At 42.4% G+C, this 144,179-nt stretch overlaps 4 protein-coding genes, 1 long non-coding RNA gene and 2 pseudogenes across 10 annotated transcripts; 3 read left to right on the forward strand and 4 right to left on the reverse strand.

The window, feature by feature from the left end:
* Window positions 1–14,954: 14,954 nt before the first annotated feature.
* On the reverse strand, window positions 14,955–16,856 carry LOC106567468 (uncharacterized; annotated as a pseudogene).
* A 25,363-nt stretch (window positions 16,857–42,219) lies between these two features.
* Window positions 42,220–61,254, reverse strand: ctbp2 (C-terminal binding protein 2). Of its 4 annotated transcripts, none has more exons than XM_014136496.3 (11): window positions 61,124–61,254; window positions 60,162–60,265; window positions 58,268–58,383; window positions 50,090–50,244; window positions 49,742–49,886; window positions 49,404–49,610; window positions 48,922–49,136; window positions 47,725–47,855; window positions 47,409–47,536; window positions 47,016–47,136; window positions 42,220–45,396 (listed from the first exon to the last, which is right to left on the reverse strand). In XM_014136496.3, exons 3-11 carry the CDS (start codon window positions 58,272–58,274, stop codon window positions 45,207–45,209), a joined length of 1,299 nt encoding a protein of 432 aa, XP_013991971.1. In that variant the 5' UTR covers window positions 58,275–58,383; window positions 60,162–60,265; window positions 61,124–61,254; the 3' UTR covers window positions 42,220–45,206. The 4 variants fall into 4 exon arrangements, with proteins under 4 accessions (XP_013991971.1, XP_013991972.1, XP_013991970.1 ...); XM_014136497.3 differs by having other exon boundaries at window positions 58,268–58,414; XM_014136495.3 differs by lacking the exons at window positions 58,268–58,383; window positions 61,124–61,254 and adding an exon at window positions 60,875–60,893.
* A 476-nt stretch (window positions 61,255–61,730) lies between these two features.
* LOC106567427 (protein FAM53C) lies at window positions 61,731–83,808 on the reverse strand. Of its 2 annotated transcripts, none has more exons than XM_082960218.1 (5): window positions 83,732–83,808; window positions 81,539–81,779; window positions 79,451–79,508; window positions 72,133–72,974; window positions 61,731–62,984 (listed from the first exon to the last, which is right to left on the reverse strand). In XM_082960218.1, the coding sequence occupies exons 2-5, from the start codon at window positions 81,608–81,610 to the stop codon at window positions 62,718–62,720; spliced, it is 1,239 nt and encodes a 412-aa protein (XP_082816344.1). In that variant the 5' UTR covers window positions 81,611–81,779; window positions 83,732–83,808; the 3' UTR covers window positions 61,731–62,717. The 2 variants fall into 2 exon arrangements, with proteins under 2 accessions (XP_082816344.1, XP_082816343.1); XM_082960217.1 differs by lacking the exon at window positions 83,732–83,808 and adding an exon at window positions 83,067–83,680.
* Window positions 83,809–83,944: 136 nt separating this feature from the next.
* On the reverse strand, window positions 83,945–88,787 carry LOC123726160 (oocyte-specific histone RNA stem-loop-binding protein 2-like; annotated as a pseudogene).
* Window positions 88,788–95,573: 6,786 nt separating this feature from the next.
* On the forward strand, window positions 95,574–102,503 carry LOC106567428 (uncharacterized). Its single transcript, XR_014380111.1, has 3 exons — window positions 95,574–98,118; window positions 99,445–99,590; window positions 101,935–102,503. It is a non-coding gene; the product is annotated as an uncharacterized LOC106567428 (long non-coding RNA).
* An 11,628-nt stretch (window positions 102,504–114,131) lies between these two features.
* lcp2 (lymphocyte cytosolic protein 2) lies at window positions 114,132–124,927 on the forward strand. Of its 2 annotated transcripts, none has more exons than XM_014136492.3 (21): window positions 114,132–114,646; window positions 114,793–114,855; window positions 114,988–115,034; window positions 115,225–115,290; window positions 115,387–115,415; window positions 115,539–115,579; window positions 115,710–115,893; window positions 116,097–116,194; window positions 116,294–116,360; window positions 116,469–116,570; window positions 116,657–116,682; window positions 116,997–117,016; window positions 117,270–117,374; window positions 117,830–117,854; window positions 118,867–118,879; window positions 119,015–119,090; window positions 119,229–119,272; window positions 119,403–119,488; window positions 123,177–123,251; window positions 123,507–123,656; window positions 123,993–124,927. In XM_014136492.3, the coding sequence occupies exons 1-21, from the start codon at window positions 114,569–114,571 to the stop codon at window positions 124,128–124,130; spliced, it is 1,533 nt and encodes a 510-aa protein (XP_013991967.1). In that variant the 5' UTR covers window positions 114,132–114,568; the 3' UTR covers window positions 124,131–124,927.
* Window positions 124,928–130,236: 5,309 nt separating this feature from the next.
* Window positions 130,237–132,064, forward strand: LOC106567483 (forkhead box protein I3-A). The gene is made up of 2 exons (XM_014136756.3): window positions 130,237–130,983; window positions 131,178–132,064. Exons 1-2 carry the CDS (start codon window positions 130,389–130,391, stop codon window positions 131,717–131,719), a joined length of 1,137 nt encoding a protein of 378 aa, XP_013992231.1. The 5' UTR covers window positions 130,237–130,388; the 3' UTR covers window positions 131,720–132,064.
* The last annotated feature ends 12,115 nt before the right edge of the window (window positions 132,065–144,179 follow it).

Raw genomic sequence — 144,179 nt, forward strand, 5'->3', positions numbered from 1 at the left:
CATACCGGCTGTATGTGTGTATTTTGAAAGTTATATATCTTGAAAACTTGATTGCTGTCATGCAAAACAGGATAATAACATAATAATGTTATTTTGATGAATATTCTCCAAATCTATCTGCTAATTTTAAACGTTTAAAAAACACTGTCTCAGGATATGGCTGTCACGTCCTGACCCTGTAAGAGGTCATTTTTCCATAGTAGAGTGGTCAGGTCGTGACAGGGGGGTGTTTTGGGTGTGTTTTGGGGTTTCTGTTTCACTGTGGGGTTTCTAGATTTCTATTTCTATGTTTTCCTTTTCTATGCGTTGGCCTTTTCTATGGTTTCCAATCAGAGGCAGCTGTCTATCGTTGTCTCTGATTGGAAGCCATACTTAGGTAGCCTGTTGTCCATGTGTGGGTTGTTAATTTTTGAGTAGTGTTTGTTGCCTGCGCTGCGTTACGGTTGTTGTTTTGTTATTTCTAGTGTTTTGTGCATAGCATTCAGTTTCACAGTAAATAAAGATGTGGAACTACGAACACGCTGCGTTTTGGTCCGATCCTTCAGACAGCCGTGACAATGGCTCTACTGTGCTGTTTGTCACATCTTGAAAATAAGTAGAAGGGAAGGTGGTTTCATATATATTTCCACATTGGTTGGAATGATATTGTGAAAATTAATGCGCTGTTTGAAAAGTAAGGACTGTTTGAAATGACTGCCTGAAATTTCAGCTTGTAAGTTAAAAAAGACCAATAACAAAGAGAGTTTGCCCTCCTCTCTGCCAAAGGCAGCTAGTTTTAAGGTTACACATCCCTCCCATTAGGCTCCTCCAATTAGGCCCCTCTCTCAGTCCACTCCCAAACAGTCATAGCAAAATTCTTGCCTGAGATATTGTATTTGGCTAAGAGCTATTTTCATTTATTTTTGACCATTTCAATTGAAAACAATCACAGTAAGGTACCTACTGTACTGAACTGTAACATACAGTTATAACAACCATGTGCTTTTGAAACAGAACAAATTATATTTCTGGTATTTTCTTTCACTCCTGCGTTTCTCTCATCGCTATGGTCACATTACAGTCTAGAAACGTCGAGGGTACTTTCTCTCCTCTGGGCTCCACACCAACCTCTTTTCATCATACTAGCGATGTGAACTTGTAGGTGCGGAGGCTTAAATATTTCACATTACATTCAATGTACTATAATATGTCTTATTCAGAAACCACAATGTGACAAAACAAGGCAATGGATGTCACAGTGGACTCGCTAAATCTCCAATCCATTAAATAATTTGGAAAGACGGGCTTATAATTGATGATTTCATACTTTTTACTTGCTTATTGAATCAATGGTCAATCGTCATAGTAGATTTAGATCCCTAGAGCTAGAATACAGTGAGTCATTGTGGACATGGTCCATTGCCACTGTACTAATATGACGTGCCATTGCAGGGTGGGAAATAACAGCAATGCTTGTCAATTCTCCTCATAGCCATGCAGACTTGATCTAATGACTAACGTCCATGACAAATTGGTTTGTAATAGATCTTCAGTATGACATCATTTGTGCACAGGCCAACTATAAAGGTGAGGATCTGTCTGGCTGATTTTTACATTTTGTCACAACCCACAATCAATCAATCAATCAATCAAATGTATTTATAAAGCCCTTTTTACATCAGCCGATGTCACAAAGTGCTATGCAGAAACCCAGCCTAAAACCCCAAACAGCAAACAATGCAGATGTAGAAGCACGGTGGCTAAGAAAAACTCCCTAGAAAGGCAGGAACCTAGGAAGAAACCTAGCCCCCCGACACATAAACTATTGCAGCGTATATACTGGAGGCTGCGACAGGAGGGGTCGGGAGACACTGTGACCCGTCCGATGAACCACACACTTTTATATTTTATTCTATTAGCTTGTCTTCAGTTTCAAGAATCATTACTGGTTCATGTTAAAAAAGTTACAATATTTTGAAGACAGTTTTTCTAATAAAGAGAAGAAGTGATACTCAGGGCTAATCCCAAACTGCTCCACAAACACACCTCAAAGCTCACAGGGCTGCTGTCATCTTTACCCTCTGCAGTATTTGTGTGGCTTCGAGAGCCATTATACACATGACAAAGACTGACCAGGTGAATTAAGGTGAAATAATGATCCCTTATTGATGTCCCTTGTTAAATCCACTTCGACCAGTGTAGATGAAGGGCTGTAGACAGGTCAAGTAAGGATTTTTAAGACTTGAGACAATTGAGACATGGATTGTGTATGTGTGCAATTTAGAGTGTGAATTGGCGAGACAAAATATTTAATTGCCTTTGAACGGGGCATGGTAGAATATGACATGCACACTGGTTTGTGTCAAGAACTGCAATACTGCTGGATTTTTCATGTTCAAGAGTTTCCCTTGTGTATCATGAATGGAATGGTCCACCACCCAAAGTACATCCAGCTAACTTGACACAACTGTGGAAATTATTGTTGTGTACACTCAGTGTATTTTCTTAAATTGTATTTTGCATGTTCACTACCACATCTCTGAAAGCAGCTGATGCACAGATGTAGCCAGTCTCCTGGTTGCGCAACCTTACTGAACCCCATGTGGGAACCATTGATTTACTGAGTGTAACATCATTAAAACTTTAAATGAAACCTTATGTCCCAGGGACACAGTCATTTGTAAAGTGATTGAAAATATCACGTCCAGCCATCCTACCGATTGCCTAAGAATACATTTCAGTAGCGCTTGATAATGATATCTGGAGGATGAAATTCATTATTAAAACCTAAGAAAATGAATAAAATCTTTCACCTCTTATTCAACTAGCAATGTACATTGATTCACCAGTGTCACTAGTTACCTTAGGATTTCCACTTTTTATTCATGGGAATTCAGTGGCTAAATATCACTCTGAAGGAGTTTGTCCTAAAGGAAATGTAACATGTCCAGGGATGGTGCAAGATGCTGTAATATCAACCACATAATGCAGCCCAGGCTGTTTTAATTGGTAGCTGCTCAATAATCCCAAAATATCATTACTATTAATGAGTTATTAAGACAACATTTAGGTCAGCAAACTTCCTTTACGTACAATTTCTAACAGGCACACAGTGCACAGAGACAGTGCTAAAAATACATTTACACATGTATGTTTAAGGAGGAAACTATTACAGTTGCGTTATACTGGAGGCTGAGGATTTTTGTAGCCCCTCAAGGTGGGGACGCACTCCTGGCCTTTTTCCGAGCTGGAATCTTTTTTCGAGGGAACTAATACAGTGACAGCTCCCCCTACAGGTTTATTGGTGTACTTTTATAGGGGTGATACAATGGGTTTGAGTTGAGCGTATTACTCATCTCCACCTGAAACAGTTGGAGTTCAGTTGTTTTCCGTATATCCAATATCCTCCCTTATCCATTTGGAGGCCAAACATTTTTCTTTGGATTGTCAATAGTGCTTGAAGTGCTTCTTGATTGAGCCTTTTCGTTGAAACAACATATGGATCGTTGACCATTACGTTTACTTGAAATGCTGAGATGAATTGCCTCTCTGTAGATGCTCATGTGTCCTTATGTCTGATATTCAGGGCCTTGGACTCCCAGTTTCCATGGAAACAGTAAAGGTTACTCAACTCAAAACACTACAGCTGTGCAAGTGGGCAGAGGAGCTAAAGCTGGCGTTAGTTGATGACGGCTCTTCTGACGATGTTAGGTTTCAAATGAATTACACAACGTTCACGCGCATTACATGTTATGGAACTGCACTCGTCTAGACACTATTTTCAATTAGTTTTATATTTTTGAATCAGACAATTGGTCCAATGTGATGACATTGGGCTCCATTCAATCACACTCACATTACAGTATTTACAACATGCAAGATATTGTTGAAGCTTATTGTTACATGTCTATGATTGCAGGGAGCCAGGGACAGTAGTAGAAACTCATTAATGTTGCAAAATGCAGGAATGATTGAATGCAGCTAATATTTCTGCTCTTATCATTATCATGTAAATCCTCTCTCCACTGTGACAGACAATGCAGCTATTATTCTCAGAAGATAAACTTTCAGTATGGAAAAGTGGGCAATGTTTTGTTACTTGCACGCTAGGTGTACAAGCCTCTGTGACAACAAACTGCACAAAACATACACACATTGTGAGATGCGGAGAGGGAAAATAAACAAGCTGATGTATATTCCAACGACACCATGAGCAGAGAGAGAGAGAGAAGGGCCCAGGGGAGAGTACTCATGAAGTGCAGTGGGTCTGGAGGACAGCTTGACTGCCAGAGGTGACAGAAAAGAGGTCACTGTTACTGATGACTGGAGTATACAGGCCAAGGGTGGAGTAATGCTTTTAGAATAAACCCTATCTGCTTATATATCCTACGATCCCCATCCCCCCACTGCCACCCTCACCCCTTCATATCTCCAAACATGGTTTCTATTCTGGTCAGGCGGAGGCTCCTCTTTGGAGGGGATAGCAGAGGGGCAATGTGCGATGTGGCGCGTCCTGGTCGTTAGGCGTTCGGCTGCAGCACGTGACTGATGTGAGGAGACAGAGGAGCGGCGAGCGGGGCTCCAGTATGACAGCAGCCACCAGAGGTCCTTTGTGCTAGCCGTTCCTCGTCTCTTCCTCTCTGGAACCATTCAGATACACTAATTCGATTACGAGCCAGGCCTAGGCTACAGAATAGAGGTCCTGTGATCTGAGCTCTGCTGTGTCTAACACAGGGTCAGAGGGTCACTGCTGGCAGAAAGCTGGGAGCAGCAAGGCCATGGAAGAATCCTGCAACCGTACTCATATTAAGGCCTCAGGAGTCTAAGGTCCGGATTGCACATTTTAATCCACCTAATTATGTCTGAAAGTGTTATCTGGTCCTGTGGTGTGTTCAGCAGCCTCTGAACCAATGCACGGTCACCTCATACAAAGCGTAAGTCACGCTCATGTGTACTGTCACTGAATGGAATAATAATAGTACTAATATTATTAATATCCACTTGGCCTCCGTCAGTGATAGCTATGGTCATCAGGCAGGGATGAACGTGAGTGTGTGCCTGTAAGTGTTTGTGTGACTCTGGGACGATGACAGCCGTTGTGAAAAGAAGGAAACAAGACAGAACAGTTGGAAGGGTTGAGGTGGAACAAATCGGATGGAAGGATCAGATGAATCATGACAGCCCCGCTGATGACTCATCCCCCATCTCCACAAACACACACTGTGTTTAAAGATTCCCTGCTTCTTTTGGGTGATCAAATTTGAATGGTGAGAGCAGCTGTGTTATTGTCTAATTATTATTGTCTAATGTGTTGTTCACTATAATGTTACTTTGAACAGATCTATATTTGGTTTCCAATAAGGATACCTTGAAAATGAGCATATTGCAATGCATTTGTGAGGCTGTCCTGACCTATTTGCTTGGGTTCTTGACTGTTTGTTGTGTCATGTGGCTATGGTCTCATGTGACAGGAATCCAGCTTGACACAACAAAGTAGATACAATGATATTGATGCGTGTATCTTACTACATACTTATTAATATTGTTATCTCTTCTTAACGTTATTATTGTTTCTAAGGAGTCCCCATTGTCTTCCTTTTGTGACTAGTGAAGGTACATTGAAGGGTAGGTTCAAAATGTGTCCAGAATCCCCAGTCTCTCTTCTCAGAAACTACAACAGAGTTGGGTTTACGTGTAACTATTCCTCCAATTAACCAAGAGCAGAAACAAGCTGACACAGGACATCTCAATGAGGTGTTTCCACATTTGTCTAACTTCATGGTCCAAAAAACTGGGCAACACCGTAACATCACTGGATTGCTCTGACCCCTTATGAACAAACATTTAAATTTCTCTCCCCCCACCAGAAAATCGTGCTGCCATCTAAAATTAGCAGGAAGGCATGAAATTATATGATGGCACCAGATATACTCTCACAATGCACAATGTCTTATGCTTAAAACGAGACCATTAAAATAATGAAAAGGGGAAAAAAAGAAATTAATCACGCAGAGAAGATATTTAGAAAGTACCGTTAATTAAATTGGTAATGCTGCTAAAGTGCCCAGAGCCTGTGGAGAAAGGCATTTTATCTCCCTCTAAATGGGATATGGTGTTGCATGATCATTTGACTATAATGCAGTATGATTACAGTATGATGTCTTATTTGTTCCACCACTGCTGGTTCCTCATTTTATGAGTAAAGCATATGAATCCATCCATCACTCACTTTCTTGATAGTGGAACACAGGTAACTGAAAGTTGTACCATAACAGCATGATTGCGGTGTAATTTTGGGCATGAATAAGCCTGAAGAAAAACCTAGTTTCACATTTCTAAGATTATTCGCCACGTGCACAGGATACGACAGGTGTAAAACAGTACAGGGAAATTCTTACCTTGAGAGCTCTTTCCAACAATGCAGTGATAATAATAATAATAATAATAATAAAATAGATAATAATAGAACATAGAATACAAAATCAAAGTAAGAATAAAAAACACACAAGAACTATGATGAGAACCTAATATGTTATTGCTAATAATAGCTGATTTCAAAAGCATCAATTATCACAAATTCCCCATAGATAAACTGCTGCAATTACAGGTTTCTCTCTCATCTCTCAGTAGGGGGAGATCAGAATTGAGAGCATGGTAAAAGGCAAAACAGAACAGAACAGTGTTATGTTATATGTTCAGTCGAATAATCATGTATATGCACCCAATACTGAAATATTAAAGCCCCCGTTCAGTCTTTTTAATTGTATATTTAAATAATCACTGTATGTCTAATAAATCACTGTGTGGGTTTATTTCATGAAAATGACTCCAAAATATATTTTGTATCATTTGTTTCCCAGAGCCTTCTTTTGCCATTGAAACGCCCAGTCTGATTGTGTGGGCGTGTTGATACAAATGTAAATATATTTATACACAGTGCCCTGATTGGCTGATAGGATTATCTCGACCAGCATTCGGAAAGTATTCAGACCCCTTGACTTTTTCCACATTTTGTTACGTTACAACTTTATTCTAAAATTGATTAAATTGTTTTTTTCCTCTTCAATGTCCTCTTCAATTCCCCATAATAGCAAAGCAAAAACAGTTTTTTTTAAGCTGCAGACATGTTTGGTACCCTTCCCCAGATCTGTGCCTCGACACAATCCTGTCTCACAGCTCTACATACAATTCCTTCAACCTCAGGGTAAAAAATGATTTCATCCTTTTAAGAATAAGGCTTGTAATGTAACAAAATGTGCGAAAAAAGAAGGGGTCTGAATACATTCCGAATGCACTGTATATACATTACCGTTCAAAAGTTTGGGGTCACTTAGAAATGCCCTTGTTTTTGAAAGAAAAGCACATTTTTTGTCTATTAAAATAACATCAAATTGATCAGAAATACAGTGTAGACATTGTTAATGGTGTAAATGACTATTGTAGCTGGAAACGGCAGATTTTTTTAAAATGGAATATCTACATAGGCGTACAGAGGCCCATTATCAGCAATCATCACTCCTGTGTTCCAATGGCACGTTGTGTTAGCTAATCTCAAGTTTATCATTTTAAAGAATAATTTATCATTAGAAAAAAAAAAATGCAATTATGTTAGCACAGCTGAAACTGTTGTTCTGATTAAAGAAGCAATAAAACTGGCCTTCTTTAGACTAGTTGAGTATCTGGAGCATCAGCATTTGTGGGTTCGATTACAGGCTCAAAATGGCCAGAAACAAATACCTTTCTTCTGAAACTCTTAAGTCTATTCTGGTTCTGAGAAAGGAAGGCTATTCCATGCGAAAAATTGCCAAGAAACTGAAGATCTCGTACGACACTGTGTACTACTCCCTTCACAGAACAGCACAAACTGGCTCTAACCAGAATAGAAAGAGGAGTGGGAGGCCCCGGTGCACAACTGAGCAAGAGGACAAGTATATTAAAATGTCTAGTTTGAGAAACAGACGCCTCACAAGTCCTTAACTGGCAGCTTCAACAGTGAAGAGGCGACTCCGGGTTGCTGGATCTCGTTGAAGACTGAATGAGGCCCCCGGGGCAAAATTTGTTTGACACCCCTTTTCAAAGTAGGAGGACACATTTAAGTGATAATACCAGAGAAGCCGGTGTTTAGAGGATATGTTGACATGGGTGTTGTTAGTCGTCGAGGGCCTAACAACAGTAGCTGCATTTGCATTTGTTTAAGCTGTTTCTAGTGACATTTATTTGGATACATCCATAACAATGAGCTAATGAGGCACGATTTTGCCTTGCATAGAAAATGTGCTCTCTCATTAGGACACTATTGTTCAGAGGAGCTAGTCAACAACACAGCTAACACAATAACTTCAAACTGAAGCTGGAAAGACTTCAAACTAGCTGCATTTCGTTTCGTTTTACCTTTTTTCAATTGACATTTCTTTGTATTTATCCATAAAAATTATGCTGATTCATGATTTCGACTGGCTGAGAAAGGCTGCCTCCTTGTCTGTCTCATCCCGACTCCCGACATGTTCATTACTATGCGACAGCTGGAGATCGAATTTGAATATTGAAACAATGTTGCAAATGTCGGAGAGACAGACAGCAAGGTTAATGCAAATCTCTGCAGTTGAAAACTAAATCTTAATCTGAAAGAAATGTTAGATAATCTCTAGATGCTTTTTATAGTGGAGATCAAGTTTATAAATAAATGGTTGGGCTGATGAGACAGTGGATTTGCACAGTCAGATGGAACAGAGTACATTTTTACATAATAGATTTAACCTGTGGTAACTTGAGGAATAGACACCGTCTGGAATGCAGTTTCAACCAATCAGCATTCAGGATTAGACCCCACCCATTGCAAATGCAAATAAAAGATGACTGGTTATTGTTCAAAATAATCAGATCTGATTATGATGTCATGCTGTGGGCCAAAAACTCCAGGCATTTTTTTCTAAAAGCTCTATCATAATTTATCATAATTTTCATAATTTCAGAGTGTTATTTCGCCATTTTTTTGTTTGAATGTGCATCACAGTAAAGAGCTCCAACTATTCCTTGGAATCAAATTGGTTTTAAAAGTATCAGGAGATAAAGAATGACTGTGGGTGATCCAGCATGTGATAATGGTCTGTGTCTCTACCATTAAAACATCCACTGAAGTAATGTTCCCGCTAAACATAAGGGCCAAATGTCCTAAACCCTTTATTCTATGCACAGCAACGTAGCCTTGTGTGGCAAATCGTATCTGTCTATTAGACAATGTAATATGACTTGATGAAATGTACATGTTCTATCAGCGTCACTTCTAAAGTTGTAATACCCTGTGGCGAGTGCTTGTTATGTGACATTATAAACGTAGGTAATCATTCCCAATGAATTGATGCTACAGGATGAGACATGGCAACCATGTGTCACTCTATAAATCAACGCAATGAAGTATTAAATAAACGTCAGCCCTTTAACCTTTAAAGGCAGCCCTGGGCTTCAGCATGGCTATTAGCTGCTCAATACATTTGATGCAGAATCTGAATTAAACTGACCCACAACGTTGTAGCTTTGATATAGCTCAGTTTATTGTGGTCATGTTTGGTGATTGTCTAAAAATGACAGGGCATGACAGGGCCTGCAGGGCCAATTATCATCACAGCAATCTACAGTAAATGGGAACGCCATACCCTGTTGGGCTCTCACGCCATGGATCTGAAAGGTCAGGGTGGGGGACTGATGGATAAAAGGTGGAGGAATCGGGTGGGGTAGGATAAACTGATCAGCAGCACTACCATCTATTTCTGAGCGTTACAGCGGCAAAAAAAAGTGTTAAACTCCTTGGCCCTCTTTACCCATTTGTGTAGTAACCATTTGCAGCTATAATATATAGCCTGTCAACTGCAACAATTGATCTTTTTCCAGCTCTGTGGACGACTGAGACGAACCCCAACTCAGTAGCAGAGAGATTCATTCAAAGTGCAATGCATCAATGGGAAAGGGAAGTAACTGAACGGAATGACTACCGACCTGTAACACTCATTTCCATTTCCGTCATCATGAAGCGCTTCGAGTGGCTATATAGTCAAAGATCACATCACCTCCTCCCTCCCCTCCCCATCACACTCAACCCTCTCCAATTTGCCTACCACCCCGTCAGATCCACAGACGATGCAATCACCATTCCACTGAACACTGCCATCATCCAGTGGTGTAAAGTACTTAAGTAAAAATACTAGAAAGTACTACTTAAGTCGTTTTGGGGGGTATCTGTACTTTATTTTACTATTTATATTTTTGACTACTTTTACTTTTACTTCATTACATTCCTAAAGAAAATAATGAACTATTTACTCATACATTTTTCCTGACAACCAAAAGTACTTGTTACATTTTGAATGCTTATTCCAGGACAGGAAAATTGCCTATTTCACACACTTATCAAGAGAACATCCCTACTGCCTCTGATCTGGCAGACTTACTAAACACATGCTTCATTTGTAACTTATGTCTGAGTGTTGGAGCGTGCCCCTGGCTATCCGTAAAAATAAATTAAATACAAGAAAATTATGCCGTCTGGTTTGCTTTGTATAAGGAAATATAAATTATTTGTACTTTTACTTTTGATACTTAAGTATATTTTAGCAATTGCATTTACTTTTGATACTTAAGTATATTTAAAACCCAAATACTTTTAGACTTTTCCTCAAGTAGTATATTACTGGGTGACTTTCACTTTTACTTGAGTCATTTTCTGTTAAGGTATCTTTACTTTTACTCAAGTATGGCAATTGGGTACTTTTTCCACCACTGCCCTCACCCACCTGGACAAAAAGAATGTATATGTGAGGATGCTGTTCATTGACTAGAGCTCGGCCTTCAATACCACAGTGCCCTCCAAGCTCACGGCCTTAGGACTGAACTCCTCCCTATGCAACTGTGTCCTGGACTTCCCGACGGGCCGTCTCCAGGTGGTGAAGGTAGGCAACATTACCTCCTCCACACTGATCATCAACACGGGGCCCCACAAGGGTGAGTCCTCGGTTCCCTTCTGTACTCCCTGTATACCCACAACTGGGTGCCTCACACAGTTCCAACTCCATCATCAAGTTTGCTGATGACATGACAGTAGTAGGCCTGATTGCCAACAACAACAAGACAGCCTATAGAGAGGAGCTGAAATGGTCCAACCACACAGACATCATGGTGAAGAAGGCACAACAGGAGGCTGAAGACATTCTTCCACCCAGCAAGCATCTTTCTTTGAAATCAAATCAAATCCTTTACCAGTCATGATCATTATGAAATATGAAGACTTTGAAGGAACATAGCATCAGTAATGTTAAGAAAACATCCATTTAAGAAGATATCAAGTTGATATTTACGTTTGTGGACTGTCCAGTTGTGAATAAGTACAATATACTTGACGATACCCAACACTGATAAACAAATGATAACTGTACAGAATGAATATGCATGTATTTCATTACAAATGTCCATGCTTCTTCCAGAAATAAAAAATGCCTGTTGAAATACCTTAATAATAATTCACTCCGATGTTATGTTAATGGTATGGGGTTATTGGCAAGAAATGACACTATTAAAACTCATGACAAAGTAGATAGTCTAGGTGCTGGGTACAACATTTTAAGTCTAAAAGAAGAATATTGAAATTACTGTCTACAAACAAAAAGGCACGTGTCTAGTGTGTTCAGTCATTGTATCACCCACGTAACTTTTATGATTCAATTGGGCCCTCTGCTGTTCAAGAAGAGAACTACAAATTCTCCCATCACCAATACTTTTCTAAGGGCTGAGTGTTTGCAACTGTAATTTCAAGAAGCAAATAAAGGGTAAAAACTAAAAACACTTTATTTTTTATTAATTCACTTCAATCAATATATATTTAAGCAAACAAGATCAACAAAAAGTATACTTCATTCACATTGGGCTTATGCATATTTAAAACAGTTTGGAGACATTTATTTTGTCAATTATTTCTACACATGTAGATTTTTTACTTAAACTTATATAAAGTACCAGTCCAAAGTTTAGACACACCTACTCATTCCAGGGTTTTTCTATTTTCTACATTGTAAAATAAAAGTGAAGACATCAAAACTATGAAATAACACATATGGAATCATGTAGTAACCAAAAAAACGAATCAAAATATATTTTATATCTGAGATTCTTCAAAGTAGCCACCCTTTGCCTTGATAACAGCTTTGCACGCTCTTGGCATTGTCTCAACAAACTTCATGAGGTAGTCACCTGGAATGCATTTCAATTAACAGGTGTGCCTTGTTAAAAGTTAATTTGGGAAATGTCTTTCCTTCTTAATGCATTTGAGCCAATCAGTTGTGTTGTGACAAGGTAGGGGTGGTATACAGAAGATAGCCCTGCTTGGTAAAATGCCTAGTCCATATTATGGCAAGAACAGGTCAAATAAGCAAAGAGAAACGACAGTCCATCATTACTTTAAGACATGAAGGTCAGTCCATCCGGAAAATGTCAAGGACTTTGAAAGTTTCTTCAAGTGCAATCGCAAAAACCATCAAGCGCTATGATGAAACTGTCTCTCATGAGAACCGCCACAGGAAAGGAAGACCCAGAGCTACCTCTGCTGCAGAGGATAAGTTCATTAGAGTTACCAGTCTCAGAAATTGCAGTCCAAATAAATGCTTCGCAGAGTTCAAGTAACAGACACATCTCAACATCAACTGTTCAGAGGAGACTGTGTGAATCAGGCTTACATGGTTGAATTACTGCAAAGAAACCATAACTAAAGGACACCAATAATAAGAAGAGACTTGTTTGGTATCAAACACATGGAGACCATGTGTTTGATGAGTTCGACACCATTCCTTTCATTCCTTTCCAGCCATTACTATGAGCCCGCTCTCCACAACTAAGGTGCCACCAACCTCCTGTGGTCGCTAAATATCATAATGTAAAGTATTGGGAATTTTAGACATAGCCACATTCATGTTTTTAAATGATTTCTTATGTATTTTGGTGACCACCTTATTGACATTTAGTGAAAATGTATTTGTTTTTCCACTGTTTTATTGTAGAATCTCACATTCAACCAAGATGGCGTAGCAGTGCAGACGAGGTTTGTCATTCTGTCGTGTACTTTTTGTATTTTTCGTCTTTTTTTGTATATATTTCAATTTATTTTCAATCTCTTTTCCATTTGTAAATTAAATATACCTTCCGGTAACCCGCCTCACCCAATGTGATACGGATCCGCAATTTCTTTAAACCTTATAGCAAGAACCTCCATCAGAAGCTAGCCATCAGAAGCTAACCAGCTAATTAGCTACTAGCTATTTAGTCATTGTCAGCCACTGCTAGCAGCCTTTACCTTCTGCACAGACACCAGATGTTTTTTAGCCTGGATAATACTTGCCAGCCTGCCAGTATCGGACTGTTTTCTTCACTACAATGCCGGATTCCTGCCGTAAACCCTGGACCATTACTCCTGATCATCACAGCTAGCTAGCTACCATCGAGTGACCCAGCCCCAAAGCTAGCTCTGAGCCAGGCCCACCTCCCGGCCTACTCAGTGATCACTCGGCTACACAGCGATGCCTCCCGCACTCTACCCCAACACGGCTAGAATCCACTACTCCACCGGAACCTTGCCGTAAGCTCTGGACCTTTGCATCGGATCATTGCTGCTAGCTAGCTGCTACCAAGTGGCTATAGTGGCTAATGCCCCTGCCCCGAAGCTAGCACTCAAGCATGCCATTCCATGAGAGCAGCATAAACAACAGAGTAGGCTAGTAAGTCCTTAGTTTATGTGTTATGCTCAGGTAAAACAATTTGGCTAATCTATATTTCCAAATTTCCAAGTCCTATTCTTGAAGATCAAGTGATATTAAATTAATTGGAATGACTGGAAATCTGACAGCCTTTGGTTTTTAATGTAAAGAAAGTGTTTGTTCTCAGGCCTGGAGGGATGCCAAACAGTGGCGGTTCTAGACCATTTCACTGTGGGGGCCAAGCTGGGGCCAGTTGTACTGTTAGAGGGGCCAGTTACATTAGACGTTATTGTTGTCATATCGTTTTCTTCACTGCATTGCAGGCAAACTTGCAGATGCATGTGGTACGATACTGTTGTGTTCCGCCTAAAGCCGTCCCTCTAGAAAATGTTTGGGTTAAATTAGTGTTCCGCGTTGCCACTGTCTAATAACCGATGTAAAAAAGAACAATAGCAAAAATTTGTTATCTAAAAGTGATTTCATACTCCACATTTAGGGGGGCCACAAGGGGGTCCAAAATTGTTGTCACAGGGGCACTGGGCCCCCCCCCCCCCATTCAAATACAATGCTATTTATCAATAAACAAATAGACAACAGACCTTTAGAGAAGGGTCATGTACTGCAACATGTACTGCACTGACACAATTGACTGACGATTGGTTGATTTCAGACTTGATCTCTTATTTGTACATATAGGCACCCGATTAGCCACCAATCACCCCCTTAAAAGGTGGAAAAATCTTACCAATCACACCATTCATATGGTGAATATGGTATCCCACACGCGGACCGGCGAGGTAAGTAACTGATCTTTAAGCAGGTATTGGCAGTGGTGGTCAGCTAGTGAAGAGGTTCCTATCCAGCTAGCAATGATGAATCGGCCTAGAAGCGGCCCTGATTGAATCAGCCCGGAATCGGGTTCCAGAATCGTCCCGGAATCAAAATGAATGACTGCCCAGAATCGGCTCAAGTACATCGGACCGTTTCTGTCTATTCCGTCTATTCAGCCGACTTTGCCGGCATTTTACCATGCAAATTTAAAATAAATGTATACAAAATTACCAGATTTAGTCATTTTAAATATGACTATTATACATTTTATACATATAAATTATACCCATCACAAGTTTTTAATGCTGATTAATTGCCTTCAACAAAGTATCAAAATACTAAAATACTACTTAAAAAGGAAAGACCTTTAAAGATTTAAATTTCAATGTTAAAAAATGTTTTGCTCACAGGAACAATGAAAAGTAGTTTTATTTTGTATATTTAAGCTTTCGTTCTATTTAAGCTCTGCTAGGCATTCGGTTTTCTCCATCACTCCTCCAAGGTCTGGTCACTTCTCACTCGCTCTCTCCTTTCTCTCCCTCCATCTCTGTCGGGGGCTAGCTGCATCCATCGTTTTACGTATTTTTCTATCTCCACATCAGGAACTTCAGAATGGCTGCGCCGCACAGGACCTTTGAAAATATCAGGAAGAGAGAAAATAGAACACTATTGAAATACTTCAAGAAATGACTCATAGTTTATGCAACTCCCCTATGCCTACAAAATTGTTTTATCAATGGCTTTTTGTAAAATATTTCCAGTTCATTATATTCTTCCTGCCTTAAACTGTGTTGTAATAATGAACTTCCCAGCTGACAATCAACTGACACGCTGGCCTGTTTTATTTAATTAATCACTTCATGCCTCTCTGCCCCATGAAGTGGCCTTGAAAGAAAACTTACCGATAACAACACTTTTTAAGGCAAGAGGTTCAAAAGCCTATTTCCCATTGGCCCCTCTCCAATTCATTTTCATGGCCAGGACATTTGTAAGGAGTTTTGAAAGGATTCTCCACACATTCTCCTTGGTGGTCATCCCTCCAGACAGTCTCAAATACATGGTCTGAAAAACAAAAATGCATATATAATGAATATAATACTAATTTGAAGAAAGCTGGAATGGTACTCTGGGTCAGATCGTGGCTTGGTTGATTACTTTTCAGCAATACATGTAATGATATCTTGTCATACCAGGTTCTTTTTTAAGTCTTGATCTGAATGTTGGCCCTCCACTCTCCTCAAGTCTTCCAGCAAGGACATTGGAAGTCAAAGGTCTGTCAAATCTGGAACCTCATCCAGGGTTGATCTGTTCACCTGGAGCTTTTGCAGCTGCGGCAAAATCAGCTTTTGCTTTTGCTTAATCATTTCTATGGAGGTTAAGATCTCACGAAGAATTGCTGCACAAATACAAAACAGAACACAGTTGTGTTTTATCCCTCACATTCTTTCAGTAGTTGAAGTTATAAAGGATAATAAAGATAAATATAAACAACATAATCAACTCAATCACATTAGATCAGGGGTGGGCAACTTTGATGTTGGTGTACCTTACATGTAACACTTACGATCACACACTGGCTGCTGCTGCCGTTGAATGTTTTGCTCAAGCCTTGTTGGCCTATCAGAATTTCCAGGTATCTCTCTTCTGTGCTCTGGAGGTCTGATAACTGGTGCAGGTGGCAAACCCTTAGAGGTGTTGGACTGGCCCTTGCGTGAAAACTTTTCCATTGGCTCCTCATCCTCACTTTCAGTGGCACTGAATATTTGCTTATTTGTGCCCCTGATGTTAAAAATATAAGCTTATTGAACTCATAAGAATGACCAGTAAAGTAAACATATGTTGGATATTTAGGCCATCCACTGAGAAATATATTTTTTAAATCATATTTGTTATAGTTGTTATACCTTCCTTTTCTCTTCATATATGCATGGCGGTCATCCTCCTCCTCAGTCTGAAGATCAGATTAGACCACAGCCAGTAAAAGGAAGCTTATGGCGAACATCTTCATGTGTCTGTAAGGGAATATAAATGTATTGTGTTTGGATTGCAGATACATATTGTTGTCTCAGGAGGTTGATGTCAGTTATAAATAGTTGACTGCAAATATAACATTATCTCACCTCTAGCGAACCTGATGTTCACATCAAACAAATCCCATGTTTCGTCAGGTGCTTCTTGACGTTTCACTGCCCTTGTGCAGCGTCCTGTGGATGTATAAGGGGGCCAGTAGCTCATGCCATCCTGGACCCATGATGAAGGCACAACTTCGGTCTCCTTCTTCTCCACAGATATAAAGTCCACAATGTGAAACATGCTGTGTAAATTGAGAATGAATATGCATCATTTATAGTATTGAAAGTAAGACTCTCATAAGAGGACTAGCTCTGCTGACCAGACAAACACAGGCTGTGGTGTTGATTGGAACCGCTGACCCTCACTGATTCTGAATGTCCCACATTTAGCCCACTAGATTGTGTATTTGTGTCATGGTTATTTTTTAGACATGTTTTACTTTACCATGCTTGTTGGTGACTTATGTATGATCACAGGTTTGTAGTGTATGTATATTACTTAATATTTCAATATGATATGAATGATGTAGTGCTCATTACTTTAGACACAAATTCATGCACTTTAAAAGACACATTTGTATTAAAATATGGTGAATCGAACCCGAAACGAGCCAGAGAACTGTCAGTGCAGGTTGAGAGGAGTGAGAAGAAAACTGCTCCTGATGGCGATGTCCCCCTTAGCTAGCAGCGCTGCTTATCCAGCCAGTTCAGCATCACCACCGGTACCTCCACTAGCTACTAGGCCTACTAGCGAGTCAGACTCGGCGTGAGGGGGTGCAACTACCGACGAAGTGCCTGGAGCATGTGCAATTTGGACGGAGGCATAGTTCAAGACAAACAAACTTATGACCGAGGTAAAGACAGTTTCAAGTTGGATATTCAACGGATATTCGCCTGTAGTTTTCCTTAAGTCCACCAACAGCAGTTAGGGACCGTCAACATAGTGACAAATCAAATTTTTCACATTTCAATAGCTCATTAACCATTACTCCTAAAACTTTCAAAACTGGTTATAGCTAACCCGATGACATAGACACACATTGCACACACTTTTTTTTGTCGATTTACATCTCGCACTATTTTAAATTATTTAGTTACATATTTGAATTTCAATAGCTCATTGGTCATGTGACCTAGTGACTTCAAACAAGGTTCAGAATGTCCACTGACTACCCTTCTCTATTGCACACCCTTTAGTTTGTCCATTTTCATCTCACACGTTTTTACATACATTTTTCAAAATTTTGAATTTCAATAGCTCCTTGGTCATGTGACATAGTGACTTCAAACAAGGTTCAGAATGTCCACTCAGTGGGCCTACACATTGCACACCCTTTAATTTGTCAATTTTCATCTCACACGTTGTTATATGAATTTTTCCAAATGTAAAATTTGAATGGCTCCTTGATCATGTGACCTACTGACTTTAAACAAGTTTCAGAACGTCTGTATTGCACACCATGTAGTTTGTCCATTTTCATCTCACATGATCTTACATGAATTTTTCTACATTTAAAATATCAATCGCTCCTTGGTCATGTGACCTAATGACTTCAAACAAGGTTCAGAATGTTCACTGACTACCCTTATACACTGCTCAAAAAAATAAAGGGAACACTAAAATAACACATCCTAGATCTGAATGAATGAAATAATCTTATTAAATACTTTTTTCTTTACATAGTTGAATGTGCTGACAACAAAATCACACAAAAATAATCAATGGAAATCCAATTTATCAACCCATGGAGGTCTGGATTTGGAGTCACACTCAAAATTAAAGTGGAAAACCACACTACAGGCTGATCCAACTTTGATGTAATGTCCTTAAAACAAGTCAAAATGAGGCTCAGTAGTGTGTGTGGCCTCCACGTGCCTGTATGACCTCCATACAACGCCTGGGCATGCTCCTGATGAGGTGGCGGATGGTCTCCTGAGGGATCTCCTCCCAGACCTGGACTAAAGCATCCGCCAACTCCTAGACAGTCTGTGGTGCAACGTGGCGTTGGTGGATGGAGCGAGACATGATGTCCCAGATGTGCTCAATTGGATTCAGGTCTGGGGAATGGGCGGGCCAGTCCATAGCATCAATGCCTTCCTCTTGCAGGAACTGCTGACACACTCCAGCCACATGAGGTCTAGCATTGTCTTGCATTAGGAGGAACCCATGGCCAACCGCACCAGCATATGGTCTCACAAGGGGTCTGAGGATCTCATCTCGGTACCTAATGGCAGTCAGGCTACCTCTGGCGAGCACATGGAGGGCTGTGCGGCCCCCCAAAGAAATGCCACCCCACACCATGACTGACCCACTGCCAAACCGGTCATGCTGGAGGATGTTGCAGGCAGCAGAACGTTCTCCACGGCGTCTCCAGACTGTCACGTCTGTCACATGTGCTCAGTGTGAACCTGCTTTCATCTGTGAAGAGCACAGGGCGCCAGTGGCGAATTTGCCAATCTTGGTGTTCTCTGGCAAATGCCAAACGTCCTGCACGGTGTTGGGCTGTAAGCACAACCCCCACCTGTGGACGTCGGGCCCTCATACCACCCTCATGGAGTCTGTTTCTGACCGTTTTAGCAGACACATGCACATTTGTGGCCTGCTGGAGGTAATTTTGCAGGGCTCTGGCAGTGCTCCTCCTGCTCCTCCTTGCACAAAGGCGGAGGTAGCGGTCCTGCTGCTGGGTTGTTGCCCTCCTACGGCCTCCTCCACGTCTCCTGATGTAGTGGCCTGTCTCCTGGTAGCGCCTCCATGCTCTGGACACTTCGCTGACAGACACAGCAAACCTTCTTGCCACAGCTCGCATTGATGTGCCATCCTGGATGAGCTGCACTACCTGAGCCACTTGTGTGGGTTGTAGACTCCGTCTCATGCTACCACTAGAGTGAAAGCACCGCCAGCATTCAAAATGTGACCAAAACATCAGCCAGGAAGCATAGGAACTGTCAAGTGGTCTGTGGTTACCACCTGCAAAACCACTCCTTTATTGGGGGTGTCTTGCTTATTGCCTATAATTTCCACCTGTTGTCTATTCCATTTGCACAACAGCATGTGAAATGTATTGTCAATCAGTGTTGCTTCCCAAGTGTACAGTTTGATTTCACAGAAGTGTGATTGACTTGGAGTTACATTGTGTTGTTTAAGTGTTCCCTTTATTTTTTTGAGCAGTATATATTGCACACCCTTTAGTTTGTCCAGTGTTGTGTTTACCCTTTTCTTTAATATTTATCTATAATAATTGGTAGTTCTAAGTTCTTATTTTCCCTGTTTTTTATTTTTCCACAGTATTTAACAGCGGTACACAATTGGAGAGACACAGATAATATCTCCTTCCGTAGCTAATATCAACCATAAAGGAAAAGGGCGAAGTACGAGAGTCATGCTATTAATTGTCCAAAGCAGGGATGGAGAGTGAGCTAGTGAGGTAGGCTGCAGTGGGTTTGCTGGTCAATACATATACTGAACATGTAACCACAGTAATGGTGGCCAGTAAATCAATGAATAAAAATGTTATATTGACAAATTAAACAGAAATTGTAGACCTTTAATCTTTTCCAACATGTCAACAGACACTTAACTTCAAATAAGTATGAAACATTTCACAGTGTTAACTTTCTCTTTATTCCTGGTTGATGTAAATTTCAGAGCCTCTTTAGTGTGGATGGGGTATAGCATACATTTTCAACAACAAAGACTGCATTTCCAGTTTGTGTTCTTTACTCTGTTTAACTATTTTGTCTTCATTCCTAGGCACAGCACATGGAACCACCGTTGGCATGCAAAACATTCAATCTAAAATTAAACAAAGCGTAACACGTTATAAATAATATCAAATATCAATGCAGTATGACGAATGACGAATTAGCCATCCATTGTGTTATATCCACCTTCCGGAGACACCTGAAACCCCACCTCTTTAAGGAATACCTGGGATAGGATAAAGTAATCCTTCTAACCCCCCCCCCTTAAAAGATTTAGATGCACTATTGTAAAGTGGTTGTTCCACTGGATATTATAAGGTGTAAGTCGCTCTGGATAAGAGCGTCTGCTAAATGACTTAAATGTAAATGTAAAATGTAATCATAAATTGTCTTACATGCCGTCACTGTTGTCAAAAGATTATAAACATGTTAAATAAAGTTACTAACCCAGTCAGTCTTTGGGCCACATCCAGGTTCTTTATCAGTGGCACACATGAAGCAGTTGTTGGCTTTGTTGAACTCTGAAATCATAGGCATGAACTGATCATATGGCTGTCCCACACAACTACATAAAAATAAAGAATTTACATTTACTTTGAATTAAATGTCATTACATACCAGACATTTTTAGTATATCCTCAGTCATTTCTTTTCGCAGTTGCTCCATGTGTTCTTGTGAAGGTTCTATATCAATTTGGGAGGGGATGTTGGGGAAGTCCTGTGCAACTTCCTTGGCCATCTTCACCAAAAAATAAAATAGAGTTTTGACCTAATTGTCACATAACAGCTAACCATTCAATATTGAAAAACTAACTATCAAACCTGCATTACAAAGACCCCGCAGCTGAAGGTGTCCTGCTTCATGATGTGAGTTATTTCCCCTCCTTTCCACTTTATGTCCACCCACTCGTCTTTTCCATGGCAGGATCTTCTCATTTTGAAGTATTCTCATTTTTTATATAAACATAATGGAATTCTGATTATTTATAGGCAAATGAATACACAAGGCAAATTTGTATGCTGTTTTCCTTATCACTATAATCTAGCAGTAATTCAGTAGTAGAGGTAATTTCATTTATGCCCCATTCTACACACAGCCTAAATTATAGGCACTGAACCATTTACAGGACAATAATAAAAGTAGCATATAGAATCCAACCCTATCACAGAGTGAATGAATGTAGAGCGTTTGTAGACTTTAAGAAAAAAATATTAAGTGACAGTTTCATCAGTACATGCTTAAAGAAAGTCATATCACAAAGATCACAGATGACAGTGCCCACCAAATCTATGACAAAAGAGAATGAATTGAAAGCACCAGTGTGTTTGTCAAAATAATATCTGAAAATGTCAGTTGTTGAACATAATACTTCTATTTGCAATAGAAATGTATGATATATGCAGTTCGGGAATATTCCATGTATCAACACTACATGTCGGACGGACATAAGACATTCGTACATACAGTATTTTTTTTATTTGACCTTTATTCAACCAGGTAAGCCAGTTGAGAACAAGTTCTGGCCAAGATAAAGCAAAGCAGTGTGACACAAACAACAACACAGAGTTACACATGGAATAAACAAACGTACAGTCAATAACACAATAGAAAAGTATATATACAGTGTGTGCAAATGAAGTAAGATTAGGGAGGTAAGGCAATAAATAGGCCGTAGTGGCGAAATAATTACAATTTCGCAAATAAACACTGGAGTGATAGATGTGCAGAAGAAGAATGTGCAAGTAGAGATACTGGGGTGCAAAGGAGAAAAAAAAATACAAAATATAAATAAAATAAATAACAATATGGGGATGAGGTAGTTGGATGGGCTATTTGCAGATGGGCTATGTACAGTTGCAATGTTCTGTAAGCTGCTCTGATAGATATGAGTCTCCAGCTTCAGTGATTTTTGCAATTCGTTCAGTCATTGGCAGCAGAGAACTGGAAGGAAAGGCGACCAAAGAAGGAATTGGCTTTGGGGATGACCAGTGAAATATACCTGCTGGAGCGCGTGCTACGGGTGGGTGCTGCTATGGTGACCAGTGAGCTGAGATAAGGTTGGGCTTTACCTAGCAAGGACTTATAGATGACCTGGAGCCAGTGGGTTTGGCGACGAATATGAAGCGAGGGCCAGCCAACGAGAGCATACAGGTCGCAGTGGTGGGTAGTATATGGGGCTTTGGTGACAAAACGGATGGCACTGTGATAGACTGCATCCAATTTGCCGAGTAAAGTGTTGGAGGATATTTTGTAAATGACATCGCCGAAGTCAAGGATCGGTAGGATAGCCAGTTTTACGAGGATATGAAAGGCAGCATGAGTGAAGGATGCTTTGTTGTGAAATTGGTAGCCGATTCTAGATTTAATTTTGGATTGGAGATGCTTAATATGAGTCTGGAAGGAGAGTTTACAGTCTAGCTCGGATCCAGATTGCATAGCGGAAAAGGCACGGTGGGGTTCGAAATGATCGGTGATCTGTTTGTTAACTTGGCTTTCGAAGACCTTAGAAAGGCAAGGTATGATAGATATAGGTCTGTAACAGTTTGGGCCTAGAGTTTCTCCCCCTTTGAAGAGAGGGATGACCGCGGCAGCTTTCCAATCTTTGGGGATCTCAGATGATATGAAAGAGTGGTTGAACAGGCTAGTAATAGGGGTTGCAACAATTGCGGCAGATAATTTTAGAAAGAGAGGGTCCAGCCCAGCTGATTTGTAGGGGTCCAGATTTTGCAGCTCTTTCAGAATATCAGCTATCTGGATTTGGGTGAAGGAGAAATGGTGGAGGCTTGGGCAAGTTGCTGTGGGGGGTGCAGAGCTTTTGACTGGGGTAGGGGTAGCCAGGTGGAAAGCAAGACCAGCCTTAGAAAAATGCTTATTGAAATCCTCGATAATCGTGGATTTATCAGTGGTGACAGTGTTTCCTAGTCTCAGTGCAGTGGGCAGCTGGGAGGAGGTGCTCTTATTCTTCATGGATTTTACAGTGTCCCAGAACTTTCTGGAGTTTGTGCTACAGGATGCAAATTTCTGTTTGAAAAAGCTAGCCTTTGCTTTCCTAACTGCCTGTGTATATTGGTTCCTAACTTCCCTGAAAAGTTGCATATAACGGGGGCTATTCGATGCTAATGCAGTACGCCACAGGATGTTTTTGTGCTGGTCAAGGGCAGTCAGGTCTGGAGTGAACCAAGGGCTATATCTGTTCCTGGTTCTACATTTTATGAATGGGGTGTGCTTATTTAAGATGGTGAGGAAAGCACTTTTAAAGAGCAACCAGGCATCCTCTACTGACGGGATAGGGTCAATATCTTTCCAGGATACCCGGCCAAGTCGATTAGAAAGGCCTGCTCGCAGAAGTGTTTTAGGGAGCGTTTGACTGTGATGAAGGGTGGTCGTTTGACCGCGGACCCATTACTGACGCAGGCAATGAGGCAGTGATCGCTGAGATCCTGGTTGAAGACAGCAGAGGTGTATTTAGAGGACAGGTTGGTCAGGATGATATCTATGAGGGTGCCCGAGTTTACAGATTTTGGGTTGTACCTGGTAGGTTCCATGATCATTTGGGTGAGATTGAGGGCATCTAGCTTAGATTGTAGGATGGCTGGGGTGTTAAGCATATCCCAGTTTAGGTCACCTAACAGTACAAACTCTGAAGATTGATGGGGGGCAATTAATTCACATATGGTGTCCAGGGCGCAGCTGGGGGCTGAGGGGGGTCTGTAACAAGCGGCAACAGTGAGAGATTTGTTTCTGGAAAGGTGGATTTTTAAAAGTAGAAGCTCGAACTGTTTGGGCACAGACCTGGACAGCATGACAGAACTCTGCAGGCTGTCTCTGCAGTAGTTTGCAACTCCACCCCCTTTGGCAGTTCTGTCTTGGCGGAAAATGTTTACACATACATAGAGGCATTTTCCAGCTATGATTTTACCACTCAGAATCCAGAATGGATATGACAATGGGGCCAGCAGAGGACGTAATACACCCTTACAACAATCTACTTTTTAATCTTCTTGACTTCTTATCTGGTAAACTGCTACTGTGTGTCAAGAAAATAGCCCCAATTAGGGGTTAGTGTACTCCAGTAAAAAAGGGCTGGTTTAGATTTAAAATTATTGCCCTGTGTCCCCGTTCATAGGGGCATGAGAGACTAGTCAGTGGTAGAATTGAGTTGGCACTTTATTGGCCCAAACACCCACAGACCCACAAGGTTGAGGTTACTCATGGACAGTAATTAGTAAAAAAAATGTTTTGCATTGATGCATTGTCTTCTAACTGTCCAAGCATAGAATCCAAAGTGTTAGGAAATATTTGAGCCCATAAATACAAAGGAGGATGTCTCTCCTCATACCTCTGGCACTTTAGTTAGACTGCCAGACTGTGCACCACAGAGCCAATCAGGAGAGAATACATACATTTCAACGGTGCCAATTGAAAGTCAAGGGGTGTGTCTGTGCCTTTTGGATTACTCTCTCTTTACAGAGAACAACCTCTGTGGTTCAAGTCAAGAGCTACTCTTCCCCTTTCAGTCTGCTCTGCGCATGTCTGAAAGTGACAGAGCCAGCAGCCAAGAGAGTTTTTCAGAGTATGTCATAAAAAATTATTACACTTATGAATGTATGTAAAATGCTAATATGCATTAGATCCAGTACAATAGAATAACTAAGACCTGAATGTGAATGCAGCGTGTTCCCGATTCCTCCTGCTCTTTCTATCCAGCAGGGTCAACCAAAAACACTTGGCCTGATGGTTCATGCAGATACTGGGGAAGCAATATAGAAATGTATTGATCCCTTAAATGATTTTACTATTAAATGACTCATATCACAACCCTCATACCTCTTCACAAAAAGGATTTTACTCACAAAAGACATAGGAATATTTTTTTCCAGTTAGAAATGGTAGGCCATGCCTCAAATAACTATTTTCATCAGAAAAACGAACCCTCAAATGCACTATTGCATTTTGTAAGTTGCCTGCAGGTGGCTTGTTGTGAATGCACTCAAATATCAAGTCATTATCAGGTTATCTTCTCTAGGATAGGGGGCAGTATTTTGACGTCCGATTAAAGGCGTGCCCATAGTAAACTGCCTGCTACTCAGGCTCAGAAGGCAGGATATGCATATTATTAGTAGATTTGGATAGAAAACACTCTGACGTTTCTAAAACTGTTTGAATGATGTCTGTGAGTATAACAGAACTCATATGGCAGGCAAAAACCTGAGAAAAATCCAACCAGGAAGAGTGAAATCTGAGGCTTGTAGTTTTTCAAGTGATTCCCTAGCCAAAGTGTCTGTGGGGTCATTTTGCACTTCCTAAGGCTTCCACTAGCTGTCAAAGTCTTTAGAACCTTGTTTCATGCTTCCACTGTTACTGGGGAGAGAATAAGAGCTGTCTCAACCAGTGGACTGCCTGAGACCAAGGAGTTGATTACTGTGCGGGCACGCAGGCGTGCAGTTCCTTCTTTTTCCTGTGTAATGAATACGCTATTGTCTGGTTGGAATATTATCGAATATTCATGTTAAAAAGACCCTAAGGATTGATTGTAAACATCGTTTGACATGTTTCTACAAACGGTAATGTAACTTTTTTTTCGTCTCTGGTTTTTCGTCTCTGGTTTTGCGCTCGCGCATTTTGCCTTTGGATAGTGATCTGAACGCGCGAACAAAAGGAGGTATTTGGACATAAGTATGGAGTTTATCGAACAAAACGAACATTTCTTGTGGAAGTGGGAGTCCTGGGAGTGCATTCCGACAAAGATTAGCAAAGGTAAGTGAAGATTTATAATACTATTTCTGAGTTGCGTTGACTCCAGAACTTGGCGGGTAACTGTATAGCTTGCTTTGATGGCTGAGCTCTGTACTCAGAATATTGAACAATGTGCTTTCGCCATAAAGCTGTTTTGAAATCTGACACAGCGGTTGCATTAAGGAGAAGTGCATCTATAATTCTTTCATTAACCTCTTACATCTAGACGTTCCGCTAGCGGAACACCTGCTCCAATATCCAATGATAGGCGTGGCGCGAATTACAAATTCCTCAAATACAAAAACTTCAATTTTTCAAACATATGACTATTTCACAGCATTTTAAAGACAAGACTCTCCTTTATCTAACCACTGTCCGATTTCAAAAAGGCTTTACAGCGAAAGCAAAACATTAGATTAAGTCAGCAGAGTACCAAGCCAGAAATAATCAGACACCCATTTTTCAAGCTAGCATATAATGTCACAAAAACCCAGAAGACAGCTAAATGCAGCACTAACCTTTGATGATCTTCATCAGATGACACACCTAGGACATTATGTTATACAATACATGCATGTTTTGTTCAATCAAGTTCATATTTATATCAAAAAACAGCTTTTTACATTAGCATGTGACGTTCCGAACTAGCATACCCCCCGCAAACTTCCGGGGAATTTGCTAACAATTTACTAAATTACTCACGATAAACGTTCACAAAAAGCATAACAATTATTTTAAGAATTATAGATACAGAACTCCTCTATGCACAAAGCTGAATGATGTCGAGGCAGCCCCTGGCTGAAAAACATTAGCGCGTTTGGATAGTGGTCGGTCAGAGTACTATGAGACTGAGGCGCGTGCACGAGGGGATCCCATGTTTTTATTTTCTCTCTCTTTGTACTAAAACACAGATTCCCGGTCGGAATATTATCGCTTTTTTACGAGAAAAATGGCATAAAAATTGATTTTAAACAGCGGTTGACATGCTTCGAAGTACGGTAATGGAATATTTAGATTTATTTTTGTCATGAAACGCGTCGGGTGCGTCACCCTTCTTTACCCTTTCGGATAGTGTCTTGAACGCACGAACAAAACGCCGCTATTTGGATATAACTATGGATCATTTTGAACCAAACCAACATTTGTTATTGAAGTAGAAGTCCTGGGAGTGCATTCTGACGAAGAACAGCAAAGGTAATAACATTTTTCTTATAGTAAATCTGACTTTGGTGAGGGCTAAACTTGGTGGGTGTCTAAATAGCTAGCCTGTGATGGCGTGCTATCTACTTAGAATATTGCAAAATGTGCTTTCACCGAAAAGCTATTTTAAAATCATTATATGCTAGCTTGAAAAATGGGTGTCTGATTTTTTCTGGCTGGGTACTGTGCTGACATAATCTAATGTTTTGCTTTCATTGTAAAGCCTTTTTGAAATCGGACAGTGTGGTTAGATTAACGAGAGTCTTGTCTTTAAAATGGTGTAAAATAGTCATATGTTTGAGAAATTGAAGTAATAGCATTTCTAAGGTATTTGAATAACGCGCCACGGGATTCGACTGGCTGTTACGTAGGTGGGACGAAATCGTCCCACTGGCCCTAGAGAAGTTAAAATGGGATATAATAGTTGTATGTTTGAGAAATTTGAATGTTGAGATTTTTGTTGTTTTGAATTTGGCACCCTGCTATTTCACTGGCTGTTGAATAGTGTGTCCCGCAGCTACCCCAGAGAGGTTATGTAAACTGTGTTCTAATACTCAATGTAGAAGGATTTGTCTTAATGTGTAGTATATGAAAGTGATGCCATGAAAAGGATTCTTTCACATTATCAAGCTCACGCTGACTGACAAATCACTGCCTATTACTGTGATTAAAAAGAGCATATGAAACATTGTTTTTCATGAGACCTACCTGTGCGCCTTCCTTTAACCTCTCTAGGGTATGTGGGACGAAATCGTCCCACCTACTCAACAGCCAGTGGAATCCCGTGGCGCAATATTCAAATACCTTAGAAATGCTATTACTTCAATTTCTCAAACATATGACTATTTTACACCATTTTAAAGACAAGACTCTCGTTAATCTAACCACACTGTCCGATTTCAAAAAGGCTTTACAACGAAAGCAAAACATTAGATTATGTCAGCAGAGTACCCAGCCAGAAATAATCAGACACCCATTTTTCAAGCTAGCATATAATGTCACATAAACCCAAACCACAGCTAAATGCAGCACTAACCTTTGATGATCTTCATCAGATGACACTCCTAGGACATTACGTTATACAATACATGCATGTTTTGTTCAATCAAGTTCATATTTATATCAAAAAACAGCTTTTTACAAACTTCCGGTGAATTTACTAAATTACTCATGATAAACGTTCACAAAAAACATAACAATTATTTTAAGAATTATAGATACAGAACTCCTTTATGCAATCGCTATGTCCGATTTTAAAATAGCTTTTCGGCAAAAGCACATTTTGCAATATTCTGAGTAGATAGCTCGCCATCACGGGCTAGCTATTTTGACACCCACCAAGTTTGGCACTCACCAAACTCAGATTTACTATAAGAAAAATGTGATTACCTTTGCTGTTCTTCGTCAGAATGCACTCCCAGGACTTCTACTTCAATAACAAATGTTGGTTTGGTTCAAAATAATTCATAGTTATGTTCAAATATCCTCTGTTTTGTTCGTGCGTTCAAGACACTATCCGAAGGGTAACGAAGGGTGACGCGCCGGCGCGTATCGTGACAAAAAAATTCTAAATATTCCATTACCGTACTTAGAAGCATGGCAAACACTGTTTAAAATCAATTTTTATGCGATTTTTCTCGTAAAAAAGCGGTAATATTCCGACCGGGAAACCCTGTTTTTGTTCAAAGACTAAAAATCTAAAATGGACTCTCTGGCGCACGTGCGCGCCAGTCTCATTGTTCTCTGATCGACCACTTACCAAATGCGCTACTGTTTTTCAGCCATGGCCTGCAAAGTCATCATTCAATGTTCTGCCGCCTTTTGAGAGCCTATGGGAGCCGTAGGAAGTGTCACGTTACAGCAGAGATCCTAAGTTTTCAATAAAGAGAGTGTAGAAGGCCAAGAAATGGTCAGAGAGGGCACTTCCTGTAAGGAATCTTCTCAGGTTTTTGCCTGCCATATGAGTTCTGTTATACTCACAGACACCATTCAAACAGTTTTAGAAACGTTAGGGTGTTTTCTATCCAAATCAAACAATTATATGCATATTCTAGTTTCTGGGCAGTAGTAATAACCAGATTAAATCGGGTATGTTTTTTATCCGGCCGTGCAAATACTGCCCCCTACCCTAGAGAGGTTAAGCACCTCTGTTCGAACACCTCTCCTGTCCTTGATCCATACCACATACAGCCATTTGCGGATCTTTTCAGTGTCCATGTGAAAGATAGTTATTGCGAGGCTGGAACATTTGTTAACTTCAAAAAATGTTTTAACACCCATGTAAAATGAAGGCCTGCAAATCTTACAGATTTTTGTCTAATAGCATGAGATGTAAGTAGACAAACATCAGAGTGTGCGATATGAAGTGGTCAGTAGGTCACATGACCAAGGAGGTATTGAAATATCAAATGTAGAACAATGCATGTAAAATCATGTGAGATGAAAATGGACAAACTAAAGGGTGTGCAATGTGTAGGCCCACTGAGTGGACATTCTGAAACTTGTTTAAAGTCAGTAGGTCACATGACCAAGGAGCTATTGACATTTTAAATGTAGAACAATGCATGTAAAATCATGTTAGATGAAAATGGACAAACTAAAGGGTGTAAGATGTGTAGGCCAACTGAGTGGACATTCTGAACCTTGAAGTCACCAGGCCACATGACTAAGGAGCTATTGACATTTTAAATGTAGACAAATTCATGTAAAATCACGTGAGATGAAAATGGACAAACCAAAGGGTGTGCAATATAGAAGGGTAGTCAGTGGACATTCTAAACCTTGTTTGAAGTCATTAGGTCACATGACCAATGAGCTATTGCTATTTTACAATTTGAAAAACTCATGTAAAATCTTGTGAGATGAAAATGGACAAACTAAAGGGTGTACAATGTGTAGACCCACTGAGTGGACATTCTGAACCTTGTTTGAAGTCACTAGGTCACATGACCAAGGAGCTATTGAAATGTTGTATGTAGATAAATTCATGAAAAAACGTGTGAAATGAAAATGGACAAACTAAAGGGTGTGCAATGTGTAGGCCCACTCAGTGGACATTCTGAACCTTGTTTGAAGTCAATAGGTTGGTTACATGACTAAGGAGCTATTGGAATTTGAATGTAAAACAAGTATGTACTTTGTTTACGCTCCCTAACTAATTAAAAAAGGAATACAAAATGCTGCTCACATTTCCACATGTTTATTAGCTTTGGAAAGCAAATTAATGTCCAAATCATGAAAATAAGACCTGTGTAATGTTGTGTGCAATTTCTCCAACATCATGACACTTATTTGGAGTATGTGGCTCAAGTGGTTCGAACGCTATTGAGGTTTGAAAGCGCGAATATACGTTGAATATCCAACTATCTTTACCTCGGTGTGAAGTACTATGAAGGCACCACTGATCTCGACAAGAGGCGCCACATTCATAGGGGGCAGAAATGCACAATTCAGGGTAACGTTAAGCAGTTAACTTCTATTACATAACTGGAAGGATTTAGCTATTAACAACCATTTTTCAACAACCATATTTTATCTAGGTAGTTGGTCATCTAGAAGTTGCTAGTAATAGTTATAAAGTTGGAAGTTTACATCCACCTTGGCCAAATACATTTAAACTCTGTTTTTCACAATTCCTGACATTTAATCCTAGTAAAAATGCCCTGACTTAGGTCAGTTAGGATTGCCACTTTATTTTAAGACTATGAAATGTCAGAATAATAGTAGAAAGAATGATTTTTCAGCTTTTATTTCTTTCATCACATTCCCAGTGGGTCAGAAGTTTACATACACTCGAATAGTATTTGGTAGCATTGCCTTTAAATTGTCTAACTTGGGTCAAACATTTCGGGTAGCCTTCCACAAGCTTCCCACAATAAGTTGGGTGAATTTTGGCCCATTCCTCCTGACAGAGCTGGTGTAACTGAGTCAGGTTTGTAGCCTCCTTGCTTGCACACGCTTTTTCAGTTCTGCCCAAATTTTCTGTAGAATTGAGGTCAGGGCTTTGTGATGGCCACTCCAATACCTTGACTTTGTTGTCCTGAAGCCGTTTTGCCACAACTTTGGAAGTATGCTTGGGGTCATTGTCCATTTGGAAGACCCATTTGCGACCAAGCTTTAACTTCCTGACTGATGTCTTGAGATGTTGCTTCAATATATCCATATCATTTTCCTACCTCATGATGCCATCTATTTTGTGAAGTGCACTAGTCCTTCCTGCAGCAATGCACCCCCACAACATGATGCTGCCACCCCTGTGCTTCACGGTTGGGAAGGTGTTCTACTGCTTGCAAGCCTCCCCCTTTTTCCTCCAAACATAACGATGGTCATTATGGCCAAACAGTTCGATTTTTGTTTCGTCAGACCAGAGGACATTTCTCCACAAAGTACGATCTTTGTCCCCATGTGCAGTTGCAAACCGTAGTCTGGCTTTTTTATGGCGGTTTTGGAGCAGTGGCTTCTTCCTTGCTGAGCAGCCTTTCAGGTTATATCGATATAGGACTCGTTTGTGGAAGTCTACAAAAAAAATTCTGAGGTCTTGGCTGATTTCTTTTGATTTTCCCATGATGTCAAGCAAAGAGGCACTGAGTTTGTAGGTAGGCCTTGAAATACATCCACAGGTACACCTCCAATTGACTCAAATGATGTCAATTAGCCTATCAGAAGCTTCTAAAGCCAAGACATCATTTCCTGGAATTTTCCAAGCTGTTTAAAGGCACAGTCAACTTAGTGTATGTAAACGTCTGACCCACTGGAATTGTGATACAGTGAATTATAAGTGAAATAATCTGTATGTAAACAATTGTTGGAAAAATGACTTGTGTCATGCACAAAGTAGATGTCCTAACCAACTTGCCAAAACTATAGTTTGTTAACAAGAAATGTGTGTAGTGGTTGAAAATTGAGTTTTAATGACTCCAACCTAACTGTATGTAAACTTTCGACTTCAACTGTACATTGAGTTATATGTCTGTTATATTGAAGTATCTAGCTATAAGTTAACCCTGATCAATGAAATGGATAGGTCTAAGCAGTTATGGTCATTCCATCTGCCCTTAACTAGGTGTCTGGGAAGAGAGTGAAAGACAAAGAGAGATGGGGGGGGGGGGGGGGGGGGGGGCAGAGAAAGACAGTCGTGCAAAATTACTTGAGTATTTCAACAACTCTTGTCTTCAAACTTGCTAGGCAATCATATGTACCTATGGGGGAATGATGGCCAGCCACACAGGAGGGTGATTTTCACTGAGGAGAAGGAGGCCATGCTGACCGAGATGCATGTTGGCCATTTCGGAGTGAAACGCATGATTGCCGAAATCAACATACACTTCTTTTGGCATGGGATTGTCAAGGATGTGGACAGCTGGGCAAGTGAAATAACCTTTTTTTTGTTGATCACATTCTATTATATCAGAAATGATTATGATCTCAATGAATGTCGTATCAGAGAGAACACAATGTTTCAATTTATCACCTTGCGCTTAAAGGTCAGTACCAGTCTAGCCTGACAGAAGTTTGAGAGGGTGAAGACTGTGGCGCAAGAGTTAAAGCCCATCAGTTGTTTCAACATGGCACAAGATCGGTAAGTGTCACAGTTCAAATTTTGCCCTGATAAGTTATTTTGTAATGGTTGCTTTATTTTACCACTGCAGAGTTCAATATTATAGGTTGTGTGTCATTATCCTTACAAATATGAAAATCTGCATACTGAATGACACAGATACGGGTAAGAATTAAGTCATCTTCTCTCTAACACTTTATATGTTAGAGGTGGACCTCATTTGGACCCTTCACGAAATCCAGGAATGGCAACAGCCGGTGTCTGTGGATGGAGGCAATACACATTAAGGTCTGTAAAGGAAGAGAACGTGCTTAACTCCCTTCTGTAACCCATTTAAAAAGGGTGCTTGGAACCAAAAATAGATTTTCTTTTGTGTGATACCCATCAAGGACAACACAGGCGAGGCCACCTCCAAGGCGATGTTGGACATCTTCAACACCCACGGTTCTCCTAAGGTCATCTTAAGTGACTGAGGTCGTGAACCCTGGAACAAGGTACGGATGTTATAGGTTATATTCTGTCACCAATGGTTTGTTTTGTTTTTTTTTACAGTTAGTTTTAGTTTTTCCATGTTACATAATCAGACATTTCAGTATCTTCCATTGTCAATAGATACCCCTTCCACCCCCTCCTCCAGGTTTGGATGTACAAACCAACCACACCTTCAAAACTACCATGGGCAAGTCCCTTGATGGGTTCCAGGTATGGTGGGAGGACAACATGAAGGTCATTCTCTTTGCACACAACAGCAGCTTCCGGAGTAGTCACCCTATTGCCTGCTGTATGGACGGGAGCTGCAACTGTTGACTGAGGTAAACATTGCAATTGCATATACAATTATTGGATATACTGTAGTATTTAAAATTTGTGATTGACATCTAGTTGTTTGTCTATTGCTATTTTTGTATGGACAAGGCGCAGGAGAAACAGAAGGAGAGCAACCGGAGGAGAATCAAGGAGGGGACAGACATCCGGGCGAATAACTTGGTTTGGAGGAAGGATGAAAGGAGGCGAGACCTGAAAATCCTTGCTGCTCTGTTGCTCCTAGCTGGGGTCACCATCCATAAAGGTGATTATAAAAATCTCAGATGATAACTATTTGCATTTGCCTCCTCGCGATGGGCGGCATTGCCATGCTGTCAGCAGTACCAACACTGGCCCGGGAGTTGCTCCAAATAGTCAATCTCAAGGCTAAGTACTGGGTCACATTAAGTAACCTCCGCTGCCAGGTAGGTACTGTTAAGGTGTATGACTCCAGTGGTTGTGACACCACCCCAGAGTTTCTATCACTAACTCACCTCTCTCATCTTTCTAACTCACCTCTCTCATCTTTTCCAGGGACCATCCCTTACCTTCCTCATCCACCTCACTGACATAAAACATTACAGACAGGTGTCCTTTCTTTTCTGTTCGCCATTAACATTATTGCATGTCTAATCAAACAGTTAAATTAAATCATTCACTAACTGTATTTTTACATAACCTGTGTGTTTGCTTGTTTACTTATCTGTCTCCTACCCTGTTCCCTTTACACAGCTCCTGTTCTCCAGGATCTAGGGGTTCTGCCTAACACCCAGAAATGGATCCACCTTATGTCCTCCATTACCAACCACCCTCCAACTTTTCCTTACATCATCTACAGCTACTGTTGTTGTCATGTTGTCATTACCTGCTAAGAAATGTTCTTGCTCTATCATACTGGGCACATAATGTGAGATACACAGATTAACTCAAAATACTAGCATTGCAAACACTCAGAGAAGCAGTGCCTGGACTTCGCTGTCTAACTCTTTGAGTCCCCCTTCCGAGACTGATTGCCTGTTGAGAACAAGTGACAGGCAGAACCTCCCACTCACACAGCACCCATCTCCTCTCTATTCCACCCACCAGAATTCAGTATTTCAGGCTCTGATTGCCATGTGAGTGGAAATCTGTGAAAGTAAATTGACACTGAGCAAGACCTTTGATAGGCTAGAAAACTATGCAGAAATAATCGTGGAGTTAATCATTGTTATAGCCTAGATCACTTTATATAATCTGGACCATTGTTTTTTCTAAGGCTACGCAAACAAGGGGTAGCATATGCTTTTTATCCGTCTCTATAACAAGGCCTATATCCTCACATACCGCCTCAATTCGAGCCCTGCTTTTAACCATAAGACATCTCCCCAGAAATGTATAGCCTACGGATTGCATGGTGACAGTGAATGTGTCTGTTAAACCAGTAAACTAGGAACTCTGGGGAGAAAACGGGGTCAAATCATGACATCAGTGATATTCAGGTCAGAGAAAGATGGCAGAGTTTCTGAATCGGAATTCCAAGTTGAATGACCGTTCAAAACTATTTTTCCCAGTCTGAGCTTGTTTTTTCCCCGAGTTCCCAGTTGTCTTGAATGCACTGAAGTTGGAAGTCAGAGATTGCCGAGTTCCCAGTTGTTTTGAATGCGCCACTAGAGACCTAGACTATCTCTTATTTCTGAATAGGGCTACCTCCAACAAAGAAGCCCTTGTGTCTGTATTGATGTGAGAAATAGGCATATCTACACAGTAATGGTGGCTGGTTGCGATATCAACTAGCCTAATAATTTTTGTATTGAAGTGATATGCCTATTTTAGCAAAATCGACAAATGAAATTGATTAGATTACTCTGGCAATGAAATGTCTTTTTTTACAAAATCATGTACATGTAGACGTTTGTAAGGCGTTCATGGTGAGATTGTTCATAATAAACTTACAAGCAAACTGACACGTGACGTGTCAATGCCACATTACACGACGTGAATACTACGTCTACATGACGTATATGTGTCACGTGACATGAACGTGATGTCAGTTTGACGCCTTATATTGTTTTACAAAAGAGAGAGAGAGGCTTTTGGCACATCATTGGGTGAGTGAAAGTGGTAAGCATTATTAGGACTATAATCTCCTTCAATATGTGTATTCACACACCTAGGCCGAGGCTATTGATTGATTCAAGACAGGGTAGTTTTCATTGATCTCGGTTTGTCAGTGTCAAAGTAGCCTGCCATTTCGATCATTTTTGTGGTATGAACAAAGATTCAGCCAAAGTATCCAGTCATGTAAAATGACAGAGAATTGCATGAAATGCGTTTATAAAAGGCCAACATTTTCCTGGACATTATGGTACTACAAATGTAAAAATGTGTGCAACTTCTGTAAGTCAAATCAAATTTTATCAGTCACATGCGCCGAATACAACAGGTGTGGAGCTTACAGTGAAATGCTTACTTACAAGCCCCTAACCAAAAGCTCAGTTTAAAAAAAATACAGATAAGAATAAGAGATAAAAGTAATTGAAGAGCAGCAGTAAAAAATAACAATATATACAGGGGAGTGCGTGTACAGAGTCAATGTGCGGGGGCACCGGTTAGTTGTGGTAGTATGAACATGTAGGTAGGGTTATTAAAGTGACTATGCACAGGCAGTGGTGGGGGGGCATCAATGCAATTAGTCTGGGTAGCCATATGACTAGATGTTCAAGAGTCTTATGACTTGAGGGTAGAAGCTGTTTAGAAGCCACTTGGACTTAGACTTGCCACTCCGGTACCGCTTGCCGTGCGGTAGCAGAGAGAACAGTCTATGACTAGGGTGGCTAGTCTTTGACAATTTTTAGGGCCTTCCTCTGACACCACCCGGTATAGAGGTCCTGGATGTTAGGAAGCTTGGCCCCAGTGATGTACTGGGCCGTTCGTAGTACCCTTTGTAGTGCCTTGCGGTCGGAGGCCGAGCAGTTGCCATACCAGGCAGTGATGCACCCAGTCAGGATGCTCTCAATGGTGCAGCTGTAGAACCTTTTAAGGATCTGAAGACCCATACCAAACCTTTTCAGTCTCCCGAGGGGGAATAGGTTTTGTCGTGCCCTCTTCACGACTGTGTTGGTGTGCGTGGACCATGTTAGTTTGTTGGTGATGTGGACACCAAGGAACTTGAAGCTCTCAACCTGTTCCACTGCAGCCCCGTCGATGAGAATGGGGGCGAGCTCATTCCTCTTTTTCCTGTTGTCCACAATCATCTCCTTTGTCTTGATCACGTTGAGGGAGAGGTTGTTGTCCTGGCACCACACGGCCAGTCTCTGACTTCCTCCCTATAGGCTGTCTCGTTGTTGTCGGTGATCAGGCCTACCACTGTTGTGTCATCGGCAAATTTAATGATGGTGTTGGAGTCGTGCCTGGCCGTGTAGTCATGAGTGAACAAGGAGTACAGGAGGGGGCTGAGCACGCACATCTGAGGGGCCCCTGTGTTGAGGATCAGAGAGGTGGATGTGTTGTTACCTACCCTGACCACCTGGGGGCGGCCGTCAGGAAGTCCAGGATCCAGTTGCAGAGGGAGGTGTTTAGTCCCAGGGTCCTTAGCTTATTGATGAGATTTGAGGGCACTATGGTGTTGATCGCTGAGCTGTAGTCAATGAACAGCATTCTCACATAGGTGTTCCTTTGACCAGGTGGGAAAGGGCAGTGTGGAGTGCAATAGAGATTGCATCATCTGTGGATCTGTTGGAGCGGTATGCAAATTGGAGTGGGTCTAGGGTTTCTGGAATGATGGTGTTGATGTGAGCCATGACCAGCCTTTCAAAGCACATCATGGTTACAGACGTGAGTGCTACGGGTCGGTAGTCATTTAGGCGGGTTACCTTAGTGTTCTTGGGCAAAGGCACTATGGTGGTCTGCTTAAAACATGTTGGAATTACAGACTCGGACAGGGAGAGGTTGAAAATGTCAGTGAAGACACTTGCTAGTTGGTCAGCGCATGCTCGCAGTACACGTCCTGGTAATCCATCTGACCCTGCGGCCTTGTGAATGTTGACCTGTCTAAAGGTCTTACATCGGCTGCGGAGAGCGTGATCACACAGTCTTCCGGTACAGCTGGTGCTCTCATGCATATGTTATTTGCCTTGAAGCGAGCATAGAAGTAGTTTAGTTCGTCTGGTAGGCTCGTGTCACTGGGCGTCTCTCGGCTGTGCTTCCCTTTGTAGTCTGTAATGGTTTGCAAGCCCTGCCACATCTGACGAGCATCAGAGCCGGTGTAGTACGACTCGATCTTAGTCCTGTATTGATGCTTTGCCTGTTTGATGGTTTGTCTGAGGGCATAGCAGAATTTCTTACAAGCTTCCGGGTTAGAGTCCCACTCCTTGAAAGCGGCAGCTCTAGCCTTTAGCTCAGTGCAGATGCTGCCTGTAATCTATGGCTTCTGGTTGGGGTATGTACTGTACATGTTGCCTCTACTCTACTGCTCTATGCCACTATGCAAATGCGATGATGTGAATGCAACGCTTTATTATAGGAGTTTTTTTTGTATGCATTCCAGTACCTCAGAACTCCCCAGGTCACCCCGCTCTCTTGCTCACTGTTTGTTCCGGCACCTCCCGATTTACAAATTAAGCACTGGTGGCTGTTAATGGTACTGATTTTCTCTCTCTCTCTCTCTCTCTCTCTCTCTCTCTCTCTGTGTGTGTGCGTGTCTGTGTGTTTACAAGTAGAAAAAAGCATGTTGACTCACCCTACTTGTAGAGAAATGTCAACGCCATCCTTTTTCATGTTGCCTAAATGGTCTATGACTCTATCATACAGTACTGAATTTTAGTTTTTGTTGTCCTAGGCTACCTGGCTAAAATGCTTGATCAATAGCCAAACTTTCTTTCATGGACAACGATGCGCCAGGTCAGCTAGTTAACATGAGCCTTCTACATCTAGCTACATGTTGAACTTCCATCCTCTCAGACCAGGGGCACAATGTATGAATTTAATGGTTGGATCGGAATCGCCGTTATAATCACGGCCAGTACAAAGAATTAAGTAAAACCACAAGTCCAAATCCCTATATCCAGTAAAGGCTAATTTAGGAAATCGATAGCTAGCCCCCGGAGGACAACGAAAGAACGAGATGCCTTCATGAATACACGCCGCTGCAGGAATGTCTGCTAATGTCATGAAATTACACTGGTCACTCAACATTTATAAAGTATTTATAAAGTTTACAGTAAATAGTACTCACTTTAGATTATGGAAGAACAGAATCGTCTAGAATGTCATTGTCTAGCCCAAACCATGGAAAAACAGACCCAGACCAGTATTCCTTCACCAAACTTTACAGTTAGCGCTGCATTTGTTCAGGTAGCATTCCTCTGTTATCCGCCAAACCCAGATTCCACCATCGGACTGCTAGATGGTGAAGCGTGATTCATCATTCCAGAGAGCACGCTTCCACTGCTCCAGAGTCCAAGGGCGGTGCGTTTTACACCAAGCCAGCCGACGTTTGGCATTGCGCATGGTGATTTTAGGCTTGTGTGCTGTTGCTCGTCCATGAAAACCCATTTCATGAAGCTCCCGACAAAAACAGTTATTTTGCTGACGTTGCTTCCAGAGGCAGTTGGAACTCGATAGTAAGTGTTGCAATTGAGGACAGATGATATTTACGCGCTATGCGCTTCAGCACTTGGCGGTCCTGTTCTGTGAGCTTGTGTGGCCTACCGCTTTGTGGCTGAGCCGTTTGTTAATCTGTTTGTTAATCTCATTAGCTAGCTAGTGAGGCTAGCTGAGCTGTTTGATAAAACAACTGCTAAGGTGACTCTAACCCTGTAGCTAGCTAACAAGTCCTCCTCAGCAACAATGTTATTGGGGTGCGGGAATATAAGATGTGCCTTTGAAGTTACTACTGGTTTTAGTTCAGAGGGGAGAGAGATTCTCCACCAGGCATTGTTTTGTGTTTGGTAAGGGCTTGGAGTGATGTCACGCACCCAAGAAGGCTCAACCAACGATGAACTACAGGACAAAATACAAACCCTCCAACCCGAAAAAGGCCTGTGGTGTTCAAAAGAACCACACAGAATTCTTTCTTTCCACAGGACCATGGGTGAGACAAGGATGCAGCTTGAGCCCCACCCTATTCAACATGTAAACTCAGCCAAAAATAAACATCCTCTCACTGTCAACTGTGTTTAAACTGAACCAGTTCCACAGACATGTGTCTAACAGAAATGGAATAATGTGTCCCTGAACAAAGGGGGGGTAAAAATCAAAAGTAACAGTCAGAATCAAAATATAATTTATAGCTGAGATTCTTCAAAGTAGCCACCCTTTGCCTTGATGACAGCTTTGCACAGTTTTGGCATTCTCTCAACATGCTTCATGATGTGGTCACCTGGAATGCATTTTAATTAACAGGTGTGCCTTGTTAAAAGTACATTTGTGGAATTTCTTTCCTTCTTAATGCGTTTGAGCCAATCAGTTGTGTTGTGAGAAGGTAGGGATGGTATACTGAAGATAACCGTATTTGGTTCTTTGTGAGACGCAGAGTAGGTGAATGGATGCTCTCCGCATGTGTGGTTCCGAACATGAAGTATGGAGGAGGAGGTGTGATGGTGCTTTGCTGGTGACACTCTGTGATTTATTTAGAATTCAAGGCACACTTAACATGCATTGGCTACCACAGCATTCTGAAGCGATACGCCATCCCATCTGGTTTGCACTTAGTCCCACTATCATTTGTTTTTCAACAGGACAATGACCCAACACACCTCCAGGCTGTGTAAGGACTATGTGACCAAAAAGGAGAGTGATGGAGTGCTGCATCAGATGGCCTGGCCTCCACAATCACCCGACCTCAACCCAATTGAGATGGTTTGAGATGAGTTGGACCACAGAGTGAAGGAAAAGCAGCCAACAAGAGCTCAGCATATGTGGGAAGTCCTTGAAGGCTGTTGGAAAAGCATTCCAGGTGAAGCCGGTTGAGAGAATGCCAAGAGTATGCAAAGCTGTCAAGGCAAAGGGTGGCTACTTAGAAGAATCTCAAATATAAAATATATTTTGAACGAGAAAGACCGCACTCTTTCCTTTCTCCTCTGTCCTCCCTCATCTGTGACCTGGAAACCAATAAGTGGTCTAGTGGTCGAGGAATGTGTCAATTCGTTAGTAGGCAAACGGAAGTGTCCTCCCCTCCTCGATCAACCTTTCATCGAGGTTACTCATGTGTATCCCACTGCTGAAGAGTTTTAAATCTACTGTAGGGGGTAGGGTCCCAAAGACCCTCCCCATTATTGATTAAGGGGACCTTAAGATTCATATTCTTGTCGCACTATTGTACTGTTGCTATGTGTCTGAACTCTGCCACTATACTTAGCTTGTGCAATCTATATTAGTTTTTGCGGTTAAGCCCTAGCTGTCGCAAGAGTGTGCTTGCAGGCTGGGTGTGAGTCAGAACGAAACTATATAAAGAGAAGTAACCACTGTCTTGCGTGACATTGGACAATGCTAATGAATTCAACGAAGCTACTGTACTAGGTTACCTTAAGGTAACCTCAGCTTATTGCTGCACATATGCTTCGACGTAGGTGATCGCACCACCAGGGAGTGATCACATGTATATAATCAGCTGTGCCCTTTGGTTGGTTGCAGAACTTACTGAGACATACATGCTGTGTTTCCATTGTTAACTTCTGTCTGCAATTGCATTAATAAAGGTTTGATTGATTTACTTAAAGAAGATATTGTCTGACTGCTGATTTCACCAATAAGCCAATGATTGACAAGGGACAAGGAACCTACCCCGACACTACCACACTGTAAACTTCATTGGCTTAATGGCCGCGAGTGGAGAACGAACATCTCTGACCTTTTTCAAAAGGAGGCGAGAGAGGACGGAGGACAGGACGCAGGAGGTGAGCACATCTAATTGATAAAAGGCCATAGTCCTTCGCCCCCGCCGGCCGAGCACTGCTTTCCCACAGTTCTGTTAACGTTACGGCGAGGGTGTCTGTTTTATTTATTACATCACTTCCTCACAGCTTTGATAGAGATGTATAATGATGGCATAGCCTAACGAAAAACTCTAATACTTTTATTACCCTTTTGACCCACATTTTAATCACACAGACAGTCAGGGGAAATCCAGAATATCAAGTCTCCATTACACAGCAGGTGGGAGACAGGGTGACACCATGTGCTAGTTAGCTAACTAGCACACAGAGTCGCTAACTAGCAAGCTAGCTAGTTAGCAAACAGTCTCCCCAGCCTCCCGCCTGCTGGAGCGACAGGTAGTGTCCTTCGCCACCGCCTGTCGGGCAGTTCTGTTTTCCTGCAGATGGAGGAATGCCACATGCAGTTAAGCCCAAAATTGCGGGCCGCAATCACACACTATTTGAGCACGCAAGTTTGGCTTTTTGAAATCCGCAGGTACACTGTGCAGGATGGCTCTGTTTGACAGGCTTACTGTAAATTATAAATGTGACAGCTTTTCAAATGCTAAAATGCACACACACACCAGTTTTAATTATTGCATGGGAAGCTTTGACCATTGTGAATTAATATTCTGAGACCAACAATGAAAATAATACAATCTAACGGACAAAAATGCATTACCATGCCTGAAACATTTCAGAGGAACATTACTTTTTATTAAAATACTTTATTGTAGAAGCTTACACAATGATTGTTTCTATTTAAAAAGTTCAGAATAAATCCTAATTACAAATGTATTGGGTTGCTCTCATTTTGCAGTCTGATTGAGAAATCTAAACATGAAATAGAATAGCCTAATGCACATTACATTTCTGTATGTTGTAAATTATCCAGGAATCAATCACATCAAATTTGAACCACATGGATTCCATTTCTAAAGATTTGATCTCTCTCCCATACATCCCACCCCCCTCAGCTAATTTCAATTTGCTCTGTTTTCCAGATAATTAAAATGATCAGTTTACGTAAAACATATGCTTGAACGAACCCAGAGAGACACTAACGCTCTAATCATGCTGTTACTAGGGCTGTCAAGATGAAGTCTTCAGAATACAGATCTAAGCTATATTTAACTTAGCTAAAAAGGAGCAGAGTGGAGCACCCAGTTAGGGAGTGTGGGAAATAACTTGGGAGGGAAGTTAACGTTAGGTCCAGGATAAGGCATTCATCACAGCTGTGTAGCTCTATGTACTACCTCTGCATATAAATAAAAAAATGATATGGGTGTCAGCAAGAAGTCCACTTTAGCAACAATGCTTGATTCCCCTTTACTGTTCATATTCTCTGTTGCAATGTCAATAAAACAAGTCATCTCAATACTGATAAAACTTGGTTGATGAAATAGGCAAGGACAACTATTAATTCTGTTGTAGCTCCATTGTTACTCGCTTTAATCTCATTTCTTAATTTTGGGGGGGATTCTAATTACTAATTAATTAATACCCATAAAGAGAAACATACAAGACAACTTCAAAACTACAAGCATGGAGGTCAAGACTCATCAGGGAGGATTTATTTTCTTTTAGTTAATCAGAGAAATCTGCTGAAACTGAGTAAATCATGCAATTTACTAACAGATGGGCCAACAGTGATTTTACATATTTAAAATTGGTAATAGATCTCAGCAGTATCTGTTAAGAGGAATAACAGAGAGTAAGCTACATTCAATATCTGTTAATGAGGTATAACAGGCATTTCCCTATACCTGGCCAGTGTGTAATTACGAGTAGGGGTTGAAATGAAATTCTATAGATCATGATGGAAGAATTCCGTTCCACTGCTTTCCCATTTGTAAATTACCCCTGATTACAAGTAGGCATTATGGGAGGCTGTCCACCTTTGGCTGAAGGTCCCCTTCTCCAGTAACACAGTTACTCAACTCTGAAGCTGTGCCAGTGTGATATCATGTATAAACTCCCTAGATGTTCTATGACTGTAGGCCTGCGTGGGTAGCCTAGGTACCAGTCTGTTTAGCTATCATTCCACTTCGTGACATATGCCAAAGATTATTCGGTTTAGCATAACAAGGAGTGGAATGATAGCTAAACAGAGTGGTACCCAGACTACTTTTTGTGTGTGTGTGTGGGGGGGGGGGGGGGTTATGGCTTTGCCACTAGCATATCGGAATTGCTGACCTTAAACAATAAGGGACTTCATTACCCACATCGGACTGCAATGCTAAGTACACACCCAAAATTATACTCTCGATTTTCCACTTCATCTTTTCTTATACTTGCCTTGATCGTCAGTAAACAGATTGGATATCCCTGCCACGGATTCCCTGGTCTATGTCCACAGGTACACTGCTTCTTGACACAATGCCCGCTTAACCCGGAAGCCAGCCAAAGTACCAAGCATTAATTCAGATTAAGACCATTATGAAATTAAGCCATCGAACCACTTCTCGAATTCATGTAGTAGTAATGAACCGCTGTCCTCCGGACGTCAAATGTTCTGAATATGGTTGTGAACAACCCTGTGACCAAGCCATAGATGCGTGCCTGGCACACCCACAAACACAGCAGTGAGCACTAGGTTCACCCAGAGCAGAAAACAAACAGAAGTGTTCCTGATGTGGTCAGGACATTGAACTGAACCCAACATCAACTGGGCTCCTGCCCCCTTACAAATATTACTATGGGTGTGGACACATTTTGCTAGGATGCCATCATCCTAGTCATGAAGCCTCATTACTCCATTCCATTTGAGATTGATAGCCACTATGGAATCCATACAGGTCAAATTAGTTTCAATGCCTGCCGTAGTAACTACACAAGATGAACACCCAAAATTATAGCATCAATAACAGCAGACACTGAGGGGCAATGTTGATACTAGAGTGCTGTGAAGGAGGATAGATAATTTGAGTACTTGGCAAAGATATAGCTTTCATGTTGTATTCATATCTAAAGGTAACATATAAAGGAAAATAGAAAGGTAAGAAAACCACCGTCCCTCTAGTCTTGGCAACCACAAGGATGTGCAGAAGATCTATACATTTAATCATGAAAATATTCCAAGACCAACAGAGAAAATAAGTGTAGGTGGTGGTCTTGACAAACATTGTATACTGTATGTATTTTCCTTATCAGCAGAGGCATATCTTGCGATATTATTCAATTCACATCAAAAAGCTCATAAAAAGTCAGAGCCACACTTTTATTGTGATAACTAGAAATGTATTGAGGCCAATAATATAAAATCCTTTGTAAGGTTTGTGAACAAATAGTAGTGGAAAAAATGTTATTCATCTTCTATACCATTCCAGACTCATGCTTCACTTTATAGCATGTCAAACAGCAATTGATATAAAAAACAAAAGAAATACAGGAAAAACAGGTTTCTCTCCGTAAAGGAGTAATTTACAAAAACACTGAGCCACAGGAAAGTCAGACACAGAGGGGCTTAAAAGCAAACTGGAAAAAATCCTTGAGTAATCCACTTATTGCTTTCTGGATGAGAGAAAAGAGGACGAGTGTAGGGAGTCTATGCAGACTGGTCTCTCGTGAAGGATTCTGTTCTGTTGGATGGGACCAAAGCTGGTTCAGAATGGACCTCAATACTAGTGTATCTGCTTGCATGAACATGAAGAGTGATGACGGAATGTTGTGGACCAGAGGGGAAATGGGGACAGCTGGCTACTGGTCCGTTGGCATGTCTCTGTCTGTTTCTGCTTTAGAGGGTTGCCCCGGCGACGGTGTGTGGGGAGGTCGGGACACGGGGGCAATCCCATGTGCCATAGCCAGGTTCCCTGCAACAATTCCCTCCACTGCAGCGCCTGCCCCCGTCAGGCCTCCTGCTGCCACTCCCACTAGACCAGTAGAGAACCTGTTGACAAATGAAGAGTTGAGACAGAAGAATTAGAATAGCATTATATGGAATTATCTTTCTAGGGTCATATATCACAAGCCAGATGTCATCAAAACCTGGAGTTGTCTTTACTGTCACTCATTTATTACCTACAGGTGCTTACTGTCCCTCTTAACCTGTTAGGGCTAGGGGGCAGTATTTGCACGGCTGCATAAAAAAAATGTACCCGATTTAATCTGGTTACTAATCCTACCCAGTAACTAGAATATGCATATACTTATTATATATGGATAGAAAACACTCTAAAGTTTCTAAAACTGTTTGAATGGTGTCTGTGAGTATAACAGAACTCATTTGGCAGGCAAAACCCTGAGACATTTTCTGACAGGAAGTGGATACCTGATGTGTTGTATTACCTTTAAACCTATGCCATTGAAAAACACAGGGGCTGAGGAATATTTTGGCACTTCCTATTGCTTCCACTAGATGTCACCAGCCTTTACAAAGTGTTTTGAGTCTTCTGGAGGGAGATCTGACCGAACAAGAGCCATGGAACGATGATGGCCCATTAGACACCTGGCGCGCGAGTTCATGTTGGGTACCCTCGTTCCAATACGTTATAAAAGAGTATGCATTCGTCCACCTTGAATATTATTCATGTTCTGGTTAAAAAAGGCCCTAATGATTTATGCTATACAACGTTTGACATGTTTGAACGAACGTAAATATATTTTTTCCCCTCGTTCATGAAGTGAAGTCCGGCGGGCTTAGATCATGTGCTAACAAGACGGAGATTTTTGGACTAAATGATTAGCTTTTTTGAACAAAACTACATTCGTTATGGACCTGTGATACCTGGAAGTGACATCTGATGAAGAGAATCAAAGGTAATGGATTATTTACATAGTATTTTCGATTTTAGATCTCCCCAACATGACGACTAGTCTGTATCGCAACGCGTATTTTTCTGGGCGCAGTGCTCAGATTATTGCAAAGTGTGATTTCCCAGTAAGGTTATTTTTAAATCTGGCAAGTTGATTGCGTTCAAGAGATGTAAATCTATAATTCTTTAAATGACAATATAATATTTTACAAATGTTTTCTAATTTTAATTATTTAATTTGTGATGCTGACTTGACTGCCGGTTATTGGAGGGAAACGATTTCCTCGACATCAATGCCATAGTAAAACGCTGTTTTTGGATATAAATATGAACTTGATAGAACTAAAAATGCATGCATTGTCTAACATAATGTCCTAGGAGTGTCATCTGATGGAGATTGTAAAAGGTTAGTGCATCATTTTAGCTGGTTTTATGGTTTTGGTGACCCGTCTTTGAATTGACAAAACATTACACACAACTCTTGTAAATGTACTGTCCTAACATACTCTAAATTTATGCTTTCGCCGTAAAACCTTTTTGAAATCGTAAAACGTGGTTAGATTAAGGAGATGTTTATCTTTCAAAGGGTGTAAAATAGTTGTATGTTTGAAAAATTTGAATTTTGACATTTATTTGGATTCAAATTTGCCGCTCTTGAAATGCACCTGCTGTTGATGCAGTGCACCACGGGGGGGGACGCCTGCGTCCCACCTAGCCCATAGAGGTTAACAGTCTCCACAAAGCATGGTCGTACCTGTAATCAGTAACTCCGTTGTGTTCCGAGTGCACAGCCCCAGGGTCCATGCCAGGCCACTGGGGCGTTGCCATCAGATACTCCTTGTTCACACAGTTCTTCAGACTGTCAGGGATGCGGCCTGTTGGAAAAAAAACACCACAACAGTCAAACTGATCAAAGTCTACTTAGTGACAACTCTTGATAAGGTTTTTTGGGATGGACTACAAAACAACTTGTGGGCTGTAATACATAAACTATATCACTTAGTGGTTAGGGCTACTGTGACAAGTCTCACGTGGACCGACTGTTGTTCACTCTGCACAGAAATGGAAATGTATCATTGTACCCTAGTGTACGTGCCTAATGCCTAAAAATATGCTGTTATACACTGAGGCTTGCATAACTAAATACCTGTGATGGCCCGGCGCACTTCCCTAGCTGCCTCCTCCCGCGCCTCGAGTGACGCCTGCTCACTGTACCAGGATGCGTGAGGAGTGCAAACCAGATTGGGGGCATCCTTCAATGGGCCCTGAGAGAAGCTGGAGAAGGATAGATAAACAGACCGGTGAGACAGATTAAAGTGTGTGCGCAAGGGGGTGTTCATAAAAAAAACAATGTTAAAATGGTGAATCACAACCGTCAAACCAGTTATTGTTTACACGTTTTACATGACTGGGCTATAAGCAGGATGAGGCTATAAGTGCCTGTGGGCTGGGAGGAAGCTGACCTGAAGGGCTCTGTCTCGTGTACGTCCAAGGCAGCACCCCGTATCCTGCCCTCTTTCAGTGCCTGGGCCAGGGCCCTCTCATCCACCAGGCCCCCGCGAGCCGTGTTAACCAAAAATGCTCCCTGACGCATCTGCACATACGACAGATCAGTCAGCAAGCCATGCAGACAGAAATAACACATTGGTAATGAGGGTGTTGCGGGTGGCAGAAATTGTGTACACGTGTGTGTTGGGGTTGTCACAATACCAGAATTTTTACTTTGATTTCAATACCAGGTTTAGTATCACAATACTTGATACCACAGTAGAGACAGCCAAGTATGCATAAATCAATTAGACTTTGTTCTTACTATTCCAAATACATAATGGTAATCATTTACTTGAATGGTAAATCTCTATTGATAAACTGGGTAAATCAAGACGTAGCCTAGGCCTAGCCATAATACAGGTAAATGCATTCTCAATAGGTGAGCATGCATTGAGTCGAGTTTGTTTTGCCTGATTTCATGGGGCTACAGATGACAATCTGTTTCCCTTCCATTTGGGACTTATTTTATTGTACTGATCAACATTTGCATAGAAGTAGTTTATTTTCAAAAAATGTGCGCCGTCTCTTTAACCAGTTCTGACGGCATTCACGAGGCAGTCTGTTCGCTGATCATCTTTGGGAGAAACAAGAGGCCGCATGAGGGGGAGCTAACATGATGCAGCCCAGACTCCCAGTGCAGGCTAGCAATGACTAACGCCTCAATCACACCGACAGCCTCACTGCATTTTGGTACACCAGATGTACATTCATTTCCAATGGAAATCTGCGTTCGCTTTGCAGCATTGCGTTGCAGAGGCAGTTGCAGTGTGTTCTGTGTGGTGCATATGTTGGATTTATCGAGCGTATGCGTCAAACTGTATGCGTAGGCGGCTTGACAGAAATGGTAGCAGAAGGTGAATGTTGAACTTTTGTTGCACACATATCCAGATGTGACAACGATTCTATCGGTGTGATCAAGGTGGAAGTGGAGCAGGAACGGTGCACGCTATAATAAGGGGTCGGCTGGACTGATAGTTCCGCAATTGACAGAACTACCGAAAGTAACAAATTCTAGTTACGAACCGTTTTTCCATGTTAAGAGTATCGAAGAAAAAAAAGTACAGAAGCGTCGGTATACCTTGCAACAGTAGTGGGCGTGTGTCTTATACCTGTTTAATGGTGAAATCGTTGATGAGGTGATGGTTGTGCTCGTTGAGGCTGCAGTGCAGTGACACACAGTCAGAGTGGATGAGCAGGTCCTGCAGGGTGGCCATTCTCTGCAGGCCCAGAGAGCGCTCCACTCCGTCTGGCAGGTAGGGGTCGTAGAACATCACACTGAAGCCAAAAGCCTTGGCCCGCAGCGCTACAGCTTGGCCCACTCGCCCTGCGCCACAAGATACACTCAGACTGGAGGATGGCGTAGCGGTCAGAGGAACCTCTCACTACTTCTCAGAAAACTAAAAATGGTTTACTTTAAATATACATTAAAATGATCTGAGAGGACACCAATAATAATAATGATGATAAATAATAAAAAATTAAAAGACACCAACTTCGAAACACATCAGAAAACTTGAATTAACATGTGTGTCCTATGATGACTGCACTTGCAGAGATCCTTCGCTAAGACAAGATCAATTTCCCTCCTCACCCAGGCCGATGATGCCCAGCGTCTCTCCCCGGATGCGGGCAGCTCCACTGGCCACCTCCCTGATCTGCTCCACGCTGGAAGCCCTGGTGCCCTCTCTCATAGCCTGGTGCATCCAGGTGACGCGGCGGTACAGGTTCAGGATCAGACACATGGACGTGTCCGCCGTCTCTTCCACTGATGTCGCAGGCACATTACACACAGCTATACCTGAGGGGGACAGAGCACAAAGGAGACAGCGGTTAGTTATGATACATACTGAGGTGAATGGATGGATGGGTGTAGTAGGTAGGAGAAAAAGAGATGGGGAGGTGAAGCAAAGTATTGATCCAGTAGCCAACCTAGTTCAGCCGCAGCCTTGATGTCTACGTTGTCAAAGCCACTGCCGATTCGCACAATGATCCGCAGGCCCTTGAACTTGTCCAGGTCGTCCCGCGAAAGGCTGATGGTGTGGTACATCAGGGCGCCCACTGCCTCATTCAGCACCTGAAGCACCAGGGAGAGAATGTACAAGTTCAGACATATCCTTATTCTACCATTGCACTAAAAGAGCAAATACTTTCCCTAGCTCCATTGAGTTGGAAATAGCCCCCACCACAAAAACAGACAGGTTCACGGAGCATCCATTTCCCAACTTTAAAGAAATGCAGATAGATACTTTGAGGTGTATAGGAGAGATAGTTGGTTACCTTCTCGTGGATCTCCTGGGTGGACTGGGCATCACAGAAGGCCACTGTGGCCACGTCCTTCAGGACAGGCATCTCCACGGTGCAGTCACGCCCATCCAACAGAGCCACCAGGGGCCGCGGGTGCATCGGCCCATTCAGAATAGGGGGGCGAATGCCTAGATAAATACAACACCGGCAATGTCAAATGGGATCCCCCCATGTCTCCTTTCTATAGTGTCAATCAGATAGACCATCTACATGATCACATGGGCCAAACTGTTAATTTCCACAGTTTCCTCAACATCTGCATGTTTAAGATTGACTGGGGAACACATTCAATAAAACCACCAAAAACATACATCATTTGTTTTGTTCTTTATGATCGTAAATGAAAACCAATCAGAAATTGCTGTAAAATAATTATAATTTTCACTTTCAAAGTGATGTATTAAATACAAAGTTAGATTTTACACTCGAAAAACATGATTTAAGTGTTCACTGAAGTCTAGGGATTACAGTGATATACAATATGATGATATACTGTGTCACTTAAGAAACGCGACAGGAAACCCACCCTGTACACGTCACTAAGTAAAATCCCATATGAACGCATTATGTCCAGCATGGACAGAGGGAACACATTTTTGCAAAATCCCTTTATGATGACAAAAACACATCTACAAAAAGCCAGGATGTCTCTCAAAGTTATAGTGCCATTGCAAATTTAACCTATTACACTCTCGGGCAGCAGTATTCCAAAATTCCCACCAACTAAATCCATGGTGCCAAAAAGGACAGGTTTCAAAATGGCAGTATTTCAATAAATAATTGCTACATAATGCCCAATGATGGCTTAACATTTTTTGGGTTTATTGAGAACACAATAAAATGGCCCAAACATACCATACAGTGCCTTCAGAAAGTATTCACACCCCTAAACGTTTGCCTACACCCGCACACACACTACCCCATAATGTCAAAGTGGAATTATGTTGCTCGACATTTTTACAAATAAATACAAAATGAAAAGCTGAAATGAGTTAAAAGGTATTTGTTATGGCAAGCCTAATTAAGTTCAGGAGCAAAATGTTGCTTAACACATAAGTTGCATGGAATCACTGTCCGGCAGTCAAGCAGTGAATTTCAACCACAAAGACCAGGCATGTTTTCCAATGCCTCGCAAATAATGGCAGCTATTGGTAGATGGGTAATACAAAAAAACTGATATTGAATATTCCTTTGAGCATGGTGAAGTTAACAATTACACTTTGTAGTGCACCCAGTCACTACAAAGACACAGGCGTCCTTGCTAACTCAGTTGCCGGGGAGGAATGAAACCGCTCAGTGATTTCACGAGGCCATGGTGAATTTAAAACAGTTCGAGTTTAAAGGCTGTGATAGGAGAAAACTGAGGATGGATCAACAACATTGTAGTTACTCCACAATACTAACCTAATTGACAGAGTAAAAACAAAAAAGCATGTACAGAATAAAAATATTCCTTAACATGCATCCTGTTTGCAACAAGGCAATAAAGTAGTAATACTGCAAAAAATAAAAAAATAAAAATGTGTCAAAGCTATTAACACTTTGTATTCAGGTCAAAAAGTTATGTTTGGAGCAAATCCAAACATTACTGAGTACCACTGTACATATTTTCAAGCATAGTGGTGGCTGAATCATGTTATGGCAATGCTTGTAATCGTTAAGGACTGGGGAGTTTTTCACAGGATAAAAAAAAACTGAATGGAGTTAAGCACAGGCAAAAACCTAGAGGAAAACCTGTTTCAGTCTGCTTTCCAGACATTGGGAGATGAATTCACATAACAATAACCTAAAACACAAGGTCCAATCTACACTGGAGTTGCTTGCCAAGAAGACATTGACTGTTCCTGAGTGGCCGAGATAGTTATTACTGCCCAAAATCTACCCAGGTTACTATTTTTTTTTTTTTAATGTTTCAATTTGTTTTACATTTAAAATCACTTAGTGTTAACCTGTTTGGGATAGGGGGCAGTATTTTCACGGCCGGATAAAAAACGTACCCGATTTAATATGGTTATTACTCCTGCCCAGAAACTAGAATATGCATATAATTAGTAGATTTGGATAGAAAACACCCTAAAGTTTCTTAAACTGTTTGAATGGTGTCTGTGAGTATAACAGAACTCATATGGCAGGCCAAAACCTGAGAAGATTCTATATGGGAAGTGCCCTGTCTGACCATTTCTTGGCCTTCTGTAGCCTCTTTATCAAAAATACAGGATCTCTGCTGTAATGTGACATTTTCTAAGGCTTTCATTGGCTCTCAGAAGGCGCCAGAACGTGGAATGAGATCTCTGCAGTCTCTGGGCGAAAAACAGTAGGGGTTTTGGAGAGTGGTACTTCTGAGAACAATGGCACTGGCGTGCGCATGCATGTGACGACTCCATTTTCTTCTTTCAGTGTTTGAACGGATACAACATCTCCCGGTTGGAATATTATCGCTATTTTACGAGAAAAATCGCATAAAATTTGATTTTAAATAGCGTTTGACATGCTTCGAAGTACGGTAATGGAATATTTTGAATGTTTTGACACGAAACGCGCCGGCGCGTCACCCTTCGGATAGTGATTTGAACGCACGAACAAAACGGAGCTATTTGGATATAACTATGGATTATTTGGAACCAAAACAACATTGGGTGTTGAAGTAGAAGTCCTGGGAGTGCATTCTGCCGAAGAACAGCAAAGGTAATCCAATTTTTCTTATAGTAAATCTGAGTTTGGTGAGTGCCAAACTTGGTGGGTGTCAAAATAGCTAGCCATGATGGCCGGGCTATCTACTCAGAATATTGCAAAATGTGCTTTCACCGAAAAGCTATTTTAAAAATCGGACATCGCGATTGCATAAAGGAGTTCTGTATCTATAATTCTTAAAATAATTATGTTTTTTGTCAACGTTTATCGTGAGTAATTTAGTAAATTCACCGGAAGTTTTCGGTGGGTATGCTAGTTCTGAACAAAACATGCTAATGTAAAAAGCTGGTTTTTGATATTAATATGAACTTGATTGAACAAAACATGCATGTATTGTATAACATAATGTCCTAGGAGTGTCATCTGATGAAGATCATAAAAGGTTAGTGCTGCATTTAGCTGTGGTTTTGGTTTTTGTGACATATAGGCTAGCTTGAAAAATGGGTGTGTGATTATTTCTGGCTGGGTACTCTCCTGACATAATCTAATGTTTTGCTTTCGTTGTAAAGCCTTTTTGAAATCGGACAATGTGGTTAGATAAAGGAGAGTCTTGTCTTTAAAATGGTGTAAAATAGTCATATGTTTGAAAAATTGAAGTTTTTGCAATTCGCGCCACTCTATACCATTGGATATTGGTGAGGCGTTCCGCTAGCGGAACATCTGTCCCTAACAGGTTTTAAGGGGAGAGTGGGAGAATCTTCCAGAAAGACGACCATCTCTGCAGCGCTCCACCAATCAGGCCTTTATGGTGGCCAGACGTGGCCAGACGGAAGCCACTCCTCAGTAAAAGGCACATGACAGCCCGCTTGGAGTTTTCCAAAAGGCACCTAAAGGACTCACAAACCATTAGATACAAGATTCTCTGGTCTGATGAAACCAAGATTGAAGTCTTTGGCCTGAATGCAAAGCATCACGTCTGGAGGAAACCAGGCACCATCTCTACGGTGAAGCATGGTGGTGGTGGCAGCACCATGCTGTGGGGAAGTTTTTCAGCGGCAGGGACTGGGAGACTAATCAGGGTCGAGGGAAAGATTAAGAGAGCAAAGTACAGAGAGATCCTTGATGAAAACCTGCTCCAGAGCGCTCAGGACCTCAGACTGGGGCATTAGTCCACCTTCCAACAGGATAACGACCTTAAGCACACAGCCAAGACAACGCAGGAGTGGCTTCGGGACAAGTATCTGAATGTCCTGGAGTGGCCCAGCAAGATCCCGGATTTGAACCCAATCCAACATATCTTGAGACCTGAAAATAGCTGTGCAGCGACGCTCCCCATCCAACCTGACAGAGCTTGAGAGGATCTGTAGAGAATAATGGGAGAAACTCCACAAATACAGATGTGCCAAGCTTGTAGCATCATACCCAAGAAGACTCAAGGCTGTAATCACAGACAAAGGTGCTTCAACAAAGTACTGAGTAAAGGGTCTGAATACTTATGTAATTGTGATATTAAAAGTTTCTTTTATTTCTAAAAACCTGTTTTTGCTTTTTCATTATGGGGTAGTGGTGTGTGTGGGGGGGGGGTTGGGACACAAATGTAATCCATTTTAGAATAAGGCTGCAATGTAAAATGTGGAAAAAGTCAAGGGGTCTGAATTCTTTGCGAATGAACTATATATACAAAATAATTGCCATTTCAGAGTACACAATACACAAAGCTGTCGGCTTCATTCTCAAATACAGATAAGGCAGTCCTCCAACCCCCACCAGACCCTCCCTCATCAGGGGAGACTCCTCTAGCAGATTAGCAGAAGGGTGCGGTTGGGGGCACAGGCTTGTTGAGTGATCATGACCTAAATGTCTATGTCTGGAGGCAGAAACCCCTGCCCTTCTGCAACAATACACAGCCTGTCTGCCAGCCCTATCGCCACAAACATCTCATAAATAAAACGTACATACGATATACACCTAAATGAGCAAAGATAGATAATAGGGATGGGCATTTGAAATGATTTCACTATTCGAATAATAATCACATTTATTAAAACCCTTTTTACATTAGGAGATGTCATGATATTTAAGATATCTGGATAGTCGAAACACGTAATAAAGCATGTATTTTTTGGTGACTTCAATGGAGACTTGCTAGCACGACTGGAGTGGCAGGGGCCGGTGAGGTTGTATGGCAGAGAGAGTGCAAGCGAGTAGCCAAACCAATTTGTGCTAGTCAAACTTGTGGTTGCCATACAGCGAGGGAAAAAAGTATTTTATCCCCTGCTGATTTTGTACGTTTGCCCACTGACAAAGAAATGATCAGTCTATAATTTTAATGGTAGGTTTATTTGAACAGTGAGAGACAGAATAACAACTAAAAAATCCAGAAAAACGCGTGTCAAAAATGTTGTACATTGATTTGCATTTTAATGAGGGAAATAAGTATTTGACCCCTCTGCGAAACATGACTTAGTGCTTGGTGGCAAAACCCTTGTTGGCAATCACAGAGGTCAGACGTTTCTTGTAGTTGGCCACCAGGTTTGCACACATCTCAGGAGGGATTTTGTCCCACTCCTCTTTGCAGATCTTCTCCAAGTCATTAAGGTTTCGAGGCTGACGTTTGGCAACTCGAACCTTCAGCTCCCTCCACAGATTTTCTATGGGATTAAGGTCTGGAGACTGGCTAGGCCACTCCAGGACCTTAATGTGCTTCTTCTTGAGATACTCTTTTGTTGCCTTGGCCGTGTGATTTGGGTCATTGTCATGCTGGAATACCCATCCACGACCCATTTTCAATGCCCTGGCTGAGGGAAGGAGGTTCTCACCCAAGATTTGACGGTACATGGCCCCGTCCATCGTCCCTTTGATGCGGTGAAGTTGTCCTGTCCTCTTAGCAGAAAAACACCCCCAAAGCATAATGTTTCCACCTCCATGTTTGACGGTGGAGATGGTGTTCTTGGGGTCATAGGCAGCATTCCTCCTCCTCCAAACACGGCGAGTTGAGTTGATGCCAAAGAGCTCCATTTTGGTCTCATCTGACCACAACCCTTCCACCAAGTTGTCCTCTGAATCATTCAGATGTTCATTGGCAAACTTCAGACGGGCATGTATATGTGCTTTCTTGAGCAGGGGGACCTTGCGGGCGCTGCAGGATTTCAGTCCTTCACGGCGTAGTGTGTTACTAATTGTTTTCTTGGTGACTATGGTCCCTGCTGCCTTGAGATCATTGACAAGATCCTCCTGTGTAGTTCTGGGCCGATTCCTCACCGTTCTCATGATCATTGCAACTCCACGAGGTGAGATCTTGCATGGAGCCCCAGGCCGAGGGAGATTGACAGTTTTTGTGTTTCTTCCATTTGCGAATAATCGCACCAACTGTTGTCACCTTCTCACCAAGCTGCTTGGCGATGGTCTTGTAGCCCATTCCAGCCTTGTGTAGGTCTACAATCTTGTCCTTGACATCCTTGGAGAGCTCTTTGGACTTGGCCATGGTGGAGAGTTTGGAATCTGATTGATTTGATTGCTTCTGTGGACATGTGGCTTTTATACAGGTAACAAACTGAGATTAGGAGCACTCCCTTTAAGAGTGTGCTCTAATCTCAGCTTGTTACCTGTATAAAAGACACCTGGGAGCGAGAAATCTTTCTGATTGAGAGGGGGTCAAATACTTATTTCCCTCATTAAAATGCAAATAAATGTATAACATTTTTGACATGTGTTTTTCTGGATTTTTTTGTTGTTATTCTGTCTCTCACTGTTCAAATAAACCTACCATTAAAATGATCGACTGATCATTTCTTTGTCGGTGGGCAAACGTACAAAATCAGCAGGGGATCAAATACTTTTTCCCTCACTGTAGGTTATTTATACCATCTGGTAGTGCCCGTCTTGACTTCATCAAATATTTGTAAAGAAGCTAGCTAGCTACAGTTGTTGCTGTGCTGCCTGCACTTGACTCCAACAACTCCATTCATATGAAGCAACAGGCTGTTTGTTAATCAATCATTGTAGCTACTCCTAATTTAGCCAAAAATAATTATGTAATTGTATTTCCATTTAGAAACACCCAATTTCACTTTCTCATATGGTGCATTTCACCGCAGCGCTGCTTTGATTGACCGACAATAACAACAACAAGCTACACGTGTGAAATGTGTGTAGGCTACCGGTGCGTCTTTTTTATGGGGCGCACTCAAACTGTTGTACATTTTTTATGTCATGGTGTATCCTTGTAGGCTATATAGCAACATCACAGATAATTGCATTTAATTTTAACTAAGCCTTTTCATTGTTAAAATAGGCCTTATTTTTTATTGTCTTCAAAAATGACTAGTCTCCGAGTAATCAAATACTAATTTCAGTTTGGATATTCGAATAACCATGCCCATCCCAAAGAGATAGCTGGAAGATAATTCATTAACAGTTGAGAAATCCCCTAAAGTGATGCAGCAATTTAACTCTGCTAATCCTTGAAGGGCAGTAGAATGCCAATCCATTCCAATAGCGCAATTCTAAAACGTTAAGGCCAGAGTGCCAAGTAGAGACAGCAGAAAACTCTGACAAGCAAAAAAAAATAGCAATTACCAGTGTCTTTCTAAATCATGAAACTAAACACAAGTTAGAATGGAATTAACAGGCACACAAAGGGCCTTATGTGGAGCTACAGTTTTTTTGCAGAGCTAAGGAAAATCAAAGAGTAGCCTAGACATTATTGATGCTTAAAGAGACGAGAATGCAATACTCAAAGCAACAGCACTGCGTGCACACAGACCACGACACTTGTGACTGTCAATTGCTTCCTTTCCTTAATATGAAGGCTCCAAGTACAGATTACTGTTCTGTTTGCCAACAAATTCCATCATTCCTGCTCAAGGACAACTCATGGAGAAAGAAATTGCTTTTTTGGCTCATTCTAATCTGATCCAGAAAATGAAACATGGCAGTAATAAGGCGCTAGTCTGACAAATCTTCACAGGCGATTGGAGCAGAATATAAACACACAACAAAAGCAGAGCACTCACCAAATCTACAAAAATAACCCATTTCTATCTAGACAAAAAAAACAAAGGCATAATTAGAAATTAACCTAAAAACGACAACTACAACAAAAAAGGTGCACAACAAATAGAGAGCAGAGCGGGCAACACACATACACCATATGGTCTTGGAGACAGACGCCTGGCAGTGCGTGCATGACCATGTGTGCGTGTGTGTGGAAAGCCTGGTCTGACCGGCAGCAGGGCAATGCACACAATGCCATTCATTCAGCGTTCATTCATTCTCCCCCTCCGCCTGCCACTGTGGGTGTAAGTGAGCTCGCAGGGAGGGGTGGCTGATAATGCTGCAGGACCCCACCCAGCCCCCTGCCACACAAGCTCCAGAGCACTCGCTCTCTCTCACACAATACCAGAAGAGACCCCAAGGACAAAAATGCTAAACCAAATAGCAGATTTGTACTCTGTCCTATCCATCTACCCCTGCTTCCCCTCTCTCGTTCCAGAAAAACAAGACATTCATCCTCCTAACCTTGCATGCTGCAGTTGACCAGCCTTTCTTCCTCTCCTTCTCCACTTACAGCTACTGTCAGAATGCTTTCGCTTGGCACAATCCCAGGCAAACACCCTCCTCCTTCTGCCTGCCCCCTGCTCCAATCAGAGGGAGGAACAATTCAGCCTTAACCAACCAAAACAAAGCTTATTAGCATTGAGACGCTAGGTTAGGTAGTCCTGCATGTGCGCCATTTGTGGACAAAAAAGGAATAACTTGTGGGGGACTTATTTTGACACTGAGGTAAGCAGAGAGGGAAAGTGGGTCTACAACAGATCCACGTTTGGAAAGTCTGTTTAATAATACGATCCTTTAGATATTTTGTCTCAAATTCCCATAATGACCAACCTTCCTGCCCACTGGCACAGTAAGTTGAAATGGAATTGGCTTCCCGGAGACTGTTTTTGTGCAACCCAATACAATAGAAAGCAACGCTAGTGTATGTAAATATACCCACGTTGCTAAGAGCAGCTAGACTGCTACTTGATATGCAGTAAACTAGATTAATAATAAAATGCATAATATGCCAAAAGCTATTGAAGAAAAAATTACAATAAAACATAGCCTAACCACATGTAAACCCTTGAATAAGGCACAGTGCTTTCAAAACTGAATTTTCTGTAGTAGATAGTGTGGATATATGTAAATAGATCTGAGGTTGGAATAATACTGTTGAATTGTGAAAATTATGATAATGCCCTTTAAGTGTAAGAGCAGTTTGAAAAGACCACCTGAAATTTCAGCCTGGGGATGGAGTTTTAGTTAATAGATCAATAAGAAAGAGTTCCAAACCTCTGTAAATAACAGAAAACCCAGCAGCTGATTGATGGAGCCCACTGTGCACTTGGGGACCTTCAATGCTGCAGAAATGTTTTGGTACTCTTCCCCAAATCTGTGCCTCGACACAATCCTGTCTCGGAGCTCTACGGACAATTACTTCAACCTCATGGCTTGTTTTTTTTGCTCTGACATGCATCGTCAACTGTGGGACCATATAAAAGACAGGTGTGCCTTTCCAAATCATGTCAATTGAATTTACCACAGGTGGACTTCAATCAAGTTGTAGAAACATCTCAAGGATGATCAATGGAAACAGGACACCCCTGAGCTCAATTTCAAGTCTCATAGCAAAGGGTCTGAATAATTATGTAAGTAAGGTATGTTTTTTTATTTTAAATAAAATTAGCTAAAATTTCAAACAAAATGTTTTTGTTTTGTCATTATGGGGTATTGTGTGTGTAGATTGTTTTTTTCTCAAACTAGAATAAGGCTGTAATATAACAAAATGTGGAAGAAGAGAATGGGTCTGAATACTTTCCAAATGCACTCCTGTTTTATCAATGTATGTAACCTAAACAGCCAGTGATGACTTGACAAAGGCAACATGAAGGACCACAGGCAGGCATCCTCGCTCTTTTACTGTTTATGGAATTAGAGCGGTTATTCAATCAATCATTGGAGAACCCTTCCCTTCACACATTGGACAGAGTATAACACTGGTCACATTCCCTTGCTCAGATGCTGCATGCATTAACCAATGGTTGCGTGCCACTTCATCAACTGTTTCATCAATTTACAGATTTCTATAACATATGTGGTTTGCTGATATGTAAAATAGCTATCCAGGCGTTGTAAGATCTGGCATGTCAGTAACGCCTGGGCAGAGGTGCCCCATTGTCTGCCATAATGAAGTCAAGCACAACTTCATGCTGTCCATCACCTATCTATGTCTATGGTCCATCATAAGGCCATTCTACATTGGATAAAAAATATTAAATGTTCAAGAATCCTTAACTATGTTAGTTAGCTACAGAAGCTTGTACACGTGGATTGTCAGTCCCTAATGTGATATGGGGGAAAAGTATGTACTGACCTTCACAAATGCGGTCCAGCCTCTGGCGCTTGACTTTGTGCTTATCCATGAGAGCCATCAGCGTTTTTCACCCCAGCCAAAGCACAAACAGACCAAAGGCTTAGCTGTGAGGCACACAAGACAAATAGTAAAAACACTTCCTGGGGAACAATGTGTACCGATGAAAACCTGTAAGCTGAATAAAATGAACAGCGTTTCAATATTTAGATAAATTAGTTACGTGACAGGCTTAGCTACTAATTCATAAAGTTGCTATCCACGCGACTAGTCGTAGCTATGGCTAATAAAGTTGTTTACTTATCTCTACTTAGGTTTTTTTTTGCTAACTAACTATTTTAGTTAACCTCCCAAGCTAGCATGACTGCTGGCAAGAGCCAACACAGACAATTAGGGGCAACTACCCAACTCTTTTCCATATTAACTTTCACACTATTCTGGCTTCTTAGCTAACGTTAGCTAGCTAGCTAATACGTGAAACACTTTGAAGCTTCAGTTTATAAGTAGCTAACGTTAGCTAAATAGCTAAGCAGTAAGCAATATACAAACTTTAACGTTAATTATGTACTGTAGCTGGCTAAATGGTGTTAGCTAGTTCGATAACTGTTAGCAGCCTAACTAGCCATCGTCAGCAAACTAAAAAGTAGTTCGCTAGCCTAACAATTCAAAGTCAGTAACCAAGAAAGTCGAGTGGCTAACATGGCTAGTTAGCTTACCGAACACCAGGCAAACGTGAGTGTTCGCGAATACAGGCCTGTTTTAGAAAGCTATCAGCTAGCTAGTAAGCTAATGATAACTAACTAGCGCAGATAAATTACAGCCATACATCAACACAAGTTCAAGCGGCGAAATGTTTTTTTTTGTTTCAAGAGAATAATACGACGACTAACGTTACGGAGCAGTAACATTATTGTAGCTGTTGGATCAGATCACTAATTGGTAGCTAGCTAAGGTTCATTCATTACCAAATAGTGCAGGTTCTATTCTTGGTGCTGTGGGGTCAAAATGAGTTGTCTTCCCACTGATCGGCTCGTCATGAATCCAAACAGTTTGTTTAGAGGAGTCAGGTGACGGACGAGTCACAGAATGAAGAAAATCCTATATAAACAACTGTTAGTTGAGTGTGGCGCCTTCACGTAGCACAGGGGGTATTGCATCTGGCAGGTCGCACACTGACCATCCGCCCGATTGCTCAGGGACCACATTTGAGATATTCATTTTTTTCCCAAGATGGCAAAGATCACAATGTATTCTCAACCACAGGCAGGCTGCTACTTCCCGTTTCCATGTATTGCCCAATTTAATCGCTACAGTTCCAGTGAATGTAGTGGAGGGCAGTCACAGACAGGACAAGAGTGGACTCTTACTGTGCTACTTGAGGATATCTTGATGTCATGGCATGATGGGCCATCACTCACTGCCACTAATTGTGGTCAGTGAAGGTTGGGGGCTACCCATTCATGGTGGATGTGGACAGATACCTGACATGCATGCTTGATTTCAAGCATGTATGCACTACACACACACACACACACATTTCAATAATCTTTTCAAAAAAAGCTCACTGGACACTTTCCTTTCCTTGTAAAATAATTTCCAATAAACTTTATTTATTCACAAACTGAGTTTGAAATTGCCATCTTTTTTTTTTAACACATACAATAAAAAAAAAATGTCTAAAAGACAGCAATGGCCTGCCCCAGGTCTCCCAGCTACCATCTTTACACAACTTGTTTTCAACAAATGAACGCTGTATAATACAATATTACAATGTGCCCTCAGAATACAGTGGTTGCTTCCATTTTTAGGTTAACTTGTCAAACAGTGCATTCATTATCAATGTCTATACATCTCTATTTTCAGAAGATGAGTCATATAGATAATATTTTTTTTTAAACAGCAGAAAAGAAACAATTAAAAGGACTAATAGCAACAGCTACACAATTCATTTCCTTTTCATAGTTGTATTTTTGTTTACAGAAAAAAAGATGGTGTCTTAAGGCTTATGCTGAATCATATGGATTGTTTAACAGAAAATAACAGGACGGCAGAAATAAAACTGCAATGACATACTGCCCTTTTGCATCAAACTGAACAAAACACAGATATTCAATTCACCACCATCATCATTCAAGTCTATTCTTACTACTGCACCAAAAAAAACACAATTAAAAGAAAAGTCATGTAAAAGAAAGCAAGTGACCAGAAGCTTGTTAGTCTTCCAAAATTCCATCAGTCTGAGGGCGCATTAAGAAAACATCCAACAGACACTATGGGAATAGCTGGCATCTCCAGCATTCAGATTATTCACAATGTTTCAGCAACTGGTTCTGGAATGTACTCTGATGGAAGGACAGCATCCATGGCTACCTGAATTAATTGTTATTATTGGTAGTAGTCAAATCATGACCATTGTTAATGAGATTATATATACCCCAGCTCTTCCCATGAGAGAGAAGTCATGTTCCTGAGAGCCCTGCCGATGAAGTATAGCAGGGCTGGGAGTGGAGTGTTGAATGCTGGCGGTAAAGGGGAAAACAGTCTCCAATTAAAAACATTTTAATTTTCTTCAATTAGGCTCAAATCTAGTTCTGTACAATCCCTCTCAAAGATACTCGGCTGACACTCCTCTCGATCAGGGTCTTCCTCCCCCTCCTCCCCCTCCTCGTCACTCTCGCTTAGAGGACCAATGCTTGTCCTTCCCAGCCCCTCTGGTGAACACGACCCTCTGAAGTCCCCCAAAAAAGGCTCAAAGCCCATGCAAACGTCCCCTCCACAAGCCAGCCTCCCACGCTCCATACCACTCAAGGGGTCTGTACTGCGAGTCTGAAAAGACACAAATAGGAGACACATTTGAGAGAGAGAACAAGGCCTTGTTTACACATGTATCATCCCTCTAGAAAAGACAAGAGCGGTCTACATTCAAATCACATGTTCTCTATTCATGATACAGAAATAGGTAAAGGGTTGTTCCATATGATTTCAATCATTCTGACTGCACCCCTTTTTGATTTTAACGAAACCTTCCATACATGTTTGCCCATGGTAGAAGTGGTCAGAAAGTGACTTTTTGGACCTGAATGTCAAAACATTCAGGAGATAGAGGTGCTCAAAGTTTACCCATTTTGCATACTCCACCCTACCATGACGCATCCATGTCTTCCTGACTGAAAAAGATAAACGTTTGAGTTTGTTATCATTTGAAAGCATACAAACAGTGCTGTCAAACTATGTGATCATTTCTTTACATAAATTACCAAAAAACCCATCAATCAAATGAGAGAAAACTTGAAATATACAAGATGGCGTCGTACACATTGTTGGATTTCTTCATGGAGCAAAAAATATATTTTAATAGTTTGCTTAACTCAATTTTCCAAGGACACCCTGCGACTAGACAATGACATTTTATGAAACTCCTGTTTCCACAAATCAAGGATAAAGACAGTATCGCCAAGGTTGGTCGAAAATTCTCTGTGCTACACCAAACAGTACCTAACCTGTAACTCCCAGTATAATGGATACCCATTTTTGGGGGTTAAATCACAATATCTGGTGTTACAATCTGTAGCTAACGTTTTGGCAGATAAATGAACTAAAACATGAATAAAGTTGTAATTTCAACTTTCAAACGCTACCACAAAGATGGTTGAAGGTCCACACATCAGATAACGTTGACTTGAGTGGGAATATCCATTGTTTTAAATTAAACTGTCGATCTTCCATTGGAAACCTATTGAAATCATAGAAATAGAATATAGATTTTAATTCATGTTGACATTCAATGATGGATGGACTGGTGACCATCTTTTTGGTAGTAATTGAAACTTTGAATAAAAGACACGAGCTGGCGCACACAGAGAAAATTATTTTATGTAGAGGTGCTGACTAAACGGAAAATAAACTATAAGGTATAAACATAAAGAGAGTTGCACACTATATATATATAAATAAACGCCCAGTAATTTATTAGGTAAATCACCAATGTTTCGGCATCACTGTGCCTTCAGGATAATGTCATAAATGCTTGAACCAGGTTATGTAGATAAACAGTGCAATTAGTGCAACCAATGACAATTGTGTCATAATTATTAAGTTCATTAGAATGAACTAAGGGAAACTTTTAAAAAAAACTGTTTATAGCATATTGAATATATTAGGCTATTGTTATCATATGAAAACAATTAAATATTGTACATAATATTAGCATCAACATACATTGTTTAATTCAATTTCACCAATTCAGTATATTTAATTGTTTCCCCATTTCATAACTTTTGTTACATGTAATCTTTTGGTTATACTATAATTCATAATAAGCATCATCAACAGGGGGAACATATTGGGTGTACGCTGATAAGCTGTAGAAATAATATATCCATTTAGAAGACTTGTTCATAAGAGAGAATTGTTCACAAGGGCCTGAGATCAAAGTCAATATTCAGACCACTAGGGGTCAATGTTTTTAGACAGGATATCCAGTAAGCCTCCCTTTGTAGTAGTAGGATCTCAATGTTACCTCCTCTCCTTGGTAGAGTAACATGCTCCCAACGCCTGTGTATTTGAGGGAGGAGGTTGGATGGTTAGCTTCAACAAAGTGAGCTGCTACTGGATAGTCAATGTTCAAACACCTGATTGAGCTGTGGTGTTCAGCTATGTGTTGTTGAAATTGTCCTTTCTGTTGTCCTACGTAGGCTTTCCCACATGAACAGGTGATGAGAGAGATACTCCCTTGGTCTTGCATGAGATGATACCCCTGTCATGACGTTGCCCTCTTTGAGTACAGGGAGGACAGTTGACCCCCTCCCCCCATCCCCCAACCTACCTCCCCCCACCCAGGCCCTGTGTGAGAGGGTTGTAAAATTCCAAAGGAGAATCTTACAACCACATGGACCAGTTGAGACACAGAGGGGTCCCATAGAGAGACACAGGAAATTCTTCCAACTCACAGAATTGGGGAACCGAATGACATTTGTGTTCTGGAGAAGGTATAGAAGATTGGTGAAGAATCCAGCTACGAACTGGTCCGCTTGGTACAATTTTGTGATACGCAGAAGAAACAATATAGCCATATTACCATAAAATGGTTTATATAATAGCCTCAGCCTTGAGACTTGCATCCACATGGTTGTATAGAATGTATTAATAAGGATAAAGCTATTTGTAATACATTGAGATGCTATGTACTGATGTTAATGTGATAGAATTGTATTTCTGTACCAAGCTTAACTCAGTCATCGGCACGCCCCCTGGGACACAGACAGGACCAGGCGTCATGTGACATGTTCACTATAAAACTATACCCTGATCTACTTTCTTCAGACCAGGCCTCCACTCCATTGTGAGTTGGCCAATAGGTTTGACCATCCAATCCATCTACTGAAAGTGAACCATACCACGTGGTTAACTTTTAGACTATCGATATCGACAGAATAAGAACAAGTCTTTGATATTAATTAATAGTCTGCAGCTAGAAATTATATCATTGAACGCGAAGACCAACGAAACATCGAGAGAGAGAGAGAACTCTCCAACAGAACGACGCTCCAACAAGGATCCCGACGACACACTGAGCGTAAATATATATTGATTGCAATTGTTCCCAAATGAGTGAGCGTTCATGTGCAATTGATTAGCATGTCAATTGTTAATATTAATGAACTCTGTGTGTCTCCTCAGCTGACCGTTTATGACCCATTGTTCAACAGGCCGCCAGGCCTGTTAGCCCACTAGGGCACATTACTCTACCAATTCTTTGTGATGATAATTACTGTTTGTATACTTTCTGTGAATTACTTAGTTTAGTAAATAAATGATTTTAAGACAATTGATGTATGGATGACTCTTAGTAAAGGCTGGGTTCGTGCAGATACAATTTACAACGTTTGGAATGAGACTGGACGCGAGGTAAAATACACCATTTAAACCAGAAGATAATCGGCCTATACTATAATAGAATATAATATATAATGTTATAATATAGGAAAGTTATATTAGGAAAATTATAACTTTGTAATCTGAATATTTTCCTTGGTGCCCCTATCTCCTAGTTAATTACAATTAAACGATTAATCAGTTTAATCGCGTGATAATAATTACAGGGAGTTAATTGATAAACATGTCTTCAGTTTAATGGTACCCCAAAGACACGACACCCCTAACAGGGATTTTTCGACCTGGATGTTTTTAATAGTGCTATTGCACTGCACGCATGAGACATTTGTGGTTCCCATTTGGAATGGGTGTCAAGAGTGTCTGGTGGGCTCAGGGTACAGGTCAGATCTCAGCAAGCTATCGCCAATATTGCAAACGCACTTATAGACCACCGAGTCAGGGTTCCTTGAACAGGTGTGCAATATTTCTGTCTGATTGCAGAATATGCCAGTGCTTTTTCAGGATTGCTTTCAATTTCTCCGAACACTTGGTGCAAAACACTGTAGCGCCGTTTTTCTTCTTTGGTTGAGTTAAGCAATTCCCCTCTTGGTTTGCATTGCTGTCAAAATCTGTCTGGTGGCCACAGATTCGTTTAACCCTACATAACTGGCTATATGGTAGACCATTCATGAGGGGAAGGGGATGCATACTATCCACACATAGCAGGGTATTGCAGTCTGTGGGCTTTGTGTATAAGTCTGTGTGTAATGCATCACTCTTCCATAAGTACTAGTAGTATACTTTTCTCTCATCAGTCTGCATGGTGAATTTGACGTATTCCGAGCTCTCGTTTAGTAGTTTGTACTTCATTTAGTTCCTGCTTACTTCCTTCCCATAGCACAAAGACATCTATGTATTTCTTCCATAGGAGGCCTTCAGAAAGTAGGGGGTGTGTATGTTTTGTAAAGGAGCTCTTCCTCAAATTGTCCCACATACATGTTTGCATAGTAATTGAAAATAGTAAAAATTAAATAAAATGTCAAAAGTGTACCAGCTAAATTGCAGTTGTCTGACGGGATAGGTCCATTCGATGAAATCTGTTTGCATGAATTAAATGACACCCACCAGGTATTCAAGAGAATGCCCATTTTACCGTCATCAGTTGAGATGCAGCAATGTAAATATTTTTCAGTGATGAAAAAAAATGGATGACATCTCATGGTAGGACGGGCTATGCAAAACAGGTCAACTTTGAGCACCTCCATCTCCTAAATGTTTTGGCATTCAGGTCCAAAAAGTCGCTTTCTGACCACTTCTACCATGAGCAAACTTGAATGGAAGGTTTCATTCAAATCTAAAGGGGTGCAGTCAGAAAGTAATTGAATTCTTATGGAACAACCCTAAATGAAATGAAACCAAGTTGATATAACTGTTCAGGAAGTGGAAAAATGTAGCATCATATAAAATCTTTGTGATTCTTGCAACATGGGTGCAGTAGTTTAGCAAGTTCAGGATTTTCTTTTAAAATGTTACAAACAATAGAAACAAGGGTAATATGATGCCACATCTCCCTGAAAATTAACTGGGATAGTATTGTCAACTTGAATATAGCGGGCTGGACTAACGAATACTGTAGGTGTAAGCCTAGTCTCGTATGCCCGACTCAAAAACTCTTCTTTTAAGCTCTTCCAATGACTGTGGCTGTTGAAAGAATATTCTAAACCTAACCAGAACACAACAGTTGTACATATACTACATGTAAATGAGTCGGGCAAAATTAACCTGCAACTGTAGTGTACCATGTTTTTTTTTAATGTGAGGCAGTGACTGGGTGAGTGCACTGAAAAGGGACACCAGACTTTCTGCAGCTGCATGCAAATTATATGCAAATCCATTCAAGAGTGAGTCTTGGTGTACAGTATAACATTTGCCTGGCATTGCCTACAGGGAGAGCCATTGGCACCCTGCCAATTAACCACACTCAGGGGTTGCGCCTGGGGCATGGGAACAGAAGAGACATCTGTGGCCTGGGACGATTGGTAACAAGAACAATAATACACAGATATGGTCTGTATTCTAAGAATGGAGTTATGGGTGAAAGTTGCCTCTGCATGTCTATTGATGTTATAAAAATAAATGGTCCATCTCACTGACAAATGGGAATGTTTCTTACAGTACAGTTAGACTGTGTGGTTTGACAAGCTTAACAAGGATGCTTTCTGAGCCTTAAAGGTAGGCTCAGCGATATGACGTCGATGCTTGGGGTGTGGGCGAGTAGTCGGACAAAACGTGTATCAAATCAAATGTTATTGGTCACATACACATGGTTAGCAGATGTTATTGCGAGTGTAGTGAAATGCTTGTATCGTAACGCATATGGGACATTTTCTGGATACGATTTTGATCAGAGTATTTTTTGTAATTATCCATGATCGGGGGGGGGGAACAAAATGACATTTCCGGGTGCCAGCATGCATCTTTCTCATGTCAGTCAGTCATGTGCGAGGTTTTACGTGTTCTAAATAACTCAACTGGCTAGTTTGCAAAGAGAAGGGTGGGCCGTATGCTCCGATTGGATAGTGAAGTTGTAGCCGTCCACTCGCTTCATAATTTCACCTGATCAATTATTCCTTCTGTCTGATCATTTAGATTGCTGCTGCCTGCTACTATGATAAATTGCATGGTGAGGACGTTTCTATCAAACTATCAATGTGCATAATATCTAACAAGCGAGGCAAGGGTATGGAGAAGAAGAAAAGAAAAAAAACATCTGAGATGCACGATATATCTGTGAACCTATCGGAATCGACTGATATTAGCCAAAAATGCCAACATCGGTATCGGCCCGATGACTAGTTTCATGCTGATGTTAAAAACCGATGTCAAAGCTACATATAACGTAGGTACATGAAGTAATAATGCCACGTAAAATTTTACGCTACATGTGCAACACAGCATTCCTAACCTAGTCCACACAATGTCTGCTGTGTGGATCGAGCAGCCATTTAAAAGAGTTAGAACATTTCAGCGAGACAACGCAAAGGCGAAATCCATTAAAGCCAAGATAATGGAATTCATTGCCCTTGACAATCCACCGGTGGTCTCTGTCGTGGGTGATGTTGGCTTTCACCAACTGGTCGAGCACCGGTACACACTACCAAGTGCGGTATTTTTGTAGATGTTGCCCTACCGGAGTTACAGAGTAATAGTGTCACTACTATTAGCTTCACCACATACATACTATGGAACGCCGTTTGGGTCTTTGCTTGTAAAAAAATAAAAAAGAAAAGAAAATAAAAATGTACAGTAGCACTGTCAAAAGCTGTACAAAAAAGTCTGCAAACAAGCAAACACCGGCCACGAATGATGCATTTACAATACCGCGTTGGTAATAAAGCATAATTTGTTCAACCACAACTTCTGGGGTAGCGAGCTTTAGCTTGATAGCTAGCTAGCACCAATACAACCAGCCCGAAAACAATGACCAGTAGAAACTGCAGGCATTTTCATTATTCTTAGCAATGATTTAGGAATCCTTGTGAGTACCGTAATTTCCGGACTATTGAGCGCACCTGAATATAAGCCGCACCCACTGAATTTAAAAAAAAATATATAATTTATATCATTTTGAACATAAATAAGCCGCACATGTCTATAAGCCGCAGGTGCCTACCGGTACATTGAAACAAATGAACTTCACACAGGCTTTAACAAAACACGGCTTCTAACAAAAATAAATAGGCTTTAACGAAACACGGCTTAACAAAAAATTTGCAGTAAACAGTAGCCTACCAAGAAAGTCATTGCTCCAGACCAAGCTCCCGTGCAGCAACTTTATTTCCTTTTCCAACAGCCAGATCAATCGCCTTCAACTTGAAAGCTGCATCATATGCATTTCTCTGTGTCTTTGCCATGATAAGGGTGACAAAATGACTAACGTAATCAGAATGATGGGAAGTTTGAGAGCGCTCGATTTAATCTAAACAGTAAACAAAAAAGTTGTTTGACCTTAACCCGTTCGGCAATTTCATTGGTCTAATGAAAGCTTCATGCCGGCAAAAAAACTGAGCACGTCACGGAATGTTTTTTTTTAAAGCAGGAAAAATCCATATATTAGCCGTGTCATTGTTTAAGCCGCGAGGATCAAAGCGTGGGAAAAAAGTAGCAGCTTATAGTCCGGAAATTACGGTAAGTATTAGCTAGGTTGCCACTATTGAAACTGAACTTCAGTTCATGAAAATAGTTAGCCAGCTACTTAACCCTGTTGCCCAAAGCTAACGTTATGAGCAACCAGCTAGCTTCATCTGTCTAGTGAGGCTCGACCGAACCGGGTTATGTGTTGTGAAGCTAGCCACAATAAGGATTAGGCACAAGAGTGGAATTTGCGGTTTGCCTTCAAAATAAAAGTATGTAATTGACAGTGATGCAAATGAACAAATAGGAGAATTATGCCATAATTTTATTTAAGGCTAACCGCAAAGTCCACTATTGTGGCTAATCCTTATTGTGGCTAGCTTCACATAGATGGGTCCGACCACCATTAATCAAATAAGAACTGTCTTGTAAATTAGGGTTATTTTAGATGACACCTAGCTATATAGTTAGCTAGCTAACTATAGCAACTGCAACAGATTATGTCTTGTTATTTGACCTGTCATAGTGTTATTTGACATGTATCTTTTTGACACGCAAAGACCCAAACAGCGTTCCATAGAAATCCTGGTTGAGAATGAAACGACTGAACAACGAAACAGCACAGCAAGTAAGTGAAAGAAATAGGTTTTGATTATGTTTTACTGGTAATGGGGACATACGTAAATGCCAACAAAATAACTTTTTGGTCAGTGTGGTGTGTGTGTAACCTTTAACTAGTCAGTTAAGAACAAATTCTTATTTACAATGACAGCCCGAACGATGCTGGGCCAATTGTGCGCCGCCCTATGGGACTCCCAATTACGGCCGGATGTGATACAGCCTGGATTTGAACCAGGGACTGTAGTGACGCTGAGATCTGAGATGCAGTGCCTTAGACCGCTGCGTCCATGTGTGTTTTAACTATTTAACTGTACTAGAATGCTTAAAATGCCGCAAAAATTTTAAATAATCAGTATCGGTTTTCTTGGCAAGAAAATATTGGATATCGGTACCGGCCAAAAATGTCATATCGGTGCATCACTTGAAAAAAAATATTAAACACTGATGCGCATTCTGACTGAATGACAGCAAACTTGGCTACCTGCTGCAAATAGAGGACACACAGACACACACACTTTTGCAGTGAGAACATGCAGGAAGTATTTTGCCAACATATACTTAGCATATTAAAACACTTGTTTTAATATGCCATCATCCGATCCGACTATCAACTGTCAATTTACGGATACGACTAGGAGAACGTTCATGTTGGCACACATCTAGTAGATGCAGAAAGTAAACAGCAGTGGGTCAATTTCCGCAACAGTAGGGAAGTGGATATTTGACCGGCTGAACAAACATTTAAGAATAGGCATAAGGGTCTAATTTAATGAAGGTTAAAGGTCAACTCAGCAATATGACATAGGTGTAAAGTAAACAGCATAGTGGGTCAATTTCCACAACAACTGAGGGGGTTTTAGTGCAACGCTCAACTTCTCTGCTGTTTTGGTGCCCTGGCTACCCATGCGCACATACTGTGTGTGACTGTATGAGAGCAAAGTCATGCATCTTGCTTATCTCAATATCTGCGGTGCTGCTCGTGGCAACATCATTTTGCTGAGTCTACCTTTAAAGGGATAGTTCACCCAAATGACATATTGGTTTCCTTACCCGGTATGCAGTCTACGGACAATGTATGACAGGAATCCATGCTTTGGTTTTGTTTTACCGAATGCTAACGTTCTAGGCCTTGTGGCACAAATCCCATGCATTGCTGTCATACCGTGTCCATAGACTGCTTACAGGGTAAGGAAACCAGTATTCCATTTTGTAATTTGGGTGAACTATCACTTTAACCTTCAAATTAACAACTTTCCTCTGGCTAGCAGATGGCATGTTCCACTACCAACCTACATACAGCAACCATTTCTATTCATTTCCTGACCCTTAATGATTTTTTGTTTACCTGAGTCATCTTGGTGAAATCCAGTACTGGCCGGGCAAATGGTCTGTCTGGGTCACGGCGTCGCTTCAGTCCCGGTTTGAGAAGGAGCAGGTCACAGGGCTGTGAGTGGCAGCGAGGAAGCTGAGGGGGGATGGCCCGGCGAAGAGAGGACGGGGTGCTGCAGGCAGAGGAGGGCAAAGCAGGCACAGCCGGAGGGGGTGCTGCACAATGGGGTGGAACTGGAGGCGGGGGCAGGAACTGGACGGCAGCCTCTCTGATAAGGACAGGTGACAGAGAGAAGCGTCGCTGTGGAGGAAGGGGAGGGTGGAGCGGGGACGGAGAGGAGCATGATGATGGGGAGTGGAAGAAACAGCAGCAGGCGCCTCCTCCAGCAGTGTCACTGGGGTCCCATGGGAAATTCCAGGGCAGTGGGGAGTCAGGGGAGAGAGCAATGCTAAAGAATGTGGGGCTTGAAGAAGAGTGTAGTGAAGAGTTTAGAGATGAGCTAGGAGCACGAAGCGGACAAGGCCCCCCGGCTACCCCTCCACTGTGGCATTGACGATTCACAGGTGTCCAGACCCTCGAAGCACTGGGCCGCCAGGTGTAACGGCAGCGTGAAAGGTCCTCTGGCACGGACAGTGAACGACAGTGGCGTTTGGGGGGTGGCGGGGGGGGAGGGGGTGCACCTGGAAAAGACAGGTCTGTCACTGAGGTGCTTGGGACCAGGGGCCGGTGCAGGGCTTCCCCCTCTGCCAGATGAGTTTTGGGGGGAACCAGAGGGACAGGGCAGGGGGGGAAGCTGGAGCTCAGCACACCCTGCAGGCCAGGCTTGGAGGGAGGGCAGAGCTGCCAATAACCACTCTCTATTAGGGAGAAGGAGAAAGAAAGACACCATAAATTAGAGCTGGAATAATTAACCAAAAATGTCAACATCAACCAAACCGACCAACCACATCAAATACATTTTACAATACTAGAGAAAATGTGAAGTTTGAAAAGAGTCTGCTAATTTGGGCAATTCCTAATGGGACATTTGATAACTACTACATTCAAAGTAGTAGTAGTAGATGCAAGTATACAAACGTAACTATGGTGCACATTAGACTTATTCTATTTATTGTGATAAATCCATATCATAATAAATGTACTGAATTGTCCATGTCACCCAGCTCTAACATTAGAAACTACTGTTGAGGTTTATTTAATTCAATAATGTGAGAAATCGAAGAAAAGCAATTAATTCCTGATACAATGTAGTTGCAGCTTGCTCTTGACCACGACAGCGGTCCTGAAGCTAATTTCCTGCAATTCTATCCATTTTACCACGGGGTTTTGAACTGTGTATTTAAATAATGTATTCGACATATAAACGTTGTTGCTCATTGTAATATTTCTACGGAGTGACTATAAATGAGAACTTGTTCTTAACTGGCCTACCTGGTTAAATAAAAGGTGAAACAAATCAAATTTAAAAAAGAAAAAAAAAAAAAACACCCCATATTTATTTATATATGGGATTCTTGACATAGCTTACTTAGGGCTGGGCGATATGGCCAAAATATTATATCACAGTATTTTTTTTGTAAATTACGGTACGACAGCATTTTATGTTTTTGAATAATAAAAGTTCTACATTTTCTTTATGAGTAGTGCGTGACCCTAGGGTGGCAACATACACATTCTAAGTGATTTCAATGGGTCTTTCTCCATTCTGATTGTTCAGTATAAAACAATTCAACACCAAAAGTCATCATTTTCAATTTCTGCATTTGAGAATTTCCACAATGCCACGTAGGGCTGCACGATATGGGCAAGTAATCTGGGCCTTATTTTAACCAAATGTTGCAATTTGACTTGCGATTTAGAGCAAAACACTTCAGTTAACTGTTGGAATTATGGGAAATAGAATGTCTATTCTAATTATATAGTTAGAATATAATAGTGGGCACTTTTAAATACAGTGTTTGACAACGAATGAAAATGCCAGAGAGGAGTTATTGTGACAGGGTAGGAACCAAAAGTGTTGATAGGTGTTTCCTAGGCGACCCTATAATCTTTGGCTACATTGAATGTTCTCTCTTAACTACTTCATGTAGATAACATATTCTTGCTTTGCGTTTACCTCTAATTTTAGAAGACACTTGCACAAACATGCTATTACGTCTACACAATCACTGGTATTATCAGGCTGCATAGCTAATTACGCTTGCTCTTACTCAGTACATTTATTAGCTAGCTAGCAATTAGCATTAGCGGCTAACAAGATTTAGGAACAAATTGCTAAGAAAAAGACAAACCAGCTGTTTGCAGATGTAAGAAACACAAGCTAATAGTGTAATAAAAAAAATGCTAGTAGATTTACATTAAGAAGCAAAGTGACAACTGCATTGTTGTTATCAACTGTGTTGCATATGCTGCATTGACCATGCAGACTGAAGGAAAGTGTCTCTTGATTGAGGAACATCAAATGCGGTCCTTGAGTGACAAGGGGTGTGGCTAGGTCTGTGTGGAAAGCGACAGAGATGACTCAAGTAGCAAAGTAAACTATAAAAATGGACGCTACACATTGCGTATCACATTTAACAAACCAAACATTCAAATACCGGTACAGAAGTTAAAGTAAAAACCCAAACCAGTCCGTGCATCAATATCTGTATATAGCAAAAAACGGTATACCGCCCAACCCTAAGCTTACTCTAATGAACTCAGCAAAAAAAGAAACGTCCCTTTTTCAGGACCCTGTCTTTGAAAGAATTCGTAAAAATCCAAATAACTTCACAGATCTTCATTGTAAAGGGTTTAAAACACTGTTTCCCATGCTTGAACCATAATTAATGAACATGCACCTGTGGAACGGTCGTTAAGACACTAACAGTTTACAGGCGTAGCAAATTACGGTCACAGTTATGAAAACTGAGGTCACTAAAGAGGCCTTTCTACTGACTCTGAAAAACACCAAAAGAAAGATGCCCAGGGTCCCTGCTCATCTGCGTGAACGTGCCTTAAGCATGCTGCAAGGAGGCATGAGGACTGCAGATGTGGCCAGGGAAATACATTGCAATGTCCGTACTGTGAGACGCCTAAGACGGTGCTACAGGGAGACCGGACGGACAGCCGATCGTCCTCGCAGTGGCAGACCACGTGTAACAAAACCTGCACAAGATCAGTACATCCGAACATCAAACCTGTGGGACAGGTACAGGATGGCAACAACTGCCCGAGTTACACTGGGAACGCACAATCCCTCCATCAGTGCTTAGACTGTCCGCAATAGGCTGAGAGGCTGGACTGAGGGCTTGTAGGCCTGTTGTAAGGCAGGTCCTCACTAGACATCACCAACAACAACGTCGCCTATGGGCGCAAACCCACCGTCGCTGGACCAGACAGGACTGGCAAAAAGTGCTCTTCAAGTGACGAGTCGCAGTTTTGTCTCACCAGGGGGGTGATGGTCGGATTCACATTTATAGTCAAAGGAATGAGCATTACACCGAGGCCTGTACTCTGGAGCGGGATCAATTTGGAGGTGAAGGGTCTGTCATGGTCTGGGGCGGTGTGTCACAGCATCATCGGACTGAGCTTGTTGTCATTGCAGGCAATCTCAACGCTGTGCGTTACAGGGAAGACATCCTCCTCCCTCATGTGGTACCCTTCCTGCAGGCTCATCCTGACATGACCCTCTAGCATGACAATGTCCCCAGCCATACTGCTCTTTCTGTGCGTGATTTACTGCAAGACAGGAATGTCAGTGTTCTGCCATGGCCAGCGAAGAGCCCGGATCTCAAACCCATTGAGCACGTCTGGGACCTGTTGGATCAGAGGGTGAGGGCTAGGGCCATTCCCCCCAGAAATGTCCGGGAACTTGCAGGTGCCTTGGTGGAAGAGTGGGGTAACATCTCACAGCAAGAACTGGCAAATCTGGTGCAGTCCATGAGGAGGAGATGCACTGCAATACTTAATGCAGCTGGTGGCCACACCAGATACTGACTGTGACTTTTGATTTTGACCCCCACTTTGTTCAGGGACACATTATTCCATTTCTGTTAGTCACATGTCTGTGGAACTTGTTCAGTTTGTCTCAGTTGTTGAATCTTATGTTCATAGAAATATTTACACTTGTTAAGTTTGCTGAAAATAAAACGCAGTTCACAGTGAGTGGATGTTTCTTTTTTGCTGAGTTTATATGTACTGCTGTACACAGTGCATTCTGAAAGTATTCAGACCCCTTTCCCTTTTCCACATTGTAACCTTATAGCCTAACTCTAAAATGAAATACATTTTTTTCCTCAAACACCACATAACTACAAAGCAAAAACAGGTTTTTTTAAATTCTTAAATGTTTTTTTTAATAACAGAAATACCTCATTTACACAAGTATTAAGACCCTTTGCTTTGAGACTCGAAATTGAGCTCAGGTGCATCCTGTTTCCATTGATCATCATCATTGACATATTTCTACAACCTGTGGTAAATTACATTGATTGGACAGGATTTGGAAAGACACACACCAGTCTATATAAGGTCTAACAGCATGTCAGAGTAAAAACCAAGCCATGAGGTCGAAGGAATTGTCTGTAGTGCTCCGAGACAGGATTGTGTCAAGGCACAGATCTGAGGATGGGTACAAAAACATTTCTGCAGCATTGAAGGTCCCCAAGAAAACAGTGGCCTCCATCATTATTAAATGGAAGATGTCCGTAACCACCAAGACTCTTCCTAGAGCTGGTCGACCGGCCAAACTGAGCAATCGAGAAGGGCCTTGGTCAGGAAGGTGACCAAGAACCCAATGGTCACTCTGACGGAGCTTCAGAGTTCCTCTGGAGATGGGAGAACCTTCTAGAAGGACAACCATCTCTACAGCACTCCACCAATCAGGCCTTTATGTTAGGGTGGCCAGACAGAAGCCACTCCTCAGTAAAAAGCACGACAGCCCACATGGAGTTTGCCAAAGGCACCTAAAGGACTCTCAGCCTATAAGAAACAAGATTCTCTGATCTAATGAAACTCTTTGGCCTGAATACCAAGCGTCACATCTGGAGGAAACCTGCCACCCAGTGAATCATGGGTGGCAGCATCATGCTGTGGGGATGTTTTTCAGCGTTAGGGACTTGAGACTACTCAGGGACTACGCAAAGATGAACGGAGCAAAGTACTGAGAGATCCTTGATCTAAACCTGCTCCACAACACTCAGGACCTCAGACTGCAGCGAAGGTTCACCTTCCAACAGGACAACGACGCTAAGCACACAGCCAAGACAATGCAGGAGTGTCTTCGGGACAAGTCTCTGAATATCCTTGAGTGGCCCAGCCAGAGCCCAGACTTGGACACAATCCACCATCTCTGGAGAGATCTGAAAATAGCTGTGCAGCGACGCTCCCCATCCAACCTGACAAAGCTTGAGGAGCTGCAGAGAAGAATGGGAGAAACTTCCCAAATATAGGTGTGCCAAGCTTGTAGCGTCATACCCAAGAAGACTCGAGGATGTAATCGCTGCCAAAGGTTCTTCAACGAAGTACAGAGTAAAGTGTCTGAATACTTAAGAAAATCTGATTTCAGTTTAAATACATTTGGGGGGAAAAAAAATTAATGTAAAAACAGTTTTGCTTTGTCATTATGGGGTATTGTATGTATATTGATGAGGGTAAAAGAACAATTTAAGAATAAGGCTGTAACATAAAATGTGGAAAAAGTGAAGGGGTCGGAATACTTTCAGAACGCACTGTATTGCTGAGTCTACCTTTAAGAAGACTCCCTTTGCATGATCAGCCTGAGAAGATACATGCGCACAATAGATCACGTAATGTGGTTTCCTGTTTAACCTCGCTTGGGTAAGGGGCAGTATTTTCACGGCCGGACGAAAAACGTATCCAAATTAAACAGCCTACTACTCTATCCCAGGAACTAGAATATGCATATTATTAGTAGATTTGGATAGAAAACACTCTGAAGTTTCTAAAACTGTTTGAATGATGTCTGAGTATAACAGAACTCATATGGCAGGCAAAAACCTGAGAAGAAATACAACCAGGAAGTGGAGGATCTGAGGCTGTAGTTTTTTCAAGTGATTGCCTATCCAACACACAGTGACTTACGGTTCATTTTGCACTTCCTAAGGCTTCCACTAGATGTCAACAGTCTTTAGAAAGTTGTTTGAGGCGTCTATGGTGAACAGAGAGCCAACAAAGGAAGTTGGAAGTTGTTGACTCAGGAAAGCACATGAGTTCATTGGCGCGTGTTCACATGAGTGGTAGCTGTGTTCCAAAACGTTTTTCAAGACATTGAAATCGTCCAGTTGGAATATTATTGAAGTTCTAAGTTAAAAAGGCCCTAAAGATTGATGATATACAACGTTTGACATGTTTGAACGAACGTAAATATAACTTTTTTAGACTTTTCGTCGTGACATTTTGGCCGCGCTTCCTACACTTGGAGTAGCTTACTGAACGTGCAAACAACAAGGAGGTATTTGGATATAAATGATGAACTTTATCAAACAAAACAACATTTATTGTGGACCTGGGATTTCTGGAAGTGCCTTCTGATGAAGATCAAAGGTAAGTTAGTATTTCTAATGCTATTTATGATTTTAGATGACTCCAAAATGGCGGGTATCTGTATTGCTTGATGTCTTTTTCTGAGCGCAGTACTTCCCCGTGAAGCTTTTTTGAAATCTGTCACAGCGGTTGCATAAAGGAGATGTTCATCTATAATTCTTTGAATAACAGTTTAATATTTTATCAACGTTTATGATGAGTATTTTTGTAAATTGTTGTGCTGATTCACCGGTAGTATTGGAGGCAAAATATTTTCTGAACATCACGCGCCAATGTAAAATGCTGTTTTTGGATGTAAATATCAACTTGATCGAACAAAAAATGCATGTATTGTGTAACATGATGTCCTAGGAGTGTCATCTGATGAAGAACGTCAAAGGTTAGTGCATAATTTTAGCTGGTTTTCGTGACGCCTGTCCTTGCTAGGAAAATGGATGTGTGGTTTTTCTTGTGTTGGAACTGTCCTAACATAATCTAACTTTATGCTTTCGCCGTAAAGCCTTTTTGAAATCGGACAATGTGGTTACATTAAGGAGACGTGCATCTTTAAAATGGTGTAAAATAGTCGTATGTTTGAGAACTTTGAATTATGAACTATGACGCTAGCGTCCCACCTCCCCAAGAGATGTTAACAACCTATACAAACATTTCCTTTCTGTCATTTGGAATTCACCTCCATTAGTCTGTGCTCTTATCAACTTTGCAACAGTGCAAAGCCAAAGTTACAATGCCTAATGCAAGTCTTTGCTGAATAACAGGCTATGTGGTTTCACTTGAACATACTCACCAGGCATCAATCCATCTGTAGGCCAGCAAATTCCTAGGTTGTTGGGGTCCAGCAGAAACTGGAATACAGACATGTTCATTGAGGAGCAAAAGGACAGGGAAAAAAAATTCAGAACGGCTCAATTGACAGCAAGAGACATAAATGGTCATGAAGCTGACCACTGTTACAATCAAGACAAGGACATGCAAGCAGAGTCATAGGCTGACACATAAGTGGGCTCCCGAGTGGTGCAACGGTCTAAGGCCTTAGGTTGCCTAAGGCACTCAGTGCTAGAGGCATTACTACAGACCCTGGTTTCAATCCAGGGCTGTATCACAACCGGCTGTGATCGGGAGTCCCATAGGGCGCCGCACAATTTGCCTAGCGTCGTGCAGGTTAGGGGAGGGTGTGGCCATTATTGTAAAATAAGAATTTGTTCTTGACTTTTTATTAGTCATATGCGCCGAATACAACAAGTGTAGACCTAGCAGTGAAATGCATACTTTGGAGCCCCTAACCAACAATGCAGTTTAAAAATACATACATAAACGAAAAAAACATAACAAGTAATTAAAGAGCAGCAGTAAAATAACAATGCAAGACCATATACTGGGGGGTACTGGTACAGAGTCAATTTGCGGGGGCACCAGTTAGTCGCGGTAACATGTACATGTAGGTAGAGCTATTAAAGTGACTATGCATACATGATAAGAAAGTAGGAGCGGTGTAAGGGGGGGGAATAAAAATAGTCTGGGTAGCCATTTGATTAGATGTTCAGGAGTCTTATTGCTTGGGGGTAAGAGCTGTTTAGAAACTTCTTGGACCTAGACTTGGCGTACAGGTACCGCTTGCCGTGCAGTAGCAGAGAGAACAGTCTATGACTAGGGTGGCTGGAGTCTGACAATTTTTAGGGCCTTCCTCTGACACCACCTGGCATAGAGGTCCTGGATGGCAAGAAGCTTGGCCGCAGTGATATATTGGGCCGTACACAGTACACACTGTAGTGCCTTGTGGTCGGAGGCCGAGCAGTTGCCATACCAGGCAATGACACAACCAGTCAGGATGCTCTCGATGGTGCAGCTGAAGAACCTTTTGAGGATCTGAGGACCCATGCCAAACCTTTTCAGTCTCCTGAGGGGGAATAGGTTTTGTTGTGCCTTCTTCACGACTGTATTGGTGTGCTTCAACCATGTTAGTTTGTTGGTAATGTGGACACCAACGAACTTGAAAGCTCTCAACCTGCTCCACTACAGCCCCGTCGATGAGAAAGGGGTCGTGCTCGGTCCTCTTTTTCATGTAGTCCACAATTATCTCCTTTGTCTTGATCACGTTGAGGGAGAGGTTGTCGTCCTGGCACCACACGACCAGGTCTCTGACCTCCTCCCTATAGGCTGTCTCGTCGTTGTCTGATCAGGCCTACCACTTGTGTCATTGGCAAACTTAATGATGGTGTTGGAGTCGTGCCCGGCCATGCAGTCATGAATGGACAGGGAGTACAGGAAGGGACTGAGCACGCACCACTGAAGGGCCCCTGTGTTGAGGATCAGCGTGGCGGATGTGTTGTTACCTACCCTTACCACCTGGGGGCGGACCGTAAGAAAGTCCAGGATCCAGTTGCAGAGGGAGGTGTTTAGTCCCAGGGTCCTTAGCTTATTGATGAGATTTGAGGGCACTATGGTGTTGAACACTGAGCTGTAGGCAATGAATAGCATTCTCACATAGGTGCCTGTCCGGGGGGGCGTGTGGGTGCTGGTGCCACGGGCGTGGGCGGGCAAGGGAGGGGCAGGGCGGGGAGTGGCCTGCCGCCCAGCCCTGGCCGACGGAGGCTACGGGCGGAGCATTGGCGGCCAGGCTGGGCGGCACGGGGCGCTCTGTGGATCGCTCGGCGGGGGGTGTGCGGGCACTTGCCAGGTGGACAGCGCATGCTCTCAGTATATGTCCTGGTAATCCATCTGGCCCCGCGGCCTTGTGAATTTTGACCTGTTTAAAGGTCTTACTCACATCGGCTGCGGAGAGAGAGTGATCACACAGTCTTCCGGAACAGCTGGTGCTCTTATTTATGTTTCAGACTTGCCTAGTTAAATAAAGGTTAAATAAAAAAAAACGTACCACGTTGAGGGCCCTTTGGTGAGCGTTGCCGTCCAGACTAAGTTTCTGCAGATGCTCGATCAGTGAAACCATGCATGGTTGCGAGGTGGTGGGCAGTGTTAAGGGGAAGGGGCGTGTCCCTCTATCTGTTCTTCCGTCTAATTGTGACTGGCAGAGCTTCTCTGGCACCTCCACTCCTCCTCTGGGCCAGGTTGCCCTGCCCAGTCTCACTGGGACATGGTCATCACTGTAGTCAGCTCACCTGAAGTAAAGTCCGACAGCAGGACAGAACAGTGTTACCAAAAGGAAATGACAGTGCAGGGGTTTTCAAATAGAGGTGATACTGCTCAAATGGGAAAGCTGTTCATGTTTTAGGACCTTTGTAATCACATTTTCATGTTCTATACAGTTTGCCATATTGACTTTTGGTAACCCATCACTTTCTCTGTATCTTACAGAGTAGACAACTTAAGCCTAATGTCAAAATGGGGTCTTTTCCAGACCTGACATAACTTTAACGTCTTTAGATGCTCAACCACTGGCCAAACGTGCTCACTGAGGTGTTCAGACACTCCATCACTGAGTGCAGAACTAATGGTGACAGGTGCCTGGGGAAAGCAAGTACGACGACTCAAGGGTCAAGGGGCCTGTTTTACAGAGATGGCCTTCCTGATGCCACTCGGGGGTTTATTGAATACCTACTCAAGATCACGAGGCACATGTCTGACAACCAGAAAATGTAACGAAAAACGAACACCTCAACAAGTAACCTTAATTATTGATATGTGAATTTGAAAAGGGTGCATACTGAGGTCCAATCTGGCAAAGTACCAAGCATGTCATGATCTATCAAGAACTGGCATGCTCTTCACTCAATAACAATATTTGCAACGGAACAGATTGAGAAAAAGCTTCTTCGCTAGCTAACGTTTGGTAGCTACCATTTTGATAAGGACATTTGGAAAGCCAGAATGATGGCTACATAACTCGTTTATATCAAATGATGGTATCCTTGCTGTCCATTACAAACCTTTCAAATGAGAAATGTGTGGTAGCGAGCTATTCATTCACAATTAGTATATCATATTTTTGAAGGTCGGTCTAAACCCCGTCACAGAATATGAAGCCTTCACTTAGCTAGCTCAGTCAAGATGACTAACGTTAGCAATAGCAAGCCGCACTGACAATATGATGCTAACTAGCTCGGTTAGCTAACGCAAATCGTAATTTGTATGGTTAGCAAGCTAGCTAGCTTAGCGTACGTCCATTTAACCGATTATGCAGACTTGCGGACACATCCACACAAAAACATAGTTTGTTAGTCTGTAATAAACAAATGACTTATTACCCCCTACTCGATTAGATCACTAGCTGTCGAGGCTCGCTAGCTATTATTGCTACAGCCTTGGACCGCTGTGCCGTGTCTAGGACGCGTGCTTGCAAAACACGGCCATACATTTTATAATGCAGTGAGACATTTCAGATAAATAAAACGGCTAATCAATAACTTTTCTTTGTAACGGCTACTTGATTAAAATGTCGTTCTTACCTCGACCAACACCACCGGACATCAGGCCTTACAAGGGTTAAATGCTGCTCGTGAAGGATAAACCAATTTGGAGCCTGTGCAGCACGCGACTAGCAGCCAGGTTAGTGTCTGTGTCTCCGATATTATTGACCTATTAAAAAGCATAACATGTACCAGAACCGTCGTTGATTACAATATCTGGAACATAAAATTAACGTCATAATCAACGTGCCATTGAAATATACGAGACATATCAGTCTTAGGCAAAATAGCACAGCGTACAATTCAGTTGTCCTTTTCAAATCAATTAAAACGATCAAGCAGTGGGCGCATTCGATGATCATTCAAACAAAAGATTGAAGTAGCTGACGTGCAATAGCTTAGACTTTTAAAAGTGCCGACAATTTATTTTATTTTTTTAAGGATGTCAAATCGCAAGATTTCGTTCATTGTTGAAAATGGCACAACTTTGACTGAACCGACGTAAGGTTATTAGATGGCTATAAAGTGTGGTACTTGTAGTTCGCTACTCATATTCGGATCAGTTGTTTACTTGACAAATTGCTAGGCTCGGGGACCATTTTAAAGTCACGCCTTAACACTGGAATATGTCACTTTTCATATTACCTATATGTCATCCTACCGTACGACTTATTTGTGAGGCAAGTACAAGAAATAGCGTATACCGTTATCTTGTGGATGCTTTGAATACTGCAGTTAGCGTTGCATGTTGGACGGGCCAAATGAAAGCGCAAAACGTTAAGACCTCAGCGCTATCCCACCAATCCCGGAGACCCATTATGCCAGGAAAGCCAACTTCACGGACATTGCCCACATTTCAAATTAACATTGGATAAATCTCCTGAGAATTGTGTGCTGAAAAAGTCCAATCTTTATTAATTTCGGGCCATGAAGAAAACCTAAAACAAATGAATGTAATTGGGACAAGAAAATAAAGTAAAAAAAGTGAAGAATAATACTGGATCCAAATAAACATCTAGGTACACCATTAGTGAAGCAGATACTGCTTAAACGTGTGTTTGATACAAAACAATAATGTGTAAAATGTGTCCCAAAACTGACAAGTGTGTGGTCAGTATTTTACAGCAATCATATCTTTCAGTCAGCACCCAGTGCACCCCTGCAAGTCTATACCGCTGTGACTGACAGCCATGATCAGTATGGTTTCCACGGTAGCCAGTCTCTCTGCATGGGCACTTGTTGATCGTGATCAGTTTCCAGGAGAAATCTCAGCCACCCCAACACATTCTCTTCAGCTGTTAGGCAACTGCTAAAGGAGTACACCAAGCCTGGCTTGGAGGATGAGACCTGAGGACCAGACACATCCACCTAAAGAGGCAAACCACAGTGAATGGATGTCTCCAAACAAGACAATGTCTGCTAATATAGGAACAGTAACACTCAGACCTGGGATCCATGGGGAAGCATCCAGGGACTGTTGAATGACATTCCAGCAGGTTAGGGGAGAAGGGGGCTTTTGAATCTGAAGGTAGCCCTCTCCCTTTGGCCCCCTTTTTAACTCCACTGTCTTCATATAGCTTGCAATTCATCTGCTCAAGCAACCCCTGCCTGCATATCGTCAAGCAACAATGAGGTCAACTTAAGACAAGGAAATACCATTACAAATGTAAAATCACCAATACCTACAGTTGGTCAACAGGGTCCTGTCCTTCGGCTTCTCTCTGCGATTCAGATGGAGGGTCCCACCCATACAGAGCTCTCCGCCAAACACGAACCTGCATGTCCCAGGATCGGCGGCTGTATTTTCTATATTTGTTTGGAGTGGATGGGTGCAGCCCAGGGATTCTCAGACGCCTTGTATCAGAAAGAGGGAAGACAAGCAAAAATAAATATTCCACCCATTCATCACGGAGACTTAAAGGTAAAGCCATCATTTGTGTTTGGAAGTAGCAGTGCATTCGGAAAGTACTCAGACCCCTCGACTTTCAACATTTTGTTACAGCCTTATTCTAAAATGGATTAAAGAGTTTCCCCCCCCTCAATCTACACACAATACCCCATAATGACAAAGCAAAAACAGGTTTAGAAATCTGAGCAAAATATAACTTGAAATATTACATTTACATAAGTATTCAGACCCTTTACTCAGTATTTTGTTGAAGCACCTATGCAGTGACTACATCCTAGAGTACTCTTGGGTATGATGCTACAAGCTTGGCACATCTGTATTTGGGGAGTTTCTCCCATTTTTCTCTGCAGATCCTCTCAATCTCTGTCAGGTTGGATGGGGAGCATCGCTGCACAGCTATTTTCAGGTCTCTCAAGAAATGATCGATCGGGTTCAAGTCCGGGCTCTGGCTAGGCCACTCAAGGACAATGAGACTTGTCCTGAAGCCATTCCTGCATTGTCTTGACTGTATGCTTAGAGTTGTTGTCCTGTTGGAATGTCAACTTTGCCCCAGTCTGAGGTCCTGAGCAGGATATAGTCAAGGATCTCTGTAATTTGTGCCATTCGTCTTTGACTCGATCCTGACTAGTCTCCCAGTCCCTGCTGCTAAAAAACATCCCCACAGCATGATGCTGCAACCCCCATAGGGATGGTGCCAGGTTTCCTCCAGACGTGACATTTGGCATTCAGGCCAAATAGTTTAATCTTGGTATCATCAGACCAGAGAACCTTGTTTCTCATGGTCTGAGAGTCTTTAGGTGCTTTTTAGAAAACTCCAAGCGGGCCATCATGTGCCATCCATCTGGCCACTGTAAAATAAAGGCCTGATTGGTGGAGTGCTGCAGGAAGGTTATCCCATCTCCCCAGAGGAACTCTGGCTCTCTGTCAGAGTGACCATCGGATTCTTGGTCACCTCCCTGACCAAGGCCCTTCTCCCCCGATTGCTTAGTTTGGCCTGGCAGCCAGCACTAGGAAAAGTTCCAAACTTCTATTTAAGAATGATGAAGGCCACTGTTCTTGGGGACCGTCAATGCAACAGAAATTTGTTAGTACCCTTCCCCAGATCTGTGCCTCGACACAATCCTATCTCAGCGCTCTACAGACAATTCCTTCTACCTCATGGTTTGCTCTGACATGCACGGTCAACTGTGGGACCTTATATAGGCAGGGGTGTGCTTTTCCAAATCATGTCCAATCAATTAAATTTACCACAGGTCAACTCCAATCAAGTTGTAGAAATATCTCAATGATGATCAATGGAAACAGGATGCACCTGAGCTCAAATTCGAGTCTCATAACAAAGGGTCTGAATACTTATGTTTAACACATTTGTAAAAATGTCTAAAAACCTGTTTTTGCTTTGTCATTATTGGGTATTGTGTGTAGATGAGGGGGGAAAAAATAATTGAATAGACTTTAGAATAAGGCTGTAAGGTAACAAAATGTAAAAAAATAAATTAAAAAAAAGAAACCCAAGGAGTCTGAATACACTGTAGGTCTCATCCAATAAACAGTTCAATAAATGTATTTTTGTGGGCTCTTCACAGGCCATCAGTTACCTTTCAGAACCTAGTTACAATAAAAATGTATTGTAGAATCATCAGTTCTCATACTTGGGAACCTGCTCCAGGTAATTCTGGTAGCCAGACGTGTTCTTGCCGTACTGAATCTGTTTCTGCCGTCATTTCAGGACCGATTCATGCCTTCTGTGTGAGCTGGATCCAGGTTTCGTAGGGCCCACTGCATCCCTGCCTGGGACCTAGGAAAAACAAGCCTTCATGATTTCCCCCTTATAATATTGTGCATGGAAATAGAGAACATGCACTACATTTCAAAAGAGGAAGGGTAATGTAGAATGGTAAATGGTTCAATTCCACCAATTGAGGTACTGAGGCCCTTCAGATGAGTGTGCTTAATTGTGCTTTTTAAGTTAACAATGTTTTATTATCTACATTTTAGTCATTAAGCAGACGCGCTTTTCCAGAGCGACTTGCAGTAGTGAGCACATACATTTTTCATGCTGACCTGATACCATCCATGTCCTCTGTTCCAACAGCAACACTGGCAGTAGACATGCTTAGGATACATCGCTCAAGGATGGATGACCTGATGGGAAAAGCAACCAGAGACTCCGTGAACTTATCCAATAAGAACCTGATATTTTCATTTGCAAAACATTTTGCTACGTGTGCACTAAGTCCAAGGCAGGTGCTAGTCATGAACAGTACCTGCAAGGCTTTTGCATAGCAGGGGCAGGTCTCCTTTCACCATTCATGGGTGAGGTAGGCATGGCTGGGGCTGAATTGCTAAAAAATGGACAGTAAATGGTGATTAAAAAAATGTGATAAAGATAAAAGTAGAGAAATGGATATTTGACCGGCTGAACAAATATTTAATATTCGGCATAGGGGTCGAAATTAATTAAGGTTATGGTTAAAGGTAGACTCAGCAATATGACGTAGGTGCAAAAAGTAAACAGCATAGTGGGTCAATTTCCAAAACAACTAAGAGCGTTGAAGCGTGAGGCTAAACTCCCCCAGTGTTTTGTAACTACCACACTCAGAGTGAAGCAAACCCATGCACAGATACTGTGTGTCTTGCATCTCAATATCTCCGGTGCTGCTCATGGCAACTTCATTTAGCTGAGTCAACCTTTAACATTAGGTTAAGGAAAACAAAGGGTTAGGTATAGTTTCAGTAAGGTGAAGGTAAGGTTTAGGGAAAGGCATAAAAGTTAACATTGGTTAATGCACCGCTATTCATTTTCTGCCTGTGTAAAAGTAGACAGCAGTAAAAGTAGCCAGCTGCACGTGGGTCAGACAGCATTCCTATGTAGATTAAGACACTGCAGAGCCAATGTGAGATATGCCTCAGAAAATGTACCTCAATCCAGGGATGAGAAATGCTTTGTCAAAGATTTGTATAACTTACCTAAGATTGACCAGAGCCTGTCGTTTCCAATGGGAGCAAATTAATCAGTGGGCAGAACAAGCAAAGAGGTGGGCAGAGCCAAACTAGGTAGATCCTATTGGCGTGTTCTAGCATTTATTTGCATATTGCCATTAGGGAACTCCTGCTCCGAAGTGCATGTGTGCAATAACTCAATTCGCCCTTGCACTCCTAAACAACCATTTTTTATCAACTTCGGCAAACGTAAAACATTTTTTTTTTTAAAGGCTTTGTTACATCTTTGTTTCATTGATATGAACATTTGCAGAATGTTTGGCCAAAATCCATCTCACTCCATCTTCTCCCACCGGGCTTCCTCTCATCAGTGAGTTGAAATGCCAACCAGATGCTTCACATAATATACATCCAGTGAAATATCTGCCTCTTTGTTTATCTGTGGCGTTGTCCCATTATCAAATTGAAAACACATAGAAGATTGTATGACTGCTAATGTTAGCATTCTTTCAATCTTCTCTGTGTAACAGTTAGGCTAATAGGACGATTCAGAGTATAACACCTTTACATTCCTAAACTACACAGGAATGCTGTCAGACCCTAGTGCAGCTGTAAGCAAGCGAGTCAGATCTGCTGGCTAGTCTAAAAGTAATCCAGACATATGGACATCTTTTTTGACCTAAACCTGCTTCTCTGGATATGTTTTGATTTTTGGCTGTTGTGCTGAATCAACAAAGAAACTCTGGTATCTCAATTAGAGGGCTCTTCCTCCTCCTTACCTGACCAGACTGTCATACACAGCGCTACAGCCTGGAAGAAGCCAAGGTTCAGGGCTGCATGAATGAGTTGTTGCTCTGGACCTGAAGCCAGGGGGCAGCTCTGGGATGCCAGACCAAAGAGGCATTGACCAACCCCTAAAACAGCAGCACACAGGGAGCAAAATGTTACTATGTCAATATACAGCAGGAATGGGCAACTCCAGCCCTTATGGGCCTGATCGGTGTCACTTTTCCCTCAGCCCTATAGCTAAAACACTTGATTCAACTAATTGCGTTCTAAACCATAGACCATGGTAGACCTATGCAATTTGTCATAATCAATTATGTGATCATTTTGGTGGTAATTAGTGGCAGATTAAACAAAAACAATTTAATAGTGGTAGGCCACTTCATCGAGAGGGGACTTTTGGTCATGCACATAATGAAAATGGGCTAATCATCTTAAATGTCGAGTCAGTTTTAAACGACATGATAGAATGACAAAAAAAACATACAGACCTCGGCTCCATAAATGGACCTTGAAATGCAATTTCGACGGTGATGACATGTTGAGTTTGTCTGCAGCCACGCAGTAAATTCGTCATTGCTGAAAGGACAGGTTTTAAATTAACGCCAAGCGCCATCAGGGCGGGGCCGCAGGGGTGTGCACCAGCCCCATCTTGGGTGCGTTCAGTTCGAATGTTTGCTAAATTGCCTATGGTTTGGACTAGATTACACACAAATCAAGGTGCAATTATGGAGCCAAGCTCTGTATGTTTTTTTGGTCATTCTATCATGTGTAGTTTACTGTATATTGACTGAGTAACATGCTTGTCCCTGTTCGGTGCTATTTTAAGGGTTGGTCAATGGCTCTTTGGTTCAGCATCTCAGTATGGTTAAAGTAATTTCTTTAGTCTTACCTGATGTACAACAGATAACAATGTGATTGTTTATCTTAATGCAATACAATCAGTTGTTCCATCAAATTAAATGACTCAAGGCGAAAATTTAAATTAAGCAGTCAGATTTGGTTTTGAAAATGTATTATATGATAAATCTACTACTTGGTATGAACAGGGGGAATAGGCTATTTATTTTCCCAATAACAACAGGGAACTCGCCATTAAAACTACAATTTACGTCCCTACCCCATTGAAGTTTAAATGTGAAATGGTTAAGGTAGGGGTATAGGGTTTAGCGTGGGACGTTCCAAGGACTGGAAAAGCATGCCAAATCTTTTCAGTCTCCTGAGAGGAAATAGGTCTTGTCATGCCCTCCTCACGACTGGCTTGGTGTGCTTGGACCATGTTAGTTTGTTGGTGATGTGGACACCAAGAAATGTAAAGCTCTCAATCTGCTCCACTGCAGTCCCGTCGATGAGAATGGGGGCGTGCTCGGTCCTCTTTTTCATGTAGTCCACAACCATCTCCTTTGTCTTCATCACGTTGAGGGAGAGGTTGTTATCCTGGCACCACACGGCCAGGACTCTGACCTCCTCCCTATAGGCTGTCTCGTCGTTGTCGGTGATCAGGCCTACCACTGTTGTGTCATTGGCAAACTTAATGATGGTGTTGGAGTCGTGCCTGGCCGTGCAGTCATGAGTGAACAGGGAGTACAGGAGGGGACTGAGCATGCACCCGTGAGGGGCCCTGTGTTGAGGATCAGCGTGGCGGATGTGTTGTTACCTACCCTTACCACCTGGGGGCGGACCATCAGAAAGTCCAGGATCCAGTTGCAGAGGGAGGTGTTTAGTCCCAGGGTCCTTAGCTAATTGATGAGATTTGAGGGCACTATGGTGTTGAACGCTGAGCTGTAGTCAATGAATAGCATTCTCACATAGGTGTTCCTTTTGTCCAGGTGGGAAAGGCTAGTGTGGAGTGCAATAGGGACTGCATCATCTGTGGATCTGTTGGTGCGGTATGCAAATTGGAGTGGGTCTAGAGTTTCTGGGATAATGGTGTTGATGTGAGCCATGACCAGCCTTTCAAAGCACTTCATGGCTACAGACATGAGTGCTACGGGTTGGTAGTCATTTAGGCAGGTTACCTTAGTATTCTTGGCCACAAGAATGGTGGTCTGCTTAAAATGTGTTGCTATTACAGACTCAGACAGGGAGAGGTTGAAAATGTCAGTGAAGAGACTTCCAGTTGGTCAGCGCATGCTCTCAATACACGTCCTGGTAATCTGTCTGGCCCTTCGGCCTTGTGAATGTTGACCTTTTGAAAGGTCTTACTCACATCGGCTGCGGAGAGTGTGATAACACAGTCTTCCGGAACAGCTGGTGTTCTCATGCATGTTTCAGTTTTATTTGTCTTGAAGCGAGCATAGAAGTAGTTTAGCTCGTCTGGTAGGCTCGTGTCATTGGGCAGCTCTCGGCTGTGCTTCCCTTTGTAGTCTGTAATGGTTTGCAAGCCCTGCCACATCCGACGAGCGTCAGAGCCGGTGTAGTACGATTCGATCCTAGTCCTGTATTGACGCTTTGCCTGTTTGATGGTTCATAGGAGGGCATAGCGGAATTTCTTATAAGCTTCCGGGTTAGAGTCCCAATCCTTGAAAACGGCAGCTCTAGCCTTTAGCTCAGTGCGGATGTTGCCTGTAATCCATGGCTTCTGGTTGGTATGTACGAACAGTCACTGTGGAATACAACGTCATCGATGCACTTATTGATGAAGCCAATGCCTGATTTGGTGTAGTCCTCAATGCCATCGGAGGAATCTCGGAACATATTCCAGTCTGTGCTAGCAAAACAGTCCTGTAGTTTAGCATCTGCTTCATCTGACCACTTTTTTATTGATCTATTCACTGGTGCTTCCTTCTTTCATTTTTGCTTGTAAGCAGGAATCAGGAGGATATAATTATGGTCAGATTTGCCAAATGGAGGGCGAGGGAGAGCTTTGTATGCGTCTCTGTGAGTTTTTTTCCTTCTGGTTGCACATTTAACATGCTGATAGAAATTTGATAAAACTGATTTAAGTTTCCCTGCATTAAAGTCCCCGGCCACTAGGAGCACCACCTCTGGGTGAGCGTTTTCTTGTTTGCTTATGGCTGAATACAGCTCCTTCAATGCTATCTTAGTGCCAGCCTCAGTCTGTGGTGGTATTTAAACAGTTTCAAAAAATACAGATAAACTCTCTAGGTAGATAGTGTGGTCTACAGTTTATCATGAGATACTCTTTTGAATGTGGGATTATCCAGTGTTGATGAGTGTGGAGGATATGGCAGTAACAAGAAGAGGAGGCAGAGATAATGGCAAAAGCATTTGTCCAAGTGCGTAGCTTGGCTAATCTGCTAGAGGATTGGCAGAGGGGGAGAGAGAGAATGAAAGGGGAGCAACCTGATGTGCTGGACAGGAAATAATGCGTTGAGTGCACCTTTTACTAGGTGAACTGGAGGTGAAGAGGGCAATAGGCAAGGTTGGTTTAACCTCACCTGGGAAGGATGAGGGTGGGGAAATCTCTATCAGACAGCTAATTGGTGGATAACGGTACAACGCAGGGGCGTGTGATTAGTCCTCTTTTGTTCTTAATCATGATCAATGATGTGTTCTCTCAGCTGGACATTGGGCGGTGTTTATTTGCAGATGATGGGGCCTTGTGGAATAGGGAAAGAAATGTACCATACATAGTCAGGAAGGTACAGGAAGCAATTGATGAGGTGGAGTGGTTGTCATTAAAGTGGGAAGTCAGGTTCTCTGTAGCGAAAACTCTGTGTTCTTTAACAGGAGGATTGGAAGGTAGGAGATGCGATAAGCCTGCGGTTGTATCAATTTAAATCAAATGTTATTGGTCACATACACATGGTTAGCAGATGTTATTGCGAGTGTAGCGGAATGCTTATGCTTATAGTTCCGACAATGCAGCAATATCTAACATGTAATCTAACAATTCCACAACAACTACCTAATACACACAAATCTAAGTAAAGGAATGGAATAAGAATATATACATTTAAATATATGGATGAGCAATGACAGAGCAGCATAGGCAAGATGCAGTAGATTGTATAAAATACAGTATATACATATGAGATGAGTAATGCAAGATATGTAAACATTATTAAGTGGCATTATTAAAGTGACTAGTGATCCATTTATTAAAGTGGCCAATGATTTCAAGTCTTTATGTAGGCAGCAGCCTCTCTGTGTTAGTGATGGCTGTTTTTCAGTCTCTCGGTCCCAGCTTTGATGCACCTGTACTGACCTCACCTTCTGGATGGTAGCTGGGTGAATAGGCAGTGGCTCGGGTGGTTGTTGTCCTTGATTATATTTTTGGCCTTCTTGTGACATCGGGTGCTGTAGGTGTCCTGGAATTTGGGTAGTTTTCCCCCAGTGATGAGCTATGCAGACCGCACTACCCTCTGGAGAGCCTTGCGTTTGTAGGCGGTGCAGTTGCCATACCAGGCGGTGATAAAGCCCGACAAGATGCTCTCAATTGTGCATTTGTAAAAGTTTGTGAGGATTTTAGGTGACAAGCCAAATTTCTTCAGCCTCCTGAAGTTGAAGAGGCTCTGTTGCACCTTCTTCATCACACTATCTGTGTGGGTGGACCATTTCAGTTTGTTTGTGATGTGTACCCAGAGGATCTTAACTTTCCACATTCTCCACTGCTGTCCCGTCGATGTGGATAGGGGAGTGCACCCTCTGCTGTTTCCTGAAGTCCACGATCATCTCCTTTCCTTTGTTGACATTGAGTGAGAGGTTGTTTTGCTGACACCAAACTCCGAGTGCCCTCACCTCCTCCCTGTAGGCTGTCTCGTCGTTGTTGGTATTCAAGCCTACTACTGTTGTGTCATCTGCAAATTTGATGATTGAGTTGGAGGCGTGCATGGCCACACAGTCATGGGTGAACAGGGAGTACAGGAGGAGGCTGAGCACGCACCCTTGTGGGATCCCAGTGTTGAGGATCAGTGAAGTGGAGATGTTGTTTCCTACCTTCACCACCTGGGGGTGGCCCGTCAGGAAGTCCAGGACCCAATTGCACAGGGCGGGGTTGAGAGCCAGGGCCTCTAGCTTAATGATGAGCTTGGAGGGTACTATGGTATTGAATGCTGAGCTATAGTCAATGAACAGCATTCTAACATAGGTATTCCTCTTGTCTAGATGGGATAGGGCAGTGTGCAGTCTTATGACGATTGCATCATCTGTGGACCTATTGGGGCGGTAAGCAAATTGAAGTGGGTCTAGTGTGACAGGTAAGGTGGAGGTGATATGATCCTTGACTAGCCTCTCAAAGCACTTCATGATGACAGAAGTAAGTGCTACGGGGCGATAGTCGTTTAGTTCAGCTACCATTGCCTTCTTGGGTACAGAAACAATGGTGGCCATCTTGAAGCATGTGGGGACAGTAGACTGGAATAGGGAGAGTTTGAATATGTCCGTAAACACCCCAGCCAGCTGATCTGCGTATGCTCTGAGGACGTGGCTAGGGATGCCGTCTGGGCCGGCAACCTTGCGAGGGTTAACACGTTTAAATGTCTTACTCACGTCAGCTACAGAGAAGGAGAGCCTACAGTCCTTGGTAGCGGCCACATCGGTGGCACTGTATTATCCTCAAAGCGGGTGAAGAAGGTGTTTAGTTTGTCTGGAAGCAAGACGTCGGTGTCCATAACGTGGCTGGTTTTCTTTTTGTAGTCCGTGATTGTCTGTAGACTCTGCCACATACATCTCGTGTCTGAGCCGTTGAATTGCGACTCCACTTTGTCTCTATACTGACATTTTGCTTGTTTGATTGCCTTGTGGAGGGAATAACTACACTGTTTGTATTCGGCCATAATCTCAGTCACTTTTCCATGGTTAAATGCGGTGGTTCGCGCTTTCAGTTTTGCGCGAATGCCGCCATCTATCCATAGTTTCTTGTTAGGGTAGGTTTTAATAGTCACAGTGGGTACAACATCTCCTATCCACTTCCTTATAAACTCACTCACCGAATCAGCGAATACGTCGATATTATTCTCTGAGGCTACCCAGAACATGTCCCAGTCCGCGTGATCAAAACAATCTTGAATCATGCATTCAGATTGGTCAGACCAGTGTTGAATAGTTATTAACACGGGTACATCCAGTTTGAGTTTCTGCCTATCGGAAGGGAGGAGCAAAATTGAGTCATGGTCAGATTTGCCAAAAGGGGCCTTGTATGCATCGCGGAAGTTAGAGTAGCAGTGATCCAGAGATTTTCCAGCACGAGTACTACAGTCAATATGCTGATAGAATTCAGGTAGCCTTGTTCTCAAATTTGCTTTGCTAAAATCCCCAGCTACAATAAATGCAGCCTCAGGATATATGGTTTCCAGTTTTCATAAAGTCCAGTGAAGTTGCTTGAGTGCCATCGTGGTATCAGCTTCAGGGGGCATATACACGGCTGTGACAATAACCCAGGGGAATTATCTTGGGAGAATATACGGTCAGCATTTGATTGTGAGAAATTCTAGGTCAGGTGAACAAAAGGACTTGAGTTCCTGTATGTTGTTACAATTACACCACGAGTCATTAATCATGAAACATACACACCCCCCCCCCCCCCTCTTCCCGAAGAGATGTTTATTCCTGTCGGCGCGACGTACAAAGAATCCAGATGGCTGTATCGACTCCGACAGCATATCCCGAGAGAGCCATGTTTCCGTGAAACAGAGTATGTTACAATCCCTGATGTCTCTCTGGAAAGCAACACTTGCACTAATTTCATCTACCTTGTTATCTAGAGACTGGACATTAGTGAGTAATATACTCGGAAGCGGTGGGTGGTGTGCGCGCCTCCGAAGTCTGACCAGAAGACCGCTCCGTCTACCTCTTCTTTGGCAGCGTTGTTTTGGCTCAGCCTCTGGAATCAGCTCAAATGCCCTGTGAAGTTCGGACAAAGGATCAGCTTCGGGAATGTCGTATTCCGAGTCCTAATGCTGGTAAGTTGACGTCGCTCTGATATCTAATAGTTATTCCAGGCTGTATGTAATAACACTTAAGATCTGTGCTAACAATGTAAGAAATAATACATAATGCAAAGTTTCCTAAGGACTAGAAGCGTGGCAGCCCTCTCTGTCGACGCCATCCTGAGTATGGGAGACATTGGGGTGGTGGGGTTCTTCAAGTTCCTTGGGGTGTACATTGATACTAAGCTGGCCTCGGCAGAAAACATGGAGTGACTGATGGGAAAATGGGAAAAAGTTATAAATGTGATGCGCTGTTTGACAGGGAGTACGGGGCTGTGCGTTCCTCACTGAGGACCATGTACAGTTGAAGTCGGAAGTTTACATATACCTTAGCCAAATACATTTAAACTCAGTTTTTCACAATTCCTGACATTTAATCCTAGTAAAAAAACTCCCTGTTTTAGGTCAGTTAGGATCACCACTTTATTTTAAGAATGTGAAATGTCAGAATAATAGTAGAGAGAATGATTTATTTCAGCTTTTATTTATTTCATCACATTCCCAGTGGATCAGAAGTTTACATACACTCAATTAGTATTTGGTAGCATTGCCTTTAAATTGTTTACGTTAGGTCAAATGTTTCGGGTAGCCTTCCATAAGCTTCCCACAATAAGTTGGGTGAATTTTGGCCCATTCCTCCTGACAGAGCTGATGTAACGGAGTCAGGTTGTAGGCCTCCTTGCTCGCACATCCTTTTTCAGTTCTGCCCACAAATTCTGTATAGGATTGAGGTCATGGCTTGAGGTCATGGCCACTCCAGTACCTTGACTTTGTTGTCCTTAAGCCATTTTGCCACAACTTTGGAAGTATGCTTGAGGTCATTGTTCATTTGGAAGACCCATTTGCGACCAAGCTTTAACTTCCTGACTGATATCTTGAGATGTTGCTTCAATATATCCGCATAATTTTCCTGCCTCATGATGCCATCTATTTTGTGACGTTTACCAGTCCCTCCTGCAGCAAAGCAACCCCACAACATGATGCTGCTACCCCCGTGCTTCATGATTGGGATGGTGTTCTTCGGCTTGCATGCCTCCCCTTTTTCCTCCAAACATAACAATGGTCATTATGGCCAAACAGTTCTATTTTTGTTTCACCAGACCAGAGGACATTTCTCCAAAAAGTATGATCTTTGTCCCCACGTGCAGTTGCAAACCGTAGTCTGTTTTTTTATGGCGGTTTTGGAGAAGTGGCTTCTTCCTTGCCGAGCGGCCTTTCAGGTTATGTCGATATTAGACTCGTTTTACTGTGGATATAGATACTTTTGTACCTGTTTCCTCCAGCATCTTCACAAGGTCCTTTGCTGTTGTTCTGGGATTGATTTGCACTTTTCGCACCAAAGTACGTTCATCTCTAGGAGACGGTTTGACGTCTGCATGGTCCCATGGTGTTTATACTTGCGTACTATTGTTTGTACAGATGAACGTGGTACCTTAAGGCGTTTGGAAATTGCTCCCAAGGACGAACCAGATTTTTTTTCTTCTGAGGTCTTGGCTGATTTCTTTTGATTTGCCAATGATGTCAAGCAAAGAGGCACTGAGTTTGAAGGTAGGCCTAAAAATGCATCCACAGGTACACCTCCAATTATGTAAATTAGCCTATCTGAAGCTTCTAAAGCCATAACATCATTCTCTGGAATGTTCCAAGCTGTTTGAAGGCACAGTCAACTTAGTGTATGTAAACTTCTGACCCACTGGAATTGTGATACAGTGAATTATAAATGAAATAATCTGTCTGTAAACAATTGTTGGAAAAATGACTTGTGTCATGCACAAAGTAGATGTCTTAACCGACTTGCCAAAACTATAGTTTGTTTACAAGAAATTTGTGGAGTGGTTGAAAAACGAGTTTTAATGACTCCAACCTAAGTGTATGTAAACTTCCGACTTCAACTGTATGTTGCTTTGATCCTATCTGTAATAGACTATGGAACTATAGCGTATGGTTTGGCAGCCAGGACATCACTGGAAAGGGTTGATGTCATGATGCCTTCCCTGTAGCTCAGTCGGTAGAGCATGGTGTTTGCAACGCATGGTGTTTGCAACGCCAGGGTTGTGGGTTATTCCCACGGGGGGCCAGTACGGGGGGGAAAAAAAGTATGAAATGAACTGAAATGTATGCATTCACTACTGTAAGTCGCTCTGGATAAGAGCGTCTGCTAAATGACTAAAATGTAAATGTAAAAATGTCAGACAGGAGCAAGAACTGTAGTGGGGCCTTTCTGACCTATCCCGTGTTAGCTCTACAGCTGGAGATGGGGGAAGATGCCAGTACATATTACAAGACAACAGCTGACAACTGCTGGCAGTTAACTATTGGGTTAACTTACAGGGGCATGGCATGTCTCACCCCATGAAAGGGGTGTTTGTTACAGGCATGTTGGGAACATGAACGTGGTCAGAATACAAGCTTTGGATGGGTGCGTAATACCGAGGTGAGGCAGATGGGACTGTATGACAGGGAGTGTAACCCCACGTTACCTATCCCTGTGAGTCCACCATGGCTACTCCCTACTCCAGTAGTTGATCTACAAATGTTGGAGAGATTAAGGAAAGACGAGGTGAGGGTTGATCTATTCAAGTTATTTAAAAGATGGCTGTATACTGTATATCAGGATTTTATGCCGATATATACAGATTAATCGAAAGAACCAAGGGCACGTTGGACTGGGTTAGCCTTTGTTGTACAGGAAAGTGGGGTGGCATTACAGATCACTTCGCTGTTTACACAGCAGAGTCGATAGCTGTACTGTTGGCATTGCAGTGGGTGGAGGAAGTCAAGCCAAGCAGTGTAGGTATAGGGGATGCAGGTGGCCTAGTGGTTTGAGCGTTGGGCCAGTAACTGAAAGGTTGCTGCATCGAATCCCTGAGCTGACAAGGTAAAAATCTGTCGTTCTGCCCCTGAACAAGGCAATTAACCCACTGTTCCCCAGTAGGCTGTCATTGTAAATAAGAATTTGTTCTTAACTGACTTGCCTAGCTAAATAAAGGTTAAATACATTTTTTTTTAAACCTGTTATATATCAGACCTGTTATATGAGATACTCCTCACCCATGGCTGGCTATGACAGATGGGTATACAGGCTAGATTTTCTTGAGTCCAAGCTCATGTGGGGGTGGAGGGAAATGAGGCAGCTGTTCTGGCAATGCAGTCCCTTAACGGTGGGGAGGTGGACATTGAGGTGCCCATGAGTAAGGCAAAGGCTAAGAGCCTCATATGGACAGTGGTGATGCAGGCATAATAAGGGTAGGCATCTCTACCAAATACAAAGGAAAGTTGGAGAGGGGAGGATGGCAGGAAGGGACAGGAAAGTGGAGCCCATTTTCTCTAGGACACAGCCGGCTGAACACCTCAAAGTGTGGTTATTGCCAGGAATTTCAAACTTTTGTGTTAATACAGCGTGGACAATATGAGAGGGAGGGAGAGAGAGAGAGAGAGAGAGAGGTGGTATGAGAGAAGGGGATAGAGGAATTGAGTATAAAAGTTTATTAAGAAGAACATCATTAGTTATACAGTAGTTTCCAACCGTTTTTATTTTTTAAGACGAATGGGGCTGGCAGGTATGATTTAGGTGGCGGTAATGCACCTTAACATTGGATGCCAACCGCTGATAAACCCCACAGAATAAGGCTTTTCTGCTTATATATAAGGTTTTAGGGTGAAATAAATGCAATGTAAACAAATTTGTGCTCAACATTTGAGAGAAATAAGCTTTTTGTGCGTATGGAACATTTCACGGGGTATTTTATTTCAGCTCATGAAACATGGGACCAACACTTTACATGTTGGGTTTATATTTTTATTTAGTGCACATTAGAAGGGCTGAGTAGATGGCTAATTTGGTAATAATTTGTATTCTCTCCTCTCATCTTCTTACTCCTCACAGACTGGAGGAATCTGGGAATGTCCATGCGCATAGAGCGCTCCTCATTGGACCGGGTGAAGAAACTATTTGAAGCTAACAATAAGAAGATTGAGGAGAAGCAGAAGGAGAATGATTTTGAAGAGTGCATGAAAGAGCTTTGAGAAGAGGTCAGTGATGGGGCTAGAATAAGCTTACTCTGTGTCAGTCCAAATGGATGTAATGTCTATTAGTTCAGGTCAGGGAATAAATGTAATTGCTGGTATGTCTAACATGCTGACTTAACCTGCTGGGTTGCATGTGCCAGCATTGCAAATGAAATGTGCATACATGTTATTCAATCATTTAATCCAAACTGCTTGCATGCGACAAAGGGCGTCTGCATTGACAGGCCCTAAAATAGAACTTGGTTCTATGTATTTTAGATGCCTAAAGTGCTGCAAGTCCCGCCTCTCCCATCTGCTCCTTGGTTTGTAAGATCCTACATAGGTGATTGAAAGATGAACGAGGTGCACACTCCAGTCCAATTGGTCAAAGATTTCTATAACTAACCAAAGATAGAGCACAACCTGTCGTTTCTAATGGGAGTAAATGAATCATAGTGGCAGAACAAGCAAGGAGATGGGCAGAGCCAAGCTAGAGCTAGCGAGATCCTGTTGGTGCATTCTAGCATGTATTTGCATATTCCCATTAGGGAACGCCTTTTCTGTGAAGTGCTCATGTGCATTAACTTAATTTGCCCTGGCACTCCTTCTAAACAACACCATTATTAAAACTTTGGTAAAGGGGAAATTCCACAAAACTTAGTCCACTGTTTGTAACAGATTCTAGTTTTGGAAACAGACAACTGTATTGAGATGAAAATGTTGAATCGATGAGAAAATTATCAGAACATCGGCCAAAATCCATCTCGCTCCATCTTCTCCTACCTCCGGCCACTGGGCTTCCTTTCATCGACCATATTTGGTTGTGTGTAGGAATGCCAACCGGATGCTTCCGGCTCATTGTTCTATTTGGGTCGTCACTATTTACGACATCCACACAGTCATAAACCCCATTTATTTCTGCAATTTCTCTTCTTGAAATGTTATTTTAAACCTGTGAGATTGTGGCGATAATGCACCTTAAAGTTGGTTGCCAACCGCCATATAAAATCCACAGAAGAAGAAGAAGGACGAGGAACGAGGAGAGATTAATCAAAGAAAACGAAAAACGAACTAGGTTTCCCCTTTTATCTGTGGATTAATTGTCGGAGTAGATAACACATGATTTTGTATGACTCAAAATGGGTCAAAATTCTACAAAGATCCAGCAAAAAAAATTACCATATGCATTTCAGGTGAAATGCTGATCTTCAACAAGGAGGGCCCTCAGGGGCGTGTGTACAGTCCCCTCCTGTACTCCCTGTTCACCCATGACTGCATGGCCAGGCACGACTCCAACACCATCATTAAGTTTGCCAATGACACAACAGTGGTAGGCCTGATCACTGACAATGATGAGACCTGGCAGTGGAGGAGGTCAGAGACCTGGCAGTGTGGTGCCAGGACAACAACCTCTCCCTCAATGTGATCAAGACAAAGGAGATGATCATGGACTACAGGAAAAGGAGCTCGCCCCCATTCTCATCAACGGGGCTGTAGTGGAGCAGGTTGAGAGCTTCAAGTTCATGGTCCAAACACACCAAGACATTCATGAAGAGGGAACGACAATGTCTATTCCCCATCAGGAGACTGAAAACATTTGGCATGGGTCCTCAGATCCTCAAAAAGTTATACAGCTGCACCATCGAGAGAATCCTGACTGGTTGCATCACCGCCTGGTATGGCAACTGCTCGGCCTCCGCCTGCAAGGCACCACAGAGGATAGTGCGTACGGCCCAGTACATCACTGGGGCCAAGCTTCCTGCCATCCAGGACCTTTATACCAGGCGGTGTCAGAGGAAGGCCCTAAGAATTGTCAAAGACTCCACCTGCCTTGTCATAGACTGTTCTCTCTGCTACCGCATGGTACCGGAGCGCCAAGTCTAGGTCCAAATGGCTTCTTAACACCTTCTACCCCCAAGCCATAGGACTCCTGAACAGCTAATCAAATGTCTACCCGGACTATTTCCATTGACCCCCCCCCCTCCCATTTTTACGCTGCTGCTACTCTCTGTTCATTATCACTTTACCTCTACCTACATGTACATATTACCTCAATTACCTCAACTAACCTGTGCCCCCACACAGTGACTCTGTACCGGTACCGCCTGTATATCGTCTCGTTACTGTTATTTTATTGTTGCTCTTTAATTATTTGTTATTTTTAAATTTTCTTCTTTTTATTTTCAGATTTTATTTATTTTTTACTTCCGTTTATTTGAGTAAATACTTTAACACTTATTTTTCTTAAATCTGCATTGTTGGTTAAGGGCTTGTAAGCAAGCATTTTGCTAAGGTCTACACCTGTTGTATTCGGCGCATGTGACAAATACAATTTGATTTGATGTATCCCTGCTACTTCTTTTCCCAGGAGGAGAAAGCAAAAGCTTACAAAAAGGAGAAGCAGAAAGAAAAGATTCTTAAAGCAGAGGAGGATCTCTTCGAGGAGAATGATGAAATCGCTGACATGATAGGATTCTCAGGGTTTGGTTCCTCAAACAAAGACAAAATTACCTAAAGAAATGTATTTGACCACAAAGAAAACTTTGCTGTCTGTAGTATTCTATTAGTGTCACTATACTCCCTCTCCGGCCTCTAGGTCATCAGGCTGCTGATTATCCTGCACACCTGTCACCATCGTATCGCGCACCTGGGCCGCATGACAAAAAAATAAAAAAAAATAAAAAATAAAAAAATGCATGTAATTAAATGAAATGTATGCAATCACTACTGTAAGTCGCTCTGGATAAGAGCGTCTGCTAAATGACTAAAATGTAAATGTAAATGACACTCACCTGGACTCCATCACCTCCTTGATTAACTTCCCTATATGTGTCACTCCCCTTGGTTATTTCCTCAGGTGTTATTGACTCTGTTTTCATGTCGGTGCATTGTTTGTGTTTTGTGTTCCTTTATTGATTAAAACACTCACTCCTTGAACTTGCTTCCCGACTCTCAGCGCACTTGTTATAATTAGACTGAGGGTGTTCTATTTTATTCCTCACCTGGCTATTTACTCAATGAGCACCCATGATCAGAGAATAAACCAGCAAGCAAAAAGCCCCAGGCCCCTTAAATGAAGTATCCTTATATAAAAAGGAAGTGAGACACGTGATTCATGTCGGTTTTGGGGACGGGAGATAGTTTTTCTACTAGGAGGTCATCCACCTTCACAGCACAGAGGAACGGCAAAAGCCGAGAAAGAGGAGTGAACCAGTGGCCCCACACATGACTGCCACACCAGGCATGTACTGGAGATTTCTGCACACACTGCCACCTGTAAACACCACGGAAGGACAGGACTCTGAAGTCAGCGTAAAAATAAATGCTTAGTTATTGATAATGCACTGGTCATTGTAAGACCCGTTGATAATGTGCTATCACAACAGACAGACAGACAACTTCAAGCCCCAAAGTGTGTTACCATGGCAGCAAGGGCCCAAGAGAACATGCTGATGAGATCATAGTAGTATTTGTCAATGCGTTGGATCAATAGTCTGTAGAGTCCTCCGCTTGAAGCAGCATGCAGCAGGTTTATAGTGCCCAGCCCCAGCAGCTGGCTCTCATCTGTATCCAACACACAGGGGTGCCCATCACCACGCCCAAGAAGCCCAGTATTTGAAGGCATCCTCCCAGCACCATCTATGAACAGTCATACCCAAGGGAGACATAAGGGCCTTTTATCAAATAGATTTGCTCACCTCCTGCATCCTCTCTCCACCGTCCTCTCTTTCCTCCTATTGAAAAAGGTAAAAGTTAACTGAGGAGAGTCGGCGAGGAAAGTGACCGTGGATGGAAATGCGCTTGCTTGAAATGAGACGGCCCTTGTCCAAATAAATGTGTAAAGTGCCCACATGAAAAAATAATATAGTATACCATGGTATAAATACTATAGTTTTCAATGTAGTTATTTTGTGAACTATTTACATGTAAAAATATAAATACTGTAGTAGTAGTATATAACATAGTAATTAATGTAGTGTTTTTGTTGATTGTAGTATACTGTAAGTATTCACATCCCTTGACTTTTTCCACATTTTGTTGTGTTACAGCCAGATTTTTAAATGGATTAAATATAGATTTGTTTGGTCACTGACCTACACAAAATACCCCATAATGTCAAAGTGGAATGATGTTTTTAGAAAGTTTTACAAATTAATACATTTAAAAAAGCTGAAATGTCTTTAGTCAATAAGTATTCCACGCCTTAGTTATGACAAGCCTAAATAAGTTCTGGAGTAAACACTTAACAAGTCATATAATAAGTTGCATGGACTCACTCTGTGTGCAATAATAGTGTTTAACATGATTTTTGAATGACTACCTCATCTCTGTACCCCAGACATACAATTATCTGTAAGGTTCCTCACTCGAGCAGTGAATTTCAAATACATATTCAACCACAAAGATCATCGAGATTTTAAAATGCCTCACAAAGAAGGGAACCTATTGGTACATGGGTTGAAGTAAAAAAAAAAGCAGACATTGAATATCCCTTTAAGCATGGTGAAGTTATTACACTTCGGATGGTGTATCAACACACCCAGTGTCACAAACCTCTTCGTCAGAAGATATGTTGAAATCGCTGTCGGAAAAAGTGGACCAATATGCAGCGGATTGCGTGCTCATCATCATTTAATTTAAATGTGAACAAGAGGAAAAACAATAAACAAAACTCACGACAGGAACAGTGTAGCAGGCTAAACAAAAGCAGTGCTAACATACAACTACCCACCATACAAAACAAACATACCTCTGCCACGCCCTGACCAAATAATACAAATAATCCTCTATACTGGACAGGACGTGACAGTACCCCCCCCCCCCCCCCCCCCCCCCCCCCCCAAAGGTGCAAACCCCGGATGCACCTTACACATAACCCAGTAAATACCCCAAAACAAACAGAAAAATCCCCCTTAACTAAAGGGAGAGAAGGGAGGGTGGCTGCCGTCAACGACGGCACCTGTGCTACACCCCCCCCCCCCTCCCCAACCCACCTGAGCTCCGGCTCAGGCCTACTGCCCTCCAGACTGCAGACAGACTTGCTCCGTTTCGGGCCGTAGGCAGACTCCCCTTGTTCCGGATCGTAGGCAGACCTCTTCCGTTCCACACTGAAGGCAGACTCATTCCATACACAGTTAATCCTTTTTATTTTCGGATCGTAGGTAGACTCACCCGGTTCTGGGTCACAGGCAGATTCCCTTAGTCCCGGGTCGCAGGCCGACCCCCTCGGTTCCGGGTCGCAGGCAGACCCCCTCGGTTCTGGGTCACAGGTAGGCTCTCTCGGTTCCGGGTCGCAGGCAGACTCCCTCGGTTCCGGGTCGCAGGCAGACACCCTCGGTTCCGGGTCACAGGCAGACTCCCTCGGTTCGGGGTCGCAGGCAGTCTCCCTCGGTTCCGGGTCGCAGGCAGTCTCTCTTGGTTCCGGACTAGACACTGTTGCCAGATACTCTAGACTGCACACTGGTGCCGGGAACTCTGGACTGCACACTGGTGCCAGATACTCTGGACTGCACACGGGTGCCGGATACTCTGGACTGCACACTGGTGCCGGATACTCTGGACTGCACGCTGGTGCCGGGCTCTTGAGGCTGGGCTGACGCACTGGAAGCCTGATGCGTGGTACTGGTACTGGACGTGCCAGCCTGGAGACACGCACCCCAGGGCTAGTGCGAGGAGTGGGAACAGGCTGAACAGGACTAGGCTGACTACTGAGAAGCTTGGTCCAGGTTGCTGGTACTGGTCGTGCCAGACTGGAGGTATTCACTTCCGGGATAGCACGAGAGGCAGGAACCGGAAAGACTGGGCCATGGAGGCGCACAGGTGGCCTAGACCTCACCGCCTGCACAACCCGTCCTAGCTGGATGGAACTAGCAGCCCTGTACAAGCGGGGTGCTGGTATAGGGCGAACTGGGCTATGCAGGGGCCTGATGGTTGCCGTACGTAGAGCAGGCGTAGGGTAGCCTGGTCCTAGGAGGTGTACCGGCGACCAGACGCGCTGCGCAGGCACCCTCCTACCAGGCTGGATGCCCACTCTAGCACGGCATCTGCGAGGGGCTGGAATGGCGCGCACCGGACTGTGCGTGCATATGGGCGAGATAGTGCACACCTCAGCGAAACACGGCGCTCTCCCCCTCATACGCTCCTCCATACTCTCACGGGTAGCTGGCTTATGGCTCTTCCTAGGCCAAGCCAAACTACCCCTATGCCCCCCCCAAAAAAAATTATTGGGGGTGCCTCTCCGGCTTCCTCGCCAGCGCGTTCATGGCTTCATAACGCCGCCTCTCAGCCTTCGCTTCCTCGATCTCCTCCCGTGGGCGACGGTATTTCTGTAATTGCTGCCAAAGGGGCTTCAACAAAGTACTGCGTAAAGGGTCTGAATACTTATGTAAATGGAATTTTTCTGTATTTTATTTTTAATAAATGTGAGAAAATAATCGAAACCTGTTTTTGCTTTGTCATTATGTGGTATTGTGTGTTGATTGATTTGTAGATTGATGAGAGGAAAACTATTTAAAACACTTTAGGATAAGGCTGTCAAGGGGGTCTGAATACTTTCCGATGGCCTTTGAAATTGGGACTCCAGCATCAAGTCCGTGATCCTATAGCCCGCAGTGAGATGGCTGCAGCTGCATAACCCAGTAAGATCACACTGATATAGTCTGCATAGTCCTGGACAGAAATATAGGTCAATAAGAGTTACTCTCTCTGCTTATAATACATACCTAAATCCTGAATTTGAGTATGGTATGTGACTGGTTCACACCTGTGATGGGTAGGAGGCAGAGGTTTGACTGACGATGCCTTGCTGGTCCCAGACCCAGTGACAAGCCAGAGGGTAGATTAGTTCTGAGAAAACAAGAACACTCTCAACACAAGCCATATAACAAACCTCACCTCAAAAGTATTGAGTGGAGAGAAAGTGGCCCAAAAAACATGGTTTTAGAATCAGTGAGTGAGAATACCTGAGAAAACATATGCAGGTTTGAGTAGGATACTTTCGAAATGTAATTGGTTACAGTTACTAGTTACCTTGTAATCAATAATGTAATTTCTGGATTACTTTCAGTTGTTTTTTGATTACTTTCCCCTTCTGCGTTAGGAGAAGACAAAAATGATCCATCAAACACATTTAGGGTGTCATCATAGTGGTCTCTCACTTGTGGTCAGATTCGCTCAGGTGGAACAAACTTAAACTTGCGCCTTTCTTCAGTGCTGAATTGAATGTCATTGTGAAAACAGTAAGGTACCATAATGTATTTTTTTTTGCAAACATCTGAATTTTAAAGTAATCAACAAGTTATCATATATATTTTTTTAAGTATCTGTAATTTGATTACAATATTTTTGCCTTTAACGTAACACCCCAACCCTGCACCCCAACCCTATCAGTTACATCCCAACCCTGCAGATATGAGGTGGGTTCTGTTCTCTCGTTGGCAGCCCCTAGTGCCAGAGTAGTGGCCACAGCACAGCGAACATAGTTGAAGAAGTGCACCATGTGTTATCCACTGTGTGGAAGAATTGGGTTCTGATAAAAGTGTTGTGCAAATGCAGGGCCAGCAAGATGACAACTGTGAAAGCAAAAAATGGATGGAAAAGGGGTTAAAAGAAATAGTGAACTTTGCTTTACCCGTTAGGCCTATTGTTTTGTTAGTTGTATTGCATAAAAGCATGACTACTTTTTTCCAGGAGATTTAAAGATCTTCATGATCTAAACAGTCACCTACTCATTTTCTCCTTTGACCTGTAAATATAGTTCACAAACTCCTACTTTGCCACATCAGTCACCAGGAAGTGGAAACTGTGGTATTGAAACAACTGCTGTCAAGACAGCAAGCAGCATGCATGCTATTGCTACTGCACTAACATGCAAGCATATTGCTTACAACCTGTTTATGGGTTGGTGTCAGTGGAGGCATGTGAGCATTTGACAGCTACAGTAGCCTGAAATATCAGTCTCATTTTTTGGATGTGATTCTTGATTCTTCATAGATTAAACACTCACACAATGATCTTCTTCAAAGTTAACATTTACATATTGCAAAAGGTGTTATTGAAGATGCCCCCCTAAAAAATTCAAAGGTGGGTGTGCAGCTCAAGATAAGTGCCCCCCCACCACCCACCATTGGAAACAAATTGTGAAAACGTTCAATTTGTTTTCAACTGTCTGCTAAATTTTTTATATGACATTGGAGATGTTCTTTGGAACTGTCTTGCCGGCGTCCACAAACGCAAGCCCAAATATTATAACTATAGCTACAACTAGGATTGCACATGACGTGCAATCCTAGTTGTAGCTATAGTTATAATATTTTTTTAATCCACAAATAAGAGCTTTTACTGTATATGGCAAGGTAAACGATCCAGGATAAAATTATCAAATTTACAAAGAGGGAAAGACGTAGGAAGGCTATCCGTACAAAACTTTAAGTTGCATCTCCAGGCACTGGCATTTCGCCCCATCCTAAATTGGTTTAGACATGATTATTCTGCCCCTGGCTGAGTACAGAGAGAAATATGGTGTCTCCAATTGCCCTGGAGGAGGTGGTCTTCACTGATATATCCCTTAAACAATGTAAACTATGCTTTGGTCCTATTATTGCTCACACAATCTCTATTTGGAGAAACATTGAAAAACAATGTAACTGGGAATCAAAATTGCATGCCCCTACTCCAATATTTCACAATAATGCCTTGCGATCTGGAGGCCGGCCTTTTGCATCACCCCAATCGTCCATACCCTTACCGATATCATGGACAGTAACGCTTTTATAACATTCCAAGATTTGAAAGATACATACACATTACCAGGCAACTCTTTTTTTCTATATTTACAATTTTGGACAGCTATGCTGGCTATGGAGTCCCTTGGGAAACCCAACTACCCAATCATCCAATGATGGGATTTAAAAATAAATTATCCGGACTCCCGAAAGGACTGATCTCTATAATATGAATAAACACATTTTGGAAAGCTTATATTAAAAAAGTATTGTCCATAGTCCTAATTGAATCCGAACAACCCTTTAACTGGAACCGAATATGGAAAAATATGAACTTGGCATCCCGTAATCCAAACCATCAACATTTCAAGTTTGTTCCCAGACTGTATTTAACACCAAGGAAAAGTTTTACGGTGTCCCCTAAATCAGGTAGGCATATTCCTTCATAGGATGTGGGAGTGCACTGCAGTTAAATGCTTCTGCGGCAAAGTTACAAAATTACTTTTGATTTGCATGAATGTAAATATTCAATGCTTTGCATCTATTATGTTACTTAACGTTGATAGCCCCTTCAATCTCTCAATCAATCAGAGAAGATTACGGCTGGTAGGCAGCACTTCTGGGGAAAATGTTTTTGTCTCTTAAGATGGCAACCAACCCACTCTCTCCCATTTAACCAGTGGATACAGTTACAATTACAAGTTATAACTTTAGAATTATCGACAGCGAGAATTAATGGTGCTAGTCGAATGGTGGAAGACGGGTTGGAAAACGTGGTTTCCAGGTGGGGAGGGAGGATGTGGTCGGGTGGATGGTGACTGAGGTGGGGAATGGGTTGGGGTTATCTTTGTATGTATTTCTTTGATTGTTTTTGTACCTCTAACCTCCCCCCCCACCCCTCTGAAAAAAGAATGATAGCACAAATAGCTACTAGCTTGCTAGCAGGTTCGATAGCGCAACCATTAGCTAACTATGCAATGACAAACAAGCAAGTAGCTAGCTAAACAAATAGCTACAAGTATAAGCACATTAGCTATGTGTTTTCTCGTTATCAGGCTCGTGAGTGACTGCTTGTGATGGCGGCAGACACGATACATAGATTCTGGTGCTTCTATTACATCAAAGAACCTTACCTGTGTGATTAGCTAGCTACGTAATAATGGCCTCCGCCGAGGAGCGTGCGAAAGGCCTGTGTGACTGGCCTTGGTCTTGAACCTTGTTTACACCTTTTTTTCTTCTTTTTTTTAGGAGGTAGATCAGCTTTAATATTGTGGATAGATTGTAGCCTCCATCAATGTAATTTTTTTGCATCATTTCCAATCCCCCATATATTATTGGGTAAATATATACAGTGGCTTGCAAAAGTATTCATTCACCTTGGCATTTTTCCTATTTTGTTGCCTTACAACCTGGAATTGAAATATATTTTGGGGGGGTTTGTATCATTTCATTTACACAACATGCCTACCACTTTGAATATGCAATTTTTTTTTTTATTGTGAAACAAACAAGAAATAAGACAAAAAAACTGAAAACTTGAGCGTGCATAACTATTCACCCCCCCAAAGTCAATACTTTGTAGAGCCACCTTTTGCAGCAATTACAGCTGCAAGTCTCTTGGGGTATGTCTCTATAAGCTTGGCACATCTAGCCACTGGGATTTTTGCCCATTCGTCAAGGCAAAACTGCTCCAGCTCCTTCAAGTTGGATGGGTTCCGCTGGTGTACAGCAATCTTTAAGTCATACCACAGATTCTCAATTGGATTGAGTTCTGGGCTTTGACTAGGCCATTCCAAGACATTTAAATGTTTTCCCTTAAACCACTCGAGTGTTGCTTTAGCAGTATGCTTATGGTCATTGTCCTGCTGGGAGGTGAACCTCGGTCCCAGTCTCAAATCTCTGGAAGACTGAAACAGGTTTCCCTCAAGAATTTCCATGTATTTAGCACCATATATCATTCCTTCAATTCTGACCAAATTCCCAGTCCCTGCCGATGAAAAACATCCCCACAGCATGATGCTGACACCACAATGCTTCACTGTGGGGATGGTATTCTCGGGGTGAGGAGAGGTGTTGGGTTTGCACCAGACATAGCGTTTTCCTTGATGGACAAAAAGCAAAGTTTTTGTCTCATCTGACCAGAGTACCTTCTTCCATATGTTTGGGGAGTCTCCCACATGCCTTTTGGCGAACACCAAATGTGTTTGCTTATTTTGTTTTTAAGCAATGGCTTTTTTCTGGCTACTCTTTCTGGCCCAGCTCTGTGGAGTGTACAGCTTAAAGTGGTCCTATGGACAGATAGTCCAATCTCCACTGTGGAGCTTTGCAACTCCTTCAGGGTTATCTTTGGTCTCTTTGTGCCTCTCTGATTAATGCCCTCCTTGCCTGGTATGTGAGTTTTGGTGGGTGGCCCTTTCATGGCAGGTTTGTTGTGGTGCTATATTCTTTCAATTTTTTAATAATGGATTTAATGGTGCTCTGTGGGATGTTCAAAAGTTTCTAATATTTTTTTATAACCCAACCCTGATCTGTACTTCTCCACAACTTTATCCCTGACCTGCTTGGAGAGCTTCTTGGTCTTCATGGTGGCGCTTGCTTGGTGGTGCCCCTTGCTTAGTGGTGTTGCAGACTGGGGCCTTTCAGAACAGGTGTATATATAATGAAATCATGTGACAGATCATGTGACACTTAGATCGCTCACAGGTGGACTGTATTTAACTAATTATGTGACTTCTGAAGGTAATTGGTTCCACCAGACGTTATTTAGGGGCTTCATCTTTTATTTTTTCATTTTTTTCACCTTTATTTAAGCAGGTAGGCCAGTTGTGAACAAGTTGTCATTTACAACTGCTACCTGGCCAAGATAAAGCAAAGCAGTGCAACAAAAACAACAACACAGAGTTGTTTGGCAGCATGAGTGAAGGAGGCTTTGTTGTGAAATAGGAAGCCGATTCTAGGACAACAGGCCCTCCGATTTGACACACTGAACTCTATCTGAGAAGTAGTTGGTGAACCAGGCGAGGCAGTCATTTGAGAAACCAAGGCTATTGAGTCTGCCGATAAGAATGCGGTGATTGACAGAGTCGAAAGCTTTGGCCAGGTGATGAAGACGGCTGCACAGTACTGTCTTTTATCGATGGTGGTTATGATATTGTTTAGAACCTTGAGCGTGGCTGAGGTGCACCCATGACCAGCTCGGAAACCAGATTGTATAGCGGAGAAGGTACGATGGGATTCTAAATGGTTGGTGATCTGTTTGTTAACCTCTCTGGGCCAGTGGGACGTTAGCGTCCCACCCTATTCAACAGCCAGTGGAATCACGTGGCGCGAAATACAAATACCTAAAAAATGCTATAACTTCAATTTCTCAAACATATGACTATTTTACACCATTTGAAAGATAAGACTCTCGTTAATCCAACCACGTTGTCCGATTTCAAAAAGGCTTTACAGCGAAAGCAAAACATTAGATTATGTCAGGAGAGTACCCAGGCAAAAATAATCACACAGCCATTTTCAAAGCAAGTATATATGTCACAAAAACCAAAAACACAGCTAAATGCAGCACTAACCTTTGATGATCTTCATCAGATGACACTCCTAGGACATTATGTTATACAATACATGCATGTTTTGTTCAATCAAGTTCATATTTATATCAAAAACCAGCTTTTTACATTAGCATGTGATGTTCAGAACTAGCATACCCACCGAAAACTTCCGGTGAATCTACTAAATTACTCATGATAAACGTTGACAAAATACATAGCAATTATTTTAAGAATTATAGATACAGCACTCCTTTATGCAAACGATATGTCAGATTTTAAAATAGCTTTTCGGCGAAAGCACATTTTGCAATATTCTGAGTACATAGCTCAGCCATCACGGCTAGCTAATTTGACACCCACCAAGTTTGGGACAACCTAAACTCAGAATTACTATTAGAAAAATTGGATTACCTTTGCTGTTCTTCGTCAGAATGCAATCCCAGGACTTCTACTTCAACAACAAATGTTGTTTTGGTTCCAAATAATCCATAGTTATATCCAAATACCTCCGTTTTGTTCGTGCGTTCAGGTCACTATCCGAAGGGTAACGCACGAGCGCATTTTGTGACAAAAAATTACAAAATATTCCATTACCGTACTTAGAAGCATTTCAAACGCTGTTTAAAATCAATTTTTATGCTATTCTTCTCGTAAAATAGCGATAATATTCCAACCGGACAACGTTGTATTCATTCAAAGAGAGAAAGAAAGAAATGGCAAAGTCTCGTGAACGCGCATCTCCAGTGTCACTGTCCCCAGGCAGGCCACTTACAAACCCTGCTGCTGTACTTTGCCCAGAGACAGGAGACGCGTCATTCCATTTTCTGAGGGCTTTAGAGAGCCAATGGAAGCCTTAGAAAGTGTCACATAACAGCACAGATGCTGTAATTTCGATAGAGATGCAACAGAAGGACAAGAAATTGTCAGACAGGCCACTTCCTGCCTGGAATCTTCTCAGGTTTTTGCCTGCCATATGAGTTCTGTTATACTCACAGACACCATTCAAACTGTTTTAGAAACTTTAGAGTGTTTTCTATCCAAATCTACTAATTATATGCATATTTTCCTTTCTGGGCAAGAGTAGTAACCAGTTTAAATTGGGTACGTTTTTTATCCGGCTGTGAAAATACTGCCCCCTAGCCCCAACAGTTACTTGGCTTTCGAAGACTTTAGACAGGCAGGGCAGGATGGATATATATCTGTAACAGTTTGGGTTTAGAGTGTCTCCACCTTTGAAGAGGGGGATGACCGCAGCAGCTTTCCAATCTTTAGGAATCTCAGACGATACGAAAGAGAGGTTGAACAGGCTAGTAATAGGGGTTGCAACAATTGCAGTGGATAATTTTAGAAAGAGAGGGTCCAGATTGTCTAGCCCAGCTAATTTGTAGGGGTCCAGATTTTACAGCTCTTTCAGAACATCAGCTATCTGGATTTGGGTGAAGGAGAAGCGGGGGGGGGGGGGGGGGGGGGGCCTTTGGCAAGTTGCTGCGTGGGGGTAGGGGTAGCCAGGTGGAAAGCATGGGTTTCCATATACATACACATACATGTATTTGTATGTACATATACATACATACAAATACACATACATGTATATATATATATATATGAACGTATTTTTTTTTTGTATTTTCCTTTATTATTTCCCGCAAACCCTACCACCCCTCCCCTAGTTGGAGTAAACTAATAAAGGCTTACACATAGTATATACATTTTACGGACACAATCTATTTTTCAATAGTTTTATTTTGTTTGTCTTTAGTCCTTGCCTTCCTCTAACCTCCACCTTTCCCATCTATTTCTGATGTCCATTCAGTTTGATTTCCACTTGCCACATATTTTTATCTGTGCTATTTCACAAAACTCTGAATCTATATACATTTTACATTTGTTATCTTGTTGTTATTAGTCACACCCTTCAGCTCCATTCAAACCCTTCCCATCTACCTCTTAACACCATCCATATTGGATTTCTATTTGCCATATATTTTTCAACTTTGTTTACAAGTTAATGACCTTGCTGAAGTCTCAAATCATTGTAGTAATAGCAGCCATTTATGTGAATTGTGTGTGTGGGGGGGGTCGAAGGGGGATGGAGGGGGTTTAGTGAGTGTCATTAGGCATAGTGTGTAGGTTATGCTCCTAGCTATGTTATCTGGTATTTTTCTTACAAGGGGCTGTACTTCCCCTTGCTGTTGCCACCACTACTGTCATCATCAACAGGAAACGCAAGAGGAAGTTTGCTTTCTTTCTTTTCTCAGAGCTCTCAGAGAACAGACTAGCTTTTAAGATATTGACATTTAAATGTATATGTTGCTGTTGTCTGGACTTCAGATCATACATAACTCTTGGTGAATGGATTTCATCACCTACCAGCCACTTGACATCACACCTGACACGATTTCACAGAATAGATTTTTTTCTACTTTTGCCCTCAGATAGCACTTGTGGTGGGTGTTGTTCTGCCTCTTTTCTGTGTTATGAAAGAGTGATATCTTCCCATTTTATTTCTCTGAACACTGTTCAGGCTGCACACTTCCTCCGCACAGCGCCAGACAGAGCATTGCCAAGGGTGTCGCAGCAAGATACAAGGAGCCATTTTCTGACAGGCCTCAAAGTCAAACATGGCTATGGATATGACTGCCCCGTAACAGAGGAGGTTTCCCAGCCAGCTGTCTTTCAAAGGAGTTGGTAAATACTTCATTTATATTCAGAAGACAGAGGGGAAACAATGAGTTTTGACAGAGTGCCATCCAAGTCAGAGGTCATGGGCTGGAATCCACACCAATTGTCAGACTACATGAGGAGGGTAAGTCATTTTCAGGTTAATTTTGCACCTTTTGTTGACAGTTCACAACCTGTAAAAGCTTTCCTTAATTCTCTGTCATACAACATCATATTCAAAGCTGTTTCACAGTGTCCATATTAATTCCTTTTTTTCTTTTTTTTTTACAGTTGGAGTTAAGTGGATGTGACAAAGTCATCGTGAAATGTAACATAAATGGGCAAAGGTTCTTGGTAAGAGATATGAAGCAAATGTGTGTCCCTTTTCCCACGTGTTCCTAGTTGGACTGGAAGACAAAATAATTAATCTTTGGACTGTCATGTAATATATCACTTGATGGAAATACTTAATCTATCATTTTGTAGAACATGAGTGAAAATGACATTCAGAAATTCCCCAAAGTCCATTCACCGTGAGTATTTCATAAATTTCTCTTGAATTTTGTTAAACTGAACATTTCAACAATTACATCAAACCATTTTTACATGCTCACACGGAAAACCAGCATAGGCACCTAGGTAGACTAAGCACCCTGAAAAAGTACTCCACTTTTGGGTAAGGCAAAGTATTGACTGCCACAATGTTGTCTGCTCTTTTTACAGACTTATCTCCAAAATATGCTGTGAAATCAACAGGAAAGAAGAAAAAAGGCCATTCTTTACTAAAAGGTGTGCACTTCTTGCAATTCTTAGCTATTAAACTTTAGTAGTTTAATTCAAAGCAATATCCAAGCACAATCTTGCTCTCCTCTGTATTTTCTCCAGATCTGCAGCACCAAAATATCATGAACCAGGTATGTATTATTTAGAATTTGAAAGCATAGACCTTACCCTAGATCAAGTTATTATGATTGACATAGAAGCAATTGGACCATGATAAATGGAAAATTTTACCATTCTTCTGCTACCTACTGCAGATACATCACAAGAGGTTCAGCCCTGGGGACCTGATGAATTTGTAAGTCTGTATTTGGCTATGTTACTTTACTGCATTCCATTCCTCCCTGTTGAATTAATCTCAAGTCTTGTTCCTCTCTGGATTATTTATCTTTTCATCAGTATTTAACTTGGTTGTCTGTCACTCCCAGGATGAGGTGAGTGATGATGACTATGAAAGCCCAGATGCTGATGATGATGACGGCAGTGTGGGCGATTATGAGTCACCGACACAGGATAGTGACAACGACTATGAGCCACCTCCGTCTGAGCCGCCTGATGAGATTCCCCATAAACTCTGTGCTGCCAAGCGCATGGCTGAAGATGACTACATTGGTATGGAGACATCAGTATAAGACTGCCATGCAAAACTGCTCTCACAAAGGACATATGTTGCCACTTTGTATTGTCCCACATTGATTACAATTTGTGTGTGAATGTTTCCGTCCGTCCGTCCATCCGTCCGCGTCTGTCTGTCTGTCTGTCTGTCTGTGTATCTGTCTGTCTGTGTATCTGTCTGTATCTGTCTCTGTGTTTAGATAGCTGTACTGCGGTGCGGGGTACTATAAGGCAACCACCTCCACCACCTCAACGCCCTGGGCCTGGTCCTCCACTCCCCTCCGCCAGTCGCCCTAGTGTGAGTATGTCCCCTCTGACTGCACCCCTCTTTCACTCCTCCACTCTCTCTCCTTTCACTCAGTCCTTCATCATCACGTTAAACTCCTTGTTTCTGCAGCTAGAGGAGCCTCCCCCACCCAGAAGGGAGCAATCTCCCCAGCGCCCTGGCAGACTCCCTGGTAAGAGTAAGTGTACACTCTGGAATGTTAGTATCTCACTATAAATATAGCATTTAACACTTTTTAGTCACTTGTATTGATTTTTACCTTGTCTTTTCATATTGTCTTTTAAAGTGCCCGCTCCTTTCTCAAGTGCTCCCCCTGCTCCACTGGTTGACCGCAGAATAAAGCCCACCAAACTGGATCGAACAAACCTTAATGAATCTCCAATACCAGGTACTCTCACACCAATCTTAACCTAGCAAGCAAAAGTTTACTACAGCAGTTGTCTGTTCTTACACCTGCTCTGTTTGTCCACACAGCAAGGAAGTTGAACACAACAGATAGGGTGAGAATTACATTTGATTATGTTCTAATTTGTCCTATATTGTGTCCAAACAACTTTCTTCTCATCCCTACATCATCGCTCAATGTCAAGTGAAGACAAATATACACATATATCTTTTATGTGCTTGCTGTAGTTATATTTAGCTTTTTTTATAACTGTTATATTTAGCTTTTTTTATAACTGTATACATTTTAGCTAGAAGCATGTCTACATGTGAGTGTTTAAAGGCCATCCCAGAATCTTTAATAATAGTTTGATATAGGTAGATTTCACAATGAAGTATATGACATGTTTGTTTTTCCTCACACACACAGCCTGCTCCACATTTATGGAGGTAAAGAAGTCTCTTTTTTTTGTGTATTGCTTTCCTTCATATGACTTCTCTCAATTCTATTTCATGTCATTGACAATGCACCGCCTTCCATGTTTGAATTGTGACTGCACATGTGCATTTGTGCCACATTTGTTGTACATACAGTCAGTTCTATAACTGTACCTTTCTCAAGAAACGAAACAAGCTACAACTGAAATGTTCACTACTCTGACCAGTATGGGAACCTCTGACTTCACGTCCCATCTATTTCCAGGCCTCAGACAGAAGAGAGGAGTCCGGACCCTCCCAGGATGCCCAAACCTCCCCTCCCTCTGTCAGCTAGAGTCATCAGGAGCAGCTCGTCGGTGGGCAACAGCAGGTCTGCACTGCATCGAGCTTCCCTTCATGCTCCATACAGCACAGCTCCAGACACATTATGTTATATACACTACATATCAGCTGATCCTTAAATAAACACACTGTGGTTCAGTGGTTAGGGAAGTACAGCACACTCCATCAGGAATACATGGGGTGGAGGAGTGGAACTGTGGTTGTTTAGTTAGCGGGAGCTATTTGAGCTGGGGTGAATCACTGCCACAGATCACTCCTTTGTAGGACCTTTGCTTGTGGTGCAAAGGAGAAGCTCTCTGCATCACGATATGTGTATCATTTTAGTATTACCCTTCCAGTTTTCCATCTGTGTTTCATTTGATTTGTTGGCTGTTGCACATATTTGGCTAAATCTTTGTGCTCGCTTACTCAGTTTAACCCTAATTAGAAATATGCAAGTGAATATAACAACTCATTCATCTGTAATTTCCATTTCTGTTGCAGATATGTGCCTGGTGCAAGAAATGAGGTAAGGCTATTTCACTGGATCACCACAACGGTGGAAGTTTTTTATTTTTATTTTACCTTTATTTTACCAGGTAAGTTGACTGAGAACACATTGTCATTTACAGCAACGACCTGGGGAATAGTTACAGGGGAGAGGAGAGGGGATGAATGAGCCAATTGTAAGCTGGTGATGATTAGGTGACCGTGATGGTACGAGGGCCAGATTGGGAATTTAGCCAGGACACCAGGGTTAACACCCCTACTCTTACGATAAATGCCATGGGATCTTTAGGGACCACAGAGTGTCAGGACACCCGTTAAAAGTCCCATCTGAAAGACGGCACTCTACACAGGGCAATGTCCCCAATCACTTCCCTGGGGCATTGTTTTTTGTTTTTTTTTAAGACCAGAGGAAAGGGTGCAGCATCTGGTTCATCCAGGGACCAACCTGGACCAACCCTGCTTAGCTTCAGAAGCAATCCAGCAGTGGGATGCAGGGTGCTAATAAGGATTTTGAAACTGTGTATTTAGCTTCACTAAACCTCTACTTATTCCTGGTTCTAACATGCGTCCTTTGTCCTGATCTTGTCCACATTATGATTGTGCCCACATTTTTTGCCAGGTGTAGTGAGAAAATAAAAGACGCATTGTGATCTGATTGTGATCAGATCTTCCTGACCACTCATTGTGTCTGGATATCTTGCAAGTGTAGATGGATCTGGATAGTGAAAACATTTAAATCATCATTATCCCGCCCTCTAAAATCATTGACAGGTGGCATGTGTCTTTAAATAAAAAAATATTATATATCCCTTCAAATAATAACCAGGAAATCTGGTCACAATGCGGACATAGTGAACGGATAAATTACATATTTAATACCATGTGTAGACACGTATCTGGAAAAAGTGGGCACAATCAGAATGTGGACAAGGTCAAAACAAAGAACTCATGTTAGCACCAGATATAAACGGGGCTTGAGAAAAGGCTGTAGTTCCACCTCATACCATGTTTCTCTCTTATGTCATCAACAGGTACGAAAGGAAGGTAAGCCATTTTCTAAAAGCTTTTTCTTCTTGTATAAGGGAACTTTACATTATACTTCATCTTCATCCTGTTTTACCCTGAAGGACTATGCAGTATGTCTTTCATTCTCATAATGATTATATGTATCTCTTCTAGTGTCTATGGCCAAATCCTTCAACTCCAACACATTTCCTAGACCAGGGCTCCCTACACCACCCTTACATTCAGACTGGTAAGATCAGTTGTTTTGTCATGTCAAAGTTAGGAATGAAAATGGCTTATATGGAGGACATAACTTTGCAGAGGTGATGGAATTCAAAGGTTAACATTTGAATGGTAATCTGTAAACTCTTGTTCCATCTCTCTCCAGCTTGCCACCTAATATCGCTACAACTGCTTCAAGACTGCAGGCATGTGAGTTCTGTATTTTCACTTCAGTCCCCACTCTACTCTGGTAAATGGAACTGTGTGACTCACAACTTACAACTATGACTCACAACTTCTCGATTGATATCTGATTGGATTCTCCTTTTTCCTTTCTAAGCTTTCTCACACAGGAGCAAGATTATGCCCGTGCCGTCACCTGTGCAAGCTTCCATGCCTCCACCGGCAGACCTAGAGGATGAACAGGTGACCTACCATACAGACAGCCCGACAGACAGACAGATTCTCGAATATGAACGTACTTACGTTGGACCTGCTCTAGTGATGCAATGACTTGCATAGCTCAGTAGGTGGCGACATTGTATTGTTCTTCTTTATTTATTTTTTAATTTATTTTATTTCACCTTTATTTAACCAGGTAGGCTAGTTGAGAACAAGTTCTCATTTACAACTGCGTCCTGGCCAAGATAAAGCAAAGCAGTGTGACACAAACAACAACACAGAGTTACACATGGAATAACTTCTAAGGGAGTACTGTAGATTCTGGCTGCAGCCCCTAGTCTCAATTGCTGCAGTGTCTACGAGCAGAGCCCTTTGACTCTATGTGAGACAGTCAGCTCCTAATGAATCAATCAAATATTTCAGTAGGCCCTCATACAGTACTGTATGTGCAAATAATGGTAATTTTGAGCATTTAATCAATCATTCAATCAAATGTATTTATAAAGCCCTTCTTACATCAGCAGATGTCACAAAACGCTGTACAGAAACCCAGCCTAAAACCCCAAACAGCAAGCAATGCAGATGTAGAAGCACGGTGGCAAGGAAAAACTCCCTAGAAAGGCAGGAACCTAGGAAGAAACCTAGAGAGGAACCAGGCTCTGAGGGGTGGCCAGTCCTCTTCTGGCTGTGTCGGGTGGAGATTATAAGAGTACGTGGCCATTAAGGCCAGATTGTTCTTCAAGATGTTCAAATGTTCATAGATGACCAGCAGGGTTGTAGAGGGTGCAACAGGTCAGTACCTCAGGACTAAATGTTAGTCAGCTTTTCATAGCCGAGCATTCAGAGGTTGAGACAGCAGGTGCGGTAGAGAGAGAGAGAGATTTTGAAAACAGCAGGTCTGGGACAAGGTAGCACGTCCGGTGAACATAGCCGCAGGCAGAACTGTTGAAACTGGAGCAGTAGCACGACCAGGTGGACTGGGGACAGCCAGGAGTCATCAGGCCAGGTAGTCCTGAGGCATGGTCCTAGAGCTCAGGTCCTCCGGGAGGGGAGGGACAGCGAGAGAATTAGAGGGAGATTACTTAAATTCACACAGGACAACAGGTAAGACAGGAGAATTACACCGGATACAGTGCATTCATTTATTACGTGACAGGCTTATTCTAAAATGGATTAAATCGTTTTTTCCCCTCATCAATCTATACAGAATACCCCATAATGACAAAGCAAAACATATTTTTTGAAATGTTTGCAAATTTAGAAGAAAAATAAGAAAGAAATAACACATAAGTATTTAGACCCTTTACTCGTTACTTTGTGGAAGCACCTTTGGCAGTGATTACAGCCTTGTGTCTTCTTGGGTATGATGCTACAAGCTTGGCACACCTGTATTTGGGGAGTTTCTCCCATTCTTCACTGCAGATCTTCTCAAGCTCTGGAAAGTTGGATGGGGAGCATCGCTGCACAGCTATTTTCAGGTCTCTCCAGAGATGTTCAATTAGGTTCAAGTCTGGGCTCTGGCTGGGACACTCAAGGACATTCAGAGACTTGTCCCGAAGCCACTCCTGCGTTGTCTTGGCTGTGTGCTTAGGGTCGTTGTCCTGTTGGAAGGTGAACCTTCAACCCAGTCTGAGATCCTGAGCGCTCTGGAGCAGGAGGATCTCTCTGTACTCTGCTCCCTTCATCTTTCCCTCGATCCGGACTAGTCTCCCAGTCCCTGCGGCTGAAAAACATCCCCACAGTATGATGCTGCCACCACTATGCTTCACTGTAGGGATGGTGCCAGGTTTCCTCCAGACGTGACGTTTGGCATTCAGGCCAAAGAGTTCATCCCTGTTTTCATTAGACCAGAGAATCTTGTTTCTCATGGTCTGAGAGTCATTTAGATGCCTTTTGGCAAACTCAAAGTGGGCTGTCTTGTGCCTTTTACTGAGGAGTGGCTTCCGTCTGGCCACTCTACCATAAAGGCCTGATTGGTGGAGTGCTGCAGAGATGATTGTCCTTCTACTCTGGAGCTCTGTCAGAGGGACCATTGGATTCTTGGTCACTTCCCTGACCAAAGCCCTTCTCCCCCGATTGCTCAGTTTTTGGCCTGGCGGCCAGCTCTAGGAAGAGTCTTGGTGGTTCCAAACTTCTTCCATTTAAGAATGATGGAGGCCACTGTGTTTTTGGGGACCTTCAATGCTGCAGACATGTTTTGGTACCTTTCCCCAGATCTGTGCCTCGACACAATCCTATCTCGGAGCTCTACAGACAATTCCTTCTACCTCATGGCTTGGTTTTTGCTCTGACATGCACTGTCAACTGTGGGACCTTATATAGACAAGTGTGTGCCTTTCCAAATCATGTCCAATCAATTTAATTTACCACAGGTGGACTCCAGTCAAGTTGTAGAATCATCTGAAGGATGATCAATGCAAACAGAATGCACCTGAGCTCAATTTCTAGTGTCATATTAAAGGGTCTGAATACTTATGTTTTTTCTTTTCGCTTTGTCATTATGGGATTTTGTGTGTAGATTGATGAGGATTTTTATTTATTTAATCCATTTTAGAATAAGGCTGTAACATAACATGTGGGAAATGTCAAGTGGGACACTGTGGCTCCGCCCGACAATTCCCTCGCACAGGGCCAACCAGGCAGGATATAACCCCACCCACTTTGCAACAGCATAACCCCTACACCACTAGAGGGATATCAACAGACTACCAACTTACTACCCTGAGACAAGGCTGAGTATAGCCCACGAAGATCTCCTCCGACGCACAAGCCCGACGGGGAGCAAAACCAGACAGGAAGATAATGTCTGACTCAACCCACTCAAGTAACGCACCCCTCCTAGGGACAGCATGGAAGAGCACTAGTAAGCCAGTGACTCAGCCCTCGTAATAGGGTCAGAGGCAGAGAATCCCAGTTGAGAGAGGGAACCTGGGCAGGCAGAGACAGCAAGGGCAGTTTGTCGCTCCAGTACCTTGCCGTTCAACTTCGCCAGACTACACTCAATCATAGGACCTACTGACCTATTGAAGAAATGAGTCTTCAGTAAAGACTTTAAGGTCGAGACTGAGTCTGCGTCTCTCACATGGATATGCAGACCATTCCATAAAAATGTAGCTCTGTAGGAGAAAACCCTGCCTCCAGCTGTTTGCTTAGAAATGCTAGAGACAATAAGGAGGCCTGGGTCTTGTGACCGTAGCATACGTATAGGTATGTACGGCAGGACCAAATCGGAGAGATAGATAATGCTTTGTAGGTTAGCAGTAAAACCTTGAAATCAGCCCTAGCCTTAACAGGAAGCCGGTGTAGAGACGCTAGCACTGGAGTAATATGTGATCACATTTTTGGGTTCTAGTCAGGATTCTAGCTGCCGAGTCTAGTACTAACTGAAGTTGATTTAGTGCTTTATCCGGGCAGCCGGAGAGTGGAGAATTGCAGTAGTCTAACCTAGAAGTGACAAAAGCATGGATTAGCTTTTCTGCACATTTTTGGACAAAAAGTTTCTGATTTAGGCAATGTTACGAAGATGGAAAAAATATTCTTGATAGGTTCGTAAAAGACGACAACTCACTTCTATTGAAACATTTGGAAACATTGCAAACGTAGCAATTGTTGTTGTGACATGGTTTTTGTCTGAATCCTATTACAGAAATTAGTAACAGGTCACAAATCCCATATTATTGATGTGTGATTGTGTTCCTGTGTGAATGTGTAGGACATGAACCCTCAGTGGTACGTTGGCCAGGTGACACGGGGCCAAGCGGAGGGCTGTCTCAGACGGGTCAATAAGGTGAGGCGTCTTCTGCTGCCAATATTACTCACACACCTGGTTGACTGTAATAACTCTCGTTCATGCACTGTACTTACAGATTCATCGTGACAATGGTTTTTGAAGGGGACAATGAAATATCATATATAGTCCAATGTTCAAAATGACAATATTATTTAAATAAAAATGTATAGTTCACCAGTGCTCTGTGGTGATAGAATACAACACAAACACCACTATGATGAGCAGTGTTTTTCTGTTTCATTTGCTGATTAGGATGGTGCATTCCTGGTACGAGACAGTTCTAAGCGCTCGTCCATCCAGCCCTATACGCTCATGGTGCTTTACCAGGACAAAGTCTACAATATCCAGATTCGCTGCGAACAGAATGAGTTTCTGCTGGGAACTGGTCTTAAGGCCTCAGAGGTACACAATATCTACCTCATTCATCCTAAGGCTAGGAGTTGTTCCTGATCAGGTCAAATGGTCAAAAATAAATTCATAGCCCTAATTATGACCAGTCAGAGTAACATGTGTAATTCTATATCATATTAGCAAGCACTCTGAGGATGACGTAGTGAGCTTTGTGAACTGAATCCATGCATCTGTAATCTGAAAGTTTGTTATGTAGTGCTTTTTTCCCCAAAATCAACTAGAAGATTTGATTAGATGTACAGCCTTCTGACATGTCTGTTTCAGCTTCTGTTATGATACGGCTGAATGAACCCCTGCTAATGGATGGGTTCCTGTTTTATGTTTCAGACCTTTCCGATGGTGGCACACATCATCAACCATTACAAACAGCAACCACTTCTGCTGATTGATGCTAAGAACCGTGAATCAGGTCAGCAGAACCAGTGTCCCCTGATCTACCCAGCAGGTCTCCATCCATCCTTTTAATAGAAACCTGGGGGAGGGAGAACAATAACATGGAGCAATAGTCAAGATTGGCATTGGTTTTAATAAAAGAATACCACTAAGTGACTCTTGGATGAAGAGTACGCCACTGTCAACTGTTTACGCGATGGACTTCAAAAAGAAAAGTCAATACCGGTTCAACAATATTTGTCGTTTTTTTTCTCTACTTATGTATTTATTTGAGTACGGAGACCACAGAAGCTGAAAATGTCCATGTGCGTTGCTCTCTGTTATTTTCCTGTTACAAGCCTAGATAGCAGCAAGATCTGCTGTGAATCAGAACCAGCATATATTATCCAAGTAAGGAAATAGTGGGGTAAACAGTCAATCACTACTGCTGAGCTTTCATAATATGGAATTGATTGGCTTCCAAATAAAACAGTATTTCTTTCCTGCATGGTTAAATGAAAGCAATATTATTTAATTTCTGACACTGTATGTTCCTTTATGTAGCTGTATTTACTGTTTAAACAATCTTTGAATTTTCTTATTGGAAACTTGTGGCAGAAATTCTACAAATCATTGGTCATTGATGGCGGCACACTAGAAAAACTTCACTGACCTCTGTGCCAAATTCTGCCCATCTTTTTCATTGACTTTTGTTTGCCTGAAACATAGACGATGACAAAAGGGTTGTCTCACTGCTGATCTGGTAGTGTAATATTAATACAAGTTCCAAAAAAATGTAAACATGTTGCATCTGCACCACTAACCTGTTGTAAAACATAATGCCTCACCACCGGTATCATAATCTGTGTATAAAAGCTTTATGTCCCTAATCTCAGATTTGTTTGTTATAATTTATACAAGCCTTACATTAGTGTAATGCATGTTAAACCTGACTCCTCTGCCTAGAAAGAAGATTTAAAGCGTACAGTATGTAAAATACAATAGCAGACAATATAACCCTCCTGGAGAGACAGACATGCTGTTGTGTCTGTGTCAGCACAGGAGGAGAGGATTACATCAATCACACTAACTGCCATCCTTGGCAGCCTACAAGATTTTTTTCTCCTGGAAATGAATCATAGAACACTTAACCTGTCCTTGCAGGCAACTTGAGAGAGACAACTCTGAGCTGATAAGGTGGGATATATCTTTGGGAGGAACAAATAATGAAGAGCAAAAACTACCCAACTGCCATATGCCTCTGTTTGCCCAAATTCAGGCTTGAATTATCTATGACTGTGCAGAAATGTTTGCAGTAAAGCCTGCATGGATCACTGAAATCAAAGCCCTCGCTCACCCCAAAAAAGTCCATGGCGGTACATACGTCCCTGTCTAAGTAAAAGTTTATTATTCTGCATGAAGAAGCCATAGACATCAAGCTCTCTGGAGCCACGCAGCCTGGTCTCATAGAAAAGAAGTAACATAGTAAATGAAAACCCAGGATACAAAGGAGCAGCAGGAGAGGTATTTGGAGTCATGGACGTGGGAGGAGATCCTCAGTGGCAAGGGTCCATGGAGCCAGGCTGGGGGGTACCAGCGCCCGAAGGCGGAGCTGGAGGAGTCGAAGAGGGAACGACGAGGGTACGAGGCGTTGTATCCTCCTATTCAGGAGGTGGAGAGGCAGCCCCAAAAACAGCCCCAAAAACATTCCCCGTGACCTAGTGTTTCTAGGTCACGGGGAAACCCTGACCTAACTTCCCGGGCTATTCGGAGGGAGCCGTGGAGCAAACCGGAGCCGAGAAAGGAGTCGAGCGCCGACCATGACGCGAGATTCCGGAAGGAGGTACTGGCAGAGAGGGCACGACTGAGCAGGCGTGCAGAGGGGCGAGCGATGAATTATGGGGTGATGCATTATGGGGTGATGCGCACTATCTCGCCCATCCGCACGCACAGTCCGGTGCGGTCGGTACGGGCTCCGCAGCGTTGCCGTGCTAGAGTTGGCACTCAGCCAGGAAGGAGTGTGCCTGCTCAGCGCATCTGGCCGCCAGTGCGTCTCCTCGGCCCAGCTTACCCTGCGCCTGCTCTATGCACGGCAACCCTCATCCCCCAGCACAGCCCAGCTCGCCCTGTGCCAGCGCTCCGCCCTAGCCGGGCTACAGGGACCATCCAGCCAGGACGGAGTGTGCCAGCCCTGAGCTCCAGACCTCCAGTGCACCTCCACGGCCCAGTGTGCCTCATGCCTGCTCTGCGCACCCAGTCTCCTGTAAGTCTTCCCAGTCCGGGGTGACCGGTCCCAGCTCCACGCAGGAGGGATCCAGTGACGCTCCTCAGCCCGGAGCTTCCAGTGATGCTCCTCAGCCCGGAGCCTCCAGCGACGCTCCCCAGTCAGGAGCCTCCAGCGACGCTCCCCAGTCAGGAGCCTCCAGCGACGCTCCCCAGCCCGGAGCCTCCAGCGACGCTCCCCAGCCCGGAGCCTCCAGCGACGCTCCCCAGCCCGGAGCCTCCAGCGACGCTCCCCAGCCCGGAGCCTCCAGCGACGCTCCCCAGCCCGGAGCCTCCAGCGACGCTCCCCAGCCCAGAGCCTCCAGCGACGCTCCCCAGTCAGGAGCCTCCAGCGACGCCTCTCAGCCCGGGGCCTCCAGCGACACCTCTCAGCCCAGAGTCTTCGGAACGGGAGCTACGCCCAGAGCCAGAGCCACCTCCGTAGTGGGAGGAGTGGCGAAGGGGGGGTGTAGCACAGGAACCGTCGTTGACGGTGGCCACCCTCCCTTCCCTCCCTTTAGGTTTGGGGTTGGTTTTGTGGGGTTTTTTTTTGGGGGGGGGGGGGGGGGGGGGGTACTGGGGGGGGGGGGGGGGGGTGCTGTCACGCCCTGACCAGTAAAGGGGTCAATTGTAATTGTAGTATGGTCAGGGCGTGGCAGGGGGTGTTTGCTTTGTGTGTTTTGGGGTTTTGGTTCTAGGGGATTTTGGTTCTAGTTTTCCATTTCTATGTTTCTTTTTCTATGTGTGGCCAGGTATGGCTTCCAATCAGAGGCAGGTGTCTTTCGTTGTCTCTGATTGGAAGCCATACTTAGGCAGCCTGTTTTTCCTGTGTTTTTGTGGGTGGTTGGTTTTGGCATAGTCTGTGTACCTTGCAGAACTGTTGTTTGTCGGTTTATTGTTTTCGTTTAAGTGTTCACTTTATTAAGTAATAAAAGAAGATGAGCACTATACCCGCTGCGTTTTGGTCCCCCTTCATCGACACCTGTGACAGATACTATTCCATCTGGAACTCTCATGCCGTTTAGAGGTGTAACCAGACCTGACCTTTTTGAAATACACTCCTGTTGACTATCCAGGAAAAATGTATTTCTCCTTGCTCCCTCAGTTGAATGATAGATATATATGTGCTTTATTTCAAAGGGATGTTGTATTTATTCCTTATGTTACAACTTACTGGAATTAATTTGTTAATATAACCTGGGTGGTTTCCGTTCTGAATGCTGATCGGCTGAAAGCTGTGGTATATCAGACCGTATACAATGGGTATGACAAAAAAAAACTACATTACTTTGGTAACCAGTTTGTAATAGCAATAAGGCACCTTGGGGATTTGTGGTATATGGCCAATATACCATGGCTAACATAAGAACATACATTAGCATTAACTGTACTTTTTGTGATGAGCATCCAGAAACATTTTTGAATGTATTTTGGCATTGTCTACATGTAAAGAGATTATGGCAAGATATCTGCGAATTTATAATTGATAATATTCTTGATGACTTTTGTTTATTATGGGAAAATGTGCTGCTCGGTTTCCTTAACTATAGTAAGGATAAAGAAAGACAATTTCACATTTAATTGTGCTAATGGCGAAATGTCATATTCATTCATATAAATTCACAAATAAAAAAACGTTCTTGTTTTCTAAAAGGAGTTCGAGCAGTACATTAAAATAATTCTACATTATTTGAATAAGAAGGCTGTAAAAACAGTCAATAGGTAGGTGTATGTCAATACGTGTCTGTAATTTGTTGTACACCCCTAGGTCCTGCCTCCAGGGCAAGATTCATGACAACAGAGATCGCCAGCTTGTATCATAAAACCTGGAAATGAGTTACCTCTGGTTCGTTCAGCCGTCCCTATGGGGAAAATTAATGGGGAATGAATAAACGCCGAAAATAAGGTCTGAGGTTAACACAGGTTTAGGAGATTTTGTTCTATGAGATAATATCAGTCATGACCTTTCTGAATTATGAAGCCTTTATGTACTTTTTAAAAATACATAAATGCTTCAAAATTCACAAAAAGGGACATTAGCTGATGAAGATAATATCATAGAACAAAACGTATAAGATCTCCTAAGTCTGTGTTTACCAATGACCATATTTTCGGTGATTATTTAAAAACCCTACAAAAACGGCAGTTATTTCAACATAGACAGGCTGGTTGTTTAGCAACAAAACCAGATGCATGTGCAATTATGTGGTAAAACAGACAGGGTTGGCTTAGATTGTTGAAAACATGTAAACTATATTTCGTCTCCAATGTTTCTTGAAAACATGAATACATTTGCACAATGATCACTTGTTTGTCTCTCAAATACATTGTTACATTTGATGGTTAGCTAGCTTGTGAATTTTAGCCATATTAGCAATGACATGAAATGAGTCAAAACACCTCAAAACAAGACATGGTATCACAGCCTGGTCTCATATACTAGACATAACATAGTAACTTAAATCCGGGCCACCTAAATTAGCAAGATATGTTACTTTTTGGTATGGTTACATAAGACAGAAGGTTACTTTAAGCAAAAATGAAAGGAGGGTGGTTGGTCAGGGTGAGTGAGTGAGTGGGTGGGCATATAACCCTAAGGTTGCGTGTTTGAATCTCATCACGGACAACTTTAGCATTTTAACTAATTAGCAACTTTTCAACTACTTACTACTTTATAGCTACTTTGCAACTACTTAGCATGTTAGCTAACCCTTCCCCTAACCCTAACCTTAACCTTTTAGTCACAACAAATTGGAATTCGTAACATATCATACATTTTTCAAATTCGTATCATATTGTACGTTTTGGACATTCGTTACCAGGGCCTAAAATTAACACCCGCCACCCGCCAAATGCGGGTAGATTTTGGCATTGGCGGGTAAGAATGTCTAATTCACCAGCCACGTTGGCGGATGGTCACACACAGGGCTCTACAATGCAAGAATTTAATTACATTTTGTTTCATATCTGGTAATACACAAATAAATAGGAATCCCTGCTGGGGGGCTGTGTACGCTGTGAGTGAAGTGCTGAAAGATTTGTTTTTAGAAACAATGCACACAGGCATAACAGTTGGTCTAACTACTAAAGTGAGACCTTATCCTCATGTTTCCAAAAATATTTTGACTGGTAAAAAATCTTAGTGGCTGGTAGATTTTTTTATCTACTTGCCACAGTGGCCGGTAGAACATGTAACATATTGTACATTTTGCAAATTCGTAACATATTGTACAAATTGCAATTTGTAAAACATATTATACGATTTGTAATTGAAATGGATGATGGACATCCACAAATTAATACACACCATACGAAACATAACATATACAAAAACTAGTGTCGTAGCTTTACGTACAGACTAATACGAAATGCTCTGAGACCTGGTTGGGTATCAAGAACAAGATGAAACTAGCTGAAACGAGTCACTTACTATTCCCCACATGGCAGTTTCTTTTCATTGTTGGTAGCTATCTGGCCACCCAGACTCACAACAACTCCCGGACTTCTGCCCATTGATGTGTGCACATCGTTTTTTGTGACGTTGTTAGCTAACCCATGTATAGGATTTCCCCAAAGAATAAGTTGCCTATTATTATATTAGAGTCTAAATTGTTATACATGCTTTTAAATTACTGTAATATTTGTAAATGTAGCACCAATTTCCCATTACTCAGTAAAACAATCATTTTTCCCATGTTCTGGGTGGGTGTCAAATTAAAATTGCAAAACATTTCACAGAGCTTAGACTAACTGCTGGTGGAGTACTGGTGGAATTCCACCTCCAATTCAAAGGGAATCCTCCACGCCTAAACCGGCCTAAACTCACTCAAATGCAAAGTGTGACACTGTCTCAGAAACAACCAATCAGAGCAGACGTGGGTGTCGCTGTAGTACTATAAATTGACCAGGTGAGACAGGTGGCAGGTTGTGATGCACCTGTACTGGACACAAAATAGTCTTGAACAGAGTGAAAGGCAAATTCACCTCTCAGCTAGAAGCAGAGGAACAGATAATACTGAAGAAAAGCGAGAGCCATTTATCAGACTGAAGAGACCAGCTGCCAATCGAAGGAACAGTCTGTGGGAGAGCATGACGTTGTTTGTGCCACAGAGCCTCTCTCCACCTCCATGTGGGACCCAGTACCCCAGTCTGAGACAGGAGTCTCCAGAGTTCAGCCTGTACAGCGACAGCTTCTGCAGCCCTCCAGCCGTGCCTAGCCTGCAGCAGGCCACCCCTCCTGCCTACGACCTGGGAGACTACACCAACCCTCCTACCAACCCTTACCTGTGGTTCAATAGCCCAGAGCTCAACAGTGTTCCCTACATAGGGGGACCCACGGGGCCAGCCTGTGGGCCCTATGTGCCCCAACACTACAACATGCAGAGGCCTTATCTGGGTGCTGATGGGCCGGGGGTTGGTGTAGGGGACCTGAGCTGGTTTTCCATGCCCTCTCAGGAAGAGCTGATGAAGCTAGTCAGGCCACCCTACTCGTACTCTGCCCTTATTGCCATGGCGATCCATGGGGCCCAAGACAGACGGCTCACCCTGAGCCAGATCTACCAATATGTAGCAGACAACTTCCCCTTCTACAACAAAAGCAAGGCCGGGTGGCAGAACTCTATTCGCCACAACCTCTCCCTCAATGACTGCTTCAAGAAGGTGCCCCGAGATGAGGATGATCCAGGTAAGAACATTTCCTCTGTTTTAAAAATTGGTCTTTTAATTTCAAGGTGTTCCATGTCGACACAATTTTCGATTTACAAAAGAGAAACGTATACATTTATAACCTTTTAAAAAATGATATTAACAGATATTAACTCTTGCCCAACTATGTGAGAGCAAATCCTCAACAAACATGTCTTATGTGTCTCCTTATAGGCAAGGGTAACTATTGGACCTTGGACCCCAACTGTGAGAAGAGGTTCGACAATGGCAACTTCCGTCGCAAGAGGAAGAGGAAGTCAGAATCCCTGCCTGGCGACGGGGGCTCCTCAGGTTCTGAGTCATTAGAGTCCAGCCCCAAACACCCCAACAACATGAGTGACGTGTCCAGCTCCTCTGACCGCGGCCCCTCCCCCATCTCTTCAGCCCCCTCCCTCTGCCTGAACAGCTTCCTGTCTCAGATGGCTGAAGTGGGGACGGAATCAAACACAGTAGTGGCAGATACCCTCCACACACCCAGGCTGCCTATAGAGGTACCCCAAAGGGCCTCTCCGTCCCAGGGATACGGCTCCTACTCTCCCAACGCTACAGTGCCTCACTGGGAGGTCCATATGTCTCATCCGCAGCAACCTACCATCCCTTCCTCCCCTCCCCTCTACCCTGGGGGCTACAGGGACTCTGTCCTCTCCCGGCTCAGCAGCCAGCTATACCCAGCCTTGGACTCAATGCTTTACCAACAGGAAGGCACAGAGGTGTAAAGCACAACTGATAGAGCCACTGTACTCCATAGGGCATTCTGCCTTTGGGCAAACTCTCACTACAATGTCTTCCTCAGCAGAGAATGAAACTGCACTGAACTCATACTAAAGAGGATGATTTACAATGTTTTTTTCCCCTCTTAATTGATTGTATGTATATTGTTTGCTGTTCCATATACTGTCTTTATAATATGAACTCAACTATCTGTAAAATATTTGAGGGATTCTTGGCTTTAATAAAACAAATGTGGGTTTTGTATGTGATGTACGTAAATGTCCTGTCATCAAGATCTTTTCAGTTTTTTTTAAATAAAGAACAACAAAAATAATAAATTCTCTGCTATATTTCTGGGAGTATTTATTGTATGAAAACACATTTAAAGAGGCAAATGCAGTATATGGTCACACTTCAAAACATGATTAATTCTGAAATAACAATTTAGGATCGTACTTAAACATGATATCATGCAGTTTGATCAAGATCTGATTGCCAGCGCCTTTGATTGAGATAAGACAAGTCAAGCTCCCATTACAGTCAATGATCTGAGAGACAGGGTGTGAAATGAGCGAGGCCAAGAAACCGTTAAACACTGAACAGGATGGGGGAGAAGACAGGTGAGAGCCAGGGTAAAAAAAGATATATGCAACAGAACTTGTTCCTCAAGGTTGCCCTCTGCTCCCATTTACAGTTACAGCCCCCTCTCATCACCTCTATCTCCCTTTATTTGCCCCTCTTGGGTTCAGGGTATAAGCTAATGCCTCTCACCATTAGTCAGCCATGCTTTTGGAGACATAATAACCTATTCAACAGATACATTTCATTTTGAACTATATGAACAGCACACCTAAAAACTTTAATAGGCTATTTGCAATGGTGTGCTATTTCTCATATTGGTAAATACAACCTTTAATCTAAAAGGGTGGGACAGAAACGGGACATGTGTTAGTCTATATTTTACATGTCCAAAGGAGAAAAGAGGCCATCCGAAGTTGAAATGCCACACCCACCTTCAAACCATGAACTCTTCTGCAAGGGTTTGGAGGTGGGTGTGGCATTTCAACTTCGGATGGCCTCTTTTCTCCTTTGGACATGTAAAATATAGACTACCACCTGTCCCGTTTCTGTCCCACCCTTTTTACAATTCAAATTGAGTTCTGTTCAAGTCACATTATTAAATGTAGACTTCAAAATCTTTCTAGTACACCATCGACTTGAAGCTTCTTTTAGCTTCTCTATGCCATAATGTAGAGTATCCACAACTCTACAACCTGGGAATCAATGTGAAAGTAGACTACATACAGTATACGGCATGTATTTATTTGCTTGAACTATTTTGCTTTCATCTCGTCACAATGTATAAACTGCTGACTGTGACATTAAAATCTCACACCTCCAATATCTCACACCATGTCACCTCAACAGATTCCATTGAGGAGGTCTGTAAGATGCTGAGGTCAACATCTGTAGCCCAACGCTTAGAGCCATGGGAACCAGCACCCCATTTCTCCTTCTGAGTAGCAGGCAGCAAAGGTGGACAAGAGAACATGCTTGAGGAACCATTCCCATGTATATCTCTGGCAAGGAAGAATCTGTGGAGAGGCACGAGATAAACATTGAGTGAGAAATTGAAGGGAGGAATGTGAGGAATGAGGAGAAGGGGGTAGTGGATAATGATCCTCTCTACAGGCCTCAGCGCCCTCCAATCCATCTCTCCTCTCCTCACCCCCCTCATTCCACACCTCCCCTGTTACTACTCAGTCTGGAAGGTGAGTGAAGGGGAAAGAGGGTTCCCTTAACATGGAAGCGTGATCACTTGTCTTAGTGGTCTTGGCTGTGTGATATTCACAGGTATAATCATTTGCCTCTGTTCTCTACTTTGATGCTTCCTTCCCTCTTGGGCTCCTGAGTGGTGCAGCGGTCTAAGGCACTGCATCTCAGTGTAGGAGGTGTCACTATAGTCCCTGGTTCTAATCCAGGCTGTATCACATCTAGCTGTGATTGGGAGTCTCATAGGGCGGCGCACAATTGGACAAGCGTTGTCTGGGTTTTGTTCTTAACTGACTTGCCTAGTTAAATAAAACAATAAAACATTCCTTTCTTCTGTTAGAGAAGAAGTGTGAATGGTTGGTTTTGACACTAAACTGTTTCAAATATCAATACAGTATGTGTCCTTACTCTTACTTGTGCTACGTAAACTCCACACTTCTGCAGTATCCAAAATGTAAGATATAAGAGTGAGTCAAAGATTTACATTCAACAGCCTGAGATCACCTCAGATGAAAGAGGCCTTGTGACATAGTCTCAGAAACCCAGACCTAGGAGCAACAGCAGACATTGGTACATTGTGGGAGGCGGCCTGTCTGTCTAGAGAGACTCCTTGTGAGGAGTTGTGATATACAGTAATCACCCCACCTTGTCTAATTAGCCTAATGAACCCTCAGGCGTCCAATCACTCTGTTGGCGCATGACAACAGCCGCCTCATCATTACCCAGTCAAATCTGATACGAGTGGCATGCTCCAGTGACCCCATCCTCATGTGTTTTTATTGACACAATACTATCTTGACTGGATGAAACAGCCCTCTCCTTTCAGACGTGTCATAAAGAGGGGATTAATACGCGACCAGCGATCACAGTAAGTGTGCCGTGTGTTTACGGTCTTGTGCCTCTTCAACTGTTTCTGTCAGTGTTGCTTATGAGGAGAGATAGATTTCTTTTGCCTTTAGCTTTCTGCATGACGGTAGTGGAAAAATCACCTTCATCTCAATACAGCATGCGGTAACCAGCTCAGGCTCCCTAAGTATTTAAAAATAAAAAAGTTTGCCAGGCCGATTTAATTCAGGTAAATACAATTGCTATACATAAGCGATTAGAAAGAATATAATAATCAGATAAAAACCCAATATGTAAATGAATGTCTCTGACAAGTCAAATAGATCAACAGCTGCCAGATAGTTGTAAATGAGGGGCTTAATGTGTCCTGTGTGACATGTGGTATGTGCCGGTGGTCTGTCTCTAGCTCACAGCAGGAGCACGTCTGAGGCCAAAGGGGGTGCAAACGGCATCCGTCTCTCTGCTCATCCACACGCTCAGTCTAGGACCACAGTGGATCACTTCTACCTGTTCAAACGCTTCTCTCCTGATTCACTGTCATATCCCAACATTTCTAGTGGCTTGATCGAAAAGGCATTTTCATCACTACCTCGTCAATTCAGCCAGGTTCTTTACTTTCATTTGAAAAGACCTGCTGACATTCATTGACATGGAAAAGGCTCTATCAGACATTATATTTAATGAATACTTTTTTTCTCTCCAGTTGCTTTGGAGCAATATTGTATCCCAAAAGACAGGGTTGAACAGTATGACCGTGATTTACCCATATTGTGTCCTATGCTGAATTTTTGTTGTTGTTGTTCTACTCTCATCTCCCATTGCATCAACGTCCACCTGCACATGTATTGCGTTGTTTTAGGAAGTTACATATGATCTTAATGTAGGTAGGTAATTCCTGAGTAATCATTTAATTATATTACTGTAATACACCACATACACAGTTCATCAAATGACACAAGCGTTCATCTTTAGTGATACAACAGGGCAGGCATAATGCTATCTCTATCTGCCCTTGGTAAGATGGGGCACCCATTCAGATGAGTAAATCTGACGAGATGCCTCACGTCCAACGACACAGTAAGTGTGCCTTGTGTTTACTGACACATTCCACAACAATAGGACTGTATTGTTGGTAAACACTGATGCTGATGGGGGGTAGAGATGAACACCTCACTATGCCCTCGAGCGCAATCATACAGTTCCGGAACAAACTGTTGGATCCACCCAAAGAAAGAAGAAGAGGGATACAGAGTATGTAGAAGACATTGTGTTTTTATTTGTTTGGTACAGTTCAAAAATATGATCAGAGTTGAGTAAGAGCATCAAAGATATGAATTACATTTTAAGACATTTGAGAAAGTTGATTGTTATGACTTTTCCCCAGATAGTATTATCTTATTACAGGTATTTTACAAGAACAAAGGCCTCATTGGGGGATTGTTCAGTAGACTGACATTAAACCCATATTTACATTGTCTTCAGTTGGAATTTATGTCTCAAAAATATTGCTAAATTAATTACACGTGTACAGTATACAGTACCAGTACCTGTCAAAAGTTGTACTATTTTCTACATTGGTTGAGAGAATGCCAAGAGTGTGCAAAGCTGTCATCAAGGCAAAGGATGGCTACTTTGAAAAATCTCAAATATAAAATATATTATGATTTGTTTAACACCTTTTTGGTTACTACATGATTCCATATCTGTTATTTCATAGTGTTGATGTCTTCACTATTATTATACAATGTAGAAAATAGTAAAAATAAAGAATGAGTAGGTGTGTCCAAACTTTTGACTGGTACTGTACGTCAGAACATAATCCAGTTTTGGCCTGCAGTGCTTTACCCTGGGAAACATGATCTTAAATGGTGGGATTGTTGGTACAATATTCCTCTTACCACAGACATAATCCTTGATAAATTTGTCCCAGTGCCCATTCTTGCTATTCCCACAATTATAGCTCCAGACTATTTGCATAGGAATATGGACGGTACAGAACATTGCCAAAGCGGTATTTGGATTGAGAAAACATGACCTCAATTGCCTGTCTAGCGTTGCAGATGTTATATTAACTACTATGTTGTGTCTTACCAATTTCACTGAACTTAATGAACTTTTCCACTTTACTTTTGTTGTATTTTCAGTGTGTTTATGTGGGGTTTACAACGGTTACTCTCCACTTCACTTTTTTTAGACTAAGGCTAATTCTACTGTGTATCCTCTGATGAAACCAGAGGGCTGAGCGGGTTTCTATGGCCCACTTTAGATGTCCTGATCACATAACAAAAGGCTCATGTACACTGTCATGTACACTCTCTTGTGCTCTCAAGGCGCTTGTACATGGTCCTTGCTGTCCCATTCCAAACATAAGACATGGAATGACAACACTTTGGGATTGTTGACAACCATTTTATTTCCAATATTCTATTATGTGCAGTATATCCATTATTTCCCCATTCATATTGAAGGTTATGGGTCAATTTATGAAACTGAAAAGTGGAATTAGTTCAAATACTGTCTGATAAGATTAGAGGAAGGAAATGGATCACAAGCAAGGATTTATATATACACTAGATTACCATCTTGGCACTCCCCCACCGTTATAAAAACTATTTTGCAAGCTCTAGAAATGCATTATTAATGGCAACAACAAAAAAATACACATTTATTCTATCACAGACACCTTAATGCATACTTTTTAATTATATTATTATACTGTATATAAAACATTTTTCTTAAAGTATAATTTTTAAAGATAACTAATGTTACTGTGCCTACTACAACAACAAAAATACTTATATACATTTCATTGAAATAGTGTAGAATTCCATTCATTCTTATGGAGGACTGCTCCTTCTGGCCGACCGTTGGCTTCAAAGCCTCTCAACGGCCAATACATAGCATCCGCAATCCAGGGTTTATTTATGTAACAGTACTCATTTTGCATCTGTTTCACCTGTCCCTGTGATTGTCTCCACCCCCTCCAGGTGTCGCTTATTTTCCCCAGTGTATTTATCCCTGTGTTTCCTGTCTCTCTGTGCCAGTTCGTCTTGTATGTTTCCAAGTCAACCAGCGGTTTTCCCGTTCTCGTGCTTTTTGCATTCTCTTTTTTCTAGTCCTCCCGGTCTTTACCCTTGCCTGTTTCTGGACTTTGTACCCGCCTGCCTGACCATTCTGCCTGCCTTGACCATGAGCCTGTCTGCCACTCTGTACCTCCTGGACTCTGATCTGGTTTTGACCTTTTGCCTGTCCACGACCATTCTCTTGCCTACTCCTTTTGGATTAATAAACATTGTAAGACTCCAACCATCTGCCTCCTGTGTCTGCATCTGGGTCTCGCCTTGTGTCATGATAGCACCAGTCATTGCGATTTACTCTGATAGAAACAGTACAAAATTGCACGTCATGCAATGCATGGCTCACCATCCAACTCTGCACTCACGCACGCTGGTTTTGTGCTTGTTTACTGGGCAACGTAGATACAACAATATATAATATTTTCAACAATGTACCTGATAGAAACAGCACAAAATTGCACGGCTGACCATCCAACTCTGCACTCACGTACTGTACAAAATATACGAACCTCCCCACCAGACACAGTAAGTTGCTAGCTAGTATTAGCTGGAATTCTCTACAACAAAATGCAAAACAAATATGCACAAAAAAATTCTACATCTTATGTGTGATGTTCTAATAACATTTACAAAAATGTATCTAAATTGTACATTCAAATCATCACTTGGGAGTATAAAAATCCCTTTTGACGTACAGAGCTTTGCAACCAACAACTTACCTCTGGTTTGGTGCTTGTTCACTGGGACGATTCTAACTGAAACATCCTCCCTCGTAAGCAAGCCACGCAAACCAGCCAATAAGATGCCATATTGAGTAGGTGAAGGCAAGACAAAACCAAAAACCCATTGGCTTAACAAAGTGGCAAGGGGAATCACCAATAGAACCCTGTTACATATACATCTATGATCACAACACAGATGACCTTTGGATGGTGCAAACTTGAGGACATCCCTGGACAACTGTAACCAGTGTGAAATGGCTAGCTAATTAGTTGTGTGCACTAGTAGTTTTTCAATCGGTAACGCCACTTGCTCTGAGACCTTGAAGTAGTTGTTTCCCTTGTTCTGCAAGGACCGTGGCTTTTGTGGAGCGATAGGTAATGATGCTTTGAGGTTGACCTTTGATGTGTGCAGAAAGTCCCTGGTTTAAGCCCAGGTTGGGCCGAATAGAGGGACAGACACAATACTGTCACACAACCATGCTTGTCAGCTAAAGCACACAAGCTAGATTCTATTGTATTTGGCAGGCCACCTCAAGATATCGCCAGAGGCACTGATGTAAAATTTGAAAGAACAGATAAGATCGTGTCACAGCTGTCGTGGAAGAGAGAATGGGACCAAGGCGCAGCGGATTGTGTGCTCAACATATTTATTAAATAAAATGCAAACACCACGGAAAAACAATAAACACACTAACGACAGGACCAGAGACGCATGCTCAACAAAAGCAGTGCTCTCAAACAACTACCCACAAGTGACAAACAAAACACACACCTATTTATAGGACTCCCAATCAGAGGCAACTAGAAACACCTGCCTCCAATTGAGAGTCCAGCACCCAACCTACACATAGAAAAACTACCCTAGAATATACACATAGAAATACAAACATAGACCAGTGACCAAAAAACCCTGTAATACATAAATAAACTACCCTCTGCCACGTCCTGACCAAACTACAATAACAAAATATCCTCTATACTGGTCAGGACGTGACAGAACGCTTTCACTTAGCATTTCCATTGAGATTTACCCACACACCAGTGAGTTGCCAGTGTTTTATGTTAATGCAGTAGCAGTGTGTGGGTAAAATCACTGTGGAAGCCAAGCTAAGCCAGTAAAAAAGCAATACAATCTTTGTTGTGATAATTGCATTGTTTGCTCTATAACCCATTCGTTCATATGCCACCATGATATACAATAAGGCCGTGACAACAAAAACAACAGTCACACAGTGAAAGGATAAATTCAACTACCCATACTTTTGTTTCATCACAAAACTGCAGAGCAACATCTGTCCGCTGAAGTCCACAAAGCAAATATTGCATGTAACAAACAGTTATATCTCCTGCAGCATGGTCAAGAAAGTTAATGTTTTTACAGTTTACCAAACAACTACTGATTTAGAACAACCGCAAGTCAGCACAAAAACAACAGGAGCACCCTTTCCGCTATTCCAGCATCATTTCCATTTAAACATTTATCAAATCAACAAGGCTATTTAAACGTTCATCAAATCAACAATGCTATATATGCTTAAAGATAAAATATATATAGTTAAAGATACCAAAAACGATTTAGTCCAATCAATGTTATTAAATATCAGGTGGCTGTCCTAGCAAGCTAGCTACTTATTACTTGTATTTATTTATTTAACCTTTTTTTAACTAGGCAAGTGAATTAATGTCACGTCCTGGCCAGTATAAGGTTAATTGGTATTGTAGTCTGGTCAGGACGTGGCAGAGGGTATTCGTTTTATGTGGTTCGGGGTGGTGTGTTTTGTTGAAGGGGCAAAATTTCTGATTTTTGCAATGTTACGTAGATGGAAAAAAGCTGTCCTTGAAACAGTCTTGATATGTTCTTCAAAAGAGAGATCAGGGTCCAGAGTAACGCCGAGGTCCTTCACAGTTTTATTTGAGACGACTGTACAACCATCCAGATTAATTGTCAGATTCAACAGAAGATCTCTTTGTTTCTTGGGACCTAGAACAAGCATCTCTGTTTTGTCCGAGTTTAAAAGTAGAAAGTTTGCAGCCATCCACTTCTTTATGTCTGAAACACAGGCTTCTAGCGAGGGCAAGAGGAACAGAGGGACTTCGAGTTGGACTGGCGGGAGAAGTGGACCTGGGAGGAAGTGCTGGACGGGGCCGGACCTTGGCACCAGGCTGGGGATTATCGCTGCCCGCAGTGGGAAATTGAGGCAGCCAAGGCAGAGAGGCGGAGGTACGAGGCCATGGACGCGCTGAGGGAGAAGCACGAGAGGCACCCCCAATAATTTTTTTTGGGGGGGGCACACGGGTAGTTTGGCTAGGCCTAGGAAGAGCCGGAAGCCAGCTACCCGTGGTTATATGGAGGAGCGTATGGGGTGGAGAGCGCCATGTTTCGCTGAGGAGCGCACTATCTCACCCATACGCACGCACAGTCCGGTGTGCGTTGTTCCAGCCCCTCGCAGGTGCCGTGCTAGAGCGGGCATCCAGCCTGGTAGGAGGATGCCTGCGCAGCGCATCTGGTCGCCGGTACGCCTCCGAGAACCAGGCTACCCAACTCCCGCTCTACGCACGGCTACCATCAGGCCCCTGCACAGCCCAGTCTGCCCTGTACCAGCACCCCGCTTGTACAGGGCTACTAGTTCCATCCAGCCAAGACGGGTTGTGCAGGAGGTAAGATCAAGACCGACTGTGCGCCTCCATAGCCCTGGGTTTCCAGCTCCTGTCTCTCGTGTGGACCCGGAAGTGCGTCAACCCAGTCCGACTCGTCCTGTTCCCGCTCCCCGCACTAGCCTTCAAGTGCGTAAACCCAGTCACGCCAGTCAACAGTTGTCGGAGCTGCCCGCCAGTCAACAGTCGTCGGAGCTGCCCGCCAGTCAACAGTCGTCGGAGCTGCCCGCCAGTCAACAGTCGTCGGAGCTGCCGGAGTGGCCAGACTGCCCTGAACTGCCGGAGTGGCCAGACTGCCCTGAACTGCCGGAGTGGCCAGACTGCCCTGAACTGCCGGAGTGGCCAGACTGCCCTGAACTGCCGGAGTGGCCAGACTGCCCCGAGCGGCCAGACTGCCCAGACTGTCCCGAGCTGCCAGACTGCCCAGACTGTCCGGAACGGCCTGAGCCGGAGCCACCTCCAGAGATAGGTGGGTTGGGGAGGGGGGGTGTAGCACAGTGCCGTCGTTGACGGCAGCCACCCTCCCTTCCCTCCCTTTAGTAAGGGGGAATTTTTATTTTTGGTGTTGCTTGGGGTTATTTTTGTTAAGGTGCTTCCGGGGTTAGCACCTTTAAGGGGGGGGGTACTGTCACGTCCTGGCCAGTATAAGGTTAATTGGTATTGTAGTCTGGTCAGGACGTGGCAGAGGGTATTCGTTTTATATAGGTTTGGGGTGGTGTGTTTTGTTGAAGGGGCATTTGGTTTAAGTATTCCGGGGTTTTTGGGCACTGTTTAGTTTTCAGGTATTCTATGTTTAGTCTAGTATGTCTGTTTCTATGTTTGGTTAATTGGGGTTGGGACTCTCAGTTGAAGGCAGGTGTTGTCTATCTGCCTTTGATTGAGAGTCCCATATATTAGGGTGTGTTTGTTTGTTATTTGTGGGTGATTGTTCTGTGTTAGCCTTGTGCCTTGCAGACTGTCAGTAAATCGTTCGTTTTCTTGTTTGTTGTTTTGTATTCGTTTTGGAGTGAATAAATGTTCAAAATGAACAATCACATACCTGCTGCGTTTTGGTCTACCTTTTCCGACGACGATTTCGCAATATCGTCAGAAGACGAAGATAAGTGTGACAATTAAGAACAAATTCTTATTTACAATGACGGCCTACCAAGAGGCAAAAGGCCTCCTGCGGAGATAGGGGCTGGGATTAGAAAGAAAAATGCTACTGCAGGACATCAACACAAGCAGACCAGAAACAGACAATTAAGTTTTGCTTAGAAATTGATTTCATTGGTGTGAAGCCAAATCCAAACTGGCCACCCTTGGGGGGCGTTTTGCTACACCAGGACAACCCACAGCTCAGCTCAGCTCAACGCTGATTGCCAAATTATTTTATAAAATGTTTTATCAATAGAGGCCAAATGCTTGCTGGCATCAATCAATCAAATTCTATGCCAGCAACATGTTATACTCTTTTGGTCCAGACAGCATCAGATACATGTGCTAAACATACTGAGACAGATTGGTGCTGTTTCCCTCGCTCGGATGATTTCTCCGGTAAGATTCAGCCACTTGCGAATTGACGGAAAATTATAAAAACACACAGAGAGACGAAAGATAAATTATTTTATCATTTGTATTTTTTTGTTGATTAAATATTTGGGCAGCCTGTCTTCCCTTGGCATCCATGAACATGAACTGTGTTAATGTAAACTCCAGTGTAATTGTGTTTCCATAGCTAGTGCTCGTTTCTGTTTCCATCTACACAGGCCAGCGTCCGTGTCTCACTGGGCCATGGATCCGGCGGACCTGCTCTGACTTAGGGCCAATGCCAGGCCAGCTGGCATTTACATTTCAATGGCTAACACCTTTTCAAAAGGAAACTGTCTTGATGATGCAGAGGTTGTTGATTCTGCTATACCCAAGTCTTTAGTGTCACACTACCAATGCAATCACAATTACACTAGAGCTTACATTAACATAACACTGGCGACACAATGGTGTGGTGTGGGGTGGAAGTGCACCGTTAAGGAGGTGGTAGACATAGAAAAATATAGGGGAAGCACTCCCTATGTGTTCAGTGTGTGTCCCACTCCCAGGTCGCCTGCTTGTGGTCTTGTCCCAGCTTGCCTCACTTGTCACCCTGGCGGGCCGCACTGTGAGCCCCTATACGAACCGCCTCGCCCCTATACCCATCCACTCGTCCCACGGGTTTCATTCAATGGGACGGGCGCACACAGGAGTAAACAAACACAAACACAGAGAGAAGCAGAGATGTTGGTGACTGTCGCCAGCTAACCCCCGCACCACAGTGTCCCTGTCTGAGGAGAGGATTACGTGTTTGTTGTCTGATGAGAGTCTCTGGTGACAGACTGTGTGACGACGCTCAGATCCACTGATACTCCCTGTCTCTCACATCTTCCATTACACCCAAACACATCAACACAGTCATCCATCATATCAAACCACAGAGGCATTTATCCCCTGACAGATACATCTCATAATGTAAGGTCATAGAGTTACAGCCATAGAAAAATGATCTCCAGAACCAAATTGCTGCGGTCTGAGGGGCTCCGCAGATTCTAGTTATTCTATTTCTTTGGTAACAACCCAGCTAGCACATAATGCTTTGAGAACCATATGTTTCTTAGAGCTTGGTAAGAGTGTGGTTGTTACAGAATGTTTCCTAAAAGTTCAAAAATGGTTACGTTTTAACGTCCTCCAACTGGTTTGACATTGGGAATGTTCTTCTGTGGGAATTTCAGTACTTCAGCATAACGTTTCCTACAGGTTTGCTCATGGTTTTATTTAAAGTAATGTTCTCAAAATGTTTCAAGAATGTTAAGAAACAACATTCTTCTTTGGGAATTTTAGTACTTCCACAGACCATTGCAGAACAAGTTTCGATGTGGTTCTATTTAAAGTCATATTTTTGCTACATTCTGGGAATGTTAGAAAAATGTTGTGACTTAAGCAATGTTCTCAGAACATTCAGAGAATTTATGGTTCTCTTTTATGTCAGTTCTTGGCAATATTCTGTGAATTGTTAAGTGTCTTCAGGTGTGTTGGCCGGGACCACTAATTGGCCACACCAGGGGTGTGTATTCATTACAGAAACCGTTTACCATATAAGAACCAAGCGCAAGAAAACAGGTCACTCCCCGTATCTCTATCTGAATTTGTCCAATAGAAACTCTCATTTGCGTTTTCCGTTTGAAGTAAATTGTTTCTGTTGCAAAACGTCATGTCTCTTTTCAAAGGGTAAAACTATGAACATTAACAACAACAGTTACTGTATATTAAAAATATTGTTTAAATGTCCTAAAGTAAATAAACTAAACTATTGGTCCCAAGACTTAAAAATAACTGAAGATGGAGGGAAAGTTGGAGCATAACTAACAAAATTACAGTTA

Source organism: Salmo salar, chromosome 13 (genome assembly GCF_965601325.2).
Source record: "Salmo salar chromosome 13, fSalSal1, whole genome shotgun sequence".
Lineage (NCBI taxonomy): Eukaryota > Metazoa > Chordata > Actinopteri > Salmoniformes > Salmonidae > Salmo > Salmo salar.

What these genes read in the sequence shown, in the direction of transcription:
- LOC106567427 (XM_082960218.1), bottom strand. Translation starts at nt 81,610, where the DNA reads ATGGTTTCACTGATCGAGCATCTGCAGAAACTTAGTCTGGACGGCAAC. An exon ending in ACCAAAGGGCCCTCAACGTG is followed by an intron (nt 79,509 to 81,538) that starts GTACGTTTTTTT and finishes TCTGTATTCCAG; the next exon opens with TTTCTGCTGGACCCCAACAA. An exon ending in ATTTCACCAAGATGACTCAG is followed by an intron (nt 62,985 to 72,132) that starts GTAAACAAAAAA and finishes GTGTCTTTTCAG; the next exon opens with ACTCGCAGTACAGACCCCTT.
- ctbp2 (XM_014136495.3), bottom strand. Translation starts at nt 60,219, where the DNA reads ATGGCTCTCATGGATAAGCACAAAGTCAAGCGCCAGAGGCTGGACCGC. An exon ending in GCTGGACCGCATTTGTGAAG is followed by an intron (nt 50,245 to 60,161) that starts GTCAGTACATAC and finishes GTATTTATCTAG; the next exon opens with GCATTCGCCCCCCTATTCTG. An exon ending in CACGAGACAGAGCCCTTCAG is followed by an intron (nt 47,537 to 47,724) that starts GTCAGCTTCCTC and finishes ATCCTTCTCCAG; the next exon opens with CTTCTCTCAGGGCCCATTGA.
- LOC106567483 (XM_014136756.3), top strand. Translation starts at nt 130,389, where the DNA reads ATGACGTTGTTTGTGCCACAGAGCCTCTCTCCACCTCCATGTGGGACC. An exon ending in CCGAGATGAGGATGATCCAG is followed by an intron (nt 130,984 to 131,177) that starts GTAAGAACATTT and finishes GTCTCCTTATAG; the next exon opens with GCAAGGGTAACTATTGGACC.
- lcp2 (XM_014136492.3), top strand. Translation starts at nt 114,569, where the DNA reads ATGAGTTTTGACAGAGTGCCATCCAAGTCAGAGGTCATGGGCTGGAAT. An exon ending in GTCTCAGACGGGTCAATAAG is followed by an intron (nt 123,252 to 123,506) that starts GTGAGGCGTCTT and finishes TTTGCTGATTAG; the next exon opens with GATGGTGCATTCCTGGTACG. An exon ending in CTGGTCTTAAGGCCTCAGAG is followed by an intron (nt 123,657 to 123,992) that starts GTACACAATATC and finishes TTTATGTTTCAG; the next exon opens with ACCTTTCCGATGGTGGCACA.